This window comes from Pinus tabuliformis, chromosome 1_2 (genome assembly GCF_031772625.1).
Source record: "Pinus tabuliformis cultivar Carrire ecotype Pingquan chromosome 1_2, CPIR1, whole genome shotgun sequence".
NCBI classification, from domain to species: Eukaryota; Viridiplantae; Streptophyta; class Pinopsida; order Pinales; family Pinaceae; genus Pinus; species Pinus tabuliformis.
The window spans coordinates 1223081332-1223225510 of record NC_142298.1 but is presented as its reverse complement, the minus strand read 5'-3'; the positions used below and the strand labels follow the sequence as shown (position 1 = coordinate 1223225510).

The 144179-nt window shown below is 36.8% G+C and overlaps 1 protein-coding gene across 1 annotated transcript; it reads left to right on the top strand.

The window, feature by feature from the left end:
- Positions 1 to 40733: 40733 nt before the first annotated feature.
- Positions 40734 to 139967, top strand: LOC149210666 (uncharacterized). The gene is made up of 10 exons (XM_089396760.1): positions 40734 to 41184; positions 133774 to 133902; positions 134015 to 134328; positions 134485 to 134639; positions 134743 to 135800; positions 135883 to 136155; positions 136293 to 137423; positions 137573 to 138178; positions 138268 to 138765; positions 138883 to 139967. Exons 1-10 carry the CDS (start codon positions 40981 to 40983, stop codon positions 139447 to 139449), a joined length of 4935 nt encoding a protein of 1644 aa, XP_089252886.1. The 5' UTR covers positions 40734 to 40980; the 3' UTR covers positions 139450 to 139967.
- The last annotated feature ends 4212 nt before the right edge of the window (positions 139968 to 144179 follow it).

Sequence of the window (144179 nt, the reverse complement as noted above, 5' to 3'; positions counted from 1 at the left end):
TATAATATATGTTTTAAATAATACTATAAATATTTTAACATCATTATTATTAATTTTAATATTTAAATATTTTAATAATACAATTTTATTCCTATACATGTTAAAAAATTAAAATAATATAATATATGTTTTAAATAATACTATAAATATTTTAACATCATTATATAGATAATAATTAAATGAATAAATGAGAATGATATAATATATATTTTAAAATATATTATAAATATGTTTACATTATTATATAGATAATAGTTAAATGAACAAATGAGAATATAAAAAAAAGTTATATACAATAGCCATTAATAATATATTCAACACAAAGTCATATAGATAGAGAATGCTAATTAATGTAATCAATACAAAGTTATATAGATACGGAAGATAATTTTATTAGGAAAAAGTATATAAATAATTTTTACTAATATTAAACATAAAATTATATAGATTTTTTTATTAGAAATAAATTATATAAATAATTTCACTACAAAACTAAATAGGAAAAAAAAATCAAATTATACGTAAAAAAAAACAAATAATAATTTTAAATGCATTTTATTTTATTAAAGAAACATTGCTAGTGTTATTGTATAATTTTATTTAAATATTGCTAAGTGCAAAAATGTTTAAAATGAGAAAAAGAGAAATGAAAATAGTAACACTTAAATATTACATGTATGACTAAACAATATTTTTTTATTAATATATCTGTATATTGGTATAAAAATTAAATTATGTTAACAATATATTAATAATCAAGTTATTAAATTTATAAATAAATTTTTAAAACAATATTCAATTTTATTTATATTTAAAATTATTTTTATATATTATACTTGACAAATTTTTCCATTCAAATTGTAAAATGTTTTTCACTTCCCTTGAAGAATGGTTTAATAAAATAAAATTGTGTTAAAAATAATTCTAAAAAATATTGTATTTTTATTAAATGTCTCAACCTATTTTAATGTATTGATGATAATTTACTTCAATGTTGTCTCAATACTCCTTAAAATAATAGTCATGAATTTTTCAACACTTTAGTATAGTCATAATGGTTTTTTTCCCACATATTTTTCTAGTGTAGAGCATGTACTACTTTTACACAAAAGGTGTCTCTCAATGGGTTCATCCCAACCAATAGGATCCATCCATTTACATCTCCCTCCATCAAACCATTTTGTACCATGTGGCACTCTAACAGTGTAGTGTGTCAACCTCATAGCAAACAACCCTTAGCACTTTGAACTGTGCAATTCGTCAACCTCACCGCTAACAACTCTAACCAGGTCAACATAAAGCTTTCCAAGAACATTCAAAGAAGGGAGTCGGGAAGCAATCTCACACAACAGATCTAAAGAGTTGGCTTATCATTTGAATCCACACTCACTCCTAAAATCCTCATGGGCATGATTTGTGAAGTATCCAGAAAAGTGACATGATGCCCTCCAAATGCCATCAGAATCTCAACCTCTCATAAGATCCAATAGTCATATCTACTGTAAACTCCCCTAAAGACTTTTATATCATCAAAATCAATAGATGTGGCCATGAAAACTTTAACATCATTGGCACGTGAATTCCTAATGAAATCAAAGTACTCTGAGACCCCCCCTTTGGTTTCACAACACTAGATCATAACCCCGCAGAGATACTTGGAATTACTATAACCAAAATCCTTCAAAACAACCTTCAAGACCTTCATATCAGGGGTGCCTATCCGAATTGACATGGCTTATATTGCATCAGTACTTTCGTCAAGAAGAGAAGCCTTCGACATGAGAAAATCAGTGATATATGTAATCATCATTAGGAAATTCAAGAGTGGCTCCAACCTCCCCTAAGTAATCTCTTCCTAGTCAATTTTTTTCCTAGCTCTTTAAAATTGTCCTCTGAGTTGTATTGACCCAACTGGTAAAAGAAACAATGTGAAAATTAATACATTTTGTCTTCATAGATTGCCCTGCTTAGCATAACAACATATAAACCAACAATTTCATCAATGTTGAAAGAATTAAATAAGACATTGTATAAAGATATGGTCATTTAGCTATTTACCTATGTAATTTTCCATTAGTCATCCTAAATCGGGCATGACCAAATGTTGCAACAGAAAAATTCCATCAGCAAGTAAGAAACCACTGAAGTAGAAGCTTGCTCTTTGTAATTCAACATTCTTTGTGTTTTTCTTGTAATAAGGACATTAGCCTCATTCCTGAAGTAGTGTCGACTATACTAGTGGAATCTCACAGGAGGACCCATTGTGTGGACTAGGGAATGAGTCATTGGGATCTAGGACATCGAAGAAGGTTAAACTCGTGCATTGGCAGAAACTTGAGACTAGTGGCATCATGTAGTGGAGAAAATATAACTAGGCAAGGGTGACACACTTGGGGCAGGGTCTTTCAACACTTTGTGCTCATGCATAGGTTATGAACAATGGGATAGCCTTGTGGTGCTTGCATTGGAGGGTTTGACAAACCTTATGGCATGCATTCAGTAGTGGGTTTTGTTTGTGGTGCTTGGGTTGGAGAGTTTTGTATAAATTAACAAATTATAAAATAGTTTTCTAAAATACAAAAATGATTTCTCTCTACAAATTTAAAAGATGTGCCAGTGATGCGTTTGGCAATTTGGAAGTCATCTGAATTTGATGCCCTTTGTTGGAAATGTCACCATTTTTGTTTTGTTACTTGAGTTTTGGAACAACTAGATGTTCGTTGGTGTAAAGAAATAGAGAAGCTAGGAATCAGTGCCATCTTCCAAGACTATGTATTCACAAATGCAATCAAATACTAGAGTTGTTATTTTTTTTTTTGTAAGCTTCGGTGGTACTCTTCTTTTACTATTACTTTAAATAAAAAACAGAGTAGTACCTATTTGGATGACTTCAACTCGCCCTCTTGGGGAAACCGAGTATCTTAGCCATCTAAAGTTTTTAATAGCCGACCAAAAATAAAAGGTCCAAATTCTGATTATCCATGCCAAATAGACTAAACAGTCTTGCAGACTTCTATTTCTACTAATATGCATATAACAATTTTCCTTATCTAATGCATTAAACAACCTATGATTATCTATACTATGCAACTTCATCAAAATTTATACATATCTCTCTTCAAGCAGTTTCGGCCGCTGGTCGCAGGTTTGTCTCCCTGTTGGCACCCTGTTGTCCTTCCCTTAGCATTTGCTGAATTTCCTCAAGCTTCTTTTCTTGCATCTCCAAAGTAATCTGAATGATTCTCAGCTCCCTCCTTAGGTTGGGGACTCCTTGTGCCAATTCTGCCATCTCTGTTGCAGCTTGTTCTAAGGCCTTAGACAGTAGTCTCTTCATCACCCAGTATATGTGCAGGGACTGCTTGAACATGGACATTCTGCCTCTAGTGTTGCCTGGGTCATGGAGTAGAAACTCCCAGTCTTCCATCTCTGAGTCAGACTGAGCCTGTAGTGATTCCTCTTCCATGTTCTGGATAATTCTCCTGATTCTTGGATTAGTATTCTGGTTATAGGCCCTCTCAGCTTGTTGGATTTTCTTATCCAGCGATCTTCTTATTCTTTTAGCAGGTCTCCCTCTCTGCCCCTGTCTCCCTCCTCTATCTCCTCTGTTTCTATTCGGTCCTCTGCCTCTTTTGCTCCCCGCTTTCGTCCTACTACTCGCTCCTCTGCCTCCCCTCTGACTACCGTATCATCTTACCCTTTCCTCTCACTGGCCTTGCTGTTCCTCACTGGTTTGTTGGGTCTCCCAGCCTCCTACAGTTCCGCCACGCTCCTTACTCTGCCTGCCTATCTCTCGCAGGTCCTCCTCATCCTCAGAATCGTCGTAGATTTCATATATCTCCTCCGGTGTTTCCTCCTTCGCAACCGCCTTTCCTTTTATGTCCCTGTCTTTACATTCCGTTGCTGTCAATTCCTCAGCGGCCCTTGCTCTCGTCCTGGTTTCCATGGTGCCCCGGATTGCGTTGCTGATCAATTTCCTGTGGTGGTTAGAGTCTTCCCTGATACGAGTCTTCACCACCTTCCTTCCCTTCACGCAAATACTAGAGTTGTTATGTGTGGAACATCTAATGTTTTTGGAGAGGCTCGATGCATCTAGCTATCCCAAAATCAAGTGGCGTGCAGGAGTAGTGGAGGATAATAAATCCAAGATTAGGTTGATCCACTATTAAATATACACTACCTGAAGAAAATCCTTGGCATGGGTGAAAACGAAAGTGGTCATCCTCACTAAATTTGTTGTCGCTACACATCTATGACACTTGGATGATTCTTTATTTCCACTTTGCAATAAGGAAATATATGTAATTCATTAAATCCACTTTATCTCAATACAATGCATACTACACCAAGTTAAACACTTAGATGTAAGTGTAATCATACATTTTATTTATCTCAATTTTTACCAATAATCTTTATATAATATTTATTCTATTAAAAATAAAAATTATCCGGTAAAATTATATATAATTCATTAAATATTATAAATATAGGTTTCTAGTTATCTGGGCATCTAAAGAGATGGAAAGACACATAAAAATATTCAAGTCGGTTATTTTTCCAGAGTTCTTTTCGTACCGTTTTACTTTCAATTTAAAATGTTGGTTGTGGGAAAATGCAGAGAAATTTCCCATATCGAATAATTGATGCACCTTTGAAAGGATGTGAGGGTTGGAATTTCCGAAAATATCGGTTTCAAAAGGCCTTTCAAACTTCTTTTTCGGACCGTAAATTACGCTGATAAGACATCGATGTGATCGGTTAAGTGGTCCGAAAATCATTTTAAAAAAGTAGCCGACCGTAAGATTTTTAAATGATTTTCTGTAGGCAAAGCCAACCACTCCAACATAGAAGTGGCACTAAGATCTTTTCCATCCGCCAAAGCCAGCCACTCCATTTTCGCCACGTCGTAATATCCGTACAACACTCTACTCAGAGATCTTTTCTCTTCTTTTTCACATTTAGATTTTTCTTTTTTTCCGATTTACAGTCCTAGTATTTTAATTTTCCTTTATTGGTTTTTGTTTTTGGTAAAATTGTGATTGTTTTTATCCATTTTATTTGTTTTAAATAAAAGATTTTTATCAAAATAAATTTTAAGATATTTTTTATTTTTACTCTTAATTTTTAAATACAAAATTTATTATATTTTAATTTAATTTTAAAATTATATATTTTATTATATAAAAATAAATTACTAAAATTAAAAATATATATTACATTTCTCATTTCTATTTTATCTAACCCTTATGACATACAAATAATAGTTGTAGTTGTAGTTTTTAATGACAATGATTAACACCTTTGTTTACCTTGACTGTTTTCGAGGAAACCTGGTAGATGGTTGTGTTACCAATGATGGTAAGTTATAACAACTAAATTATTATTGTGTGAACCAAAAGGAATTGGTTTAATACTAAGTGGAATGTGAAAAATGACTTAATTTTTATTAATAATAAAGTTTATTAATTATTGATGTTTAAAAATAATATTTTTTAAATTTTTAATAAAGTTTATTCAGAGTTTATAAGAGTTAATTATTGAGGTTTAAAAATAATATTTTTTAAATTTTTGATGAAATAGTTTTTTATAAAATAATAAAGTATTATAATTATTATTATTATTTTAAATAAAATATTTAAAAATAATATAGTAATTAATAATATTGAATTTTTTAATAAAATAATTATAATTATTATGTGATATATATATATATATATATATATATATATATATATATATTTTTTTTTTTTTTATTTTTTTTTTTTTTTGTCCGAAGGTGGCAAAACCTATCAAACTCAGGTGTCAAACCAACAGTGAGGACAGCCATCTCTGGCTGCTATCCGAGAATGTCGGTTTGACTCATCACCGTTATCAAGGAAAACCACGCCACCTGTAATAACCCGCTGGTGGTCCGTAAGGGAGCAAGCTTTCACTCCTGCCAGATGCCTCTGGGTCTTGGGCCGTTAACCTGTTTCCTTACGTCCGAGGAAGACGAGCTCTTAGCCAAGCAGAAGCAGTTTTACGGCATACTCCAGGCCGATTATTATATGATATTGAATCTACATGAATTATATATTTATAATTATTAAATAATATTGAATTTACATTAATTATATGGTATAGTATTATATTTCTTTTTTTGTATTGTATAGTATTATATTTTACCTTTTTTATATATATAGATAGAGATACTTAAAGTTAAATGAGATTTATGGTAAAACCTAGTTATTGTCAAATACCATAGATGTATAGGTAAGGTTTTTACAATTCAACATGTCATATCTTTTTTGGTTTAAACTAAGTTATAATTTTTAGTATGATGCATTTTACATGAGCAAATTCACTTAGTCTTGGGGCACAAGAAAATGACAAAGCAAACAATAAGTAAACAAGTCAAACCTTTGTTTTCTTTCTCACAATTTTGTATCTTAAATCATATGAGACTAATTATTTTAATATAAATTAAACCATATGAGACCTAATTTATGTTCCAATATTTTTTATTATAGTAACTTTCTATTATACTACTCTATAATTATTCTCATGAGGATTATTTTGTTATCAATTGTTTTTTACATAAGAGGCAAGTTAGTAGCAACAACGTTGTTGATCTAGAGATCAAAATTTTGCTCAAAAATGAAAGTGCAAAGAATGTTTTGAAATTGGCGTCAAGTCGTAGTCTTTGTCGTTCTGATTCCAACGACACTTGAATCACTTCAATCTGATGTTGTATGACATGTTATGATGTTTTAATCATTTGGCTTAATAAAAAAAAAAATTGTAGGTGTGTTGACTGGGCAGACTGTACTACTGATGTCAGCATGCCTATTGGGCGTACGATTGACCAATCACGGACTTTCCAAGTGGCGGCCTCGTACAGGTGCAGGTTAGCACATTTTCATTAGTCGAATTTTGTTTTGGTGGCCCAATGGGAGGCTTCCTCGGGGCCGAACTAGAGGCGCCACGTGGTGCCTCCACACTGGCCAAAAATTTTCATAAGCGTCGGATGGCCTCGGCAGAGTTCAAATGGGTGACCTGCCACTTACAAAGTTTGAGCCTTACCAACTCTCCTGCACGATAGGTCTTAACCTATATATGTTGCCACATATATTTAAGGGCTAAGTTATGGCGCGTTGGGAGAGGGGTCGGGCGGTGAGCCCCGACCCCCGGTCTTGTGCATCGCCATAAAAACATGACGTGGATGGAGAAGAGTAGCGTGGACCAGTCCCCAGTCATATTAACCACCCACAGGACCAAACACAAGCTAGAATGGAATGTTGGCAGAGAGGGTTGGACTTTAGCCCTAGCTCATGGTCATGTGCATTTCCACCGGACCGAGAGCGCAGTTGGAGAGGGCTTAGGGACCAGCCCCAGCCCTTGGTCACGAGAACTCCCACAGGACCATGGCGCAGAGAAGAGGTGCTTGGCGAAGGGGGCCGGTTGTAGGCCCTAGCCCTAGGTTTCATGAAAACCATATGACCCTATGAAGTTTAGGTTGGTGCTATCGGAGTGGGGGCAGAGTTGAGGCCTGGCCCCAGGTCACGGTGTCAGCGCATAACCACCGACTATAGATTCGGGAGCTAGCACGGCGGCGGTGCACGGTTAGTCTTGGCCCCTTGCCACGTCAACCCATGTGACCAATAACCCAACAGAAAAGGCATCAAGACCGACGGGGGCAAACTGTTAGCCCAACCCCTGGCCTTATGGCACACCATGTGGCCATGTTTTTGTGCCTACAAGGTTATTGGAAAAATTAATGAAGCAACAATCTACACCAATGGAAGGCGAATTTGTCACCTTCCGAGCAGATAAAAGGGCGAAAATGTTGCTCTCTTTGCAGGTTGATCCAATTTGGACGATGAAAGTGGGTGGATTTAGTCATCTTCAAATTCATCATCAGCATCTGAAGCAGGAAAGATGGGTGGAAAATCCAAGGAGGTAATCAATGTCTCTAGTTCAAATCCTTCAATTTATGTTAATAACACATCTTTTGCAACCTTTGAACAACATACTAAAGGCATTGGTATGAAGTTGCTAGCTCAGATGGGTTATGAAGGAGGAGGCCTCAGAATCAATGGCCAAGGTATTACCAATCCTATCAAGGTAAAGGAGAGACCAAGATATGAAGGATTGGGTTATGGTCATAGAGAGTTTGGAGAGTGTTCTAAACTTTTTGAGGCAAAGAAATCATCAGATGATGATATGTCACACCAAGATGGTAGTGATAATGGAAATTTGTCTCCCAAGAGAGATGAATGTTTTAAAGGACTTTGCATGTCATTGTCCAATCCTCATCATCAAAGTTACAACCCAAGGGACATGTATAAATGTCATGGGAATTTTCCAAATGTTGGTAATTTTGATTATTTGTGGGACATGTATCCTTGCACTTTTTGTAATGTAATTGACCATTGTGTGGCTAATTGTGAGCAACACAAAGTGATGGTCAAAAAAATGGACCAAATGCTTGGCATCAAACTTGAAGAACCTCCCTCAAATTTGAAGACTTCCTTGTCAATGGGCAAGCGAAAGTATTTATGTACCCATTGTAATATGAATGGGCATGGGAATGAAAGGTGTTGGAAACTGCATCCAGAACTTCATACCAAGAAGGATAAAGAGGTTATGCAAACCAATGTAAGGAAAGCCACATGTGGCAAAGAGGATATTGGCATAGTTCCTAAGGCAACCTTGAAAGCAAAGAAGATGTAGAAAGAGAACCAATAAGTCTAGGAGAGGCAAAGATTGGGTACACTGTTTGTATAGTTTGTTGCTTTGTATATTGTAAATAGTTGTTGTTCATTACTTGTTTTGGCTGTTTTGTAAAGCGAAATAAGAATAATCACTATTTGCAACAAGTTTGTTTTTTATTGACATTGTGTTGGCTTGTTTATCAGTCCAATTGTTTGAGGAATTTTTGGGATGAACATTGTTTGTCGTCCAATATGTCTATAGTTACGTAATGTACTCATCGATACAAGTGTTTCAAGATGAAGCTTGTTGTGAATAAAATATTTGATAAAGATTGTACAAGAAATTACTATGTTTTGTGGACAAAGCCAAATGTGTCATTGAATTATTGCAACCAGAGTACTTTTGTGTACAAGCATAGTTTGAGGACAATAAAGAAAAGTTTGAATCAATACGTGGAAAAAATTTGAATTGCATATTATTTCCAAGATGGAAAGTCAAGTTTGTCTTCAACAAGGGAACTTAAAGATGAAGTTGTTTGAGCCTTGAAAGATGGGTTTGGAGAGAATGTTCAGATTCCATCCATCGATGTTTTTATTTTTCCTGCATGGTTTTAAGAATTGTGGCTTGGTTCTTGACAGGAAGGTGAGGACTTCACGCAGAGGATAGGTGGAGTACCTTGATTGGAGCTTGAAGGCACCAATTGAAAACATGACATTAAGGATTGAGATTTGGGAAGTTTTGAGCTTTTTCCTCATTTTGTTTTTTGGAGTCCAAAATTTCCTAGTGGGGAGGTATGATTCGGAGATCAATTTTTTTCTCAAAACGAAAGTGCCCAGAATTTTTCGAAACTGACGTCAAGTCGTAATGTCCATCATTCTGGTTTCAATGACACTTGAATCACCTCAATATGATGTCACATGAAGAAGTTACGATGTTATGATCACTTGGCTCAACAACAAAATAATTTGTAGGTGCACTAACTAAGCAGTCTGTACTGCTAATGTCAGCATGCCTACTGGGCATACGATCGACCAATAACGACTTTCCATGTGGCAGGCTCGTATAGGTGCAGGGTGGAAAATTTTCATTGATCAAATTTTGTTTTGGTGGCCCAATAAGACGCTGCCACATGGCCCAACCTAAGGCCACCACGTAGCGCCTCCACACTGGCCAAAAAATTTCTTAAGAGTTGGATGGCCTCAACAGGGTTCGAAAGGGTAACCTTCCACTAACAAAGTCTAAGGCTTGCCAACTCTCCAGCACTATGGGTCTTAACCTATATACGTTGCCACATATATTTAAGGGCTAAGTTATGGTGCGTTGCCAGAGGGGTTGGGCGGTGAGCCCCGACCCCTGGTCTTGTGCATCACCATAAAATCTTGACACAGAAAAAGAAGAGTAGCGGGGACCAGCCCCCGGTCATATTAACCACCCACAGGACAAAGCAAAAGATGGAATGGAACATTGGTGGAGAGGGATAGACTTTAGCCCTATCTATTGGTCATGTGCATTTCCACCGGACTGAGAGCGATGTTGGAGACGGTTTAGGGATGAGCCCTAGTGCTTGGTCATAAGAACTCCCACAGGAACATGGCACAAAGGAGAGGTGCTTGGAAGAGGGGGTGGGTTGTAGGCCCTAGCACCGTGTTTCATGGAAGCCATATGACCCTACACAGTTTAGGTGGGTGCTACCAAAGTGGGGGCGAAGTTGAGGCCTAGCCCCAGGTTACGGTGCCGACACATAACCATGGGCTATACATTCAAGAGCTAGCGTGGTGGGGGTGGGCGGTTAGCCTCGGACCCCGACCACATCAACCCATGCGACCAACAACCCGACAGAAAAGGCGCTAAGACCGGCGGGGACAGACTATTGTCCCAACCCCTGGCCTTATAGCGCACCATGTGGCCATGTTTTTGTGCCTACAGGGTTATTGGAAAAATTAATGAAGTGAAAATTTGCACCAATGGCAGGAACATTTTTCACCTTCCTAGCATATAAAAGGGCGAAAATGTCACTCTCTTTGTAGGTTGATCCAATTTGGAGGACGAATAGCAGGAAACTTGGGAGAGCCATAACTTGATGATTTTTTGGTCTTTTTGAGCCCAAGAAGAACCCAGATAGGGGTTGTTAGACATTCTGAATCTAATGGAAGCCTCTGTTTATTGATTGGAGCACTTCTGGAAGGAGTTTTTACAGTTTTGAGTCATAGGGTGCAAGGTACAATCAATGATTTGAAGGAGTTTTTGAATGCTTTTGAGCATGGAGAGGACGTTGTAGGGGTTTTCTAGCCTTCATATGTTATCTTTAGCAGTTGTGACATCTATGGTGCAACTCATGTTTATCTTTTCTCATTATGTATTTTTGAGGAAAGCTCTCTATTAGTACTTCAATGTGGAATTGTTGTACATGTATGCTCATATTCAGATGGAGTACAAGGTCTTGATGGGAAAGCCCTTTTCTTATTGACTGTTTCATGACTGACTGTAGGTTGTCATGCTTTTTAGAGTGAGTTATTTTTAGGAGAATGTTTCCTTGAAGGGGAAACTATCCACTTATTTGTCAATACATTTCATGTACTCTTTTATCACTGGAATCTATGGAGCGGTCTAACTGTGTTAGTAGGCTCGAAGATGTAGCCCAAGAGGGGTGAACTCTATCACCAAATTTTGTTTTGTCTCTCTTCTTGTTTTCCCTTATGATTTTCATGATGATATGTTTCTTGTTTAAAGTTCACATGAAAACTAACTCATTATGCTTGAAGAGACCCTAAAACTTCTTTTTTTCATAAGACCCATTTTTACTTGCAAAGTGTCAGAGGACGATCAGTTTTTAGGAAGGAGAAGTTCTCCTCCAATTTCAGATCAACTACATATTACACTTGTTAAAATTATTCTCGAACCACATTAATTTTATTTAAAATGTTGGAAAGCCATCAATTGTGCGAAAACTCCAGAGAAATTTTCAATATGAAATGATGCAGTGTACAATTGTTAGGAAATAAAGTTCAAACTCAATTAATCATTCACGTGGTGGATGTTACCTTATAGTCCTTTCAAAAGTTTTTTTTGGACCACAAATTACACTGATAAGACATCGATATGATCGATTTATTAATTTTATTGTACCATAAATTACACTAATAAGACATCTATGTGATCGATTTGTTCATTTTAGGGATTTTAAAATTTTGTACCTCGTTACACCAAAGGTTTTCTCTTTGCGGGGTTTGGTTGGGCAAACACTATTCGCCCCAACCAATCCCCGCACTCCATTTCCATCGTCCCGTCCAAAAAAAAATTACCACGTGGTTTCTTGCTAGCGTTAGACTAGGTTTGCCACAGGTTTCAGGTTCTAGTGGCAGAGTGTCTGGTCCTTCTTAGGTTTCAGGTTCCAGTGGAAGAGTGTCAGGTCCACCTTAGGTTTTAGGTTCCAGTGTCAGGTCTCTAAATATTTTAATCGAGTACACAATGCATACTCTTCATCTGCAGGGAGGTCGTAATAATTTAGCTGAGGAGCTTGTGAATGTAGTGGATCCAAATCAAGATCGATGCATGCCCCAAAAGGTCAATCACTCACTTCAAATATAGTTACTATAAGCATGGATTCTGATTCGATTTGAATATACAACGTTAGTATTATGTATTTTTTTGAAGCCAAGTTTTCCATATGTAACCGAGCTGGATATTGTTTCACTTGTGCTCTGCAATTAATATAAGCTCGTTGTTCTAAATCGGATTAGTTGTGATCACAACTTTAAATATATTTCTCTATTTGTATCTTGGATATTGTTCACAGGCTCATATTTTATATTTAACATGGTCTTGCAAAATGGATCGCAATCCACATAACCGTGTTGCAGAATGGAGCAGTCTACTACTTGAATTCAGTAATAGGAAACTGAAGGTCCTGTTATAGTTTCAGGTTTCCAAATCGTGAATGTTGACATTGATTCAAGGCGTAGAGAGTACCAAGAATTAGACTTGAGGTTGAGCATATCATGTAATTCACCCAAACACCTCACCACGCATTATAGAAGTGAATCTATGATGAGTAGGTTGGGAAAAAGGGATCTCCATTCAATTTCAGGATCCTCCAATTTTTCCTCCACCCCATCGTTTTCGTATTCAACTATATCATGTTGCACTGCTTCAGAGGCGAGGGGGAGGCAAGGGGTCATTTGTCTCTGTATGTACATGTCTGAAAAATTTAACCAATTCCATGACTGGTTTACCTACATCTCTATGACCATAAATTGTCCCGCCAAATCTCTTTCACTGTCTGGAACTTGACGACATTGGAGAAACTAGATTCAAGCACGAATAACCTCACAGGATTTATCCCCAACGAGATATTGGAGATCTTGAATCTAAAAGTTCTTTCGTTCTACAAGAATAAATAAATTGGTAGGCCAGTGCCACCAAACATTCCTCCTACATGTCATATGTCATGCATGATCATGATTTTCTCACCCAGTGATGAACACCATGTGCCTCTGCATGCCATATGTCATGCTTGAATATACTCCAGCTACCAAACCTGAAATGCAACAAATAGAATATTTATAAAGAATTCATATAAAAATCTCACACATAACATAGAGTAGTAGCATAAATAACTTCATAAGCAATATCACTTTCAAAGATGAAGAAAAGTTTGGAAAACTTAGACAATCTTGGACAAAAATTAGAAAGCTTCATATTGTAGTGATTACCACAAAGCAAAATAAAACCCAATTGAGTAATCACACTATGAAGAATTATTACTATCCATTCATATAGCCCAAAAAATCATTGGAACTACAAACTAGCAAATTGTATCCAAAATGTTTCACACAACATAACTCACCCCACTGCAAAGTCCTAAACCTAAAAACCGATCAAACATGTCTGAGATTTTGTTGGGAATAAGTGAAACTCTTTCTCACATTGTGAAAGCAATTTGTAGGCATTTTGAGAGGCAGCATTCAGAGCACCAACTTGGCCCCAAAAACACACTCAAAACTAGCATGATAATCATCTACAAAAACATAAGAAAGGGAGAAAAATGAAAAAGAGACATGAATTCAAGTCTGTACTTACCATCAATCATCCGGTTGCGAAGAAGATGGCCCAAGTCAACTAGAACATCCACTTTTGAACCATCAAACTAAACACTACCTCTCGCCTTCTCCATTGCTATAACATTTTTCTTCAAGTGAGTGAATTATTCTGATACCTTGCAATGCATAAAACAGTTGAATATTCTAATAGTCTGCAATACATAAAACAGGTACTTAATTGAACACGACAATACAAACAACTCATCACATCAACATAAAGCGATTACTCAACTGATAATAGTTGGATACCACATACAAATAACTCACTGCTAAAGGAATTCATGGTAATCATACCTTTGATCCGTTAAAAATCTCAAGGAAGGATGAAAAGTAAGGATGAATATGGGGCCCGAGATACTCTATTGCCTCTATACTGGACTGTTCAGGGAAGCCTCCAGGACGATATTGAAATTTCCACTGCTTTCGTTAGTAGATGCCGTGGGTGTCAAGTAATTAGTGGCTCAGCAGAGATTTGGCTACAAATCAAAGATTAGGACAACTCTTTTGCAAAGCAAAAACAATCCATGACTTTAAAACCGGAATATGGGGGTTGTTTTTATCCACTTGACCGAAATTTGGAGCCTCCTTTGATTCCATGTAAGGTAAGGTGAAAAGGATTCAGGAGCGCTGAGTGGAGAGCACTGGGTAGTGACCAACCAGGTATGTGCAAAACATTTTCTATTCTACACTCTCCCCTCTATGATCATAGATGGCTTGGTTTAGCCTGGTCTAGACACATGTTCATCTAGAATTGCAACTCTTCCATGACACCTGTTTATCCTTCGTAAGAACACGTGACTCTGATACTTCTGAACGGGTAGGAGCGTTTCCTACTGCCTACAACGTGCCCTCTCTTTGAATTGCCATATATATCGATCATTGACTAGTCTCTGGTTTTCCTTTCTCAACCTGACTATTTCTGGAGCGATTTTCTGACTATAAGGAGTGTTATTACAATTAGTTTTTCTTACACATCTCCTATCATACACTCTGTTTTAATTTTTACTGAGTGGTTCATGGTGCTCAGTGCTTTACACTCTGAACACGCTCGTGCCTCAGTGACGAGATATGGGGCAATGGCAGGATTTTTGATCCTATGGGAAGACATATTCGGGAATCTATTATTCAAAAGAATTTCATTGATCTTTTGCCTGTTGATCATGGCCCAACCTGGGACAATGGAAGGTCCAAAAGTTCCTATCTGGCAAAAAGAATCGACAGATTCATGTTCCATGAACGACTGCTAGAAAAATATGGGCCGCCATCTATGAATATTTTTCCAGCCTTTATATCTGATCATCGGCCCATAACCTTTCAATGGAAACATGATGAGCGCAGATGTGGATATCCCTTCAAGTTCAATCGCACTTGGTTAGCCGATGATATGTTCAACTCTTTTATAAAGGATACTTGGAAACATTCTCCCAATCAGGTCAAAGACTCTCCTCGGAATTTCATCGACCGCCTGCAAGCCCTTCGTAAGGAGGTAAAGAAATGGCAAAAGGTGAAGGCAGCATCCAATAAAAAGGAGCTATCGGATATAAACTTGGAATTAGAGCACTTGTCTTCCCTCCTCAAATATCCCCCCTTGGCGACCTCCACTAGAAATCGGATCTGGGGCTTAGAAAAAAGAAAACAACGGATTTTAAAGCAAGAAGAAGCTACGTGGAGGCTCAAGAGCCGTGCTTTATGGCTCCGTGAAGGTGATAAAAACACCAGGTTTTTCCACAGGTTTGCCAATAAGAGGAGGGAAACAAATGCTATTTGGACTATCAAGGATGAACAAGGAAGCTCACACTCCACGCAGAAGGCTATCTCCAGGGAGGCTGTTAAGTATTTTAAAAAGGCTTACAACGCAGTTTCTGTCTCTGATTTTGAGGATGTTCTGTGGGGTATAGACCCATATCCCATTATGTTTGATGAAGGTCAAAACAATGCCCTTTTTGCTGAAGTGACAGAAGAAGAATTATTGGAAACAACGAAATCTTTCCAGAAAGATAAATTCCCCGGGCCGGACGGGTGGACCATCGTTTTCTTCATCCATTTATTTGATTTATTTAAGGATGATATCCTCAAGATGGTCGAGGATTCGAGAAACAAGGGCACCATCGATCAGAAGATCTCCTCTACATTTATCGCCCTTATTCCTAAGAAAAAGATCTCATCCACCTTTGCTGATTACCGGCCCATTTCATTGTGCAACGTATTGTACAAGATCATATCAAAGATCATTGCAATGTGCATCAGGGACTCTCTATCTCTTCACCTGTCTACAGAACAACACGGATTCCTTAAGGATAGAAACATTCTAGAAGCGGTGGCTCTCACCCAGGAATGCTTACATTCTATGCATAGCAAGAAATTAGATGCGGCCCTATTGAAGATCGACCTAAAGAAGGCATACGACTGTGTGAGTTGGGGCTTTATAAGATGCCTTTTGGCAAAGATAGGACTTGATGTCAGATGCATTCGATGGATCATGGCCTGTATAGTGGATGTTAACTATGCAGTCCTCATTAACGGTGCACCAACTCCGTTTTTCAAATCGGCCAGGGGATTACGCCAGGGATGCTCCCTATCTCCACTTATCTTCATCCTTGTCATGGAATCGTTGAGCTTACATATTAAAATTGCTATTCAACAAGGGAGATATCGGCCTCTTCCCATATGCAAGGAGATATCCATGTCACACCCCCTTTTTGTTGACGATATCCTTCTGTCTGCCATGCTGTGCAGATCTACATGGATATGTCTTTATGAAATTCTGGAGAGATTCCAGAGAGCCACCGACCTAAATATAAACGACACAAAGTCATCTTTCCATGTCGCTGATACAAATGGAGATGTTATCACTTATCTTGCTGAATTATTCCACATCAAGGCTATTCCTATTAGGGAGGGTTTCAAATATCTTGGATTTAACTTGAAACCTGTGAGTTACACAACTGCTGACTGGTCGTGGATTGCTGACCGTTTCTACAAGAAAATATCTACATGGGAATACAGAAGTTTGTCAGTCGGAGGTCGTGCCACACTAGCCCAAGCCGTGTTGGTTCAAATCATGGTCTTTTGGGCTCTTCTATTCTATATCACGTCATCTATTATTAACTGTTTAAATAGAATGATAGCAAATTTCATTTGGGGCGGCCAGAAGGAAAATACTAAATACCATCTATGCAAACTTACAAGGCTGTCTCGACCAAAATCCATGGGAGGTTGGGGCATAATGGATTTACACTCTTTCAGAAGAGCGCTTCTATGCAAAACTATGTGGAATGCGCTTATGGGAGAATCACTCTGGAGTAAAACTGTCAGAGCTAAGTATTTGAATGGCCACGACATCATTTATTGGTACAAACAAAGCTCTTTTGGATCCGCTAGCGGTTCTATCATCTGGAGGGGGTTTAAAAGATTGCTTCCGTTTTTCCGGAAAAACTTGATTTGGAATTTCCATATGGGATCCAAGATCATCATCGGCATTGATGGATTTGCTGGTGTGGGTGGATCAATCCATATCTCCCCACCACTATTGAGACATATGCACAACATGGGATATTTTTTTTGGGCCAGCGTTATAAAAAATTGGGACGATGACATCTTTATATGGAAATCTGCTGCAGAATTAAAACTTTTCGAAGCTCTTGAATCACAATGGAACACTGTCACCCAGTCCCTGCAATCATCCGGTATATATCGTTCGCTGGACATGGACAGTATCAGTTGGAGAGGTCTCAGTGGCTATTCAGTGGTCAGTGCCAGGCACATATACCTCCAGATTTTACAAACATATTGTGACTCGAATGAAAATATCTTTCCGCCTGCTTTATGGAAATCAGGTTGTCCTTTAAAAATCAATATTTTAGCTTGGCTGGTTTTTTATGATAGGAATCTCACCTGGGAGAATCTTCGGAAGCGAAAATGGTATGGGCCTGCTATCTGTTCACTATGTGGATTAAATACTGAAAATAACTTACACATATTCCTTCAATGTCCTCAATCCATAATGATCTGGCAACTCTTATCTACACATTTTGGCTTCAATATAGTCAACGCCTCTTCCATCTGCGATGCCTTTTATTCATGGAGCAGCATGCGCTGCATGTGGAGGCCGCTTCCTTTGATTACAATTTGGACCATCTGGAAATGGCGCAACCACATAATATTTGAATCCAAAAAGGACCTGATTTATACAATCTACGAATCCATCCTTTCGCTATTTGAAGCTATTGCTCGGCCACATCTCCCCACTGTCAAACAACGAAGGAACCTGCTGCCCAATGATTGATATGATTATCCTTATGCCTTTTTTGATGGCGCTGCCCAACGAAACATATGTGCCTGTGGGATTCACATTATTCCAGAAGAAGGACAATCTTATGATATCCATTGGAACGGAGGTCCCGGTACAAACAACAAAGCGGAAATTATGGCCTTGGTTGGTCTCATTGCTTTCTCTGATTTCCTTAGCATAAAAAACCTACACATTTTTGGAGACTCCAAAGTCACCATCGATCATGTTCTATCCAAAAGTCGAATAAGAAATATACACCTTACAGGCTGGTTAAATAGGATTGAGGATTGGTGGCAAGGCAGGAAGGACTACACCATCTCCCACATTCCCAGAGGAAAAAATCGAAGAGCAGACATTCTGTCTAAGCAGGGACTTACATCGCCGCAGGGCATATAGAGGCTGCAGATTACTATTGACAACTACGCCTGCCAGATCCAAGATTTCTCTATGTCGGGTACACAATTCACTATTTTGTGATGCCAATCAGATAAGATTTCTGTCCCCCTACTTATGTCTCACACATATGTGGTTTTTTATACTATACATAGGCCCATTGAAGCTATTCGAAGATAGGTCCGATGATTATATTTCACACTCTATGTATCAGTTTTTTTTGATCTGGATACACATATCCGTCACCATGAGGTCTATGGTTTTATTTTTCTCCTACCAGAACAGATGCCATAACTATAATGATGTACATGTTTCTGTTTTTTGATTAATACAAAATATCTATATAGCGTTTTTCGTGCTGAAAAAAAAAAGGATTCAGGTAGTTGTCATTCTAAGTTTGCTCGGTAATTTATTTTAGACGGTTAAAACTAAGTATTTAATTGTTATTTTGTTTAATTCAAGTATTGAATTTATTTATATATTTATAAATGTATTTTAAATATTTTGTGAAAATAATTTTGGCAAAATCACATAAAAAATCATTTGTTGACGCGTTTCGAACCAACTAGTGTGGTTCATCATCAAGACAAGTTGCCGAAATTTTTTTATGTGATTTTGTCGAAATTATTCTCACAAACATGTTATGGATAACAGAAGTCTCAACTCTATAATAAGTATTTTAAATAATTAATATTTATAATTTTTCAAAAACATATATGGTTAAATTATATAGATATATTGTGGTGAAAGAGGTGCATAAATTTAATAGTATTTTTCAATTCTAATGAAAGAAGCATGAAAATTTAGGTTATTTTGATTTACACTATTGTTAATTTTGTTTAATAATTAAAAATGTGATATTTTTTTATGATTTTTAGTTTATTAATTTTTGTAGATTTTTTTGATGGTTTATTTTTATTTAAAAAATATAGTTTTTTTGTTTAATTGTATTGATATTAAAAAAAAATACAAAAGTCTAATAATAATGCTAAATTTTAGTGAAAGAGAAACAACAAACCTAGACTACTTTATTGAATTGAGGCTTCTATGATCCATAATATTTTTAAGAAGAGATTTCAGCGTAAATCACATTCAGAAAACCTTTGTTGACACGTTTCGAACCAACTAGTGTGGTTCATCGTCAGGACAAGTTGAAGAAACAGATGCAGCTTAGCATGTTAAATAGTCTGAGCAAAGTCTCCAACGGCTAACTTGACCAACGTCTACTTTTGACTTTAGGACCAGGGTTATAAAAATTATTATAATTAAATGGAAATTAGTTATATTAAGTGACCAAAAAAATATAAAAATATATAAAAATAATTTAAATGGTGTTAATGGTAAGTTAAAAAGTTATGTTTGATAATTAAAAATTATAAGTTGTTTAATATTTAGAAGGGAATTAGTTATATAAAGGACCTTTTCTTATAATATATGTATAAAATATATGTATAAATATAAAGTAATATTCATAAAAGTTAGAAATAATCAAAACATTGGAACGAGAAAATTAAGTTAACTTTAAAAAAAAAAAAAAAAAAAGTAAATAAAAAATAAATAAATAAAAAACTAAAAAAAAAGAAAAAGAAAAAGAAAATAAATAACTAAAATAATAATAATACTATTATTTTTCTTTTCTATATTAAGACTAACCTAAGTACCCACGGGGGATTTGAACCAGTGACCTATCGCAAGGAGTGCCTTAACAGCGCACCCATTCACCGTCAATCCACCCATTCACCATCAATCCAAAACTTCGTGGGCAATAATAATACTATTATTAGTATTATTATTATTATTTATTTACCTTTTTTTAGTTATTTATTTATTTATTTTTTATTTTTTTAAGTTAACTTAATTTTTGATTCCAATGTTTTGATTATTTCTAACTAGCTTTTATGAATATTACTTTATATTTATATATATACACATATATTTTATACATATATTATAAGAAAAGGTCCTTTATATAACTAATTCCCTTCTAAATATTAAACAACTTATAATTTTTAATTATCAAACATAACTTTTTAACTTACCATTAACACCATTTAAATTATTTATATATTTTTTTGGTCACCTAATCTAACTAATTTCCATTTAATTATAATAATTTTTATAACCCTGGTCCTAAAGTCAAAAGTAGCCATTGGTCAAGTTAGCTATTGGAGACTCTGCTCAGACTATTTAACATGCAAAGCTGGATTTGTTTCTTCAACTTGTCCTGACGATGAACCACACTAGTTGGTTCAAAACGCGTTGACAAAAGTTTTCTGAATGTGATTTATGCTGAAACCTTTTCTTAAAAAATAGACTACTTTACTTTAAACATTTGTTATATATAAATTTAATTTAAATTGTGACTAATTTTGTTTGATAATTCGAGATTTTGATAGAAATTTTTAATGATTTGTGTTTTATTTAATTTAATTTATTAATTAGAAAATTTGATAATTTTTATTTATTTAAAAGGATAGAATTTTGGACAATAATTTTTCTAAAGGACATTTAAAATTTAAATTACTATGGAAATTTAATTTTTTAAAATTATATTAATTTTCTATTAAATTTATTATTGAGAGAAGATTCTTTATTATAAAATTAATTAAATTCAATAAATTGTTCCTTTATTATTAAGTAAAAATAATAAATAAAATCATATAACAAACAAATATATAAAAAAAATCTTCTTCTAATCTCTCTTTTTTTCATTTAAATTATTTTAAAATAATTAAAAAAATTATAAAAAAGTTATATTAAAATTTCAATGAATTTAAATAAAACAAATAACACAAAATTTATAAATTTCTTAAAAAAATAATTTTATTTATTTATTTATTAATTTACTATATTTTATTTCATCGAATTTAAATAAAATAAATAACACAAAATTTATAAAATTTCTTAAAAAATAAAATTATTTTTCTTTATTAATTTACTAAATTTTAATTAATTATCAACTTTCCCCGGTCTTTGTTTGTCAAAAAGTGGTATCCAAGTATTCCACTTGTATACTCGCTAAATATGTATCCTCTTTGTGTACATTAAATTGTCCGATGATTATGTCTTTTGCTAAGTGAATAGGGGATCTTGTGTATACTCCTAAATATGTATCCTCTTTGTGTATATTAAATTGTTTCGTGATCTTGTCTTTTGGTTGGTGAAGAAGGGATCTTGGGATGGAGTCTATGAGGAATTGGACTTCTCCTGCTAAGCTAGCTTAAGAAAAAAGAACTTTGTTTCTTGCATGGGCAACATTGGGATAGGTATGAGTTAACTACTAAACAAAAATTGGCTCTTATCATTAATGTGGAGAGAGGCCACTTCACACAATCTATTTGGGATTTGGACCCATAGCTAACATGACAATACTTGTTATACAATTTAGTAAACACTAACTATATATATATATATATATATATATATATATATATTGAAGATGTTTTATGTTCCACCATATTTTTTTGGTTTAAGTAAACTTCTAAACCTTTATTATTTTTATGTTACCAAGGTGGGAATTAGTTCAAGTAACCGATTCCATTGAAGTAAGGTCAAACGTGGGCCAAGGCTCAGATACCATGTTAGGGTTTGTCAGGCCAGGGTAACTCCAGAATGAGTGGGAGAGAAAACTAATTGATATTATTCATTAGTTAACTTATATTTATATACATAAATACAACGGATCAGTTCATCTTCTAGATGACTGTCCAGTTCACCCATCCGTTTCGGATTAGGTGTCAACATTCCCCCCCTTAATCTGAAGGGATGTTGGTGAGTCCAAGCATCATTCTGAATCTTTCAAGCTTTTCTCTTCCAAGCGCTTTGGTGAAGATGTCTGCAATTTGCTCGTTTGTGGAACAATGACGGAGATGGATTGTTTTGGCCTCAACATGATGTCGGATCAGATGATATTTAGTATTGATGTGCTTAGTACGATCATGGAACTTTGGGTTCTTGGCCAACTTTATTGCAGATGTGTTATCAATCATGAGTGGAGTTGATTGTATTTGTTTTACCTGCAAATCTTCAAGAATTTTCCTGAGCCACACAATTTCTTTCGTTGCTTCAGCTGCTGCCACATATTCTGCTTCTGTTGTGGAATCTGCTGGTACTAATTGTTTGCGTGATCTCCAGGAGACAGCTCCCGATCCAAGACTCATAGCATATCCTGAAGTAGATACCCCAGTTTCTTTGTCTCCATCGAAGTCTGAATCAGAGTATCCAATCAAGTTGAAGTCGTCCACCTGTGTATACTTGATTCCAAGGTCTTGAGTTCCCTTCAAGTACCTTAGAACTCTTTTTGCAGCAGACCAATGTCTCTCACAAGGCTTTTGCATAAACCTGGAGAGGATTCCAATAGCAAATGAAATGTCTGGTTTGGTAGTAGTGAGGTAGATGAGACTTCCTACAAGCTGTCTATACTTTGTTGCATCCTCAAATTCCTTTCCTTCAATAGATGTGAGCTTCAAGTTTTGTTCCATTGGAGTAGAAAGGGGATTGCACTCTGTCATGCCAAATCTGTTTAACAAATCTCCAATGTATTTCTTTTGAGAAAGAAATATGGACTTTGGATGTTGGGTTACTTCAATGCCAAGATAGTAATGAACATAGCCCAAATCAATCATTTCAAAAAAATTTCCTAATTCTTTCTTTATGGATGCAATATAGTTTTCATTGTTCCCTGTCATTAAAAGATCATCTACATATACCACAAGATATACAACTGTTTTGCCAACTTTCTTAACAAATAAAGTTGCATCATCAAGATCAAAATGATTGAAGTTGAGTTTCAGAAGATGCTCAGTTAGTTTTTCATACCAGGCTCGTGGTGCTTGTTTGAGGCCATACAAGGACTTCACAAGTTTGCATACTTTGTGTTCATGTCCTTTCACAGCAAATCCTTCAGGCTGGGACATAAAAACATTCTCTTTTAGATCTCCATTTAAGAATGCAGTTTTTACATCCATTTGATGGACTTTCCAACCGTTCTGAGCAACTAGTGCAAAGAGTGTCCGGATGGTGGCCCATTTTGCTGTGGGAGCAAAAGTTTCCTCATAATCGACCCCTTCCTTCTGTGCAAAACCTTTTGCCACAAGCCTAGCTTTGTGCTTGTCAAGTGAGCCATCAGCTTTGTACTTGTTCTTGTAGACCCACTTGCAGCCAATTGGTTTTGTTCCAAATGGAGGATCAACCAGCTTCCAAGTGCCATTCTTTATGAGGGCATCATACTCCTTCTGCATCGCTTATTTCCATTCATCATGAGAAGCAGCTTCTTTGAAGGAAGTTGGTTCAAAATCTGTAGACAAGTTCAATTCACAATCATAAGTAACATCCATATCAACAGGTGAATTAGAGTTATCTACATCACCTCCATCTTGTCGGTTTGTATTTCTGGTTCCTGTTTTTCCAATTTAATCAGGATGAATAATTTCAAGTGTCTTTGTCAGCCACTTTGGGGGACCTTTCTGAGATGGTCCAGGCTGTTCTGTTGATTGAGTTGGGACTGAATCAATATATATATATATATATATATATATATATATATATATATATATATATATATATATATATATATATATATATATATATATATATATATATATATATATATATATATATATATATATATTTATCGTTAAAAGTCTATCTAAGCTTCTATTATATGTACAAAATAAACTTACAGACAGTAGAGCAGTTGATCCCAGGCCAAAAGATGCGCCTTGGGAAGGTTCGTTCTGAGACTAACAGCTCCCACGCAGGGGTAGCAGCAACTGATCCAAAATTTCTTGACACAGTGATTCCAAAAAAAACCAAAACTTCTGGAGGAACCGAAGAAGTGAAAACATCAACCTACTACTTTGCAATCCTAAGAACATAACTGTTTCTGCCCGCGCAGGGGCGATCGATCAAGACTGACTGAACAAAACAGGAAAGAGAAATGAAACTGGGCCCATCATGCATGGGCCAGACATACAAATTCAGAAAATACCAAATAGTCCGACGCGTTGAGGAAGCTGTGACCGTCTTACCCTCAGGGGCCTTGGTCGTCTCTTCGGGTGGCAAGAGGAGGGACTGAGTGAGGCTGGGGCTCACTGTCAGGTTCTTCATTAAGGCTTGGGTCCTCAACCACGTAGCACCATCCCCTTCCTTCTGGGACACCTGCCCACATTGCCTTCCATGTTGCCTCGTCCATGCCAGGTGGTGCCGGCCCCAAGTATGGTCCGGTGTCGTTGTCCTCCTCTGTTCCCAGAGTAGCCTGTTCGGCTTGCGGCGTCTCCTCCATGCTCCTTTTGCCTTTGTCCTCTTTGCTCGAATTCTTTGGCAAGGTCTCCATTGTCTCCATTGTCTCCAGGGTCTCCATGCTCGCTCTCGCTGAAGACGTTGCCACCATACCCGCTGGAGCTCCCGCTTCTTCTCTCTCAGGAATTCTTGTGAACATAACAGATATATGGGCATTGACCCCTGTGGCATCCCCTGAGTCACCCAAGGTGAATACCACTGAGCCAAATGCAGGCAGCAGAGGCCCTCCTTCGCTTGAACTGCCCACTTCCACGAATTGCCCATGCTGCAGCTGCGTTGCTCTGGCTCTCCGGTGGCAGTAGCAGCAGCAGCAATGATGGTGTTCGTCTGCTGCAGGGGTGCGAGAGGAGGACCCTCTTCCTGGTCCTCGTCTACTTGGCTGCCTTTGCCGCAGTTTGACCATGCCTGCTTTTGTGCTTCTCTTGAGTGCACAGACCACTTGAATTGCCAAGCACCCTCCCTCTGTGTGCCAATTAGCCTTTTGAATCTCCCACTGAGCCAGAGAGCCCGAGAAAATCCACCACTGCAGTCTGTCACACCACCAAAAACAGTGGCATGCCAAATTTTGCACAGCAACAGAGTTTCTGGCTTGCCTCGGCTCCTTCTTCCTTCTCTTCCACATTCTCCTGGATTTATCATGCCAGGGGTCTCGCATTGTGCTCTGTGATCGAGAGCCGAGCTTCCCCTTCCCCAGAACAATAACTGCAGGCCGCCCCCAAACATTAAACACCATGAATGCCGTCGCGTGTGTGCTGAATAGCCAAGGAAAGGCGGTGAAGCTTGCTCTTTAATGACAGCCACGAGGCGGCACATGCTTGACATGTGGTCCGTCCTCCCCTACCACGTAATCACCCGCATCCGGGGGGGACTGAATCAATATTAAGTCTCCCAATTCTATCAATTACATCACTTAAAGCATCATCCGTTGTTGGAGTGTCATGCAGGGGAGATTGTTCTTCAGAAGAAGATTCCACATGTTGATCTAGTATAGGAATCCCCCCTTCAAGATGTGGAATCTGATTATCAAACTCTTGAAATGATTTCGGTTTTGTGAATTTATCCAAGCGATCAAGTTGCCGCTCAACAACACTGTCAGATTTGGACATTTAAACTATGATAGTCTCCACTTGTTGAAGAAAAATGGTGTTGCTGGTTTGCCTACAATTCCTAGAAAACATAAACAATGTGATGCTTGCATTCTAGGAAAGCATAGCAAACAGTCTTTTCATGATTCACATTCAAGAGCGCATAGGAAGCTTGAACTTATTCATTCATATTTATGTGGTCCAATGCCTGTTCCTTCTGCAAATGGAAATAAATATATCATGACATTTATTGATGATTACACCAGAATGTGTTGGGTTTACTTATTGAAGAACAAATCTGATGCTTTTCAAACATTCAAGAATTTTCATAAGTGGATTGAAAATGATGCACAATCTCATATTGGGTCTATTCGCACTGATAATGGAAAAGAATATACATCAAATGAATTTGAACACTATCTTCGCCAACATGGGATTAAACATCAAACAACTGTGCCTTATAATCCTCAACAGAATGGTGTAGCTGAAAGAATGAACAGAACAATTTTGAATATGGTACGATCCATGCTTTTCTTCAAAAATGTAAAGACAATGTTTTGGGCTGATGTTGTTCTATGTGCTGCATATATAAAGAATAGATGTCCATCTAGTGCTATAAGAAACAAGACTCCTTATGAATTGTGGTATGGACATGTTCCTTCGGTAAAACATCTCAGGATTTTTGGTTCCACCTGTTATGCTTTAATACCAAAGGTACATAGAAACAAAATTGGTGCTAGAAGTCGTAAGTGTATCTTCCTGGGGTATTCAAACACATCTAAAGCATACCGCCTCTATGATGAAGTAAATAAAAAGTTTGTTTTATCCAGAGATGTCATTTTTCTTGAATCATCCAAACCTGATTTGGATGATTCAGATTTGTTCTTCAATAAGTAAACCCAACACATTCTGGTGCAATCATCAATAAATGTCATGATATATTTATTTCCATTTGCAGAAGGAACATGCATTGGACCACATAAATCTGAATGAATAAGTTCAAGCTTCCTATGTGCTCTTGAATGTGAATCATGAAAAGACTGTTTGCTATGCTTTCCTAGAATGCAAGCATCACATTGTTTATGTTTTCTAGGAATTGTAGGCAAACCAACAACACCATTTTTCTTCAACAAGCGGAGACTATCATAGTTTAAATGTCCAAATCTAGCATGCCATAATAAACTTGATGGAAGTGTACCTTCTTCATGATGAGAAATATATGAAAAATGTTGTGCATGAGCAGAGGTTACCTTGCAGTTTAAGAAGTCTTTCTTCTTCTATACCCCTCATGACAAGTGAATGGTCAGATGCCTTTCTTACCTCAAGCTTTCCATCAAACATATGAATGGAGTGACCTTGCTGGCGGATGTGGACCAGGGACAGCAAGTTTCTCTTGAGCTGTGGGAGATATAGAACATGATCCAGAAGAAAGTCTGAAAGACCAGGCAGTTTAAGCCTAATTGTGCCAAGCCCTGATGGCTTGATTTTTGACTGATCTGCAAAGTATACTGCTCCATCAACATTGTCAGTGAAATCTTCAAAAAAATCTTTCCTATGAGTCATATGACAGGTTGCTCCTGAATCAAGCAACCAATCATTTTTCGAAGAAGCAAGTGACGCATTAAACAAATCTTCATTTACTCCAATGTTACATTGTGCCTCAATATAGTGAGCGGATTCAGGTGCTTTACCTTTTTCTGTGTCATCAGTTTTACCTTTCTGCTGATTTCTTCTCTGCTCAACCTTGTCCCATGGTAGCTTGCATGTAGAAGCATCATGTGATCCATTTCGTTTGCAGCGAATGCAATGCAGATCTGCCTTTTCTGCTTGAGGATGTCTGCCCCCCCTGCCTCTGAAGTATCTTCCTCTTCCTCTTCGTCCACCTCTTCCTCTTGTAGAATCTTGAGCAGGATGCTTTTCTTTATGAGCAAGGCAAACAGTCTCTTCAGAAGTTTCAGGGACTGTTTTCTTTCCAAAGGCTTTCTCTCTTTCAGCAAACTTTTTCACAAGAGAGTCAAAGGTTATATCTTTAAGATTTCCATTTGCTTGTAAAGACTCAAGATAATTAGAGCAGGTAGGATAGAGTGCTTTGAGAAAGGCAATAAGGGAGATATCCAGCTCAACCTTAGTGGATTTAATATCATGCATTATAGACTTTATTTCAGATGCAAGAGCAAGAGGATCATTATTTTTCAGTTCAAGAGTGAAGAGTTTAATCATGAGCTGAACAACTTCAAGTGCAGAATGTGTATCATAGAGTTCTTTCAGCTTTTGTAAAGCTTCAAAGGCAGTGGAATAGGATGAAATATGACGACTTACTTCCTCATTTACAGATGCTGCGATCAATGCATAGGCTTTGCTATTCTTGTTTTCCCAAATGACAAGTTCTTTATCTGATGTAGGCTGCACAGGGTCTTTGTCTTCTTCTCCGACACACACTCCTTTCCACAGCTCATTGTAGATGAGGGTGTGTTTTACCATCCGAGACCATTCAGAATAGTTCTCCTTGCTAGTGAGAACTATTCCGACCATAGAGATGATTGAATGCATTCTGTAAAAAAAAATACTTCTGCTTGATAAAAAAAATTCTACAAATCCCTCTAATGTGTGACAGAAGGCATCAAAATTTCATCACTTTATGCTTCAATACAGCATTACCAACAATAAAAAACTGTGCAATATCACTATATCACCTCCATAAATGCTTTGATATACAAAATGTTCTGACTGATATGACTTTGAATGCTTTTGAAAACTGCTTATATAACCCTTTTGAAAACTGCTTACAACACAATACTTAAAACTGCTATCATAAATACATATCAGCAGCACAACATTATACCGCCATTAAACTCATCTTTCTTGTCATTCTCAAACTTTTTGAGATGAATCAGGTTTAAAGTTACTACTTTCTATGTCAGCAGGTTTTACCGTCAAAACAACGCATATTCGAACTTACTACTTTCTATGTCAGCAGGTTTTACCATCAAAACAACGCATTCCCTACTGTCGACGTCATCCCATCAATAACAAAAAGCTTTATACTTGCAACAACAATATATAATCGACCTCAGAAAAAAAACAACGTATTCAAAAAAATATTCAAACAGCTTCACATTCAATCTTCCGGCACCATTAGACAACGGCAGCGCAGGATAACCACTACACTTGTTGACCGACCACGTAAGCTATGACCGCTACTGCCACCATATCGAAATTATAATAAAACTCATCAGCTAGAATATGAACAAGGCTCTTATTAGTTGTTGTAGTGTACCTAAACCCGAAAAGACTGACCAGCCATTTTTTGAAGCAACGAAACCCCGGCCTTATCGACAATCCACGACGTTCAACGGATCATTTTCAGGCAGATCAGTCTTGTAAATGCCGTAAGCCAAGGCAGTGGCTGCGGTCTCGTGCATCAAGCGGAGAGGATTTAGGTGCAATCTCTGACTGGCTCGAACATTAGTTGGCACGTCTATCTGATATTGCTCCTTGAATTTATCAGCAAAATGCCTGGAGCAATGAAAAAAATGGGAAGCGGAAGTGTATGCGATACGGCGGTATGTAACATACAACACAACATGGAATACAACCAACCAAACTGGGAGCAGGATATGGATGCGGAGTATGGGAATAAACCACAGTCAATGCAGCCACGAACAAACTCAAGCCCACTCAAAACAGTAACAGACCATTCCAGGCCAGCTAAACAAAATTGAATTGCGTTTTGGGTATTTCAATCGGTGTTTGGGCACAATCAGAGGTTTGGAGACAGCGAGAGAAAAAGGAATGAGAGAACCATCAAATCGAATCTGTGAGAAGGTCAATCGTTCTCATCTGAAACGCGCAAGGGAGCTCTCAAAAACATAACCGATACATTCATGGATTCATGCGCAGAGAGGAGCAGCGTGGACAGTGTCAGACAAACGTTTATAAAAAACAATGCGCAGTCTCTGGCAGGCCAGGCAGAGGCAGAGCCTGGGAATCAATGTCAGAGTAGCGCTCAGGACTGAGCAGCTCTCAGGACAGGAGTTACAACTATTTTAGGAACTGGGACCTGAGCTCTGATACCATGTCAGGCCAGGGTAACTCCAGAATGGGCGAGAGAGAAAACTAATTGATATTATTCATTAGTTAACTTATATTTATATGCATAAATACAACGGATCAGTTCATCTTCTAGATGACTGTCCAGTTCACCCATCCGTTTCGGATTAGGTGTCAACAGGGTTTGTCATTATAACAGATCTCATAGGCTTCAGTAAACTTCGAAACCTTGACCATTTCTCACAATCCCATATTTCTAGAATGGCTATTAGGTCATGTAATTCATTTTGAATAAGATAATGTGACAACTACTCATATATCCATTGTGGTAAAGATTTAGATTGGTTTTCACCATTCATATCTATTTCATATATGTCTTACTTAAAATCTCTCTCATTTATGTTTTGTTTTGTTTTGATTGATTTTATAGAGATATTTGTGTTGTGTTTTGATTAAGATGACCTAATAAACTTAAAATGAATCTATATATATATATATATATATATATATATAGACCTTCACCTATTTGAAACAAAGATGATTACTTGGAAAAATGCCCAAAAAATTATTTGACTTTTTACACTAAAGTTAAAATACCTCTAATTTCTCATTGGTTTTTTACAAGTTAAAATGAATAAAAATGAATTTATACGATAGACAACTAAATGAAAACATGTCTAAAACTTGGTTTGACTTTTTGACAGTAAAATTAAAATTTCTTATTTATTTTTAACACTAAATTAAAATGAATTTATACATGTTAAGAAATCAACTACTTCAAAAAATGGAATTATTTGAAAAATGATTATAGTACAAATTCTATTATTAGATAATAGTTCATTTTTCAAGCAACAAAGAAACTTAGTATGTCTCTTCAATTTCCTCTCTTCGTAGAATTTTTTTATTTTTATTTTGCAGTAAATCTTTCGGTGTCTTTTTGTACACTTACATGGCATTAAAGCAAATCTAGTTGCCCCTTCTATTCCTTCTGTGTATCTTTAAACTTTTAAGAACAATTATAGTTAATAATAATATATATATATATATTTTATTTTTTTTTAATTTAAATTTAGTGGTTTAGCCTTGGAATTCGACCTTCCATAGAAAGTTTTTTTAGATCTTTAAAAGTATTTGAAGATGAATAAAAATTCTGAAACATTAAAAATGAAAAGTAAAAAAAATTAACCTTAAATGTGAGATTCAATAATTTAAATTACTTACCATAAGTCTAGACACTGAAAAGCTTAAATAAATAGTTTAACAGTGAGGCAATAGTCACTATTTCACATCTAAAACATGAACATCTGCATTACTCCATAATTATAATTGGGTTATCCATTTTTCTTGTTATCCTGAAAACTTTTTTTTGACAAAGCAAACCACTGCTCATTGCGATTTCACCAATAAATTTATTGTTCTGCAACCATATTTCACTATATGTTGTAAATTTGCACAGTTTTAAACAAAACAAATAATAATATTAACCATTCCAATTATACATTTTTGTTAAACTTAAAGTAAAACTTTTGAATCTAGTTCATTTATTTAAATTAATAGTTATTTCCACTTTTAATTAAAAAAATAGCAGTTTTACTGAATACAAATAATTAGGAAAGTGTCATTTTAAATGCTTTATATTTAATATTTAAGATTATTTTATAATGAAGTGTAAAAACAAATGAGTAGTTTAATGAGGTTGCAAATTTGCCAAGAAAATAATGGAAATTTCTCTATGATTTTAGTAAAATTTGATGTTTTTTTTGGGAAATTTAAATTATATGTTAAACTTCAAAATTTTAGATACCCACAAATTTTTATTAGGACTGAATCCATTTCTACTATCGAAAATAAAATTTAAACAACCTTGTCCTTAAATATTTTTAGGAAAAAAAAAACAACAAATTTTAACTCCACCAACAAATTTGTTACCCCTTTTGACAATGCCACTGAAGTGAATTTGAAATTCCAATACATCGACACCTTTTTCATGAATGTCACTGTAAGTCCTAAATTTGCGCGACTAAATTAAACGATGAACGTCCATTAAATTCCAGGCAGCGTGCACGTTATGTCGGATGAAACTTTTATGTTTGTTCTTTTAATCATCAAACTTCGTGGATACAGTTTATTGATATGACACGTAGAATCTCTAGTGTGAACAAACTTCATGGAATACGACCTGTCTATATGATATATATATATAGAAGCTCTCCTCCGAACAAATAATACAGCTAAAGCTACCTTAGAGTCTCGGAGTCTGGAAACTCACATATTATGGGGTGCCCCTTGGAACTATTCTAAGTATTTAATTATTTTAGATTGTTAAAACTAAGTCTCCAATAATTTTTTGAAGATTCCTATTTTATTAATTTAATCTATTAACAAAAAAAATTGGTAGATTTTTTTTTATGGTTTATATTTATTTAAAAGATAAATTTTTTATAAATTTATTGATTTTCAAAAAAATGACAAAAGCCTAAAAATAATGTCAAATTCTATTGAAAAAATAAACAATAAATCTAGACTATTTTATTTTAAACAATTGTTAAATATAAATATAATTTAAATTGTGATTAATTTTGTTTGATAACTATAGATTTTTATAGAAATTTTTAATAATTTATGTTTTATTTAATTTAGTTTATTAATTAGAAATTTTGGTAAAATATTTGATAATTTATGTTTATTCAAAAGGACAGAATTTTGGAAAATATTTTTTCCAAAAAATATTTAAAATTCAAAATATTATAGAAATTAAAATTTTTAAAATTATATTAATTTTCTATAAAATTTATAATTAGGAAAAGATTTTTTATTTTAAGATTAACTAAATCCAATAAATTGTTGCTTTATTGTTAAGTAACAACAAAGACTACATAGTAGCTAGTACATAGGGCTTAGCTTAAATATACTTCAATTAAACTAAAAAATAATAAAGACAAGTTTTATCATAAAAATAAAACAAATAATAAAATGTTGTATTGTTGAATGCCATCACAAAAAAATTTAAAAATATAATTAATTAATATTGTCTATGTTAACACATATTTAAACTTTAATATATATTTTTATTTTTTATATATTTATGTGTATTTTTATGTATATATAATTAAATTTATTAATATATGTTTTTAATATAATAATAAGTAATTTTAAATTAAAAATATGGAGAAAAAAACTATAATTTTTGAAAATGGAAATAATAGAAAAAAAGAAAATAAATCAAAATAAAAAGAAAATAAAACAAAAAATTAGTAACTGTTAAACACACATGGGAGCAAGAACAATATGAAAGATAAAACATGCAAGTACAATTTTTATTGACAAATGATATACATTTATAGTACATTATGTGACCATTGGGTTTCACATCCCAAGGTCTCTTGGACTACTTTGTCTATTCAGCTTCCACACTAACCCATTGAGGATTAGGTGTCCAACATTCCCCCCCTTAATCCGAAGGGTTATGTATGAGTCCAAGAAGAGAGTTGTAATACAAAATGTGAAAAAATGCATGGCAGCACTAGGCTGAATGTGCTCTCTGAAATGTTGGTATAAAGGGTGGTGGTTTAAGGATGACCACCAACACTAGAACGCTTAGTGCAGTTCCCGGAACTCTTCCAAAACTGGCAAAAAGCTGAAGTCTTCTGCTAGAGGAAGTGCTCCTATTGTTTTAAAGAGGGAAACCTTCAACCAATAAAGGGAGGTCTCACCCCGCATAAAAGGGAGAACTTCAACCTGAAAAGGGAAGTCTCAACCTGTGATGGTTTAAGGATGACCAACACCTCTAGAATGCTTAATGCAATTCCTCGAACTCTTCCAAAACTGGCAAGAAGCTGGAGTCTTGTGCTAGAGGAAGTGTTCTCAATTCTATTCCCGGAATTCTTCCGAAACCGGCAAGAAGCTGAAGTCTTCTGCTAGAGGAAGTGTCCCAGATTGCCAACTGAAGGCATGTTCAGGGGCATCTTTGCTTCTGGCTACAACTCTGAATTTGGTATGGTAGGTTGTGGCTCAGGCTCGCTTGATGTGACTTTGAAGCTTGTAGATGACCATCATTTCCCCCCTGTTAGATACAAGGTGAGATGATGGGGAAAACTCGACTGCAAGAATGTTCAATACTCTAGAACAAGTTCTGACATGTGTTTGGAATATCTTATTGGCTGTTGATGCCCATTGCCAAGAAGCGATCCATCCAAGATGAATCTTTGTTCTTGCAGGACGTTTGTTTCTGAAGCATCTGTGTGAAGAATGGTTGGTTTTATAACAGTGCTTACATTGATGAAGATCAAAACAGTGATCTTTCAAATGGCCAACTCGGTCACAGTGTTGGAATTTCACAATCTGTTGTTGTTGTTGTTATATAAGAGGGGAAAAGTCTGGAACAGCTGAAGCTGAACTGTCATGAGGAGCAGGTGAACTGTCATGAACGAATCCAGCACTCTGAAACTGAATGGGCTTTGAGTAGTCTGGAATATGAAAGGACAAGTCCTTGTCATATCCAAGACTAGTTCTGTGCTTGTTGTGGACAAGCTGTTCCCAAGGTCTGATGATGGGCTTGGGAAGTGCAGACTGAGTTTCTGCATCTGCATGTACAACTGCTGCTTTATTGGGTAGTAAATCTGAATGAACTATAACATTATTGACTTGCTGCTGATGGGTTGCAGTCTCAACGTTCTGAACAGAAACAGGTTCAGAATGATGTCTATTTTGATGTAGCTCTTCTTGCTGTAGCTGTGATTCAAGCTGCAAAAAATTGATCTTTTCCTGTGCATTATATAGGCATGTTTGAATTTCTGAGAGAGATCCTTTGCTGATTTGTAATGTGTCATCAACAGTAGATTGTATAAGAGTTTTCATGAACTCTAATACTTCACTGATTCTGGCCATTTTTTCTTCAATGTCAGATTTACACCTTAAAAACTGATCACAACTACTACTCAATGCAGAAAAGTAATACCCGCTCACAGTATAGAGTAATATCCTTTATAAATGTCAGCAAATGATCAGTGTGCAACCAGCAAGCACTAATTACAATCCATTACATAAAAAATGAGAGTTTACTCATGACCAGCAATATGTTCTAACAATACCACTGACTAAACTTTTCTCCATAAAATATTACAATCAGCCCACCAAACTCTTTATGTAGCAGTCGAATCAAGGAATCAATGCACTATAATGAGATTTAAATACAATGCCACACTGGGGCAGCAGCAACTGCAAACTTGCTTGGATCCTTCAAGTACTCCTTCACTTTCAAATCAGAAATGATGGCTATCAAAACTTCAATAATTATAACACCATGTCATGGGCAGGACTTGAATGCTCATATGCTTTGACTGGGGTACGAATCAATATTCTCTGATCTTGCCACTTTCTGGCAATGAAGATAAGCAATGAGAGTATATTCCAGCAAGGACTTTCAGACCAAAATGCTGCTCCAACACTTGCTCAGGTCATAGGCATTGGAATGAATCTTTAGCATGCTGAAATAGTAGTGATAGACCTCCTTACATGTCCAAATACTTAGCAAACTGTATAGTGCTTGTCATATATACCATAGCATGACCTTTCAAGAGCCTTCCAACTATGCACAGTTTCAAGAAAACCTCCAGGAGATTAGAGAATACTCGACCCTGCTTCAAATGTATATGCAGCCAATTATTAAGGAGATTTGACTCTTTGACAGTGATAAAATCTGCCCACAAAGGACAACTCGAACACAAACTGATAGAACTTGATTTGAAGATGCTTTGAAACCAACTTTTCCTCTTTGGATAAGCTACAACCAACTCAACCTCTTGAAATAGGCTCCTCTTTGTCTAGACAGCTGTAAATATATTTATTGAGTTTTACTCCAAATTGAGATGCACAGTGAGAGTATAATGCCTCCAAAAACTTCTCAATCAGCAATATGATATATTCAATGATTTCACCATTAAATTAAATCACTGCTGAGCACATTACATCAGTCTCTGGGAGTAATTTACTCACTGGAAACAACACAGAAGATACTAGCCATTTTTTTTTTATGCTCACCATAAAACATGTATCGGCCTTGAAAATTAATTAACTCAGGTGTATACAATATATACCACATATATAAAAATAAACAATATCCTTCAGAGGAACATGGCTCATATGGGCGCACTTACTATTCCAACTCACTTAGCTCCAACGTTTGCGTTTTGAAAGCAGGCACAAACACTGCAAATCCCACAGGTCGTATTTCTTTTTAAACGCCCACCAAAAATTGTGTTGATTGATGACCCATGTTGTGCAGTTTGGAATTCAAGCCGGGGCTCAAAGTATCAACCAATGAATTGAATTCATGCATTTGTGATATTTGGTCATCACTTCACCACATTTGTGGCCTTCAAAGCTTTCACTATAATAATAAGGCGCTATGAGGAGACGTGAGATTCAAAATTCATATGAGAATCAAGCATGATAGTTGATGGGAAAACCAACAGTCGTTAAGGCAAGGTGACTTCAATGGACAGGACTCACTGCTTCATATAGGTCAAACTATTTTTATATGACCCTTTCAATATGCCTTTCTTTTCCAATCCTACACGACCTCTTTGCTTCAAAACTATAATGTTATTATACTCCCAGGAGCAGGTTCAATCCACGCAAAGTTCAAATCAGGGTCTCAGATAATTGTCTATTGTTGTTACGAATGCCATAATGGATGTCGTTAAGGCAATCTTAAAGTTGAGGCCAACTCCACAGTAGCAAATCCCAACAATATAAAATGACAGCTTGCACGGAGCAGACAATAATCAGAATGAATAGAATACTAATCGTTCCCACTATGGTATCCTGCTCTCGCATTATAATACCTTCTCTCGTGGGAATTTGGTCCTTTCAAAGAGTAGGAGCAAGACGATGGCGAGAATTAATGACATGGATTCTCAAGGGGTGGATAGTCCTTCGCCCTCCTCAGCCATTGATTTTCTCACTCTTTGTCAGCGCCATGATGGTAAATATGGACCGGAGCCGAGGAGTGAAATCGGGAGTAGATTTACAGTGGTTACAACACAACATATGGTATATATATTACCACGCAACACCAGTCACGATGGAGGGGACTGTAGCCAATAGTACAGATCGACTGTGCATTGGCCGACTATGCGGTGAGACTGGTAATCTTTGGAAAAATGTACCGAGGGGAGGATACAATATTAATCTCTGGCACAGTAATATATTAAAAATATGTGGAGCCTTCACGTCACTGGGTTAGAGATAAATATAAATGTCGTTGGCTTCTATGCCTGGATTGAGACTCAGAGTAGAAGTTGTCGTTTCTCATAATACTACTCATAGATGTTATGAAATACCACTGTGGATTCCCTGTCCATCATGGGTGCACACAGGAAATGGATTTCTATATTGACAGAAAGGTGGATATGGTAGGAAACGTAACAGTGTAGAAATGGAACAAAACATGTGTAATGGGTGAAACGAAGTCGCATCTCTTCATTGTGGACAACGCTAAAATTACCATGTCAGGACAACGTTTCTTTTATGAAACGTTTATGAACAGTCAGGATAGCCAGAGAGCGCAGGTAATGCAAGGGTCAGGACTGTAAAAGATAGACAGGTGCAGCGTATACAACGCTAGAGGTCAGGTGACGGTTTAATGCTAGGCGCAGGTCTTATAAATGGAATATGGCAGAACAAAAAACCTTCATAGACAGACCTTCAGGCAGATAGAGAGCAGAGATGTCAGTCAGCAGCAGATTTCAGGCAAAAAATTCTCAGGAGGTAGCGCATGCAGTGTCAGGAGCAACTAATTATATGGAGGAGCAACCACCAGCAACAGTATTAACAGGTTGCAGCTAAAATTTAGCTGAAGAAATATTCATGAATTTCATGGCAGAAATAAACTGCACAAAAAGGCCATAAAACAAATGGCTCAAATTAATTATGCAGGGCAGGAATACGCCTGCTCTGATACCATGTTAAACACACATGGGAGCAAGAACAATATGAAAGATAAAACATGCAAGTACAATTTTTATTGACAAATGATATACATTTATAGTACATTATGTGACCATTGGGTTTCACATCCCAAGATCTCTTGGACTACTTTGTCTATTCAACTTCCACACTAACCCATTGAGGATTAGGTGTCCAACAGTAACTAATAGAAATAGAAGTTACTAAAAAGCTCATAATAAGAACCTAACCAATCACCGTACAAATAAATACATTTAAATAGTAAGAAAAAATGAATTCCCAATGTTAAACTATGGATAAGTAGCATATATTTTTAGTCAAAGGAAAATTAATACATAGTCAAAAAAAATTGAATGCCTAATACCATGTCTATAGGTATAATAATGAAGAAAATCATAAAATAATTAAATATATAAAAAAATTCTTCTTCTGATTTCATTTTTTTTCATTTAAATTATTTTAAAATAATTATATAAAAATTTCACTAAATTTAAATAAAATAAATAACACAAAATTTATAAAATTTCTTTAAAAAATAAAATTGTTTTTAGTTATTTATTTACTAACTTTCAATTAATTCTCAATTTTTCATAGTCCTCCACTTGCTAAAAAGTGGTATCATATATGTATCCTGTTTGTATATATTAAATCTTGGGATTGAACCTCTGAGGATATGTATCCTTTTTGTTATATTAAATTGTTCCATGATCATGTTTTTTGCTTGGTGAATAAGGGATCTTGGGATGGATCCTATGATAAATCTTGCTTTAAAAAGAAGAACCTTGTTTTTTGCATGGGCTACATTGAGATAGGTATGAGTTAACTATGAAACAAAAGCTGGCTCTTATGATTGATGTGCAGAGAGACTAATTCACATAATCCATTTGGGATTTGGACCCATAGCTAACATAACAATAGGGAACATAAAAATAACATAAAAAATATTAAAAATTTAGAAGTTCACTTAAACAAAAAAAAATAGTGGGAATTAGCCCACTTATTTGATTCCAATGAAGTAAGTGTAAACATGGGTCAAGACTTGGATACCATGTTGGGGTTTATCATTATACCAGATCCCATAGGCTTTAGTAAACCTAGAAACCTTTACCATTTCTCACAATGAGTGATTAGTCCCATATTTCTAGAGTGACAATTAGGTCATTGAATTAATTATGAATAAGATAATGTGACAACTACTCCAAAACACACACACATATATATCCATTGTGGTAAGGATTTAGATTGATTTTCACTATTCATATATATTTTAGATATGTCTTCCTTATGCTTTAAAATCTTTTTTATTTGTCTTGTAATTTGTTGAGTTTTGTTTTGATGGTTTTATAGAGACATTTGCATTGTTTCTTATTAAGATGACCGAATAATATATATATAGATAAAGAGACCTTCACCTATTTGAAACAAAGGCCATTACTTGGAAAAATGCCTAAAAAATGGTTTAACTTTTTACGCTAAAGTTAAAATCTCTCTTATTTGTAGTTGGTTTTTTACACTAAGAGAAATGAATTTATAAGGAAGACAACTACTTGGAAACATGCCTAAAAATTGGTTTGACTTTTTGACACTAAAATTAGAATTGCCCATTAATCTTGACACTAAATTAAAATAAATTTATACATGTTAAGAAATCAACTACTTGAAAAGATGGAAACATTTGAAAAATGGTTATAGTACAAATTATATTATTAGAACACATTTTTTGATAATGCATTGGAATCTTTGGGTGTCTTCTTGTACACCCACCTGGAATTAGAGATTCAATAATTTAAATTACTTGCCATAGGTTTAGACAATGAAAAGCTTAAATAAATAGTTTGAGGCAATGGTCACTATCTCACATCTCAAACATGAATATCTGCATCTTTATATTTTACTCCATAATTATAATTGGTTTATTGGTTTTCTTCTTATTTTCACCTTCTTTTGACACTCAAGCTATGACTCATTGCAATTTCACTAATAAATTTATTTTTCTAAGAATGTTGTAAATTTGCACACTTTTAAACAGAACAAATAACAATATTAATATACATTAACACGTTGTAATTTTGTCAAGTTTCACTAGCACAATCTGTTGAGGATGGGCTCTTATCAACCCTCAAGGGGGTGGTTGTGCCTGTGCTAGCGCGAGGAGACATGCTAAAAAATTCAGTTAGCTAAAAATTGGTGTGCAATCCCTGGACAACTTTCACTGCCTAAATATCTATGAATGATAACTCCTTAAACTACAAGTCAAACTTGAAATATCACAAACAACTTTACAAACAAAAATATGATTTTAAAATAAAAATTAATTTAAAATTAATAATTTTTGTTAAATTTAAAAGTAAAAAGGGAAAGTTTTGAATCCCGTACCATTATTCATTTTTGTTAAATTTAAAAGTGAAATATATGAACATATTGTGTTCCACTAAATTCCAGGCATCGTGCACGTTATGTCGGATGAAACTTTTATGTTTGTTGTTTTAATCATCAAACTTGGTGGATACAGTTTGTCTATATGACATATAGAATCTCTTGTGTGAATACAGCTCCACGAAACGTTATCGGTAGTCGGTGACGTGATATTCTTTCACTCAGTGGAATACAGCCTCTCGAGAAGCTCTAGGAAACGTTATCGGTAGTAGGTAATGTGATATTCCTTCATCTCAGTCAGCAGTTGGTAAGCCTTAAATAAGTACAGTTGGTTGATATGACATATACAGTCAGCAGTTGGTAAGCCTTAAATAAGTACAGTTGGTTGATATGACATATACAGTCAGCAGTTGGTAAGCCTTAAATAAGTACAGTTGGTTGATATGACATATACGAATCTCTTGTGTGAATACAGCTCCACGAAACGTTATCGGTAGTCGGTGACGTGATATTCTTTCACTAGAAGCTCTCCTCTCAATAAGGAATACAGCTAAAGCTATATTGGAGTCTGGAAGTCACACATTATGGAGTGCCCCCTGGAACTAATAGGTTGAAAATCTCAAGTCCCTGACTGGCTGTATAACGAGTTGAAGTGAGTGTCTGGAGTCATCTTTCATCATTTTTTCAGAGTTCCCCTCGTTCCTGCGTTGTCAATAATTTATCAACCATGACTGGAACAAAAAACCGCTTTTCTTCTCTTTTTCGTGGATCTGCAAAACCTGATTCGGCCGCTTCTACTTCCAGCCCTCAAAAGCTACCGGATCATGCTAAGAGTATAAGAGAAGCAGCTGAAGCAGTTGATGAAGAAAGGGTTGATGCCGATTTAGATGCCCTTCTCGACTACATATCGCGGCTTTCAGATTTTATCAAGGTCCATCTCTATCTTCATTATTGATGCTCTCTTTTAATTATACAATTCATATAGAATTAGATTTGTTTTTTATAACATTGGTATAGATCTAGAATAGATCTGGTTTTCTTCTGTTTGTTGGTTGGTTTTTGATTATTTATTTTTATTTTTATTTTGTGTTTGTTGGTTGGTTTTTGATTATTTATTTTTATTTTTATTTTTATTTTGTGTGAATAAGTAATTTTTTCATGTTTCAGTTGTATTTTTTTATTTAGAAGAGTTTCTTCTTATTTTGTTTCCTAAATTTATGTGTGATGGAGATATTTTTTCAACTAACAAATAAATTGTGTGTTCTTTAAAATATACTTTTCATATATTTATTTATAATATTATTTGATTAATGTAAATATAGATTTTTTTGAAAATTTAACTCCAGTATTGGGATGAGGAAGCTTGGCCCATCCAGAAATGAGGGAAACAAGAGAGGAATTGCCAGCACGGCTAAAAATTGCTTGAATCTAGGCAAAAAAATTTCAAAAAATTTTGTAGTGACAGTATTTGAACCGTGTTTTTGATGGTGGAAATAGATTCAGCACCATCAAAAACGTCTAGGACACCTAAAATTTTGACGTTTCACAACTATATCTTGGATTTACAAAAATCCAATTTCCAATTTCCATAACTTTCGGGGCAATTCGTCAGGCCAGTTAGACTACTGCCAATGTATTTGTTTTGAGAATATTAATAAGCAGAGAAGTGCTCTACCTACCTTTGCAGTGATCTAGATCTAGTTGCAGGGCGCATCGAGGAGAGACACGACCATATGGAGAAGACTCTTTGTTGAAATGTGTGACGACAGGAGCTGTGAAGCGTCGAGGATGCAGCCACTAGTCATTTTGAGTATCTCACCTGTTTTGAGGGTAAGAGTAGAGGAGCGGTGGCCTGTGGTTGGTGCGTGCGAGAGAAGCTATGTAATCATGGGAAGACTCTGTTCGCAGTTGTTTGGAGGCTCTGCAGAACAGATGTTGAGATCCACAGTGCTGATTCATTCTCCTGCATGAATCTTTGAAAGCTAAACCAACGTTCTTGAATCGAGCCTATGACGAATCCAATATTGGGTTGGTGTTTGTTGTTAGAGCCTGTGGTTGTGTTTTGCAACCTGGATCAGCCAACGGTGGAGAGCTGATTGGTCCGTGCTGCCCGGATCTATGAAACAGAATCGTGGATGAGCCCGGATCTACCATGGATCAGCAAAGGAAGGGGCATACTGCTTCCACGGCCGCTGGCAGATATGTTTACAAAGCGAGCATGCTGGGCTAGGCTAAGGTAATCGCCAAAGAAATGGCGCCCAAGGCCCGTGTTGCCTTTTACAAGGTCTGCTGGTCGTCAGGTTGCTTTGATTCCGACATACTCTCAGCGCTCGACGGTGTTGATGTTATTTCGTTGTCTGTCGGAGGAAGCGTTGTTCCTTATTTTCTGGACAGCATTGCCATTGGCACCTTAGGTGCTGTGCAGAGGGGTGTTTGTTTTTGCATCGGCGGGAAACAACGGCCCCGGGGATGGGACGGTGACTAACGTTGCTCCCTGGATAACCACGGTGGACGCCGGCACTATGGATCGTAGCCTTCCTGCTGACATTGTCCTGGGCAACGGGAGTGTCAATGTATAGCGGAAAGGGATTGGCCCCGGGACGACAGTTTCCTCTGGTGTATGCAGGTGATGCGGGTCCTGCAGCGCCTAACGAGCCATATATAGGGTATTAAATGCCCTTGAAGATGCACGGGACATAGCCCGCTAACACACGAATTGCCTTTTTTTTATTTAGTGGCGAATTTTGCAATTCGTGTGTTAACGGGTTATGTCCCGTGCATCTCCAAGCCGAGAGAATGGATGGGAAGGAGTTTCAACTCTTGCGGACCTCTTTGAGCAAGCACGCAAAAGACATACACAAATGCGCTTACTCGGAACCCGAAAGTTTAATAATATTGTTAAATTCTAGTGAAAGAGAAATAACAATTCTAGATTATTTTACTTTAAACATTTTTTATATACAAATTTAATTTAAACCGTGATTAATTTTGTTTGATAATTGGAGATTTTGATAAAAGTTTTTAATGATTTTTGTTTTAATGTATAAGAATTTTTCGGAAGAAATTACATTGAAGATTTTGGTCAATGCCTTTCGAACTAACAGATCTAGGAAGAGGGTTAAATAGATCAACAAGTCAACGTAATAGCTAGATTTGTGTTTTATTTAATTGAAATTTTTAATTAGAAAATTTGCTAGAATATTTGATAATTTATGTTTATTTAAAAAGATAGAATTTTAGACAATAATTTTTCTAAAAAATATTTAAAATTTAAAATATTAAAGATTTTTTTTTTAAGAGAAAAGATTCTTTATTATAATATTAATTAAATTTAATGAATTGCTTCTTTATTATTAAGTAAAAATAATAAAGAAAATCATATAACAAATAAATATGTAAAAAAATTCTTCTTCTAGTCTCATTTTTTTCATTTAAATTATGTTAAAATAATTTAAAAATTATAAAACAGTTATATTAAAATTTCATTGAATTTAAATAAAATAAATAACACAAAATTTATAAAATTTCTTAAAAAAAAAATATTTTTATTTATTAATTTACTAAATATCAGTTTCTCAACTTTCCAAGTATCCCTCTTGTATTGTGTATACTAAATTGTTTCATGATCTTGTCTTTTGGTTGGTGAAGAATGGATGGAATTGACACACTTTCCCTGCTAAGCTGGCTTAAAAAAAAGAATTTTGTTTTTTGCATTGGCAACATTGGGATAGGTATGAGTTAACTATTAAACAAAAATTGGCTCTTATAATTGATGTGCAGAGAGATCAATTTACACAATTTATTTGGGATTTGGACCCACAGCTAACATAACAATAATTGTTGTAGATACCTCAGAATAAACGAAAATTTAGTAAACATTATATATATTGAAGATGTTTTCCCTTCCACCAATTTTTTTTTGTTTAAGTAAACTTCTAAATTTTTATTATTTTTATGTTCCCATGGTGGGAATTAGCTCAAGAAGTGCAAACTTGGCCAAGGCTCAAATACCATGTTGGGGTTTGTCATTATAGCAGATCCCATAGGCTTTAGTAAACTTGGAAACCCTTACCATTTCCCACAATGAGCTATTAATCCCATATTTCTAGAGTAGATATTAAGTCATGTAATTAATTTTGAATAAAATATTGCAACAATTACTCATATATATATATATATATATATATAGAGGTAAGGATTTATATTGGTTTATCATAGCTATTTCAGATCTGAATTTCTCTAATTTGTGTTGTGTTTTGTTTTGATGGTTTTTATAGAGAGATTTGTGTTTTGTTTGGATTAAGACCTAATAAACATATATATATATATATATTTGAAACAAAGGCAATTATTTGGAAAAATGTTTAAAAAATGGTTTGAATTTTTTACACTAAAGTTAAAATACCTTTATTTTCTAATTGGTTTTGTACAAGTTAAAATGAATTTATACAGAAGTCAACTAAATGAAAACATGCCTAAATATTGGTTTGATTTTTTGACACTAAAATTAAAATTTCTTATTTATTTTTAACACTGAATTAAAATGAATTTATACATGTTAAAGAAAAACTTTGAAACCCTTACCATTTCCCACAGTGAGCTATTAGTATCATATTTCTAGAGTGGGTATTAAGTCATGTAATTAATTCTGAATAAAATATTGTGACAATTACTCATATCTATCTATCTATCTATCTATAACACAAATCTCTCCATAAAAACCATCAAAATAAAACACAACACAAATAAGAGAAATTCTGATCTGAAATAGATATGATAAACCAATATAAATATAGGTAAGGATTTATATGGTTTATCATATCTATTTCAGATCTGAATTTCTCTGATTTGTGTTGTGTTTTATTTGGAGAGGTTTGTGTTTTTTTTATTAAGATGACTTTTTATATATATATCTTCACCTTTTTGAAACAAAGGCAATTATTTGGAAAAATGTCTAAAAAATGATTGGTTTTTTACAAGTTAAAATGAATTTATACAGAAGTTGACTAAATGAAAACATGCCTAAATATTGGTTTGACATTTTGACATTTTGACACTAAAATTAAAATTTCTTATTTATTTTTGACACTGAACTAAAATGAATTTAAGAAATCAACTACTTGAAAAAATAGAAATATTTGAAAAATGGTTATAGTACAAATTCGATTATTAGATAATAGTTCATTTTTTAAGCAACAAAGGAACTTAGTTTTTCTCTTCAATTTTCTCTCTTAGTAGAAATTTTATTAGTTTATCTCTTCAATTTCCTCTCTTAGTAGAAATTTTCTGATTATGCACTGGAATCTTTGGGTGTCTTCTTGTACACCTGCATGACATTAGAGCAAATCCACATGCCCCTTCTATTCCTTCTACATTAGAGCAAATCCACATGCCCCTTCTATTCCTTCTATGTATCTTTGCACTTTTAAGGACAATTGCTAGTTAATAATTTTTTTTTAATTTAGTGGTTTAGCCTTTGAATTTGACCTAGCATAGATTTTTTTAAGATTTTGAAATGTATTTGAGGGTGAATAAAAATTCTGAAAGGTTAAAAGTGAAAAGTACAAAAATTTAACCTTAAATTTGAGATTCAATAACTTAGATTACTTGTCATAGGTTTAGACATGAAAAGCTTAAATAAATAGTTTCACCAATAAGCCTTCTTCTACAAAGCAAACTACTGCTCATTGCAATTTCACTAATAAATCTATTTTTCTGCAATCATATTTCACTATAGGTAAATTTGCACAGTTTTAAACAAAATAAATAATAATATTAATATACATTAACATGTTGTGATTTTGTCAAGTGTTACTAGCACAATTTTGGACTTCTTATCAAACCTCAGGGGGGTGGCTGTGCTCTCTGCTAGGCGGATGAGACATGCTAAAAAAAATGAGTCAATCAAAGGTTGATGTGCAACCCTGGCTGACTTTGACCCCTTAGGATGGACTTCTTATCAAACCTCGGGGGGTTGGTTGTGCTCTTTGCTAGGCCAATGATACATGCTAAAAACATTGAGTCAACTAGGGGTCGGTGTGCAATCCCCGGTGACTTTGACCCCTTAAATGCCTCTAGATGGCAACTCCTCAAATCATAGGTCAAGCCTCGAGGATCACAGGCAACTTGACAAACAAAAATATGATTTTAAAATAAAAACAAATGATAATGTTAATATATTTTAGCATGTTATGATTTTAAAATTAATACATTTTTGTTAAAAATTAAAAGTGAAAGTTTTGAAACCAATCCAATTATACATTTTTGTTAAATTTGAAATTGAAACTTTTGAATCAAGTTCAATTATTTAAATTGATAGTTATTTTCCACTTCTAACTAAAAAATAGCATTTTTACTCAACACAAGTAATTAGAAAAGTATCATTTTAAATGCTCTATATTTAATATATAAGACTATTTTAATATGAAGTGTAAAAATAAATGATTAGTTTAATGGGGTTGCAAATTTGCCAGGAAAATAATGGCAATTATGTTAGAGTAAAATTTGGTGATTTTTTTTTGAAATTCACGTTAAATGTTAAGATTTAATATTTTAAGTTCTCCATCCATGAGTTTTTGTTGGTGATGAATCTATTTCCACCATAAAAAATAAGATTCAAACACCCCTGCGATCAAAATTAAAAAAAAATTAATTAATTACAGGGACTCTTTAATGAAATGTGTGACGAGAGAATTTGTGAAGCATCGAGGATGCAACCATTAGGCATTTTGAGTATTTCACCTGTTTTGAGGGTGAAAGCAGAGGAGTGATGGCCTATGAATGGCGTGTGTGAGAGAAGTTATGTAATCATGCGAAGAATCTGTTCGCAGTTGTTTGGAGGCTCTGCAAAACAGATGTTGAGATCCACAGTGTTGATTCATTTTCCTGCATGAACCTTTGAAAGCTGAAACGAACGTTCTTGAATCGAGCCTATGATGAATCCAATATTGGGTCGGTGTTTGTTGTTGGAGCCTGTGGTTGTGTTTTTCAACCTGGATTAGCCAACAATGGAGAGCTAATTGCGCTGTGCTGCTGGGATCTATGAAGCAGAATCGTGGATGAGCCTGGATCAGTGTCGATCTACTAAGGATCAGCAAAGGAAGGCGCATATTGCTTCCATGGCTGCTCGCAGATATGTTTACAAAGCGAGCATGCTGGGCTACGCTAAGGGAATCGCCGAAGGAATGGCGCGCAAGGTCCGTATTACCGTTTACAAGGTCTATTGGTTGTCGGGTTGCTTTGATTTCGACATACTCTCAGTGCTCGATAAGGCTTTAAATGACGATCTTGATGTTATTTCGTTGTCTGGCGGAGGAAGCGTTGTTCCTTATTTTCTGGACAACATTGCCATTGGCACCTTCGGTGTTGTGCAGAGGGGAGTGTTTGTTTCTGCATCGACGGGAAACAACGACCCCAGAGATGGGACGATGACTAACATTGCTCCCTGGATAACCACGATGGGCACCGACACTATGGATTGTAGCTTTCCAGCTGACATTGTGCTGGGTGACGGGAGTGTCAAGCCGGGTGTGCCAATGTATAGCGGAAAGGGATTGGCCCCGAGACGACAGTTTCCTCTGGTGTATGCAGGTGATGTGGGTCGAGCTGAGAGCATGGATGGGAATGAGAGTCAACTCTTGCAGACCTCTTTGAGAAAGCATGTAAAAGACATGCACAAATGTGCTTACTCGGAACCCGAAAGCTGATTAGTAGAGAAATGAAAGTCAGTGAAGATAGCAGGAATTTTGAAAAGCTACATTTTGGAGATTATGAGTGGTTAAGTGATGGGAAAGCACTCGAGCGTGTTTGTAACTTTTCATGAGGTTTGGTAGAACTTTTTCATCGAAAGAAGGAGAGAGTCGTCTGCAGGTTTTTGGATTCAACAAATTGTTGACTATGTGTGAGCTTAGTGTGTTTTGGGCAATAGGCCACTCGTTTCTTTAGTAGCCATTGTTTTTCACTAAATGAATTTTCTTTATGATGAAAGTAATTTTGGAATTAAAATATCTATATATATATATTTATTTATTTATTTTGAGATTAGCCACTTCAGTATAAAGTTATTTTGTTAGAATTGGCTATTCTAACAAATGACAGATTCAGCATGGAATTCCAAGACTTAATTGAGAAAGCAAAGATGCCCGAGATGTGAACAATTTTAAAGGAGGAGGTAAAGAAGTAGCAATAGGTATTAAAAGATGATGGACAACTAAGTGAAAATTTGTGAGTTAGTGTGAGTTTGTGGATTAGAATCACTAGCATGATGTATTATGAGTCATACATATTAATTGTAAGCAAGTCTAGGATGTTTTGTAGTGGTATTTATAGCGTATGTACGTGGTAACTCAAAGAGTTGGAGTGTGAAATGTAAGCCTAATGAGGCATGTGTATCCCCATAAAGTTCGTGGTAATCTTAAAGCCACTGTGTACTTGCAGTGTCAGTTTGTGGTAAGCCGAAAACTACATGTGAGAGTGAAGTGGACATGGATTCCTATAGGCATGGTTTAGGGTTAGCCGCAAAGACCCTCAGCCTAGTTGAGTCGGGTCTTCGGTAAGCCTTAGTGGTTGGAGTGCCCTAGGGGCAGGTTTGAAGCCCAAAGTGGCTGGAGTGCTCTAGTGGCAAGTTTGTTGCCCAGAGTGGTTGGAGTGCCTTAGTGGCAGATTTGTGGCCCACATCGGCTAGAGAGCCTTGGTGGCAGTGTTGAGCCTTGGTGGTTGAGTTGAGCCATGGTGGCTGAGAGCCCTTGGTCGCATGGTTGAGGGTGATCCGATAAAATCGAGAACATGGTTACGAGTAATCCAATAAAACCCATGATGATGATAATGGAGGGGGATTCATAGGTACATGTACATTTATGTAGTTATAATGGTTGACAGAACCATGTATGCGAAGGACATCCTGGTATACTGGCGGTGGCAGCGGTTAGCACCCATGCATTCCGGTGGATGATTGCTCCTTTATATGGACATCAACATATTCTCTTGTTATGTTTGACCACAACTAGACTTTGTAGATTGATAACGAGACAAATACTCATTAAGGGGGTGTGTTGGAATATGTAATTCCTACTTATCTCAGTTGTGATTCTTTCTATCTAGAGGAGTTTGTTCCTATTTTGTTTCCTAGATTTTTTTGTGTGATGTAGACAATGTTCCCTCTGCGAACAAAGGCAACCCCTCTAGCCCTAGAGTTGGTCTAGTCATAGCAAGACAAAACAACATCTAATTCCTTAAACAGTCATTGTTTAAAGACCCTACTTTATGCCGGTGTTCAATGGAGCCTTCGTTATGCTGCTTCAGCTATTGTTTCCTTCTCCTCAATGAGTGATTCACCTAAAACAACACAAGAGAACAACATAACACATCATAGAGCACAAAAATGAACTATTTACTTACAAAGTCAAGGAACAATAAGCTACCAAATATATTTCATACAAGACATAGGAAAAAAAACCATTGATTGTATTAACATAAGCAAAAGCAAAGCTTACAACCAAGCCTTGATGTCGCAAGCTTCCTTGAAGGGTCCAGTTAGTGTGTCTCCTCAAGCATTCATTCTCAAAAGGTCTCCCAAAAGGCTGACAACTCTCTCTCTCACCTAAAAGCACTAGTACAAGGCTAAAGAAATCCACAACCAATTGCTAGACTATCATCAATTCACACTGCAAACTATCCATCTCACACCAAAACTAGCTAATTTGTTCAATACCAAAAATCTAGCTGATCATAGCAATGGGGAATGATTTTATAAGAGGAGGAGCCTCGATAAATGAGGGAGAGGGAGCTTATCTTCAAGGGAGGTTTCTCAATAGGAGGAACCACCATCTCCAAGGAGGAAAGGCGAACTTCCTTGACCTAACAACTAGTTCCAGAACCACCCAGAAGCATTCTGTTTGAACTAATTCGCCATATCTGGGTCGTCGCCAGTCAAACACTAGGACTCAGAGATGACGTCGCGGGGCAACAATCTATTTAGAGCTATCGTCGCAAGCAGGACATTGAGGACTTGCAACGAGTCCTAAAATCTGACCGTCACAGAGAATAGATGTACCCCTGCGACGATGTCGCAACGTTCTAGTCCACTTCAGGTTATCATCGCAAGCAGAATGAGGTTGTCGTTGCGATGATGTTGGAACATGGGTAAAAAGGGTCAATCTTCAGTATTAAAGAGCATTGTAAATATTATTGAATGATTTGGAAGATGTGGACACATTTGTTGATGTATGACATTGAACAGATGCCATTCAGGGACTGACTCTACCCGGGACCAGGGGATGCGGGGTCGGTGACAAAATATTGTGTAACAGTGTGTGGTTGAGATATTCTCTCAATCAACAGATTATGCGTCCAAGATAGTTTCCCTATCTTGAGATAACACTTCATATATTTATTTGTAACATTATTTGATTAATGCGAATATATATTTCCTTATGGAAATTTAACACTCTGTTTTGTTCATCATTTTGATTTGGTACAGTTCTCTTAAAGAAATTTTTGAATTTGTTAACTTATCATTTTTATTTATTGCATTGTAAGACATATCTTCTAGCTATGGCTATAAGCTTTCATTGCACTTATAAATTAAATAGTTGTAATTCTTTTTTAATTCAAGCAATGAAGTGATTTCGCCTTTGTTGCATTGTGGTTGTTGGGTGTTATACACTCCTACACAATCTTGTATTAGTGCTCCTTGTTTTGCTACATGATATGAGAGCATTCTTTTTCTTCTACTTCTCCTGCATTATTATAGGTATGAATTTCAAGTTTATGTATGATACTAGTTGGCACTCCTCATTAGTATTGCTAAGTTATAGGCTCTTCTGTGGATGGATAGTATCAATGTGCCATGGTCGTCACCCTAACATGGTGCTTGTAGAGGTTCCAACTTTAGGGTCGTTGCTTTCTTTTCTAGCTCTCTTTTTGCTAAAGGTTCATCTCTCTTTGTGACAAATCTCATACACCATCATCTTTCTCTTAATATTTGCGCCCTCTCCTTTAGATCAAGTCATTTAACTCTTATGCCCCAATAATGTGTAATATCCCTCTTACATAATTTACTCTTAGGGTGCAATTTACCCTTCAACCCCTCACTATCGTAGAAAAGATGGTTTTAGACCTACATTTCCTTAGTTGAAGGTTCCAAGATATGTTGTTGCCTATAAATTCCCTAGATATGGCCGGCAACTATAGGGTGAGTTCCTTGCTTCCAGAAAAACTTCAGATGACCATGCTATTATAGTAAATGGCCTAAGAGAACCTCATTGTATCAGGTAGGAAGCTTCACAACCTTGAATAATCTCATTTTCCATAGAGAAATCACTTTTAATAGGGCCACTACCACAAACTTGGGGTATCAAGGGATTCTGAAACCAAAGAACTAGCCCTCAAATAACCTCGCTACTATAGGGAACCTCCTTCGCATGCCTTAGATTAGGGTTGTTTTATTGCTGACATACTCTTGTTTCCTTGTAATTTCCTTAAGAGGCTTACACTACTACATAAAGGGTTTCCTGTTGCCCTGATCAGGTCTTCATTTCCCTAGAATTGTCTTAGATAGACATTAGTGCCACATAATTGCTCCTTAGACTAATCAATTTGCATAAGTCTTACCTTGATTTCCAAAATTAGATGAAAGATGCCTCAGAAAATTATGCCAAACAAAATAGAGAGAAGGCATTGGCTAGGATGGAATATTTCACAATCGAAACTAATAAAAAACAAGTGTTAAAACCCTTTAAGAGCCTCAGGTCACAAAACAAAAATATCCAGAAAGAAAGATGGTAAAAATGATTCTCCTCTCTACGATTTATAGATTCCCTTTGGGGTTTCTTCTCCCAATTTTAATTTGAGGGGCTAACAAGTTTCCCTTCATTTTTCCCCAAATTTTTCTTCTTTCACAAGTTTTCCTCCAATTACCCTAATTTACCCAATGCTACCCCAATAACATTGAAGAATGGATTCCCCCCTTTATAAATTACCATGGCCTATGAGGTTGTATTGGCTATTTTCCCCCCCTTGTGAAATTTAATCAGTCAAGGACATTATAGTCCTCCCATCGTAACATTGCTTGCCCTTGAGCAATTGGAAATTTGATGTTGCATGATATTCTTTGATCCCACTATACAATCAACAATGATCATGATCACCTTTGCATAACTATTTGGAGTTGGTGAATGATTTGAAAATTTCAAATTATCTCCCTTCCAGTAAGCATAATTTTCACAATAAGTCCCACTACACAAATAGGGAAATTACTTTCCACACATGGTTTGGAAGTCACATGTTGTATATTGCCAACATGGTTGATTGTTTCTATCAACACATAATTTGTTTATTGAGGTATGAACAACAAAGTTAAAAGTGTACTTCAACCTTTGTAATTTTTCCCTTCTATGCCAAAACCTTATTTATGTTCGAGCTTTTGTTCCCATAGAATCACTATGGTCATCCATATCCCACTTTTTGCAATGTGTTTAGCTATATATTTAGAAACTTATTGCTGGTTGTTGAAGCATTGTTTATGGAGAGGAAAGTGACTCTTGAACTTGTAACTGTTCACTATTACAACTTCCATTTTTCTTATAGTTTGAATTTATCAATTCCCATTACAACGCCATTTCCCTTAGTTGTTTGTTGTAATATGCCTTTGTCTGCGTGAATTTTTTCTAGAGGCTCTTGATATACATTAGTTGAGCTATTTATCGTAACAAATGTATGTTTATTCTTCTTTGAAAGAGAGCTTGAATGGTTCATTGAGCTTGGATGTTGAAGCTACTCTTTATTTAGATCCACCTGAATTTGACTTGGTTGTATTCCATACATCCCATTAGCAACTTGCATGATTGAATCTTCACTAACATCACACCGTTTCATGTTAGGAAGCCAATGAATAATTATATAACAACAAATTTTTGAATGTGATGAATGCTCCACCTCACAATGCCATTTCTCATAGGCATCACACATTATCCAATTTTCTTTTATAAAAAAGTGACGGATCTCATCCTTTGGCGCTTATTTTGTTACTTTCCTATATGCATCACATCTATTTAGAATTAATTTCCCTGAGTCCCCTATGATTTCTCTTTCCAACCATCCATACAAGTATCATTTGAAGAGGTTTTTGTTGGACATTTCAAATTATTTGGAGCATTCCTTCCAAATTTACTATAAGTATCCTTTATTTTTGTAGTTTTCTTTTGTTCCCACTAAATATTTCTTTGTTTTCCTTTACTCCTCGAAGCTCCTTTACCAAATCAAATTCAATTCTATTTGTTGAAGTATCTTTTTGAAACTTTATCTTAACTATCAAATTTTCAATGTCTTTTGAAAAACCCTTATCATCTATATCCTTCAATTGTAGTTGAATATATGGAAGGGGTGTGAGTAAGGAACCTTTAAGAATCTTATGTGATGCCATAATCTCTAATGCCCCCTTGTTTGGTAATTTTTGAGTAATGTTATTTAGTACAATATCCAGAGTTCTAGGTTTATTAAATTCTAATTGAGATCCTTGATGGTTTGTCAAAAGTGAACCATAACCTCCAAATTTTTACCCCAAATTCTCAACTGAGAGTTCTCACTCGAATTCCTTTTGAAAGTGACCTAGAACATTTTGTAGTTTAGCATCAATGTAGGAAAATGTAACATTGGGGTCAAAGTCATGGTCCTAGTCAAAGTGGACCCCCCTATTCAAGTTGGCTATCCTCCATTTTTATACTATTATTAACAACATACACAACATTATTTGTCACTTAGTACTAATCACATAGGCTTGTAGGCTATTACCTAACCACCTGGGTCTTGTAACCTAATGTTATGTTATGCAAGCCACATCTTTGTGCCTATATATTGCTTCCATTTTCTTAGCTAATATAGTTTGAGGACCACAATTGGACATACCTCTTAGCACTACCTTGTTGTTTTTCGAGGCCCATAATTCCATTTCCATCACCTCGTAGTCCATTAAGAATTTTCCTATTGAGTACAACCACTATATGTCTAACACAACATTGGTATTTTTAAGTTCTACTAGATAAAAATAAATGGTGAGGTATAATTACTCAATTTCACACTCAAATGTGGGATCACCTGCATGCATGTCATGTTGGACCCATCGATTGCCCTCATGTAAAAACCCTCAAATTATTTTGTGGGAACACCTCTCCTTTCCACCAAAGCTACATCGATGAAATTGTGCATAGCTCCACCATCGACCAAGGGTGTGATTTGTTACCCCTCTATGACCCTATTGATCCTAAAAGTGTAATTTTAGGAACTACTGAAAGAGTGGTAATATTACCACCTTTGTTCTTGTATGGGGCTTATCATCTCCTTTAGCCTTCTAAAGGGAATATTCTTCTCTAGGACTGATAGGCTCCTTTCTTGGTGCTAGTGTTGTATCATCTTCATTATTGTTAGACACTACTGCAATATAATGGATCTTCCCCTTTCCCAAAAATTTGCCACTGGGTTCCCATGGTTTCTTGTAACTTAAGTAGATTTTCTTCCTCCTCAATTCGCTATGAGTCTCCTCATCAACCTATCCTTTCTAGTCCCATATTTCTGAAATGGTTTCTTATCATTGTGCTTTGGAGGCATGAGAGATTTGGATGGAAATTTCACCTTTGGTACTACATCTTCCATATCTTGTGCGTTCATGATGGCATCATGTAAGGTGGAGGGTTTGAAATCCTTGACCAAACCATGTAGTGGTTCAACTAAAGCCTCTATGAAGAGCATGACCAATCTCTACACAAATATATATATTAGCATGACTGCTATCTACTAGAACTCTAAAATGTAGGACTTTAGTGTCCCTCTATTTGTGTTTTTCTTGCTCTCTGAAGTGTATATCTAAATCTTTCTGATTGAATTTATATATCAATATTTGAATGACGTCCTCGTAAGAGGTTATGCTAGCATCCCCCAAAGTGACCAATCCATGATACCACCATTCATGTGCTTCCCCTTCCAGATGCAAGGTACCAAATTTGATAGCATTTTCTTCCAACATTGGTTTAAGTTGGAAGCAGGTGTCTAATTTTTATAACCAAGCCCATGTTGAACACTTGGGTGACCCATCGAAAGAGGGAATGGAAAACTTCATGACCTTGTGCATTAGATCATGATTTTGTTGTGTATTAGGTCTATTCATGTACTTAATGCTATTGAACTCCTGAAAACTTATGGCTCCTTGTACATATTTGTAACTACCCCTCCCACATTTACCCAATTTTACAATCTCTCTACGGCAAACATGAGTTGTGTGTCACTATTATATGACCTAACTTCCAAGTTCCTGATATGGAAGTGGGGCCTATAGACCGAAAGTAAACTGACATATCTCAGAGACTACATATCACTCAAGAGTCTACCAACCACCCCAAGTCATCAACCTCTGAGCTGGAACCCTTTCTCACTATGCTTACTCCCCAACCACACCCTTGACACACTATGTATATGGTTATGAGGCTCCAAATACACCCATAAGCATGTCTGCATGTGGTTATGACCAAAGTTCCCCTATTCAGTGCATGTGGTCGCGGGATCTATGCCACTTTTTCAAGCTAGACCACTTTCGAAAACTACTTGTAACTTTCTAGAATCATAAAAGTTATGATAACAATGCTAAACAATCAAAACTTGAAAAAGATCTTGACCTAGACATGCCAAATGCAAGATAGGCATTTCCTCAAACAGATAGTAAACATGAAAGTTATAAGTCATGAATGCATATCTGATCATCAAACTTTGAACTTCATTTCAGAATGACCAAGAAGGCTCTATACCCTCTCAAGCTAGCTACAACAATAGTTATTAGGCCATGCATCCATTGACCATCCAATAAATTATCAAATCATGAACAAGAGCCACAGCTAGAGCACATCATAAAGCCATGCATATAGTCGTGATATAACTTGAATAGGAACTATGATCAATCAACCATAAGATCAACATGATAATCAATACAAGTGCTCATAGATCACAATAGGAAAATAAATCATATTAATATAAGAAAATTTTATCCAAGTCATGGACTTTCACGTACCACCCTACCATAGATTGGGTTGAACCAAATCTCTCTTTCAACCAATCACCCCCACACCATATTCCAAGCATGAATGTGGGATCAAATGAGTTAAACCAAGATAAAACCAACCAGGGCTTCCAGAGGCCAAACCACCTCAACTCTCAAGCACAATAATATCACCTATAGAATCTAAAAATCTCTAACATAACCCAAATTAGTCTCTACCTAAGTTGTCAAGGTCTCCAAGAACTAGTAACTCAATCGACAACCTCCAGGGAACCCAATCTATTAGAGGGCTCTAGATATCTCCCATATCAACCTATAGCCTCTAGGGAACCCAAGATGTTTCAAGGCTCCAATTTTTTTTCCCAACCCACAACCATAGGAAACCTGAGAACCAATCAGAAAACCCAAATGGGGATCCCACTACACCATGGCTCTCGAGGGAATGACAAGGCAAGGCTGAAACCAATGTTAATCCAAGAAAATATCCATTCCAATAACAACACATAACCAAGGAACCACATGCATATACCATGCATCCAAAAACCAACAAGGAAATCGCCCATGCAACATGTTATTTGCAAAGTATCTCTATTGTAGCTATTGATCCAACTTTCCCCTTGTGCTCCCTTACTTTCCTTTGCTTTGCAAGAGTGTATGAGAGAATGAACAAGAGCTAAACTCAAAACTGTCAAAAAGCTAAACTGACAAAAGCTATCAACTGACCAAAAGTTGTGAATTGTTTCTTTGATTCCTTTTTCTTCATTTTCCTTCATTTTCCCTTGCATGCAAATTTCTGTCTCTTCATATTCCTTTTCTCCTATTTTTATAATTAAGTGCCAATTATTGCCTCTTTTCCTTTGTGAATGCCTTTCCCAATTTCCACAGCCATTATTAAATCACAAGTGATCCCAAATATAATGTTTTTCCCATCATTCATCTTGGAATACGTGTCCCATGACCTTGGTCTTATTTTATTTACATGGAAAATCAACTTGGGGTTGTTACAACTCCCCCCCGTTGGGGGAACACTATCCTCAATGTTCAATGATGCTTATAACCAGCAAAACATGTTTCCCATTGAGCTTTATAACACATATACCAAACACATATGCTCAACCAACAAAAAAAGAAAAATATAAAGCCCACATCTGATCAACCATCTCCCTTGTAGCTTCATCGAGCGTAAAGTGCCTCCACTGCACTTTAACTTTCTCTATTGCTTGGTTCTAGAGCATGAGTTGTTTCTGCTATATATATATATATAACCAAAACACATATACCAAACACATCTGCTCAACCAACAAAAAGAAAGGATATAAAACCCACATCTGATCAACCATCTCCCATGTAGATTCATGGGGCCCAAAGTGCTTCCACTGCATTTTAACTTTCTCTATTGCTTGGTTCTAGAGCATGAGTTGTTTTTTCTGCAAAATGCATTGAAGCTCTCCTTCCATAGTTGTGTTTTAAGGGAGGAAATTAGATGGTGACAAATATTATTGTTGTTGCTTTATTAACAATTGTCATTTTTTTGTGATGGTTATAGTGTTCATACAGCGTAAGAAGTTTTGTTGTACAACATTTTCTACACTTACAAGCCTCATTATTTGTTTGTTGGTTGATGGTGTTGCTTTTGTTTGAAGACTTTGTCCTAGTTCTTTATCCACAACTAGTTTCTTTGAAGCATTTTTTGTAGAAGTTGATAGTGTTTGCCACACTTGTGCCTCTGTAACAATCCTACTTTAGAGATCGACCAACCTCATTGAGGTTTCACGACTCTCATCTTCAGAGTTTTGGTACTTCAACATTCCATACTTCTTCATTGAAGCAGGTCTATGTTCTTTCGATTCAGTGGATCATTATGGGATCTACAATTTCATCTCCATGATGATTTGAGCATTTAAACCTTTCTCTCTTTTCGGGGGGGTTCCTATGGGTTTTTCTCTCTTTCTCCTCTTATGAGAGTTTGTATATGGGTACCTAATCAGGCCTCATTACCGAGACCCATTCTTTGTTTTTCTTTAGTTACTCCCTATGTTTATCTTAAGGGGGGGTGTTTGAGTTTGTATTTTCCAACACTTCATTTCCCTATGAGTTAAGTATGGTGAGTTGTAAGATCACATAGGGACTTGCATGTACTCAGTTGTCATAGTTATCCTTAACCAATATTGGGCCTCCTCCGTTGCTATATAATGGTAGGTTTTCTATGTACATTAATACAAGATTGTGAGTAATATAATACTCTTACATATCGAAATATATCAAGAAACCAAATTCAAAATTTGTTTAAATTTTAAGCCTAAGAAAGTAAGTTCAAATTTTATCACAAGTTACTATACTAACGAATATGAGAACAAAATAATGAATCTAGCGAAATATTGTGTGAAATGAAAATTTGGTAAAGACCGAAATGAAGTATCAAATAAACCTGAAAACCACAATGGTTATATAGAAGAGATCTAAATGTTTTCTCAATCTTGATCAACCAAAACTTTAATTGAAAAGCCCCATTGTTTAAATTAGAAAATAGAGTCTATGCGTAAACTCAATCTACAGTAATCTAATCATTCAATTAACATTATTTCCTCTTCAAATTGCTCACAAAAATCTAATTCACAACTAATGGGCTTCGATTCACAAATTTCTAGCTTTACTAATCAAACCATAAATGTACAAACATGCAATAATTAATAGGAAATAAAACTTTCAATCCTCAGTAATAAAAGATGAGGATTGCTAGCAAGAAAAGAATGTAATAATTCTTTAATAAATGAAAATAATCTATGCACACAAGATCTTAGCTAAAACTAACCTTACATGGCTTGAATGAGATTGATGGTGGGCCCTTGCCAACAATCTTAGACAAGCGGGACTAACAATAATATGTTTAACTACTTATCAACAAATCAATAATTAGGAAAATAGTTGTCTAAGTATTATATTAAATATATTCAATGAAGTATATATATCATAGTTCGAAGTTGTTTGATTTTGATAAAGTTCATAGATGTTATGCCAAGAATTCTATTACTTTCTTTCTTCTTCTCCTCTTCTTCCTAAATTGGTGACACCACTTATGACTCATTTTAAGGAGGTTGTTGTCCAAATATATTTCTAAAAACTAAATGAAACATAAATAGTACAAGATAAGTTTTTAATTTCAAATTAAGACATGATTAGATTTTGTGGAACATCGTTCCAATCCTTATGAAATAACATCCAAGAGGATTGGTATTTGTCTTTAATTACATTCAGGTGTTTTCCATGCAAATTCCAACACATCCCGAAAATATCTGGCATGGTACTGAATTCCTCGGAGAAAGTACCACATGTCTGTAACTATTACCGGAGAAAGTGCAAAAATATAGTATCTGATTTCTGGCTAATACCGAATTCCTGGGAAAAGGTACCAAATCATGTGCAAACAAAGTATTGAATATCTCTTTGGTACTAAATTACTAATCCAAGTTCTAAACTTCCAGATTAACAAGTGAAGTGCTTATGAGTCCTCATCCTCATGTAAAGAGTCCTAGAAAAGTTGTATCCATGTTTATGATTAGCAATAGAATATAAATTTTACTTAATCATCTATATATATCAACCAAAGAATCATGAAAATGAGCCTAATTCATGACTTTTACCTCCATTCATTTACTACGACCATTTGACAAGTATAGAGACAACTCTAGGGTATCAAAAGGAAAAAATGAAGGAGGGTGGAAAGATAAAATGGTTAAATGTGGTGTCAAAAAGGAGATAAAAATATATCCCAACAGGGTCTAGTATGAAAATCGATGAAATGTAGCCTATAAATGATTAAGTTGAGTTACATGGGCTCAACTTGAAAATGTATGAAAGGTGTTCCGCAAGGGTTTGAATGTTGGGGCCTTTAGTGGCAAGTGGTGGTTTGCTAGTGTAGGGAGTAGTGGATTCCTTTAGATGGCGGCCTAAGAACTATTGGAGGTTGGGGCCTGCATAGCTATGGAAGTGGCGACTTTCGTTAGGTATATTTCTAAAGTGAGTGCTTGCTCTCATGTATCATGAGTTGGGGATTACACACTGGTGGTGGCAAGTGAAGGATGTAAATGAATTAATAATAACAAGAAGAGGATAAATAGTAAAGTGGTTTTTCTCTCATAAGGGCTTCCATTTAGAGAATTTTTTAGGTCTAAAATGGGCCTCCTAAGGAATATTATAAAACAAAGTGGAAATAATAAAATAATATTAGATAACATCATCAAATTTTAGAGGGAAAAAGAAAAAAAATGACTTTTTCAACTTGTATTTTAAACTTATCTCCCTACAGTTTTACTGAAATTTTGAGTGGGAGCACTCATTGGATGCAGATTTAATTCCTCATCCAAGGAGTACACATTTTGTAAACTTATGATGGACACTATTATAAGAAAAATCATGTTTTTTATTGTATTTCTCATTTTTCGTGTACTAGGTCCATTGGAAGTATCTAACTGTTGAAAATAACAATAAGAAATGTTAAAAATAACATTAAGAAAGATCTTAATTTAATTCTTCCTTGGACGAAATTGGGAATAAAATTGTAATTCCACATCCCATGACAACTTGTATTAGTTAACTAAGTTAATTTGACTTAGTCAGCTCAGTTAATTCGAGTTGATGATCTAACTAGAGTCTTGTAGAGTGTCTCCTACAATTAGGAGCCCCAGTTGAGTTTATTTTGAGTTGTAATTGATTAATTCAGTTTAACTGAGTTAAAGCTAGTTAAACTAGTTCTTGTTGATGGAGGAACTAGTAGGAGGTCAGATAGTGGGGAGTTGCTTCATGTGTTAAACCAATTAACTGATGATTCACTCATAAATAACTCATGCATGTCAGATCTTAGAGTTACCCTGTTGAGATTAGAGTTGAGGGACAATGTACTATCAACTATACAATTATCTGAATTGTACATATGGTGCATCCAATCAAAGGAAGGTCTATGAGGATTACGCAATTCATAATTGTGGAATTTCCCAATTATTGGCTTGGGCTTATTTGGGAAGCAGTGAGTTAGATAGAGATAGTTGTTATGTGGACTTATCCCTCTTACAGAAAATAACAATCTCCCTACGCTTCAAAGAAACCTAATAACAAACAATCAAGAACTGCTACCTTTATCTAGACTATGAGTGAATGAAACCAATATGATGATAGAGTCCACTTACCATTTAAATGAAATGATTAATGAAGTCCCTTTCAAATTTCTCATTGGTCTGCTCTTTGATGCTTTAGATATCCTCCTATTGCTCCCCACTGCTTCTCCATGAAATCCTAAAGGAGATCTTGATTGATAGAAACAAACAAGAGGTCAAAGCATCCAATATATAATCATAAGATATAATAGACTAATTAAATAATCATATATCATAAAATGATCAATATACAATCACAATCTATGTAGGTGATCAAGTAATCCTACAAATTATATCAACAGAGATGTAATTGAGAAAAACCAATTTCCTTTAAATTAGTAAAATGGAGAATAGCCTTACAACCATGTAGCCTTAATGTTGCAAGTCCCTTCCCACAATATCCAACCCTCTCCTTGAATGAATAACCTTCCAACCTTAATCTTGCAGCATAAGCCTACTTCCAACAGTCCTCCTCAATCCTTAGGCCTGGGTTAGCTTTATAGGCCAAGAGTAGGAAGTTTAGGATACATTTTCCAAGGGATGAGATCCACTAATGGTGGGATATGTATTCCACAAAGAGAGGGAGTTTCTCTATGGTGGGATGGATCAGGACTGAATAGGAAACTATTTGAAGCTTTTTGGTTGGGATAAATGCTACCAACAAGCTTCTAGACTTTACTTTTTATTTTTACATGCATTAAGTCATGTGCAACACTCACAGTGTAAGACAATGTGTACTTATGTGTAGCTCCTAATGGTCTTCTCTACATATGCACAAAAAGGAACTAGGAAACTGTGTGGGTAGCCAAAAACAAGGTTTTGTACCATGGGTTCTAGGAATTACACTTTCTTTTGGATAATTTGGATTCAAAATTTGTAGGGGAATGCTCTGGGACACATTCATGAATAACGAAAGATCCAAAATGATGATCATTTGCCTAATGCGACAAAATGATGTGTAACATATTACCCCCTAAAGTGCAAAGTCAAAAGATATATTTTGATGATTGAAGTGATTTATCATGCAGAGGTTTGGGTTAGAGATTGCTGTCAGGGACCTGAAACAATTAAACAAAAGTTACAATGAAATATATAATATTGTTGCTGAGGTAGGAATTCCCATACTCAGAACATAAATGTCTCAAAGTACAACACGTAATACATCTGAAGATCCATGTCAATAGACGACATAGTATGGATGCAACCATCAATGGATCTATTTTTACAATCATGAATATTTAATAACTCCATGCAGCCTAGATGGATGAAACTAGATTCAGGTTCTTGATCTCCATCTCTTGATCTATAGTATGAATCTCGTCATGCGAATGAATGTCTCATAGTCAACCATGGTAGAAGCCACTTGATTACTAGTTAATGATGTGAACCGTTAGGAAGTGCTAGAGAAACCACCAATAATGAAAATGGCTCTCAAGGTTCTTCCAGTACAATCTATGAAGTGCAAATAGGTGCGTTGATGTAGAACACTCATAGAATCACTCGATTGAAGGTCAATGAGGATAACTTATCATCGAAGGAGAGAAACCTGCCATTAAGGCATGCAAGCTTCGAGATACTGAAGATTTCTAGGTCAACTTCCTAGATAATGAGCTGAAGTCGATAGGAAGCGACCCGTCATAAGAGGGCCTACAACACGAAACATATGTGAAGGTTTTAAGAACAACAATTTGGAGTAATCCAACACTGACTTAGGGATGGTCAATGTAACTAAAGGCTATGATTGACAAAGTAATTCAATTGAGGTTGAACTCCTCTTGAATATATTGGAGACACGACATGATGACTTGGAAATATTTAACTCAAAAAATAAAACCCAAAGTCGATAGGAAGCGACCCGTCATAAGAGGGCCTACAACACGAAACATATGTGAAGGTTTTAAGAACAACAATTTGGAGTAATCCAACACTGACTTAGGGATGGTCAATGTAACTAAAGGCTATGATTGACAAAGTAATTCAATTGAGGTTGAACTCCTCTTGAATATATTGGAGACACGACATGATGACTTGGAAATATTTAACTCAAAAAATAAAACCCAAACCAATTGAGGACTTTCAATGAGGTGTATATGGTCAACTGAGTAGCAAATGGATTTCCCAACTCGAACACAAAAATGAAGGAGCATCATATTCAAGAGAGACACACTACCTTTTACAAATACAAAAAACGGTTCTTTCTCACTTTTTCCCCACCTTTATTGGAAAGTACCTATTTATTTTTTACAAGATTGAGGAGGATAACATATACTTGTCCTGTAAGATCATCCTTCGGATGAGTCCTCCGAAGTATTTTTAATGAACCCTAAGGAGTGGTTCGGTCTCGTCATTCTTAATGAGTCCTACACTGTTTAAATTTTACGAGTCTAGTGAAGGGGTAACTTGATGTCATTTTCATATTTAAATAGTTTGAAAAGACACGAAAATAAAACTCATTCAACTCTTTCAACGTAAATTTTAATAATCCTGGAGAAAGTAAAGGTTAGTGTTTTTCCTTTTTAGGGAGTTGGGAAAAAAACATAAGTAAACTCCATAATGTCATATTTTTGTAAATTCAGTCCCTTAAGCCCAAAAAATGGTAAAATAATGCAGGAGAGAACTCTATTGACCACGATTAGTCAATGTATAACTTATTTGTAAGTATCTAGTTTAGCCTGTAAAAGGGGTAAAGTTATACTGAATAGATGGTTGTTCATTTAATTTTACGAGTTCGAATAATCAAGTACTTTGCAAATTTTTTTTAAGGAGCCTAAAAAGGGCGTAAAGAGAACTCCAGGGTTTCTATTTTTTGTAATTTTTAACGAGTTTGAAAAAGTGATAAAAATATACTCAAATCATCGACTTTCAATTTAATTAACGAGTAGGAAAAGATGGAAAGAACTCAGAATTTTCATATGTTTTATGACCATGAAAAGAATAACCAAAATGGGCTCGAAGTAGGTTTCATTTATATACAAGGTTGAAACAGAGAAAAACTATGCTTCAAAGTGGTTCCATTTTTACACAAGCTTGAGAAAAAGGAAAATTATGCTTGAGATTTTTTCACGCCCCAGCATAAGGACATAGGCACATGCCCCCCAATATTCCTTTCATTCACCTCAGTACACTATTGGTTGCTAATAGGAGGATGAAGTGAAGGTTCATTTACGTGATCATGTGAAAGACTCGACTTAATTAGGGGAGGATTTGTTTCATTTTTTAACGACTTGATGCAGAAAAGAACCATGCTTTTGGAACCTTCTTTCACTTTTTAATGATCTTGACACAAGAAAAGGAAATATGCTCATTTTTAACGAGTTTGACACAATATAAGAACCATCCTCACAAACATTTGTTTCATTTTTTAACGAGGTTTACACAGTAAAAGAACTGTCATCATAATGACTTGTTCCATTTTTTAAGGAGGTTGGCATAGTAAAAGAACTATCCTCGTGGGTAGTTTCATGTTTATGCGAGTTTGGAACAAAAATAACTATGCTCATAAGACCCTGTTTCATTTTTAATGAGGTTGACACGGTAAAAGAACTATCCTCTTGGGTATGTATTTCATTTTTTAACGAGGTTGACACAGTAAAATAAATATCCTCATGGATACCTATTTCATTTTTTAACGAGGTTGACACAGTAAAAGAACCATCCTTATGGACACCTATTTCATTTTTTAACGAGGTTGATAGAGTAAAAGTACCATCCTCATAATGAGTTTAATTTTTTAACTTGGTTGATGTAGTAAAAGAACTATCCTCGTGGGCAGTTTCATGTTTATGCGAGCTTGAAACAAAAATAGCTATGCTCATAAGAAGTTGTTTCATTTTTTAGTGAGGTTGACACGGTAAAACAACTATCCTCTTGGGTATCTTAGGAAGGATCCCTAAAGGCTCATTAATGGTTTTGTTAAAAGCCAAAAGATTTCGTGTAACAGGCACAAGCTGAGGGGGAACCCAAAGCTTGCCAAGCAAATGAGGATAAAATATTGACAGATGCACCTTCATCTACATTTGTGCGTTGCACATTCTTAACATATGATTTCACGATGATTTGGAAATGGGTGTAAGAAGGAAGATGAGGTCTTGTCATTATAATCCAATCAAAGTAAGTAGTCTCATAACTTGCAGGGGGATTAATGGAACATGTGAAATTCCCCCATGCATAGAATAATATGAATTAACAAGAGTAACTTGAGTGGTAAAAGGTTCATTGTCTAAAGGGAGGATGGGATCAAATGGATATAGAATTGAGTCGACCAATTGATCAACCAATGGCTCATCAACTTGATTGATATGTGTTTCACTCTCCAACTGGTTACCATAAACTTTCCCCTAACCTACCGTTAGTTGACGAAGTGATTTTTTTCCAACAATTTTGAGGCTTCATCCATATGAGGGAAAATGTGACTATGATGAATCCCTTTGCATAACCTACAAGGAAACCTAACTTTACCCTTTTTCCTGAGAACCGCACAATCACTCGTTGATGGATCAACAATAGGTTGATAAGAATTTTTTGACCATACTTCCAAGAACCTAGGAATACTAGGACAATCAATAAGGAATTTGTCACCCTTACAAATATTGCAAGGGTATCTGGGCCTATGATCCATACTGGACGTTTCCTCAACATTTCCATTACCTACAACCACGGTTGGTTGGTTGACTTCTTTCTTAGCTTGCTTCTTCTTCTTCTTCTTAGTCACCTGGTTACTAGCATCAAGGCTTTTACCAAGCGAAGAAGAATAAGGAGACGAGGATATGTTAGGTGAAGAAGGTAAAGAGTCAATAAATGTTGGTGACGTTGAGATGATGCACTCGTTTGAGGTGGAATAGTTTGGGTATTTTGGATCAAATAAGTTGAAAACAACCACACCGGTAAACCTATTATGAATCCAGGAAATGACAATGTAGCCATATAAGGAAGATTGACATTTGAAAAATTAGGGAGAGGATTAGGGTTCCCATTAAAAGGGAGGTCTTTATCGATAACTTCCAACATTGTTGCCATTAGATTCAACTTGGATAAATTTAGTATCAATATTAACAATTGAAAATAACAATCCACACATAAGATTTGTAAAAAAGTAAAAACAAACAATTAACACACGCTAGTAAATCTAAGGATTCAAACCCCTCCATAAAGTTTCAAGTGAGTGTAGCCAACGTTTGTTTTGGGTATAGGTGAGACTTCCCCTCCACCATCACCTCGTGTAAAATCCCTAATATTATAGTCTCTAAGGTTACCACGCAAAACGATTTATCTTGGGGGGATAGTCACATATCAGACGTACACATAAGGGCATAGTAACAAAGCTCAATCCCCATGAAAGTTCCTCAACATGGTTAATCTAAGGTCTACTTCCAAGTGACTCCCAAGTAACTTTTAGCACCATTTTTAGTATGTATAAATCACTCTAATATAACCAATGAAGTGGGGTCAATCACTTACCTGGGTCTTATATGATCATGTGCTTGACTCCTTTGTAATGGGAGCTTCTAAGAGAAAAATTGTAGTAAATCATTTTTTCTCCCTATCAAAATATGCTAATGTTTGTTTGCAGCTTTGGAAGTTTAACTCACTTCCCTATTCCAAAGCCCTACAACTTGATCTACTGTAGGTGGGAAAGAGCCCTAAAAATAAAATATTTGTAGATTGATTTTATTAGTCTTTATTTTAAAAGTTGTTATTTACTCAAAGGGTAAATGAATGTGAAACTGATGGTTTTATGACCTGACTCAATAATTTAATGCTCTAATATGATATTGTGATCTTTTCATTTTGATGAATTCTAGTTAAAGTAAGGAGAGAGTTTCTTTAAAATATTAACTCCAAAATGCACCATTTCTAATTTTCCAATGCAATTCAAAGCCCTAAATGCCAAACCATGCAATGTAATCTATCTACAATTTGCTTGAAAACTATGCAAATGTAATATATGCACAATTTCCATTCATGTTATGAAAATGATAATTCTAACTATGCAAATGTAATTTATGCAAGAGAATTCTTCAAAACAAGCACAAGATGATTCCAAATCAGCAAAAGAGCAAAAAGACTATTTTGCTTCATTAATGTAACTAAAGAATCAATGGAGTGTAAGTAAAGGAAATTGGGTGAAAATTATGAAGATCAAAAGTGAAGACAATAAAAGCTGATTGAGGGGGAATTTTTTTTGCAAAAATGAAAGCAAAAACATGAAACATTGTTAAGGAACTGAGGCAAACCTCTAAGTAATGACCAAAGGAAATCAAATTAAGAATTTCTCCAAAAATAAAATTCAAAACACCCAATCAACTTGATAGAGATTTAAAGAAGTCACAGACAAGTGTAAATGCACATGAAAAATCAAAAGCTATTGACTTGATGAGGATACAAGTGAAATTTTTCAAAAGTTTCAGGTATTTGTGCAGGTCATAGAGAAAACTATGCACATACGCATTGCTGCAGAAATAAAAGTGCACATAAGTGTTCTATGTGCCTAAAGCTAAAGTGTGCACAATAGGGAATTTTGGAAAAAATAAAAAACCAATCAAATCTAACCCAAAGTCCAAATTTTTAAGATTTCCAGACACTCAAGGAAGGCTTGTATAGAAGTTTCAAAAGGTGAAATAATAAAACTAATGGAGAGTGAGATAATTCCCCTGTGGAGTCACCAATTTGTTATGTAGACTTATACCTCTTGTGGACAAGAGCGATCTCCCTAGACTTCAAAGAAACATAGAAAAAAAATTAGGAATTGTGACCTTTCTCTAAACTATGATTGAATGAAACCAATATGATGATAGAGGCCATTTATTGTTTAAATGAAATGATTATTGAATTCCCTTTTCGAGTTCTCATTCATCTACCCCTTGATGCTTTAGAGATCCTCCTATTGCTCCGCACAACTTCTCCATGACATCCTGAAGGAGATCTGCATTGACAGAAACAAAGAAGAGATCAAACCATCCAATATATAATCATAAGAGATAAATGTACTAATTAACCAATCATATATCATAAACTGTTCAATATGTAATCACAATCTATGTAGGTGATCAAGGAATCCTACAAATGATATCAAAATAGATGTAATTGAGAAAGAATAATTGTCTTTATATTAGTAAAGTGGAGAATAGCCTTACCAACATGTAGCCTTGATGTTGCAATTCCTTTCCCACAATCTCCAGTCCTCTCCTTGAATAACTTTCCAACCTTAATCCTGCAACATAAGCCTACTTCTAACAGTCCTCCTCAATGCTTAGTCCTAGGTTAGCTTTATAGGCCAAGAGTGGGAAGTCTGGGATCCATTTCTAAGGGATGAGATCCACTAATGGCGGGATACAAATTCGACAAAAAGAGTGAGTTTCTCCATCTTGGAAGGGATCATGAATAAATAGGCAACCATTTGAAGCTTGTTGGTTGGGCTAGATGCTAACAACAATGTCTCTAGACTTTACCTTTTATTTTTACATGCGTTAAGTCATGTTCAAAGGTCACATTGTAAGAAAACGTGTACTTATGTGCAATTCCTAATGGTATTCTATGTGTAGGCACATAAATTAACTAGGGAACTACGCAGGTAAGCAGAAAAATGGTTTTGTACCATGGAATCTAGTAATTTCACTTTCTTTGGGATAATTTAGATTCAAACTTTGCAGGGGATGCTCTGGGACACATTTGTGGATAGAAAAAGATCCAAGATGACATTCATATTCCTAATTCGACAAAATTATGTGTAACAATAGTGTAGAGGTTTCTCGGGCTTGAGAAAATCATTACGATCTTCTCATATTTTCTAATTAATACAATATGCAGAAAGCAAGGGTTTTTAGCTGTGGCCTTCCCTTGAAAATTATTGTGTTATGTGTGATTGAATTCTTTCTATTTAATGCATCGTAATTTCATTGATCATTTAATGTTTTCATTGATGAGTAAAGTATATTCAAGTCAATTGTTTTAGCATATTAAAATCTGTAGTTTGAATCTACAAGGAATTTCTACATGGTATCAGAGCTATATTTGTAGAAATTTCTTCATGGTATTGAAGTTGGATTTGTAGAAATTCTACATGGTATTAGAGTTGAAATCACAATAGAATAGAAGAATTCAAAGTATTCCTTGCAGATTGATGGACCTCTAGTTCAGGGTAGATCCAGAAGACCCTATGTGTAGACTTCATAATGGAGCTAGAAGGCTACCAGTCGGCAGATCAATGAGGCAATGTTTAGTGACAAAAAAGGGAGTTGTGATCATTGATATTTAGTAGATTATGGAGCAAATAGATTTCCCATATGGAGATTGAGATTCAGAGGGAGTCTAGTTTCTGAGGGAGCAGCCCTGTGGAAGCTAGTACTTCAAGATCTAGTGAGATCAGACTCATTATTGCAGTAGTTACAATAATAGAGTAGTAGTAGTATTAGTAGTAGATCATATTTATCTCATGTATGCAAAGCCTTGAGGAGCAAGGCAGAGTGTAGTGATTTGGTGGTTGAGAATGAGCATAATTTACCTCTCAAAATGGAGCATCAGAAGAAGCCTCAATTTTTTTTGGAGCAACCACAATTGGAGAAGTAGAGAGAAGGCCAAGTGGAGACATCCACTAAAGGAGAGACCTCTAGTAGGGCAGAATTTCTACCCAAGTGGGCATAGGGAGCACATTCAACTATACCTCTAGGTGAGAGGTGGGGCAATGTGAAGCAATAGTCCCAAGAGTTATAGAAATTTGGGCAAGGTCCATTGAGGTGTTTTTGTAACATCCTCCTCCCACATCTACCCAAGAAACTGGTCAGCCAAGGTAAACGTGCGATGAGAGGCTACTGTGATAAGATTCAACCTCCTTGGTGACTTTAAGCAAATGGAATCGACAAAACATCACATACAGTCATCCAACATCATCTAAATAACCTTTAGGAGACAAGTCAGCCACTCATACTGCCTATCCATGGTTCCTACTGTTGTTTAAGAGACTTAGGGCAGGGTAACACTCCCTAGACACTGACCAAATGAGTTAGTTTTAGGACTAACACTCCCTAGACACTACCCAGGTGCTTTATAACTCTTCTCAAACACTACCTAGGTGAGTTAGTCTCAGCACTAATGCTAGCCTTCTGGGATTTGAGCCACCTTTTCCGGCCTAGAGCTCATGACACTACCCAGAATGGAATGATCATTTAGAATTGGTAAGGATACAAGGTAACAAGGATACAAAAGAAATAATACGAACAAAATCATAATTAGACCCCTACTAGCCATGATAGGCATTTCGTCAAACATATCATCAACATGTAACCTACAAGTGTAAACAACATAATTAAATGTAGGGATGTCATAATTATCTGAGAATTGCCACGAACCATTGTTTCCTCATGTATTTTGCTGCCTTTTCACTTATTGGGTCATAAATGTACATATAACCAACATAATAGGGACATAAATACAATGGACATATCAGCCATCAAAATCCATATATATATATCAGTACATTTGCACATAAAAATCAAGGGAATGAATTTCTCATTAATAAATGCAATGAACCAACTGATGATGGGACCACCACGTTCCACCTGACCATAGATTGGCTGAGCCAAGTTTCTCTTCAGCTAATCACCCCCGTGCCATATTCCAAGAATGAATGTGGGACTCATAGAACACATCAAAAACACCAATCAATGTGGATCCTATCGGAGTTCTTTGTCTACACTGTGAGGAGTTTGAGTCCCTCCTAGTCTCTCAGGATTTATCATGCATCTAAAGTTTGATCCAGGGATCATGTCATGCAGAAAGAGTCAATCTTGCGGACAAGATCAACCTCCCTAGAAACTAAAGATTTCTAGCGACAAACCAAACAATCAAGCACTATCTTTCCCTAAATATGCATTTAAAATAGAAGCAAACAGGTGTTTAAGGCTTACCTTTAGTCCAACGCGAGTTTGTAGCAGTCAAGCCTCTTCGATCCAGATGAGTTCCTTGAAGCCTGCATACACAAACAAGCAAACAATTACATAACACCTGAAAAACTAATATAGTAAAGCATACTCATCATAAAGACCAAGGAGTTTATGAAACAAATTATATATAACAACTTGTTGAGAAAAATGAACTTAATTGTATTAAATTGAAATAAGAGAAACCTTACAACCTGTGCCTTGGTGCTGTACAGGTTCCTCCCAGGGTCCAGCAAGAGTTCTCCTCTACTTTGACAAGCTTACCCACTTCCCAATGAAGCTAAGAAAGGTATGTGATTTCTCCTCTCAAGCTTAATTAGGGAGTCCTAATTTCAACAACATCTACCCTTAGGAATGTTCAGCTTTCAACCTCCTCTGCTACTGACCCAATGCCTTTATTTATAGTGCTTTGTAGGGTAGTTATCAGGTCCACCTTCAAAGGGATAAGCTCCTTCTTCAAAGGGATAACTCCTCTCATCATGGGATTAGTTCCTCCTTCATTGCGATGCATGAACCATCTGGGAGCGATCAATCCACGTCAAACAACCTTCTAGAATCCTCTAGAATCAACCACAAGTAAGTTTTTTGAAGTAAAACTTGCGCCTTTTGACTTTTACAGGTGTCCGCACCCACCCCTTTATGGACAGAGCGGGCAGGTTCGCAAGTATTATGAACATGGGGTGCGGGACTGCAGGCAATAGTAGGAGAAAGTGCGGAACTAGAGTTATATTGATTTTTAAAGGACTTTCTCTCTTTTTTGGAGTTTGACATGAGGAGCTGAGGTATTAGACTTGCCAAGGAGGACAGTATGGTTATTGAGGGACCCATACTGACTGCAAATAGTCATGGTGACAGATTTTTCTGTAACAGATTGCCCCCTAAAGTGCGAAGTCTGTAGTAGATAAGGGTTTCATATATCATCTAGGAAGAGTGAAGTACTTTATCATTTCGAGGATTATCTTGTGGAGAGCCCAGTTGGAACTTGTAAATATTTAACACAAAATACATATATGAGATCATATCATCGCTGAGGTAGGCATTCTCATACTCAGATTAAAACTAACTAGCAAACTAACTACTGCTCTGATACAGGAATGATCTTGCAATACATCATAATCATAGACACAGTATGGGCACAACCATCTGTTTATAATTAGTCTACAGTATAATGAATACAAAACTCCTCGCAGCCTGGATGGCAGAAACTAGATCCAGGGTCTTCATTTCTATTTCCCGAAATAGTACGATTCTATCCATGCGAATAAATGTGTTGAAGTCGAACATGGTAGAAACCACTTGATTACCAGTCAATGATGTAAACTGTTAACAAGTGTGAGAGAAACCACCATTAATGTCAATGGTTCTCAAAGTACTCAGTACAATCCATGAGATGTGAATAGATGTGTTGATGTCGAACATATCACGGAGTCCTTCGATCGAAGGTCAATGATGTAACCTATCGTCGAGGGCGAGAAACCCGCCATTGATGCATGCAGATCCCAAGGTACTGATGATTTCTAGATCATCTTTCTATATAATGAGTTGAAGTCGATAGAAAGTGATCTGTCGCAAGCAAGCTCACAACACGAAATCATATATCAAGTTGGAGAAATGTAGCTGCAAAGACTAGCTCAGGGATGGTCAAGATGGATGACAGATATTTTGCAGATGAATGGCTTATTTGCAAGACTTCTCTTGAACACATAATGACACAGTAGATGGTTTGGTGACAATTGACCCAAAGTTAATACCTAGAAACCGGCTAAAGACTTTCAATATGGTTTGATCAACTGTTAGGCAAAGGATTTCCCAACCCAGGTGAATGAAAAGTGTCGTGTTCAAGAGTGGTGATAAGGTTTTTCTAAGACAAAGTATAACAAATAGGCTCATTTTTCTCTCTTTTCCCCCACCATTTCTAGCAAGTACCTCTTTATTTTTGACAAGCTTGAGGAGGATAACATTTGCTTGATTATAAGCTCCTCCTTCGGATGAGTCCAACTTAGTTTAAATTCGAACCCTAAGAAGCAGTGGTCCTTCCTGTTTGTAATTGAACAAAGTCTTTTACTGTTTGAATTTTAACGAGTCCAGTATAGGAAAAACTCGGCGTTTTTCAATTTTAGGGAGTCTGAAAAAACTTAAGAAAATTCAATGGTTGTCCTTTTTCGTAAATTCGTGTCTCCCAAGCCCGAAAAAGTATAAAATAATACTTGAGAGAACCGCTTGATCTTTACGACCAATGAGTACTTTCATAATTAGTGTCTCTGATCTGAAAAGTAAAAAGCGACAAGGACACGTCGTTTTATTACCTATATCGAATTTGAAACGACAAAAATCCGGCAATCTTTTCATGTTTTTTCGGTCAGAAAAGGGCTGTAAGAGGACCGTATTTTTAGTTCCGTTTTAACAAGTTTAAAAAGAAAAACTCGGCGATCTTTTCATATTTTAGGAGTCAGAAAAGAGCTTAAAGATGACTTTTGATGTTTTTTCTGTAAAAACTGATGAATTTTCCCTGAAACATCCGTTATCCTGCACAAAAGCCAACACATTACTCATACCTGTTTGAAATGGATAAAAATACCTTGAAACATACCTTTCCATAGTGAAAAATAAACAAATTAGCAATTTATTTATCCAAAAAACTCATAAAAAGGGCTTTTACCAATTCATTTTTACCGTTTGACTGTTGAGGTGAGAAAAAGGGCTTTTGGTCAGAAACTTCCCGTGGAGATTGCGGAAAATCCAACCGTCGGAATCGAACGCCGTCTCTTCCAGGTAATCTACAACATCCTTCTCTTCATTTTCAACCGTTTAGAATTCATTTTTAGGCCCTTAATTTCATTTTTTGGAGGTTTTGTGGTTTGAAAAACCGCCCATCGGGGTCTGCAGGCACAGCACTGGGGACACGTGGACCCCGACATTTTCGCAGTTAGAAAAATGTCGGGGGTCTGCACCTGGCCTTAAGGCAGCCCGCGTACCCACGCACTGTTCCTAAAGACAGCCCGTGTACCCACGCACTGTTCCTAAAGGCAGGGTGCAGACCCCGCGCAATGGGTTTTCAAACCCCAAAATCTAAAAAATGGACCATAGATTTTTGATTTTATGAGTTCTAATATGATTTTTATTGCATGTAGGTTGTTTACCATGCTTGATTGGCGCAAGAGAGAGCACGATGACGTTGATTTGGCCGCCATAAATCATCAACCGTCAATTGATGCTTTGAAGGCATGCGGCCTTTACAAATACTGGGCCATACCTGGCATGAGGGCTCAGGTGAGCTTTCTAGAGTGGCTGGTAGAGAGATGGAACGTCCAGGACTAGTGCTTTTACATAGGTGGACACCAGCCTGAAATGGAGCCGGCAGATATTTATTTTCTCCCTGGTTTGCCCAAGAGAGGCAAACACTTGACTCTGTTCGGGACTAGGCCAGGTGGCCAATCTGTCGATAGCCTCCGGCTAGAGTGGTGTAATGTTCAGACTCAGGAGAAGGGGATAGATATCAATACTATATCCCGTCCTGAACTCATGGTTATTGCCTTTACAGTTACCAGACTTTGCGGGAGTGCCACATTACACATTGCCACTGGATCCCAGATGCGGATGGCAGTTGATTGCTTTCGAGGCACCTTTTTCAACTGGTGCAATGCTGTGTTGGCCAACATAAAAGGCCAACTGACCAGAGCCAAAAACAGAGAGCTGAAGACCTTTGGTTATGGGGCTTTAGTCGTGAGTTTTGGCTTGGAGAGGGTTCCGATGCTGATCCCACAGCAGCTTACTGTTGAGGTTGGGCTTCCTCGAGAGCCCAAATTGATGCGATGGGTTGCGGTTATGGCCCGTCATCCTGATGAGGGGATGGAGGTCGTTCGATTCACTCCGGAGTACTTTCGCTGGTTAGAGAACCAGGTTTTTGCTATACAGGATTTTCCTTATGCTGGAGTTGATTTTCGTGGTGATTCGGACATGGCTCTTCCACCGGGAGAGCAATGGGATGATACAAGTAATCTCATTTTTCGCATATTTTAAATTATCTATTTTTTTGTTTTTTATATCGTCTCAAAATTGATAGTAAAATTTTCAAAATGCAGATGTATGCCCACGACGTCCAGCCAATCTCCGGCCTTTTGAGAGGAGACAACCAGTTGCAGGGGCACCGGCCCCACAGGACGAGGCCATAAAGACTTTGGCCGAGTTGGAAAGTCATTTGGAGCGCCTGACAGCAGATATACCAGAGACTACTATAGATGATATCCCTATTCGGCTTCAGCGCTATGTGGTCGGGGTCCCAAGACCTTTTAGGAGGTTCTTGTGTAGGGTGGCCCGTACAGTGGTTTCATATCGGGATCATCACCAGTGATTGGATGGTCGCTTTGTAGACACATATGACATTTTGGTTTTTTGTACTTATCATTTTTATCGATCATAAGGTGTTTTTCAACCTATGATCGAAGACAATGTATATTTTGTACACACTCCTATGATATATATTATGCCATTATTACTGGTTTATCTTGCAAAACATGTTATGAAATGCTTTTGAATTTACTTTATTGCAAATGTCTATTTAACATTTGAGAAGCAATTGCATCTGCTAATGTATTTAAATACCTTGGAATACGCTGATATTCGATGTAATCAAACTCACGTTCCAAGAGACGAACTCTCAAAAATAATCTCAATAAAACTGGATTTCTAATGGCATACACTCTATTAAGCTGTAACACAACGAGTTCAGAATCTAACCTCACTATCAAACTCTGAATCCCAAATGAGATGGATTCGGATAATAATTCAATCAATGCACTGTATTCGGCAATGTTGTTTGTTGTTTGACCGAGGCTCACCCCATGCATAGATACCAACTCATCAGAGGGTGAATAGATGACCCAAGCTGCAAAAGAAATATTTCGTGCATTACGACAAACGCCATCAGCGAAACCAATATATATTTGGAGAGACGTCGACATCTGCAGTTACCAAGAGAAAAATCAAGATAAGCAGTAATAATGACGAAAAACACTCTCTAAGCTAAGCACATTTGAAAATCTAAAACACACTAGCTATAAAGAAAATTAACCTAACTAAGATCTCCACATCTAAAGTTACGCATAATATCTCTTCAGGTAAAGACCATTTCTGGGTTTACCTAAAGAGACCTCATCAAAGTGTACCAACTCATAGGCCCCTTTTTCCAATTTTCGTTTAACAATAAAAGGACCATGCCACATAGGCACGAATTTTCCAGCGCCTAATTTGTCATTCACTTGATCGTACAATAAAACTAGGTCTCCCTCTGAAAAATTTCGAGGGGTGACATTTCAATCATACTGAGCTTTAATTCGTTTAACGTGAGCTTCGAGTGCTAGTGCAACATCTCGTCGATCCTGATCTAGTTGAGCTAAGTACAAGAAATGTCTCTCCTCTTCAGAGGTAGCTGGAAGTAATTCAATGGCCATTCGCAATGATGGGATTTCGCATTCAATAGGTAGCACTGCTTCCAAACCATAAACTAGTTGGAAAGGAGTGAAACCAGTTGACGATTTTACCGTAGTTCGATATGCCCAAAGCGCTGAAAATAGCATGTTATGCCAATTCGACCGATGAATTCCAATGATTCGTCGAATCATGACAACTAGAACTTTATTAATAGCTTCAACCAGACCGTTGGCTTGTGGATAATAAGGTGTGGAACTATCATGGCGCAAGCCAAGCTGGTCTGTAAGTTCTGTCATCATAACATTTCGAAAATGGCGTCCATGATCAGTGATAATCGCTTGTGGAACACCAAACCTAGCAATTATATGATTGAATACGAAAATTGCAGCAGTTTTGCCGTCTGCCTCAAATGTAGGCATCGCCTCGGCCCACTTGGTAAAATAATCTACCGCAAGGATAATGTACGCATGCCCCCCGGCCGAGTGAGGGTTACATGTAATAAAATCGATTCCCCATTTTGAAAAAGGACCGACGGCAATTATAGGGTGGAGAGGAGCAGGTGGAGCGCGCATCTTTCGATCCAATATCTGGCAGTTGTGGCATTTTCGGATTGCGTTAATACAGTCTTTAAACAAGGACGGCCAAAAATAACCAGCGCACAATATCTTTTGGGCTATGGCAAACCCAGACATATGACCGCCACACGCTCCAGAGTGGCAGTCATTTAGAACCCTTTCGGCTTCTTCATGTGTTAGACAGCGTCGGAAAATATTGTCCACTCCAAACCGATAAAGTGTATCTCCAATAATTTTATATTGTTGGGACTGAAATCGTATTTTGCGACGCTCGGATCTCGAAAGTTCGGGCCGAAAGGATTGGGTTTGGAGATAAACGATGATATCTCCATACTAAGGATCTAAAGTGCTGATTAGAAATAACGAGTCATCCACGATGGGTTCCTCGGCCACTATTTCCGTATCAGCACGCGGGAAGTCACACATTAACTCCGCAAAGACTAAAGATTCCTTTGACTTAGATTTCTCAAATTCTAGGTCAAACTCTTGCAGGATAACGATCCATTTGGAGGTACTTGCCCCCTAGTAATTGTTTAGTTAAAATGTAAATCATAGGGTTGCAATCAGAAATGACTGTAGTTTTACGTAGTAGAATGTAATGACGGAATCGCTGGACAGCTTGAACAGTTGCCAAGGCCAATTTCTCCACATGTGAGTATTTTAACTCAGTGGGATTTAAGGTCCGACTAAGGTAATATATCACATGTTCACCACTGGATTCATCTTCCTAAACTAAGACCATCCCAATGGTGGAATGTGAAGCAGCTAGATATAAGAAGTAGTCCTGATTGTAGTTGGGCGGATGCAACAGCGGCGCATGGGTTAACGCATGTTTTAAAGCATCAAAAGATCTATCAACTGTCTCGTCCCAAAAGAATGGTGTATTCTGTTTCAATAATCGGGTAAAACCTTTAGTGATCTCGGCGTAGTTAGGGATGAATCGTCATAAAAAGTTTGCTTTCCCCTGCAAACTTTGGAGTTGGCGAAGACTCGAAGGAGGAGGCAATTTGATGATCGCTTCGACTTTCGAGGGATCGACGCGAATGCCGGCTTTTGAAACCACAAATCCAAGTAATCGACCCGTTTCTATACAGAAAACACATTTATGTGGATTCAACCTAATCCGATAATGCCTACATCTCATAAAGATAGCTCGTAAATGGATGAGATGGTCAGCTCGATGTAACGAATGAGCAGGCAAGTCATCGAGATACGGTTGCACAATGTGCTTGATGTCATGAAATGCATAAGACATGGCCCTTTGAAAAGTTGCTCCGGCATTCTTGAGTCCAAAAGGCAACTTGCAATAAGCAAATGTCCCCCATGGACAAATGAAAGCCGTTTTTGGTTGATCGGCAGGTAGAATGTTGATTTGATTGTATCCAGAATAACCATCCATAAAAGAGAATATTTTGCTGCCAGCACAATCATCAATGATTTGATCGATATAGGGAGTTGGATAATTGTCCTTTGGACAGGCTCGATTAATGTCCCTATAATCGATGCATATTCTTATTGTTCCCTGCTTTTTGTTAACCGGAACAATATTCGATACCCAATCCGTTAATGGGATCGGATAAATGAAACCTGCTTTGAGTAATTTTTCAACTTCTGCTTTAATTGCAGCAACTTTTCTTGGGTGAATCTGACGCAAACGCTGCCGGACAGGTTTAGCGTCCGGGTAAGTTTTAATCTCATGAACAACAATCGCGGGATCAATTCCTGGCATTTCCTCATAGGACCAGGCAAACACGTCGCGGAATTCTTCAAATAGGGCCTTATATATCTGAATTTCGTTATCTGTACACGAGGCACCTATATGAATGTTCTCAACAATTCCGGACTTAACCGAAATGTCGATAGGAATAGTTCGAGAAATATTTCCCAAATTTAACTCTGAATCAGGATGTTTCATGGGATTCTGAACTTCCTTGACATATTCAGTTGTAAAAATCGATGAGAAATCATTTTCAAAATGGACATTCTCGGGTAAAAACGAAGATCTGTGATGGAGATCGTCCCATGGTAAATCATCTACATATAGGACTTCACGAATTTGCTCGTCAGATTGGATAAGTTCGGGAAACACGATTAACTTCGAGGTTGATGTGAAAAGTGATTTCTCACGGACCACATTCATTAGGTCGATTTTGGTTGAAAAAGAGTCGGTAAACGATTGCAAAGCCTGATACGCAACTTCATATGGACTCAAAGGCATAGCATCACCAATTGAGTCTATCTCAGATTCAGAAGGAATGATCCAAGGATCATCATAAACAATGGTGTCTGATTTTATCATATGAATAGTTGCAAATGAAGACGATGCGTTGATCGGAGGAAAATGAAAAGTTCCCAGTAAACCGGCATCTTTAACTAGTCCTACTCCAACATCCTTATATGGGATAATCGTTTTACCAACATGCTGAATACTCTCTGAAGAGGCTGGGTCGGATGAAAAGTAAGCCAGCTGGTCTACTGTTACGATATTTCCATTATGTGGAAACTTTATTACTCGAAAAATCGATGAAATGACCGCTGTCATAGCGTAAGACCAACTTCGACCCAAGAGAAGGTTGTAATCTAGAGGGGCATCAACCACCTCCACATCTATATTAACGGTTTTTCCTTCAACCCCTATAGGTAAATCCTGTAGAATACTAAAAGGATGAAACCCACAGTGGAGTCATCATTTTGTCATGCGGAAAGAGTCAATCTTGCGGACAAGATCGACCTCCCTAGAAACTAAAGATTTCTAGCGACAAACCAAACAATCAAGCACTATCTTTCCCTAAATATGCATTTAAAATAGAAGCAAACAGGTGTTTAAGGCTTACCTTCAGTCCAACGCGAGTTTGTAGCAGTCAAGCCTCTTCGATCCAGATGAGCTCCTTGAAGCCTGCATACACAAACAAGCAAACAATTACATAGCACCTGAAAAAATAATATAGTAAATCATACTCATCATAAAGACCAAGGAGTTTATGAAACAAATTATATATAACAACTTGTTGAGAAAAATGAACTTAATTGTATTAAATTGAAATAAGAGAAACCTTACAACTTGTACCTTGGTGCTGTACAGGTTTCTCCCAGGGTCCAACAAGAGTTCTCCTCTACTTTGACAAGCTCACCCACTTCCCAATGAAGCTAAGAAAGGTATGTGATCCCTCCTCTCAAGCTTAATTAGGGAGTCCTAATTTCAACAGCATCTACCTTTAGGAATGTTCAGCTTTCAACCTCCTCTGCTACTGACCCAATGCCTTTATTTATAGTGCTTTGTAGGGTAGTTAGCAGGTCCACCTTCAAAGGGATAAGCTCCTTCTTTAAAGGGATAACTCCTCTCATCATGGGATTAGTTCCTCCTTCATTGGGATGCATGAACCATCTGGGAGCGATCAATCCACATCAAACAACCTTCTAGAATCCTCTAGAATCGACCACAAGTAAGTTTTTTGAAGTAAAACTTGCACCTTTTGACTTTTATAGGGGTCCGCACCCACCCCTTTATGGACAGAGTGGGCAGGTTCGCAAGTATTATGAACATGGGGTGCGGGACTGCAGGCAATAGTAGGAGAAAGTGCGGAACTAGAGTTATATTGATTTTTAAAGAATTTCTCTCTTTTTTGGAGTTTGACATGAGGAGCTGAGGTATTAGACTTGCCAAGGAGGACAGTATGGTTATTGAGGGACCCATACTGACTGCAAATAGTCATGGTGACAAATTTTTGTGTAACAGATCATTAGGCTCAATACCAAGACATAATCTCTAGGCTTTACTGTGAATTCCGTCCTAGAATCACTAGGCCCAACGGAGAGAAAATCCACCTCTTGGCTTTACCGTATATCTCGCCATTCACCAGCAAGGATTCCTAGGCCCATCGACGCACACAATCTAGCTTTACCACAACCCACAGTCTGGTTCAGGGATTACTATGCCAGTGGATTCATGCATCCTCAATGTGTTTCAGGGACCACTACCACCATGTGTTTGTTAATTCGGAGATCCACCCCACTCAGCTTTGAATCCAATCCGACCACGCCCCACAAAACGCATCAACGAACCCATCTCATCAAAGCTATCAAGAAATGGCAAGGCTAGGATGAAAATACTATCACACCTAGAAAAACCCATGCCATGGTAGAAATGAAACACATGCAACCCCATGCATGCCAAATATAGCAAGGAAAATACACATGCAAGTTGATACCTGCAATGAAGCCTATTGTAGCTACTTGATCCTGCGTTTCCCTGCTTGATATTTGCTTCCTCTTGCCTTGTTTTCTTTTCTTGCTCCAATTCCAAAGTGCTCCAAGAAACTGGAAGTGTCCAAGAGTATGAGAGAGAGAGAATAATGAGAGAGCTCCAAATCTAATCTAGCCAAGTCTTGCCCACTGATCCTCAAAAGCATTTTTATTAATGAGGCCTCTATTTTGTTCATTTCCCATTATTTTCCTTCAATTTCATCCTCACATGCAACATGTGACCTTTCACCATCCTTTTCTCCTAATTTCCATTATTTTCATAAATAAATGTGCCAAAATACCTTTTTTCTTCTTTAATGCCTTAGCCATTGCCTTTGCCAATTTCCTTAGCCTTAAACAACCAAATGAACACACACAATAGGATTTCTTGCCCACCATTTAGCTTGGAATATGTGGTCCCATCATCCGTGGTATTTATATATTTTTACATGGAATTATCACCAGGGTTGTTACAAAACCCTCCCCCTTGGGGGAACACCATCCTCAATGTTCAATGACACCTATAACCAACATGACTGCTAAAAACAAAACATACTACCCATGGAGCTTTATAATACAACTCGTTGCAGTATTTGCAATGAAAGATCTACTCAAAATAAAAAAATCATGACAACATACCGCATACTGGAGCTTTATAACATAGCTCATTATGGTATTTACAACAAACACATATACACATATGCACATATGTTAAACCAAAAATAAGAGAATATGATGCCCATATCCATAACAAGGGAATCCAGAGGCTCACACCTCTACCCTCAAAGTAATTCTAGGATCCACCTCCTTCCCAAGAAGTCTAGAATCCAATGTAAAGTCAAATCTACATCTAGTGTCCAGCGCTATAATCTGTGCCACTTGTCCTCTCAGCGAATAGTTACTAGCTCATTGTTCCAGGACACACTCCCAATGTGCATCTGATTCCATCTGGAAATGCTAATGACCAAAACAAATCCATCTATGACCTTCCCTTCTCTGCTACACAGTCCCTCGAGAATCCAGTCACCTCTTCCATGTAGTCACTCACCTTCCAAGTTCTGTTGGCACCCCTATATTGGGTAGTCCATCCCTTGGCAAGGCTTCCTTGCATCAGAAGATTCAAATACCAGGGCATATCCCTACATTAAAACCATCATACCAGTCATAACATGCTCATGGAAATCAATGGACACTATTGGATTCCAGTGTCCCATAATGGCCCTGTTCTTGAAGTGCTTTACCAACATATTGCTTCCTATTTCAATTCTTTTGTTGCTGCTGCTAATTCTTGCAGTTGATTTCAATAACCCAACCCGAAATTTCACGCATTCCTGTACCAAGCACATAAATTCCATTAGATTTGAAATAAATTGAAATCATACCTCATTGGTAGCTCGTCAATAAGGTACATTTGTAATCATGTGCGCTTCCTATCACAACAAGTCAAACTAGAATATTCGACCAAAACATGTATAAAAATATCACATCAGGTTAGCTCAAAACATAACCATCAAAATCATAAATCACATGTAACCATCATAACCAAAATCATAGATCACATGTAATCATCATATACTAGAATCATAAGTCACATGCATAATAAAAATGAAATACAATACTGATACTTTTCCTTCATTGATCCTTACTTTTGCCTTTTTCTTTATGCCATACACACTCTGGATCAGTTGCCACACCCGAGAGTCTCCTAGTGCCTTCTCCTCAACCATGTGCATAGACCCATAGTGTGCATCAAACACATACAACCACATGGCATACCACACCATGTAATACATGCATCTACACCTGACATACAACACATACACCTACACCTAGTGTATACAATACAATGAATCCATATATACCTGATTTTAAGTACCACCCAATACATGTACCCACATAGAGTACCACACAACAAGTACACATGCCATAATACCATAAATACATGATGCAGATACATAATAGCACATGCCCTCAACACAACATGTATGACATGCACACAATACCACACATGCACCAATACCATATGTACAACATGTACACAATACCACCTCCACATGACACCACCTACACATCGTGTGCACAAAATCACATGTACATGATGCCACCTGCACAACGTGCACAAAAGGCCACATGTACACTACACCACTGTATAATGTGTACACAATACCACATGCACGATGTCTACGCGAAACCATATGTACATAGCATCACATGCATGACATGTACACTGCGCCGCATGCTCATAACACTCTATGTACAACATGTACACAACACTACTTGTACAATCATGCATACAACACCATATGTACATAGCACCATATGTATAACATGCGCACAACACCACGTGTACATGACACTGCATATCAAACATGTACATAGCATCATCCATACAAAACATTGCCTACCCAACATGCACATAGTACCATATGCGCACACGCCGCATATACATCATGAACATAGTACAATATGTATACAACACCCCATATGAAATATTCACACAACCCTATTTGTACGATCATGTACATAACATTGCATAAATAACATGAACACATGCTGTGTATACACAACACCACAAGTGCAAACATCATAGATGCAACATGTACAAAATATACAACGTATGCACAACAATAGTACAACACATCAAAACCACACTGTCCTTACCAAGAAACCTTGCTTCTAGTATCTCATCCATGCTTATCCTAGCATGCCATAAACCAAACTGCTTTCACTTGGTTGATGTACCCTTCAACATTACCTGTCATAACATAAACATAGGCATGATACAAGTATACAATACCAAATCATATCCACATGATACCGACCTCGTATATTTTTCGTGACTACTCTTCTAAATTGATTCCTCGTAGACTAGGAACCTCTTCATGTCATTCTCCTTCATAAGCAAACATTCCTCCACAAGAATGATCCCTGACAACCCTGCTAGATAGTAACATAGATACATGGATACATACAACATATATAAACATTAGCATTAAACAATCATGATCATGTCAAACAAAAACATACATACATGCATATATAATCATTAGCATAAAATAATCATGGTCATGTCAGACAATGACACTCGTACATATATATTCTATATACATATATAAACATCACAAAATCACGATCATAACATAATTACTAGATAACATAATTTCTAGGTTGAAAAGATCCTTATTTATGCAACACATGCGCAACATTGAGAACAACAGTTCCCAACATAGCTAAGGCATATGACGCCTCAAATCCATTTTCTTTACCTTTTCCTGTTACCTTCTCGTGACTATACTGCTACCGTCTATTTACCACAATGGACTTAGCCAGTCCAATTGACTGTCATAGCCTTACCTTCCACTGCGCTTACTCATGCACAGAGCTTCATCTGAATCTTACATTACCTTTCGAGTACCACACAGCTCTCCTCAAGCTACATTAACTTTCCTCTTTCCCAACCAATTCCCTATACTTAAAACAATAAAAGAGAAGACAAGAACAAAACCAAGAATAAGACCACGAAAATCCATAACAACATGACACTACAACAAAGTGGGAAGGCCTTGCACCAGACATAAACAAAACCACAAATCAAGCTCAAAAGACCAAAAGCACAAGATTGACACCATGAATCAATCCCCATGGTTCCCAATGCATTGAGGGGAAAGCTCAACTCGAGCCTTCTTCACAATCCATGGCAATCTCTCTTTTCATGTGACTCTTTGCATTATATTGTCATTAACACATAAGTTTTAGTGCATAAATAAACATAACAATACACTAGTTACCTCATCTTTTTGTGCCAAGAACGTTGCTTGCAATTGAACACATCCATGCCATCTCTCAAGGGACTCCAATCCTTTAATAGATCCACCTGTAGCTAAAGACTAGCTAATATACCTATAAAGTACATGTTCATGAATATAGCACATATCCACATAATGTCAGAGAAAATCAAGGTTACGAAGACTTCTTATGTGCAAAACACGCATTCATTCAAAATTAGGGTTCCAAACATATCCAAAGGAATTCTTGCCCAATTTCTTTCTTTTACCTTTTTACCTTGTCAGAATCGAGGCTTACTATGTGCTATCACACCACCCAAATGTCAACTATTACCTTGTCATGCTAATACCAAGCATGTTACCCTTCAACCATATGTTCAAAATATCAAGAAAATCATATCTATTAATTTGAAATCAACTATTACCAAGACTAAAAATCATGTCATAATCCATAGTCAACTCATAGTTATCAGTCATAATACTACAACTATCATCTACTATACTCAAGTACATATCAACTGTCTCAACACATATATTTTAGTACAATCATCTTAAAACAAGATCATTGGAACACATACTCATATTATGCAATTCATCAAACATACCATGTTAACTAAATAAATTAGATGACATAATAGGCACCAAACACTCAAATACCAAATATATGACATAATCAACTATGAAACACCAAGTATAATACATAATCAAACTCATACCTTAGTGTACCTAAGGGGAGGCTATCTTGTCTGCATAATCAATCTATTTAGCATGGTATAACTTCGCAACATATCAATTCAAACATAAATCATGATATCCATAATAGTAACTAACTAATATGTTCACATCATAAGCTCATAAGCATTTGTCGTTCATGCATAACAATCACATATGTATGATCAGTCCAGATTAGTACGATACCATATCAAAATATGTGAGCTCATACATGAATATTACAACCATAACCATCTGCATAGGTCAAACTAGGTTAACACAATACATATAACATCAAGATCTTCAATGCAATGAACATAACCATCACACATATGACCAATCCAAATTACAACATCAAGATCTCAATGAAATAACTCTAATCATCAAGTTAATAGCATATAACAAAAATAAGCTATATATCATGCTCATTAACAACATAAAACTGAATCATCAAGCTAACTATCATATAACAATCAACAAGTTAACCTATAACATTCTCATCAACAACATATAGCATAATCATTAGGTTATCTAATATAAAACAACAATATCAATGCATACAACTACAGGTTATTATCATTCTTGATTATCTAACACATGTGCACATAATTGCATTAATCAACCAACATCTATCATGAATGTCACCATAACTTCAAATACATGTTCATAAACCTAATGTATATAACCCTAATGCATATAACAATCCTTAACTTATATACCTGCATTTTAAACATACACTACCTGTATGACGATCAACTCTTATCCCAAAGTCTAATGTTGCAATCTCATTATGATGATCTGCATCATTATGATGATCTGCATCCCTTCTTCTATCTCCACTAGCTCATTAGCATCATAACAACCAATAGCATCATGATGACCTAAGTTGCATACAGTGACTTCACCAAGCATGTTTGACCTACTATTCATGCATAACTATAACCAATACCATACATGCATAACAACTACATATATACATATAGCACATGAGCACAAAACCATATATACACCACTCTAGCTAGAGTCCAGTCATCAATGCATGACCATATCAACTACACAAACCATGACCTCATGAATGAAAAAAACCATGACTCCATTGTACACATTGCCATATGCAACCAATCGGTGTGCATAAGCAATGCCAAACCAACTACCAATATGCATAACTGCATGTAGTCGAACATAATCTATCAGTTCTTGTAATCAACCTACAAGATTGAGGCATGTAATCAAAATATTAAAAAAAAAATGTAACCTGCTACTATGTACATATTATGGCAGCAATTCATAGTTTTTCCCATAAAGAGCCAAACATAGTTGCTGCCATAACATGTCATGAGTATATGACTGGTTGTGTATGGATTATATGCTAAGAGCCAAACATAGTTGCTGCCATAAAATGTACATACACAAGTAAAAACATGCTAAGAGCAAAACAATGTTGCTGCCATAAAATGTACATACAGCCAACATAATAGGAACATAAATGAAATGGACATATTGTCCATCAAAATCCATATATATATTAGTACATTTGCACATGAAAATCAAGGGAATGAATTTCTCATTAATAAATGCAATGAACCAACCAGTGATGGGACTACCACATTCCACTCGACCATATATTAGCTAAGCCAAGTTTCTCTTTAGCAAATCACCCCCGTGCCATATTCCAAGCATGAATGTGGGACTCATAGAACACATCATAAACACCGATCAATGTAGATTCCACCAGAGTTCTCCGCCTACATCGTGAGGAATTTGAGTTCCTCCTAGTTGCTCAGGCTTTATCATGCATCTAAAGTTTGATCCAGGGATCACTAGGCCCTACATCGAGACATACTCTCCAGGCTTTACCATGCATTCTGTTAGTGTCAGTTTTTGCAGTCTTCCACCAGTGATCAAATATGCTCTTATAAAGTGGTCTTGGGGTGTCGAAATCAAATTTTTGTCATTTCAGTGAGTCTTCAAGTAAAATTTGGTCATTAGGTTTTAGGTCTAGGATTGTTTTCACTCTTGCCAAAGTTTTCTAAGTACTAGTCCATGTCACTATTCGGCTGAGCGTACCATCATTCAAAGAGTTTCCATCATTAATTCAGGTTCCAATGGGTCATTTTACACCTTGTTTCTACTTCTGTTATGCTTAGGTAAGGCTCATTTCACTCTCCTAGGGTTTTGAAGGTAATTTTTCTTGGATGGTCAAATCATCAACAAAACTTGTATCTTGATGTTCATACACCTTCCCCTATCCTTAATATACCTTCTTGAACACTTCCCATCACTTATATCCCTCAAATTCATCATTTTCCCACAAACCCTAACATATTGCTACAATTTAACACTTTTCTAGGTTAGGCCTGTGTTTTTACCTTTTAGACCTCTTTCCCTCACTCAAGATTTAAAATTATACTTTCCCCTACTTCCTAACATCCCTCCCTACTTCCAAAAATTTTCCCAAGAAATTAGAAGCCCCTCATCCCCTTCATTTCCCTTCATTTCTACAAATCCCCTGTTCCACACATCGGGATAGGTTTTATTCAAATGATGTTTCTGAGCAAGAAAAGATGAATTTGACAAAAGTGAGAGAGGTTTTTGTCCATAATAGACCCAAGAAGAAAACCTCCTTCAGTTTTTACACAAGTCTCATGGTGTGGGAGAAATGTCCAAAACATCATTTGCCTTAGGAGAGTTGATGCACTTCTAGAGCCACCTTGGGAAAATCAACATTTCTCCTAGTTAGGGTGACCAAATGACTTTCTTGATGAGTAAAATGATAATTAGACATGGAGATATTTCCAATGAGCTATCATGAGCTCAATTTAGAGTTGAGGAAAACCCCCAAAGGTTGTCTTGAAAGTGTTACTGCACACTCCCTTTATGCACTGCACGTTTCACTAGTCTTGGGAGATTGGGCTTTTGACAAGGAAAATAAACTCGAAATTGAAAAATTCAAGATGTTATGGAACCTAGACTCAACAAGATTTCCAATGAGCTATCCCATGCTCAATTTGGAAATTGGTAAGGTAGTCAAACGTTGGCTTAAAGTGTTAGAATTTTTTGTCATTTTCAGGGAATTTTTCTATCAGTCTACTGGCCAAACGTGCAGTGCGCACTTTTTTGGGGCACTTTTTGGAGAAATGGCCACCACCATTGGATTCGGAAGGCCATGTACATGCAGGAAAACCATGTTTGTAGGTGTGGAAGTCAATTTTTCTAGGTGAAAAGGCCAAAAAACCACCAAAATTTCATGTTTCTGGCTGTTTTTGGAGCCTCGCGTTGCACATTTGAGCAATCTTGGGTGATTGAAATTTTGGAGGGGCAAATCAAGGTCAAATTGGAAGCCAAGGGGAGATTTGGAAGTAGATAGGATAAACTTTCCAATGAGCTATCATGAGCCAGATTTGGAAGTCAGGAAGGCACTCAAAATTCAGCTGGAAGTTGGTGATGTGCACTCCCTTCAGGCACAACACACTTGACACTGGCATTGTGCACTTGCCAGATTGCCCAATTTTTCACTGTTTCTTCTAGAATTTTCTTTTCACCTAGGGATTTTAATATTTTTACTGATGTAATGTGAAATCATGATTTAATTAATGTATATTTTGGTTACTTAGGGTAGATACATCAAATAAATGGCCTAGGTGGCATGTAATGAATCAGTTTGCATCATCTTAGGGATGAGTCAGTTTGACCTCCCTAGTCTTTAACTTTCAGTTCAGTTTGTTGTGAAACTGCTCCTCTCATGGATTCGGCCCTTGAGGCTAGGATGAGTTGGTTTGATGCCTATATTATGTATTTTCTTAGACATTTGTTGAGGTTGGACTCACTTGGATGCTTAGAGCTTGATTGTACATCATTGTAAGCAGTTTGGCAAGGAAATTAATAGGATTTGTAGCTATTTTTATGGGATCCTTGTGGTACGTAGTTTTAGCACAGTTTCTTCTTTTGTAATCATTTGTTTACATGTTTTATGTATGCCGTCATTCATTTCATTGCTTCTTGTTGAATGTTATCAAGTTTGATAGGTAGAATCCATTGTATCAGTGCTATGCCTTGGGAAATCATTCAATATTTCATGTTTTCTACTGTTTAAGAAGGATCCATGATTGTCACATGCCCTTATTAGCTCCTCATCAGCCCTAAACACCTCACACCATTAAGCCTGAAGTGCTAAAGCCTATGCCTACCTTGCCCCATAGAACACCCTGCATTTCTGACCTAATTTCCGAGACCTAAACTGCCCAACTCCATCTGATCCAGCAAAACACCAACAAATTCAATAAAAACCTATCGAGCTACTGTACCTAGCCTAACATCCTTTTCCTGATCTAGTCATCTTGGTTGATATCCTTATGGAGAGAGCCCTCTCCTGGCCTAGTAGGGATAGCTACTTGGCTAAGCGTGGTTTGTGGTTACCTTGGCATTGCCTTCCTTCAGCCTGAGGTTCAATGTAGGTGATAACACATTCCATCTCGAAATCACTAGGCCCAATAGAGAGAAAATCCACCTCTTGGCTTTACTGTATATCCCTCCATTCACCGACAAGGATTCCTAGGCCCACCAAGGCACACAATCTGTCTTTACAGCAACCCACAGTCTGGTTCAGTGGTTACTAGGATAGTGGCTTCGTGCATCCTCAATCTGGTTTAGGGACCACTACCACCATGTGTTTGTCAATTCAGAGATCTACCCCACTCAGCTTCGAATCTAATCTGACCATCCCCCACAAAATGCATGAGGGAACCCATCTCATCAAAGCTATTAGGAAATGGCAAGGCTAGGTTGAAAATACTATCACACTTGGAAAAACACATGCCATGGTAGAAAAGAAACACATGCAACCCCATGCATGCCAAATATAGCAAGGAAAATACACATGCAAGTTGATACCTTCAATGAATCTTGTTGTAGCTGCTTGATCCTGCCTTTACCTACTTGATCTTTGCTTCCTCTTGCCTTCTTTTCCTTTCTTGCTCCAATGCCAAAGTGCTCCAAGAAAACTCTAAGTGTCCAAGAGTATGAGAGAGAGAGAGAGAATAATGAGAGAGCTCCAAAGCTAAACTAACCAAGTCTTGCTCACTGATCCTCAGAAGCATTTTTATTAATGAGGCCTCTAATTTCTTCATTTCTTCATTATTTTCCTTCAATTTCCTTCTCACATGCAACATGTGACCTTTCACCTTCCTTTTCTCCTAATTTCCATTATTTTCATAAATAAATGTGCCAAAATACCTGTTTTCCTCTTTAATGCCTTAGACATTTCCTTTTCCAATTTCCTTATCCATAAACAACCAAATGAACACATACACTAGGATGTCTTGCCCACCATTTAGCTTCGAATACGTGTCCCATCATCCGTGGTATTTATATATTTTTACATGGAATTTTCACCAGGGCTATTACAGTTTTTGTCTCATGGATCATTACCTTTCTATAGGGGCCCAAGTATTCAATAGCAAGAGGATGAATGTCCTTTAGATATTGAGGAGTGCAGAGTAGTGTTGACAGTAGGGAAAGAGGCTCAGTAGTAGAGTCAGCAACAACACAGTTTTCCCAGTAGATAGTTTTAGATTGATTCAGTGATTTTTTTAATTTATTTTTTGCGTGCTTTTTGGTTGCAAATGTTGCAGTAGAAACAACAATAATAACAGTAATTGCATGCACAAAATTCCAAAGGAACTGTATTGGGATAGATGTGAGTCCCTTTCTTGTTGAGATGGAGTGTTAAAAGTAGCAACAAGAAATGTTAAATATAGCATCAAGAAAGATCCTAATTTAATTTGACCTTGAATTAAATTGGGAATAAAATTGTAAGTCCACATCTCATGACAACTTGTATTAGTTAACTAAGTTAATTTGATGTAGTTGGCTCAGTTAATTCATTTAAGGGTTTAACTAGGGTCATGTAGAGTGTCTCCTATAATTAGGAGCCCTAGTTGAGTTTATTTTGAGTTGTAATTAATTAATTCAGTTTAACTGAGTTAAAGTAATTTAAACTAGTTCCATTTTGATCGACAAACTAGTAGGAGGTCAGATAGTGGGGTGTTGCTTCATGTGTTAAACTAGTTAACTGATGACTCACTCATAAATAACTCATGCATGTCGGATTTGAGATTTACCTAGTTGATATTGGAGTTTAGGGACAGTGTAATATCAGTTGTATAATCATTGGAATCGTATATGTGGTGCATGTAATAAGAGGAATGCCTATGAGGATTGTGTAATTTGTAATTGTCAAAATTCCCAATTAAATATGGCCAAGTTCCCAAGTGAACTGCCCAAGGAAATAGGAGCTTCGCAGGTAGCAGAATTTGCTAAGTATTTGCTTGGGATTGTCTCAGAAGAAGTGAGATAAATAGAGATAGTGTAGAGGTTGCTCAGGCTTGAGAAAAGCATTGTAATCTTCTCATATTTTCTGATTAATGCAATACACAGATAGCAGGGGTTTTTAGCTGTGGATTTCGCTAGAAAATTGTTGTGTTATGTGTGATTAAATTCCTTCTCTTTTATGCATCGTGATTTCATTGATCATTTATTGCTTCCGCTGATGAGTAGAGTAGATTCAAGTCAATTGTTTTAGCACATTAAATTCTATAGTTTGAATCTACAATGAATTTCTATAGCAACATGGGTACTCCTTGGATGAGGAATTATATTCCACATCAAACGAGTGTTCCCACTTGAAATTTGAGTAAAATTTTAGGGAGATAAGTTGAAAATACAAGTTAAAAAAGTAGTTCTTTTATTTTTTTATTTCATATTTTTTACTTTTTTACTTCAAAAATGGTGAATCATCCCCCATGGTTGACATCATCATCTTGAATCCGATTGATTCTTATAAAGTTGATTTTGGTTGTACATTTTTGTTTTGAGGCCCATTTTGACCTCAAAATTTCTCTAATGCACCTAATATATGGTGTTTCCATGTGTTTGTTGATGGTTGTTTAATGTTCATATGTTGTTGTCATAAATTACTTGTACATCAAATATATGTTGCTCATGTATTATTTTTGCCTATACTCTAAAGTATTTTGATGCTCATTGATTATTCAATTAAATGTAAGAAAAGGGTAAAAAATTGGTATAGATGATCCATATTGTACAATACCGATTCACCCCCCTCTCAGTATTGTCAAGTTCCAAACATAGCCTGTAACACCTCCCACCCCCTTGTGCCATCTCGGTATATGGAATTTCTACCATATTGACCCAATCTCCAAGGTTTGTTATGAATATGGGGTTACAAAAACCACTTTCTCAAAGTCTTCATATTCTAAAACAAATGACACCATCATGTTCAACTCATCAAGAGCTTTTGGACGATCTAAATTTTACCTCAATCCAAGACTATCCTAAATATAAATTTATGCCCTTTAGAAACTTATCCCATTAGATGAGGCCATGTTATAAAGGAAAATCGATGTGGCAACCATGTGGGCTAGCTACACGTAGCCCACATAGGAAATACATCAATTGTGTTGAACCTAAAGAAGGTATCTTTTCTTGTGCAAGGATCTTTGTTGAAGTCAATCTAGAAAAGGGATTCTCGTCGACAATCAATCTAAGCTTGGACATTTGGTCTCATATTCAAGAGGTGAATTACGACTAGTTTCCATTCAAATGTAAAATCTGCCATGATCATGGGAATTTCGCGAGAAATTGCCCTAAAAGACCTCAACACCAAAAAAAGTAAAGTGAGCAAAGGGATCAGTGGCAAAATAAAAAAGGATAAAAGTCTCTCAAAATCAAAACCCAAATTAGGCGTAAAAGGAGGCCCCAACCAAGGATTTAGGACCCTCTTCCCCTAAGAACAAATTAGCAAGAGAGGGAGAAGGCACAAGCAAATCAGGAAATGTGGAAACCTCAAGTAACATTTTTAAAGAGCTCACAACTGAAGAGAAAGGGATAGAAGTTCCTTGGAAAAATCCATAGCCTTTTGATCCATCCCCTAATCTCATAGATGTACAAGGCTTGATGGAAGGATCCATAGGTGGTAGACCACATGAAAAAATCAAACACTTGTAAGTTGATTACACCAAGGATGAGACATATTTTGTAGCCAAGAGAAGGCACAGTGGGAGGCCCTTTTGGCATCTCTATGGATGGAATGTCAGAAGCATATAAAGTGAAGGGGGTCGAAGAAATAACCCATGTATTTGGGAGGAAATCCAATGGAGAATTAAGAATCAAGCAAACAGAAAAAAATAAAATAAGAAATATCTAGGACATCAGGCAACTCTCAAAAAAATTCAAATGGGTGACATTGGAAGAAAAGGAAATAAGAGAGGTTCGAGATATTCCCCACCCAAAAGACTCCCCCACACCAAAATTAAGTAATTATTGTTCTCTCTTGGAATTACAAGGGCTTAGGACTTGAGAAAAGGAACTTTGAAGTAAAATTTTTCATCAAGAAAGAAAGACTCTATGTAGCCCTTCTCCAAGAGACTAAGCTTGAAGATTGAGAAATTATAGCTCATCAATTCAAGTTGTGGAATGGATGTGATACCTCTTCACTCAATTCCATAGGTTCTTTAGGAGGAATTTGTACTTTATGAGATCTATATCGGGTTCAATTCCTTAACTCCTCTCGTTCATTTCATTGGCTTACCACCACTTTCTTAGTACTTTCTTCCAATCAAGTATGCACTGTTGCAAATATATTAATGTTAGTTATTTTTAGAGAAAAATAGGATTGTTGGGCCTCTCTCCACGATGTAGTTGATTATGAGTTTGGAGATTTTAGTATCTTTGGGTGGGATTTCCACACTACCTTAGGTAGTGGGGAGAAAAAAGGAGGCTTGCTAGTTTGAGACCCCTTCCAGGAATATATGGAATTTTCATCCACCAAGAGAAATTGATGGATATTAAGTGTGTGAGTCTTAAATACACCTAGAATAATAAAAGGGTAGGTCCTAATCACATTGCAGTAAAGATTAGATCACTTCTTAGTATCTGATGGCTTCCTCAGTGGCAACCTCCTCATCAAATATTTTCATTATATCGTGGAATGGCTTTGATCACCTCCAAATCCACTTGGTTCTCTCCCCTCTCGTCAATTTTGGGCCTATCTTGTTCAAATTTAGTTCCATATGGATCCATCAACCTTACGTCCATGAGATATTCTCTCAGTCACGACATTCTTGGGTGGATGGAAGCTCTATTAGGATATGGGAAATAAAGTTTAAAATATTAAAAGGAAATATTAAAGATTGGAAAAAAAACCACGCCTCATCCCAATCAATCTAATATTTGAAAGATGGAAAAATATATTAGCCAACTCCATGTATCCATGGAAGAAGAATTTGCATCTATAACAATAATGAGGGAATATATACTCCTATTTGAAAAATATCATTCATTACTAAAATATGAAGAGGAATATTGAAGGTTCAAATCAAGAAGTTTGTGGCTTCAAGGAGAAGATAGAAATACTAAATTATTTCACAAGAAATAAAAAATAGAGAAAGGAAAAAAAACATCCAAGAAATCTTGGTGAATGGTAATAAGGTTTGAGATTACGAGCAAATTAAGGAAGAAATAGTAGCCTTTTACAATAATCTTTACTCTCAACAAAATCGTCCCTCGGAGGAATCAAATCTATCCCACATGTGATCATAGAGGAAATGAATAGGTATCTCTCCCTCCTTCCCGCTAAAGAAGAGATTTGAGAAGTGTTTTCCATTTCCATCTAGACAAAGCCCCAGGGCCCAATGTTTTTAAAATTCATTTTTATCAACATTTTTGGCATATTATTAAATGTGACTTTTGCAGGATGATAGGTTATTCACTAAAGAATGGCTTCATGGGAGGAGGGATCAATTCATCCTTTATAACTTTGGTTCACAAAGAAGATAACCCATCATCATTTCAAATGTTTCAACCTCTCTTTGTACAATGTTTCCATAAATTAATATAAAAAATCCTAGCTCAAAGACTAAAGTGCTTTCTTCCGAAGATTATATCAAAGAGCCAAGGAGGCTTTGTTCTAGGAAAATAAATCTTTAATAACATAATTTTGGCACAAGAGGCTATTTTCTCAATCACAACAAGATGCATCAAAGGAATGACAATTAAGTTAGATATGGCCAATTATTTTGATTGAGTTAGACATAGCTTTCTATTTATAATGATGAATGGGATGGGCTTCCACAATACTTTTATTCACTACTTTTCTCGCCCCTCAATTTATGTTACAATATATGGGAAGAAAAAACTACAAATTCTTATGGGAAGGGAGTAAAGGAAACAAAAATAAATTTCACATGATCAGTTGGGCCATAATTTGTGCATTAAAATCCTATGGAGGATTAGGGATCAAAGATCCAACCTTCATGAAGAACCATGCTTGCAAAGCTCGTTTGAAAAATGAGAACTCAAAGGGAATCTTGGTGGGTCCAATTTCTATCAAGGAAACATGCTCAGTTAAAGGGAAACTCCCTTCCCCCAACACATTGTTGTTCCCCTGTATGGAAGTTGATTTCATCTTCGACTAAAATAGTTAAAAATCATCTTAGTTCGACTCTAGGGAATGATTCATCCAATCATATATGAAAAATTCTATTTTGAATTGACCTCCTATCCATTTTAATGAAGATATCCAATGTCTACAACAATATCTATTTGACCAAGTAATCTCCTTGCTAGCTCACATTTCCAGATGGAACGAAACAGACGATTCGATGGGATGGAGTTTTGGTCATATTCCCCCTACTTATGATGACCTAGTGAATAGTTTTAAAATAAATTTATTAGGATGTGGCACCTTAAATAATCACATTAAGGACAAGTTAGGATGGAAATATCATGCTTATGCAGTAAAGGCAGGGTATGAAGAATTTGTTTTCTTGCCAAAGACCCCCATGTCAAAAATCCCCCATGTCAAAAGGAGCTCTAGGTAAGCAGTTCCATACCTAAAGTTAACACTTTATGTTGGACAACTCTTCATAAGAAAATTTTGATGACTGAAAATCTCTAGAGAAGAGGAATTGTAGGACTGTCACACTACCCCCTTTGCAACCATCATGAAGAATATATACCTCATTTGTCCCTCTTCTACGCTTAGTCAACTCAGGTATGGGATTTAGCATCGGGACCCTTGTTCATTCGTCTTAACATGAATACATATCTTTCAATCTTATTTAATAATTAGCAAAAGCAATAATTTGGGATGCTAGTGTGGAACCTTGCCTAAATGGATCTAGACCTCCCTTCTGAAATGCATGTGTTGATAATTTTGGTTATCCAGAAAAATGTTATCTTTAAGGATGTCCCTATTTCTCCTATACCAACTTCTGTGAAATCACTCTCCCTCTGTGTGGAATTTAATCCAACTAAGCTACACGATCAAGCCTCTACCTTGGATAAGCTCATCGATCCACTAGGAAATTTACCCCATCTAGCTACAAAGTAGCACATAGAGAAAGAGAATTGGAAGCTTTTCATTTCATATAATGAATTTAAGGAATGGGTAATTAAGTAAAATAAATGTATCCTTCTATTTGATGGAGCTTCAAAAAACAATCCAGGGGTGGTAGGAGGTGGAGGGATTCTTCTCAATCATGAAGGAATACAAGACATTAAATATTCATGAGGCTTATTTCTTAAATCGAAAAAACTTACCAAAATCTATTGCCTCTATTTCAGTCTCCAATTGGTCAAGGACACTGAGCCTTCTTCAGTTGCAATAATAGGTGATTCTATCATCACAATTAGGCATCTCTTCAAAGGATCTCTCCCTTCCAATAATCAATTGTCACTCCTTTGTAAAATTAGAATCACTTTGGAATCCTTCTCTCAGAATTCATATTATCATATTCTTTGGCATCAAAACATGGAAGCAGATGCTCAATCAAATAGGGCTTTCCAACTAGAAGGAGGGAAATATGAAATCAATGAACTAGAGGGGATGAAACATATACCATGATATCCCTCCATATGAAAAAAAAGTCTTATTATTTCAAGTAGATGGATGGAATAAGGTTCCAAGTAGCGCAAATGAAATGCCCCCCAAAGGAACACTCAATTTATTCTTTTACTTCTCACGGATTTTTTTTGCAGGGATGTCGTTGAGATGTTGTCACCCAGTGCAAGGTCGAGGACAACTGGAACACATGACATGCATGGTCTTTCTTATCCCAAATGGAGAGGGAAAAATATAAATTAATATTTGTCATTCCTTTTAAAAATGTGCTCACTTGGATGAGTTATGGACCGTGTAACATCATTTGGTTATTGTTAAAAACTGATTTCTAAAGCATGGGAGATTATAGAACCCCATGTAGCATTCAAAAGATATCAACTCAAATCAATCAATTCAAAGAAGCTTCCAGATGCAGTTGAGAAGAGAAATATTAGTATCTATGTAGGGAGAAGGAGGAAAGGTCCTCATGCCTCCAGAGGTTCCTCTTTCTTCCGAGAACATGAAAAGTTTCCTTTTAGAGGACTACAAAAGGTGTGGAATTTTCATCCTTTGATACCCTGATATGCAAACATTGTGATAATCATCTTTGGGAACAAGACAAATAACTTTATCTCAAATAAATCCAAAGGTTCCTACTATGCGAAGGTTGAAAGTCTCAAAATTCCAATTATAGGTATAATTGACTCTCTATCTCAATTCTACCCAAAGGGCCTACCCCATGCATTTGTAGGATCTCCATTTGTCTTTAAAATTTCTTAATGAAGTTCTCTCAAATACTATATGCATTCAATCTATCTTCTGTGTGTATAGTTTGGCCACCTTGAGGTATCTATTCAATTCCCCTATTTAAATCCTTCGAGAAATAACTCTTTGGAGGCTCTCTCATTTGCACAACATTATAAGTAGAGGCCCTATGGCCCACTATATTTTAGCCTCTAGTGAAGGAATCAAGAAAATATGGTTGGTCCAAAACCTTTTATTGTCTCGGATCAGCATGGAGAACAAAAATATGTTTTCTTTGACTCATGACGTTTGTGTCATCTCTGTCCTCTCCCTCCTGTTGTCCCTTAAGAAACCAATTTCTTGGCTATGTAGAAATTGTGCTAAGACCTTAATTTTTATTATTCATGTCACTTATTTGTATGATGTATCCCCAAGTGAAGGGCTTGAAAGACCTGACTTTGAACCCTTAATATTTAGGTGATATGAAAGTCTCAGAATGCCATAGGATGCTGAATATAAATGCTGAGTGAAGAATACTTTGAGAAGTTAGAGACAATATGATGTTTCTCACAGAAACTATTATCTGTAACTCAGAAGAACTGTAGAAGTAGGAAATTTAAATATAGGAGCACTCGTTTAAGGAATTTTAACTTCATTCGCATAAGTAAACAAAGACCTATAACTTCATTACCATACTTAAAGAAATGAAGACACATGATGACACATAATAGAGAAATTACAAAATCATACCCAACAATGTGTGGACAATTCCTGATTCTTTCATTGATCATTATTTTATCAAAAATACAATAGCATAGTCTCTAGGTTCTTCAAAATTCAAACCTTTTTTTCTATAATTTTTCCTCTTTTTATACATCACAGGACAGTTGGAAACTACCAAAATTGTCAAAATTTCTTAACTACCTTCAAACTGTCTAAAGTAAAAGTCATTATAGAATATTACATTGGAGGGTAAAAGACACCTCATTCTTCTCAAGAAAATAAGATAACAAAAAGTAACAGAAATTAGAGTATGATTGGTGATTTCCACTCACTGTTTGAATCTGTGGCTTGAGTAGCTGGTCCTGCTGATGCATTTTTGGTCTGCCCTATCATCCATTCCGTGCACTTTCTCCATAATGGCACATTTGAATTGGGTGCTTCCTCTATTTTTTCAAGTGCTATTTTGCAAGCTGTAATCCTACCATAAGTAGGCTTGTCAGTGAACAGAGTCTTCACCGACTAGAGAAGCTTAAAATCTTTGTTCAAGTAGTTCACAATGGTGGCTCCTTTTAATACTGCTATTTTTTCATGAGTGTTATCAACTTTTATTTTTGCCTCAACCAACAAAGTCTCATATGTTTTCCATGGCAGCAAGTTTCCCTGTAGATCCCAACAAGAAGGTAGTCCAACCCTAACCCTTTTATCAAACAAGATGTTAAATTTTGAAACTGCTTCCTTCATCTCATTTATCTTTTTCTCAACAATATTCCTGTAGATGTTCTTGACAACCATTTTGTTAAAATCTCTTGCACATGTTGCTCCGTCTGGCATGTCATGTTCCTTCAATTCTGCAGTAGATTTAGAGTTAATGAAATCTATCATCCTCTTTGCAAACTTTGATATATCTAGATCCTTTTGCTTATTTTGTATGACCACCTCTTCGATATCCCGAACTAATGTTTTCTCTTCTGATATAATCACAAGAAACTCCCAAATGCCCTTGATAATCTCAATGACTTCATCCCACAGTATTTCTCTAGCTTGAATTAAGGACATATTGCACTTCATTTTCTCCTTTAGCCTTTTGATTTCATCTTCAGCACTCAAGAGATCTCCCCTATACTTCTTTGGATTATCTTTCTCCCTTCTTGCTTCTTCTTCACTCAAATTCAATAACTTGCAAGTTGTTTCTAGTTCTCTTTGGGATTTCTTTAATCATGCTCAGCCATTTTAAACTCTTTTCCCAACTGTAAAAACTGTTTTATTGGATCATTTGTGTTGGCTAGCATTACTATTGTACAAACATGAGAGTCCACCTATTGTTGCAGCTTGTCCAAAGATTCTTTAAGTAAAGAAACTTCTTCAGTCTTTTGCAACACATCTTGTAGGATATTTTCCTTTTCATTTTTCACTTCATCTATCCCCGCAGCTATGGGATGCTCACCTGTAGGTAGATTCAACTTATTTCAAAGCCCCAATCTCTGATTTGGCAGATTGCAATAATTTCTGAACAGCAAGTTGGTCATCAAGATTGACACCTATTTTGATGATAACCTTCTTTAGCTCATCCACTTGAGTATTCAAAGCTTTGGAGTTGGCTTTCTCCAACTTTAACTGCTGAATCACTTTATTTAACATTTTTTCTGCCTTGACAGTTGCTGCATTTGTCTTATGTAGATCATTTATGATCAATTGCCCAGTTTGCATATGCAAATTGATCTTGTCAAGCATTGGAAGCTTGTGAGTGTCAACAGTTAAATTCACAGTCTTGAAATTGCTAGTAGACCCCACTGATATTTCAGTAGGATGAGAAAAAGCAATTTTAAGTTGGCTTCTCTCCAAATTCATGGCAAATAGCAATCTAGTTTGTTTAGGAGTTACCTGAGACTTAGCTTGAGCTTCCATATTCAACTTCACCTTTTGATTTCTCTCAGTTATCTGAGCAAACATACTTTGAATTAAAGGAACTTGATCATGAACAGGTTCTCTGGAAGATGGGGAAGTAGGGGCACCTTCTGTCTCTCCTAACTGAATCACCAAACCAGGTTATTCTGAAGACATTGCATCTTGAATCTTGGTCCTTTTTGCCGCTTCAGACTCTTCCTTGTCCAGATCAATAAATTCCTCAAACCAGGTTATTCTGAAGACATTGCATCTTGAATCTTGGTCCTTTTTGCCGCTTCAGACTCTTCCTTGTCCAGATCAATAAATTCCTCTCTAACCCTCTTGACCCATTTTTCTGTAATGCTAGGGGTTTCAATCTTTGTCCCTTGAGTATTTTGTAAACCTCCATTTTCCAATTTCTCTGTTTCAAGTCTGCTTTCATGTACAAAGGCCAAATATTCGTTCTCCAATCTTCTCTTTGAAATAATTTGGTGAGGGTCATAAGCCCACTCAAACACCTATAAAAGACACATGTCATTCAACAATCTTTCAACCTCCTAGGCAGCCTGTTTGGTGTTTACAATGAAGGGTCCCATTACTTTAGGAAACTTGAAGAAGAAGCCTTTCTTCATAGGAACAAAATTAACTTGATCAATGTTTAGGCTCTGGCTAATAAATTCAAGGGCAAAAAGCCTCATTGGCACACATTTGGGTAACCTCTAAGGCTTGACAAAGGCTCCATAAAGACTAATTTCTGCATGCTCTTCAAAGATGAACCAATCTCCACATCTCACATCCTTACTTAATTGAAGACACTCTTGAGCTTTAGGAAGGAAAGTTGGGGGTAGGCTTCCATTCAAAATTTTATAAGCCACTGGAAGGAATAAAGAAGTAAAATCAAATAAACCACTATCTCCTGGATCACCCCTTATCAAGTCTATCCAGAATATCACTGGATGTTTCTTTTTATTGATATCAACAACATTTAGCCTCAAATTAGAAAAATGTTCAGCATTCTAGTATAGAAATAAATAAGTAATGACTGAAGGAAATTTGAAAGAACTAGTGAGAGGCAAAGTCATAAATTGAGTATTGATAACATCCACCCAGAATGCTGGAATGTCTAGTATTGTCTCTAGCTTCATCATTAAAGAGGAAAACCCTAGCACAAATTTATCCACCTACTTGGAGTCTTCTTTCCCTAGAATCTTGGAAATCACTTGCAACACAAGTCTTATGTCAACTGAAAATATTTCTAAAGAGAAGAGATTACCATCTAGGGAAAATTGACCAGATTTAGAAACCAAGAAAGAGGTGACATGAGAGAGCTCCTGAGGAGACATATTATCATAATAAGAAATCAGGGATTCTTCAGTAAAGGTGGTGTAAGTTCCAGACACAGGGTAATTCAAAGCTTGGTGTATTGTAGGTTTTAACCCTATACAAAAATTATCTGCATACGAATTCTAAAACAAATAAAATAAACAATGCGAGAGCATAACACCTAAAACACATATACACAGAGATTTTCCCCTAGATCCCAAAACCGAGACTACCAACTTGATTTTTCATTATGTTCCTTTCAATATTATAATACGTATTTATACATGCTGAAGCATCCAATACCATGGACCGAAAACCATCGCATCCAATACCATGGACTGAAAACCATCGCGTCCAAAAACATGTGAGAAAATCATGCACAAAACCATAGGTGGGTTTGCCCAACCTAACATAGGTTCCCAAACCAAAATTTTCCGGGGTGCTGCCCCAGACACCATAGAGTGGGGTTACCTACACCCTTAAAACCCCCTGTGACCCCCCCACTACACAATTGGCACAACGAAGCGGGGCTTTCCCCCCCCTAACCCCCTGGTTAACTACATGGGCTAGTCATGGAAAGAATATAACACAACCCAACATTCTCCCACTTGTTTTTTTCTTTCCACAGGGGGCCACAAGAGAGCTTAGTCATTTATCGAGCCCTGCAATGCCCATTGTTTCTCTACACCAAGAGAACTTCTCAGAGCTCACAGATTTTGTCAATGCATTTGTAGTATTCTTCAAAGTGTCCACCTTTACCAGCAACACCTTTTTGTCTTCTATCATATCCCTCACAAAGTGATATTGAACATCAATGTGCTTTATCTTTGAATGATATGCATGGTTCTTTGCCAAGAAAATTTCACTTTAGCTGTCACAGTCTATCCTTATAGCTCCATGTACTAACCCCAATACTTGAACACAATCTCTGTAACCAAATCGCTTCCTTGCTTGCATGAGTGGCTGCCATGTATTCTGCCTCTGTAGTTGATAGTGCCACACTACAGATTGTTTCTTACTCATCCAACTGACTGCACCTCCAAATAGGTTAAACACATACCCAGTTGTAGATCTTCTCTGATCCAGATCTCCAGCCCGGTTTGCATCAACAAAGCCACAAATATCCAACACTCTATCCAATCTTGGTCTTCATTGGTAGCACAAACCATAACTACTAGTGCCACGAAAATACCTGAAAACTTGCTTCATTGCTATCCAATTCTCCTTTCCTAGTTTTGACATAAACATGCTCAATACTCCCACTACATGTCTAATGTTTGGTCTAGTATAGACCATTGCATACATTAGGCTATCGACTGCACTTGCATATGGAACACGGGACATGTCCTCTTCCTCTTCTTGTGTCTTGGGACACTGTTCAACAGATAAATTTACACCTACAGGAATAGGAACCTTCACCGTTTTACTATCTTGCATATTAAATCTCTGCAATATTGTCTCAACATACATACTTCCTTTCGTTTAACCAGAGCTTCCTCTTTGCCCGATATCTTTTAATTTCCATGCCCAAAATATAGTTTGCAGCACCAAGATCTTTCATGTCGAATTTGGAGGACAATTGGGTCTTCAAATCCTGGATAATTTCTTTGTCATTTCCAACCAGCAACATATCATCCACATACAAGACCAGATAAATAACACGGTCACCAATTAATTTAAAATACACACAATGATCTGCTTTGCTTCTGGTGAAGCCAAGTCCCCGTATAAATGTATCAAATTTCTGATACCACATCCTTGGTGACTGTTTTAACCCATACAGAGACTTCTTTAACTTGCATACCAGTTCTTTCTTACCCTTCACCGCAAAGCCTTCAGGTTGCTTCATGTAGATTTCCTCTTCCAAATCCTCGTGAAGAAATGCTGTCTTCACATCCATCTGTTCTACCTCAAAATCAAAAGCAGCAACAACAGATAAAAGTAATCTAATAGAAGCTACCTTGGCAACAGGAGAAAAAATATCACCAAAATCAATTCCCGGCACTTGGGAATAACCTTTTGCTACCAACCAAGCTTTGTATTTCTTCACCTTTCCTTTTGCATTTGTCTTCTTCTTGAACACCCATTTGCTGCCAATGGGATTCCTTCCAGTCGGCAACTCCACTAGATCCCAAGCCTCATTTTTGTGCAAAGATGCCATTTCGTAAACCATGACCTCTTTCTAGAGTTTTCCATCATCTGAATGTACTGCTTCGTTCATAGTTCTAGGATCATCATCAATAATAGATAAAGAAAAATTTGAATAGAAAGCAAATGGACTATACCTTTCTAGCTGCCTTCTTTCTCGAACTGATCTTCTCACACTCGGACTTTGTGGCTCTTCATCTTCTGATTCCTCCTCTACTATAGAGTCTGATTCTTCCTCCTTTAGCTCAATCTCTATCTTCTTAGGTTCCTTTGGTTGGACTTCATGTTTAATAACATTTTTCACCTCTCTGAACATCACATCTCGGTTGTACATAACCTTCCTTGTTACTGGGTTCTAAAGCTTTTAACCCTTTAAACCATCCTTATACCCAATAAAGATGCACTTTTCAGATTTACTATCCAACTTAGTTCGTTTCTCCTTTCGAACATGTACATATGCATCACATCCAAATACCCTCAGACATGAAAGAGAGGGTTTCTTACCAGTCCATACCTCTTGTGGAGTTTTATCCTCCAATGCTAATGAAGGTGATCTGTTGACCAAGTAACATGCTGTCTCCACCACCTTTGCCTAGAATTCCTGTCCTAACTTGGCACCACTGAGCATGCTTCTTTCCCTTTCCATCAACGTCTTGTTCATTCTTTCTACAACTCCATTTTGTTGAGGTGTATATGGAGCAGTCTTCTGCCGTGCTATAACACACTTCTTACAGAATTCTTCAAGTTCCTTACTGCAAAACTCTCCACCGTTATCTATCCTCAACACCTTTATCTTCTTCTCTGTTTGGTTTTCCACCAGAGCCTTGAATTCTTTAAACCTGTCAAAGACTTAAGATTTCTTCTTGAGGAAATGTATCCATGTATTCCTTGAGAAGTCATCTATAAATGATACATAGTACACAGACTTACTCAATGATGGAACCTTCACAGGTCCAAACACATCACTATGCACAAGCTCTAATATATGTTTCGCCCTCTTACCACCAGAGGGGAAACTCACCCTATTCTGCTTCCCATATACACAATTTTCACAGAAATAAAAATCCATAGAGCTATTACTCACACCTTCTACCATACCTTTACCATGAAGTATTCGAAGGTCCTTCTCTCCAATATGTCCAAGCCTTTGATACCAAAACATGGTCTTCTCTCCAGATACCACTAGATTTTCTGCTCCACTTTCAGGAACCACAGAACTGTTGCACCCATAAACAACCATGCTACCTTACAACTTGTACAGAGTTCCAATCCGAACTCTCTGCATCAATTCCAGTGCTCCCCGAACCATCTTGCAGGTATCCTTATTGAACACAGGTTTTACACCTGCGTCATCCAACTTGCTTACAGAAATCAGATTTCTGGCCAATGCAGGAATATGCAGAACACCTGAAAGTGTTCTAACCCTTCCACCTTGCAACTTCAACTTTACTTTCCCCGATCAACAATTCTAGCCTTCCTATTATCCCATAAGAAGACATCGCCACCATCGTAATTCTCATACTCATAGAACCACTCTCTATGGGGAGTGAAGTGAAAGGATGCAATTGAGTCAATCAACCATGCCTCATGATCTACATGTCTACTTGAAGAAGCCAGGTACACATCCCCACCTTCATCTGAGGTGGTTTTCACCTCTGTAGAAGGAACATCATCACATCCCTTTTGTAGTGCCTTTCCTTTTTGCATTTCCAGCACACCAGCTTTACAGGTTTTTCTGGAGATTTATATCTCCCACTCGATGACCTATTTTTGTTTTTGTTCTAGGACCGTCCTCATACAGACAAGGCATCACCATTCTGGTTCTCCATATTTTTCTGTCTCATCTCCTCCGTCAGCAAGGATGAGACTGTTTCATCAAACTGCAAGGCAGTTGCATTGCTACCTATTGCAATAACCAAACAATCCCATGAATCTGGTAGAGAACACAACAAACTGATGCACTTATCTTCATCTGAAATTTTAATATCAATAGATGCTAACTGACTTACCACAGTATTGAATGCGTTCAGATGATCTATCACCGAGTCTCCATATTTCATCCTCAGGTTATACAAATTTTTCCACATGAACAGTTTACTCACCAGAGACTTAGACTGTTACAAATTCCCTAACTTGTCCCACAAAGCTCTTGTTGTAGCTTCCCCTGATACATTCAGCAATACTGAATCTGAGGCACACAGTCGTATTGTGCTCTTTGCCTTCCGATCCAACTTCTTCCATTCTTCATCGGACACTCCTGTTGGTTTAGTACCCGGATCTACCACGATCCACTGATCTTTATCCACCAATAGATCCTCCATCTTGAGTTTCCACAACTCAAAACTTTGACCATTAAATTTCTCGATCTCTATCTTTCCACTGCTTGCCATCTTCTTTCACCACCAGAATCGATCTCACAGATCTCCCACTAAACAGGGTCTACCACAGTCCCAAGTGAAACCCCTCAACAACAAAGGCATCCCCTTGAAGCCAAAATAGCTCTGATACCAAATGTAGCTTTTCACCCCATATAGAAATTACTTGCATACGAATTCTAAAACACATAAAATAAACAATGCCAGAGCATAACACATAAAAAACATATACACATAGATTTTCCCCTAGATCCCAAAACCGAGACTACCAGCTTGATTTTTCATTATGTTCCTTTCAATGGTATAATACATATTTATACATGCCAAAGCATCCAATACCATGGGCCGAAAACCATCGCATCCAATTCCATGGACTGAAAACCATTGCGTCCAAAAACATGTGCGAAAATCATGCACAAAACCATAGGTAGGCCGCCCAACCTAATATAGGTTCCAAAACCAAAATTTTCCAGGGCGTTGCCCCAAACCCCATAGAATGGGGTTACCTGTGTTAGCTTTGTTGGCGTTTTGGCCCAAAAGTGGATCCAAAACACTCCCAAAGTCTCCAAAGTTTGCTTAATGATGATGCAAATGGATCCAAATATGCTCCAAAGCACCCCCTAAGTCTTCAAAAGTGCTTAAGATCATCCAAAGTCGAAATCAAGCGAGGGAGGAGAGCCCTGGAAGGGTAGAAATGCACTATCGGGAGGCAAAAAACACATTAAAATAGACAAAAAACCATTATCACATGCTTAAAACTGAGAAGGCATAACAACCGTTAGATTTGGTTGATCAACGACCCAGATCTAATCGGCAGATCGCATCAGTGGATCTGATTTGCATAGGTGAGCAGTGGCAATCGGTGTAAGACACCGACGATCAGCGATCGTCGATGATCGGATTGGAGGGTCGCATCGGCGGAGGCGGGTCGGTGTTTATTGATGCAGATAGTACGCAATTAGTGATCACGATCAACAATTCAACGTGGACCTCCCACATCGCATCAGTGGATCACAATTCGGAAAATAAAGGGGCGCAGCCTTTATATGTATATGTGCGCGATGCGATAAGATCCAGACTCGATGGGTTTTAGAAGCAAAATGTATAATCTTTCAAATTTTCCAAAGCCCATTTTCAATGTATTTTTGTGTGTTTTCATTGTTTAAACGAAATACAAAGGAACCTTGGGGCAGTGCGATAGCAATGAAGCTCGGACCCAAAAGGGTCCGAGAAGTGAAATATATATTATTTGAAGTTTGGCAAAAGCCATTTTTCAATGCATTTCATGTATTTTCGTGTTTAACGAAATACAAAAGGAACGGGCCGAATGTGACTTGTGATAACCCCAAGGACGGACCCGATAGAACAAAAATCCATGTTTAAGGACTTTTTAAAGTCTAGAAAAGTAGAGATGGGTGGGCTTTTGCTACGTGCAACGTTTTCTGTGTAAAAAACAAGAAAACAATATTTATAAATGTTTAAGGGATTACATAGGCCTGAAGACCCTTTTCATTACCTAACAGAGGCTGGGAGATAGGGACAGAGGCTGGAAGGGGAATAGAAAGGGCCACAACACATGCATCTCACCCCAAACCGACAAAGTAGTCATGGAGCAACACATCGCAACACAACACGACACAGCCACAACAATAAACATTATGGGGGATCTCTGGCACTGGAGACCTCCCAAACAGTGTAGCAAACTATCCAAAATATCTGAATGCAATTATTCCTCTGTCAGAAGGAGAAAACCTCCAAGCCCATGCTTGCCTAGAGGGCATCAAAGTTGTTGATGAGACAAAAGGGATAGATTGAGACCTCTCGAGCCTCAAAAGGCTTGAGAGCATTGTAAAGAGCTATAAATATCTGAAAGTAAGATGTAATACAGGTTCAACTTCTAGAGATTGTTCCTCCTCTGTTCCTTCAAGCTTCTCATCTTATTCTAAGAAATATGAGCTTCTTTTGCTATTATATGTTCAATGTCCATTCTCTTTACTATTCTATGTTTGCACTTGAATAGTTTGTTCATGTTTTCTTTTGTGTCTAAGGCCAAATAACTGTCATTTATCTCTGCTTTGATGAATTAGATTTGCAAGCTTCTTTACTGCCTGTAGCTAGCCATTAATAGGTCGTCATATATGCATTTTCTGGTACAGTCAGTATTCTCTTTTGTTGCCTGTAACTAGCCATTCATTTATGTTTATGTATGCAATCTGCCAGTATAGTTAGTATTCTCCATCTATCCATTGAATCTATAAATTATTAAGCATTAGTGGTCTAAAGCCTTGTATTGGTGAGAGTGCTCATGCATGTCCTGAGTGAGAATAGAGCTGGAATGGTTATCTGACTTGATCCAAACCATCATCCATTCCAATAGTTCTGAGAACAATATTGAAGATTATATGTTACCAGGCATCTTTGAGTTACAACCTAAAAGAGTTTCCTGGAGTGATAACATAATTGGTGTCATTGCTAGGGAGAGGAAACAGAAGCTCAGCTTCCTTGGGAAATGACATAGATCCAACTTTGATGATAGACAAAGTCTCGGCACTTTTTGGGTTGTAATCATCTATTTGGCGACTCTAATGGAGGCCGAACCTCTTGGCGACTCCACTTCATAGTTCTGGCTAAGTTTGTGAGGCATACTCAGAGAAATCCTAAGAAGCTACAAGCTGACCCAGTACTTGACCCTGAAAAAATCATCAAAGAAAGAGGCATTGCAGAAAGGAGCATCAGGTTCAGGTAAACCTAAACAATCTCCTATATCTCTTCAAGAAAGGCCTGTAATAGAACAAATATATGTTGAGAGTATAGCTTCTAATACTAACAGTGAAGAAAAACTCTTAGAGATTCATAAATATCCTTATTCTTTAGGTTCTCCTTTTGTTGTATGCCCAAAGAAAACCTCACCTCCTATCCATCATACTCCTTTAGTCTTATCAACCACTCCTCAGGCCTCTATCATTCAAACCACCAGTACCCTTTTAGCCACCACAGCTATGGCAGGCCCACAAGCACCTACCAAAATGGAAAGAATCATAGCTGCTAGGTATGGACCTCTAATACTGCCCACTCCTTTGAATGCTATGCCTACTGGAGAATATCAGAAGTATATGCCTAAGTTCACTGGAACTAAAGGTGTTCCAACTGAAGAACATCTTAAGTCATTCTATAACTATGCTGATAACCTGGACATTAGTGAAGACAATGTCTGGATGAGAGTCTTTGTCTAAAGCCTATATGGAGAGGCTAGAAAATGGTTCAGGGAACTGACCCCAACATCTATAGCATATATTTAGGCCTTAGATGATGCATTCCTAGAGCATTGGGGGGATAAGAAGGATCTCCTTTACTACCACATTGAGTTTGGGAACTTACAGAGGGAGAATGGTGAGCTGCTATCTGATTTGAATAAGAGATTTAGTTGCATGTACAAGAAGATACCAGCTGAAGTGAAACCCACCACTACCTCTACTAGACTCATCTATGCCAACACATTGAGTTTGGGAACTTACAGAGGGAGAATGGTGAGCTGCTATCTGATTTGAATAAGAGATTTAGTTGCATGTACAAGAAGATACCAGCTGAAGTGAAACCCACCACTACCTCTACTAGACTCATCTATGCCAACGCCTTTGATTCTGACTTTTGTTTACTGTTGAGGGAGAAGCGATGTGCTTCTTTGGCTTATATGCAAGATGCAGCCCTGGAAGTAGAATCAAACATCATGGCTGCAGAAAATCTCAAAGGTAATGCTGATAGAAGAAGACAGAGGGGCGAGCCTTCATCATCTTCAGATCCCAAGATTGATAAAATGGCCAAGATGATAGAGTAATTAGCCTCTGAAGTTTCCAAACTAAGGTTGAATAGCATTCTGGGAAGGGAAGAATTCCTAATACCTTTGCTCCTCCAAATTCAAATCCATGTAGAAGGGAAAATGACCAGTTGCAGATCTTGTAAAGAAACAAAGATGCTAATGAAGACCAAAGGGTGAAGGCCCCTTTTCAGAATGCAGTCATGAGAGAAGAGCAACTTGAGGAAGATTATGAGATCCATTGTATGGAAGACAAAGGGAAGAAAAAGGCAACGCCACTTTTTAAACCAAAGATGCCTGTGAGAAGTCATTATTCAATGACTAGATTAGCCAAGAATGGGATGGTGAAGCTGTTCTACAAACTATAGATCAGCACAAATATAATCTGAGGTAAAAAATGAACAATGCCAAGGAGACTCCTGTTCATAAAGCTGTTGTCCCTGCAGAACAACAAGCTAATAAGCAGAAGCAACCAGCAGTTGATCCTATCATCCTCAAAGCTCCAGCCATAGAGGTAAGAGGCCTTGACAAGTCCCCTTCTTCTTTTAGTTTTCAATCAGAAATTTAGAAGCCAAGAACACCTATGCCTCTGATTGAACCAGTGAAGAATGAGTCCTTCAAGAAATCTATCCTTGAGGCTCTTTAGCCTAGTGCCATCCAAGCTTCCACTGACTATGTAAATCTGCAAGATTACCAACCAGCTGTTATTCTTAGCCCAATGATTGAAAATTGTGAAGAGAGTTCCCCATCATTCTATGTCTCCCTGACTATTCATGATAAAATCCTTCATGGTTGCCTTCTGGACACTGGAGCCAGCCATAATCCAATGCCCAAGGCTGTCATGGATAAGCTCAGTCTTGACATTACCAAGCCTTATCAGTTGGCCTCTATGCAACTTAAAAAACCAATTTTCCAGATCATAGAGGAAGAAGGCCCACAGATTTGGGACATGTTCTTTGATGGGGCTTGCTCTAAGGAAGCTGCAGGAACATGTGAAGTCCTTGTGTCCCCCACACAAGAATGCATTGATTCATCTTTTATATTAACTATTCAGGTCACAAATGACACATCAAAATATGAAGTAGACCTTATCATTCAGAAGGTGTACAAAACCTTCCAAAAAAAACATCCAAGGTTGAAAGCATATAGAGATGAGGTGAAACATAGACCATCTCTGCCTTCTAATACCAAATGCTAGAATTTTTTTGAAGTAGATGATTAAATCAATAGGCTTTTGCAAGTCTTTGATGAATTTGCTGATATGCACATTGACCAAGACAAAGAAACCCTTGATAGAAAGGTAAAAAGGGTCAATTTTCAGTTTGGTGACTGTTTTCTCAAAAGGGATACATTAAAGGAAGAAGGAGATGTTTTTGATGGCCTAGTCAATGGGCTATTCTTCAAACTTTATTTCAGATAAGGCCTTCAAGCCTTGGCATTGTAAATACGTCATTTTCAAGTTTTTATTTCATGCTAAATAGACTCCATGCCCAATGCAACACTAGGAGGAATATATGATCTTTTTTTTTACAGGGAAAGCATTGTTTTGTAGTTCTTGAAACCTCACTGTTGGGTCCCTATAATATTAGTTATTACCCCATTACTATTGTAGTTATACCCCTTATTTATATTGTTGTGCCCCTATTACCCCCATGTTGTTATTTCTGTGCCCCATAGAATCCCTCTTTTGTTATTTTTGTGGCTTTATATTATTATTGTTAGGTTGGCTTGATTATATTGTGACTCCTTAGACGCCTATATATGGAAAGGAGGTTTTTTCATTTGTATCATCCAAGAATTGTTCATTTATGTAATGTAAAGGAGGTTGCCCCCTCGAAGAGGCTGAATTCTAAGGTGTTGATCTCTCTTTTCTATCTTTTCTTGAGATGGTTTCATAACATTTGGTATCAGAGCTTTGGATTCTAGGGTTTCGCTGCTCCAAACAGGTCATCGTGGCATTTTCGCTATAACTTTTTTTCTGTGACGTTTCAGAAGTTGCAAAAAAAATCCATTTGAGAAGACATCGTACTAAAACTTGGGTCCGAATTTCAGATCTTTTCGCGCTATTTTTGCGGAGTTATGATCTGAGGAAGTTGGTCTTTTTGCAGACTCCTGAATTACATTCCAAACAGGTGACCTGGGGAAAATCATCATAACTTTCTCTCTAGGGATCAGATTGAAATTTCGTAAGAAGGTACAGGAAGAGGACAGACTGTAGTTTCTTGTATGCATTTTTTAGATCCAGAGGTCGAAACAATGACTTGTGGCATGTCGTACAATTTCGCTCTACTGAACTAGTCTATAATCAAGTCACTGTGGGAGATTTCACATAACTCTTCCTTGGAGAATCCAATTTGGGTCAGACTTGTGGCATTGGAAAGAGGAAACAGAGGGCTACTATAGCTCACAAATTCATAACTAGATGATTGGAAGGTACAGAGATACATCAGAGGCAATATCGAGCTCCTACAAAGTGAAAAAAGGTGTGTAAATTTTCTTAAATTTTTGCCTAAGCTTGGTTTGAAAATTTATTTTGAAGGAATTAAAAGGGGCATAGTAGAGCATTATTATCGGTAACTGATGCCCCGAAAGAAAATGCAAACACCTAGTAAGGAACCTGAAAGCTCTAGCATGACTCATGAAGAAGAGGAAGAAATGTTACATGATATATCAAAATTACAAGAACAAGTGCAACACATGTCACGCTCACAAAAGCTAACAGAAGCTAAGATAAATGGCGTGGAATCTAAGATAAAGGGCATGGAAGCTAAGACGGATGATTTGAAGACAGAACTGAAGAGAGACATGGCAGATTGGAAGACAGATTTGAAGACAGACATGGACGAATTGAAGATAAATATGAATAAGTTTCTACAAGAAATGGGCACTAAGGGCGAAAGGGTACTAAAGGAAACTCATGATGAGAATAAAAGAAATGTTAATCATGATTCCATAGACACCAATGTTGGATCGAAGACTCACCATATTCCAAAAATCGATTTGAGGAAGTTTGATGGCAAGGATCCCGCCACATGGATATTACAGATGGTGCAATTCTTCGATCTCAATAATGTGCAAAACACACAAAAGGTACGTATGGCAACTTTATATTTGGAACCAAATCAGTTTTTATGGTATCAATGGCTTTGCTCTCGTAAACAATTATCACTTGGGAAATTTTTACGGAAGAATTGGTAGCACATTTTGAGGATACAAAAAGCAACACTTTTTTTAGCCAATGGATAGGTCTCAAACAAAAGGGTTCAATAATGGAGCACATTGAGGAGTTCCAAAAATTGAACATAAGGGTAAAAGATATTCCAGAGGAGCATAGGATTGATGTGTTCATAGGGTCTTTAAAGGATAATATCCAACATGATGTTCGCCTTTGGGAACCTGATTCATTAGAGAAGGCATTCAAGTTAGCAAGAAAAATGGAAAGCAAAATTATGGCAACTAGGAAGCATACCACTCACAACTATAAAGACGGAAGTGTTGTTTCTCCTAGTCTTCCACAACCTATAAGGTTGACACCACAACAATTGGAAGAAAAAAGAGCAAAAGGCCTTTGTTACAATTGTGATCGAAAATACACTAAAGGCCATAAGTGTGCTGAGAAGAAATTATTCTACATAGATTGTGAAGAGGAAGAAGAAAGGGAGCAAGAAAGGTCAAAAGAAGAGGATATACTCCAAGAAAAAAGCCTAGATGAAGAACAAATAAATCCAACCATATCTTGTAATGCATTAGCAGGAATTACCACTCCTCAAACCATCAAGATAGAAGGACAAATCAAGAAGAAAAAGGTAATAGTTTTGATTGATTCAGGAAGCACCCACAATTTTATTCATTGTAAGGTAGCAAAAGAATTGAATTGCTTCCTATATCCAGCACCAGAGTGTCAAGTAATGATTGCAAATGGAGGAACAATAAATTGCTCTGGAAAGTGCCATAATATTAAGCTATCCATGGGAGAATATGTATTGACTAGCCCAATGCTTTCCATTCCAATGGGAGGTGCTGATGTTGTACTAGGAGTCCAATGGCTACAATCCTTGGGTACAATAGCTTTTAATTTTCAAGAACTTTCATCAGATTTTCTACGGAAGGAAAGGAAGTTGAATTAAGGGGTATTGCAGGGAAACCAAGAAAGTTAATCAGCTCTAATGGTATGACAAAGCTTCTAAAAAAGGAGCAAAGAGGTGTAATTGCACAATTGTGTTCGCTAGATGTTTCCACATTGGAATCATCTATTTCTCTAGATCTCCAAAAATTCCTGGACAATCATTCCAAGATATTTGAGACTCCCAAAGGTCTCCCACCTATGCGTGATCATGATCATGCTATTCATCTGATTCCAGGAAGTGTTCCTCCAAACATCAGGCCGTACAGATATCCCTATGTCCAAAAAAGTGAAATTGAACGTATGGTTGCAGAAATGTTAGAGGCTGGTATAATTCAACCAAGTCAAAGTTCTTTCTCTGCTCTAGTAGTATTGGTGCACAAGAAGGATGGATCATGGTGCATGTGTCCAGATTATAGGGAGCTCAACAAGCTCACTATTAAAGATAAGTTCCCCATTCCTGTCATTGATGAATTACTGGATGAATTGCATGGATCAATTTACTTCACCAAGTTGGATCTTCGTTCGGGATATCATCAAATCAGAATGAAGATTGAAGACATTCCGAAAACGACATTTAGAACTCATGAGGGTCATTATGAATTTTTGGTCATGCCTTTTGGCCTTACTAATGCACCTTCAACATTTCAAGGTTTGATGAATTCAATTTTCAAACCATTCCTTAGAAAATTTGTGTTAGTATTTTTTGATGATATACTAATCTACAGCAAGTCTTGGAAGGATCATATTGAACATGTTGACAAGGTGCTACAACTATTGGAGGAGAAACAATTATTTGCAAAAAGGTCCAAATGTTTCTTTGGAGTCCAGGAGGTGGAATATTTGGGTCATATTGTATCTCATGAAGGAGTTAAGGTAGACCCTAGCAAAATTAAATCCATTAAGGAATGGAAAATCCCCACATCCATAAAGCATCTGCGAGGATTTCTTGGGTTGACAGGGTATTATCGCAGATTTGTTAAGAATTATGGGAGAATAGTAGCACCTCTAACAACATTATTGAAGAAAGATGCATTTTCATGGACTCCGGAAGCAACAAAGGCCTTTGAACATCTTAAAGAGGCAATGTGCCAAGCACCGGTCTTAGCTACACCGGACTTCACAAAAACCTTTATTGTGGAATGTGATGCTTCAGGAAATGGAATTGGTGCTGTTCTAATGCAAGATGAAAGACCCATTGCTTTTGAAAGTCGTCCGATCAAGGGAAAGTTTTTAAGCAAAGCTATTTATGAGAAGGAAATGTTGGCAATAATCCATGCACTTAAGAAATGGCGACCCTACCTAATGGGAAGACACTTCAAGGTAAAAACGAATCATGATAGCCTTAAATACTTTTTAGAACAAATATTATCCTATGAAGAGCAACAAAAGTGGGTCACAAAGATGTTGGGTTATGACTTCGAAATCATCTACAAAAAAGGGAAGCAAAATGTGGTGGCAGATGCACTCTCAAGAAAGGATGAGGATGTGGAAGAATTGTTGTGCGCCATTTCTATTATCCAACCAGATTGGATAAATGAAGCAAGGGAGGAATGGAAGAATGATGAAGAAGTGTGGGCACTTATTCAAAAGCTACAACAAGATTCCACTACGTCTGATACATATAGCTAGAAAAGTGATTCGTTATGGTACAAAGATCGCTTATACCTCTGTAAGAATTCCCAGCTAAAACAAAAAATTCTTATGGAATTGCACACTTCTTCCTTAGGAGGGCATTCAAGATTTTTAAAAACTTACCACAGGGTTAAGAAGGAATTTTTTTGGGATGGCCTTAAATCGGATATTCAAAAGTTTGTGGCAGAATGTTTGGTTTGCCAACAAAATAAAGTTGAAACAATTAAGACACCGGGTCTATTACAACATTTATCCATTCCAAGCCAACGTTGGGAGGAGGTTTCAATGGATTTTATCACAGGTTTACCCAAGTATGATGGAAAGAGTGTAATCATGGTGGTAGTTGACAGACTTACCAAGTATGCACACTTTTGTGCATTATCACATCCATTTAAAGCTAGTACAGTTTCTACTGCATTTATGGAAACAATTCAAAAGCTACATGGAAACCCAAAGATTGTTGTAAGTGACAGAGATCCCATTTTTACTGGAAATTTTTGGACAGAATTATTTTCTTGTCTTGGTACTCAGTTAGCTCATAGCTCATCTTATCATCCTCAATCTGATGGGCAAACTGAGATAGTAAACAAATGTTTGGAAGGATATCTTCGTTGCTTTGTCTCTGATAAACAGACACAATGGTTCAAATGGTTGCCTCTGGCTGAATGGTGGTATAACACTTCCTTCCATACAACAACAAAAATGACCCCATTTATGGCACTTTATGGGTATCAACCACCATCCATCACATCATATTTAAGAGAAAATTCTAAGGTTCAGGAAGTGGAACATCACATTGAACATCAACAACAAGTCCTCCAACCCTTAAAGGATAACCTCGTGTTGGCACAAAATAGAATGAAACAACAGGCAGATCAACATCGCAGTGAAAGAAGTTTTGATGTAGGTGATTGGGTATTGCTACAACCATATAAACAAATGTCCCTAAAGCAAGCTAAGAAGGATAATAAATTATCACCAAAGTATTATGGTCCATACAAGGTGTTGCAAAAGATTGGTACTATGGCATACAAATTGGAACTTCCTGCAGCTTCTCGATTGCACCTAGTTTTCCATGTTTCATTTTTAAAGAAGGTTATAGGCGACAAGCTCCCAGTTCAAACAAGATTGCTAGAACTTGACAAGGAAGGAAAAATTATATTGGAACCGGAAGCAGTCATGGAAACAAGAACTCGACAGCTACGAAATCGATCAATTTCAGAGTATCTTATCAAGTGGAAGAACTTCTCCTTTGAAGATTCCACATGGGAGGATGAGAATTTTATGCAGAAGTATCCAGAACTGCTCAAGCATTGAGGACAACACTTTTTTGAAGGAGAGGGGCATGTTGGGTCCCTATAATATTAGTTATTACCCCATTACTATTGTAGTTATACCCCTTATTTATATTGTTGTGCCCCTATTACCCCCATGTTGTTATTTTTGTGCCCCATAGAATCCCTCTTTTGTTATTTTTGTGGCTTTATATTATTATTGTTAGGTCGGCTAGATTATATTGTGACTCCTTAGACTCCTATATATAGAAAGGAGGTTTTGTCATTTGTATCATCCAAAAATTGTTCATTTATGTAATGTAAAGGAGGTTTCCCCCTCGAAGAGGCTGAATTCTAAGGCGTTGATCTCTCTTTTCTATCTTTTCTTGAGCTGGTTTCATAACACTCACAGGGAGGCTTTCATCCCCAGAAGGAACCAGTGTTAGCTTTGTTGGTGTTTTGGCCCAAAAATGGATCCAAAACACTCCCATAGTCTCAAAAGTTTGCTTAATAACGACGTAAATGGATCCAAATATGCTCCAAAGCACTCCCTAAGTCTTCAAAAGTGCTTAAGATCATCCAAAGTCAAAATCAAGCAAGGGAGGAGAGCCCTTGGAAGGGTAGAAATGCACTATCGGGAGGCAAACAACACATTAAAATACTCAAAAAACAATTATCGCAGGCTTAAAACTGAGAAGGAACAACAACCGTTAGATCTGGCTAATCAACAACCCAAATCTAATTGGCGGATTGAATCAGTGGATTTGATCGGCACAGGCGGGCAGTGGCAATTGGTGCAAGACACCGCCCATTAGCGATCGCTGATGGTCAGATCGGTGGATCGCAATCGACGAAGGCGAGTCAACAGTTATCGACACAGACAATATGCAATTAGTGATCACGATTGACGATTCAACATGGACCGTCAATCGCAGGCATGGATCGATGATCCACATCACATCAGCGGATCATAATCGCAAAAATCAAGGGGCGCAACCTTTACATGTATATGTGCGCGATGCAATAAGACCTGAACTCGATGGGTTTCAGAAGCAAAATGTATAGTCTTTGAAATCCGCCAAAGCCCATTTTCAATGTATTTTTGTGTGTTTTTGTTGTTTAAATGAAATACAAAGCAACCTTGGGGCAGTGTGATAGTGATGAAACACAGACCTGAAAGGGTCTAGGAAGTGAAATATATATTATTTGAAGTTCGGTGAAAGCCATTTTTCAATGTATTTCATGTATTTCCATATTTAATGAAATACAAAGGGAACAGGCCAAATGCGACTTGCGATAACCCCAAGGGCGGACCCGATAGAACAGAAAGCCATGTTTAAGGACTCTTTAAAGTCCGGAAAAGTAGATATGGGCGGGCTTTTGCTGCGTGCAGTGTTTTCTGTGTAAAAAATAGGAAAACAATATTTATAAATGCTTAAGGGATTACACAAGCCCGAAGACCCCTTTCATTACCTACTAGAGGCCGAGAGATAGGGACAGAGGTTGGAAGGGGAATAGAAAGAGCCACAACACATGCAGCTCACCCCAAACCGACAAAGTAGTCATGGAGCAGCACAGCGCAACACAGCATGACACATCCACAACAACAAACATTATGGGGCATCTCTAGCATGAGAGGGCTCCTAGACAGTGCATCAAACTATCCAAAATATCTAAATGCAGTTATTCCTATGTGAGAAGGAGAAAACCTCCAAGCCCATGCTTTCCTAGAGGGTATTAAACTTGTTGAAGAGACAGAAGGGATAGATTGAGACCTCTCAAGCCTAAAAAGGCTCGAGAGCATTGTAAAAAGATATAAATATCTGAAAGTAAGATGTAATACAGGTTCAACTTCTGGAGATTGTGTTGGAAATAATACTGAGAGGGGGATGAATTAGTATTAGCAATTTAACAATTTTTCATTTCCATAAACAAATTGATATACACTACTTCTGTTAATTCAACCTGCGTATATACGCAACTTTGTTTAGAGAAAACCGCGTATATCTTGCATACTTCTAATTTAGTTAGCTTATCTTAATCTATGTATCAGAACCATAAGACAATAATTAAGTGCAATAAATGGTACATGCAATCACACACATGAACACAAGATATAAGTTGGAAACCCAATGTAGATGAAAACCGCTGCTGTAATTCATCTCTATCTTCTTTTAATAAGAAACTTCATTTTACAATATTTATGTACTAGTGCAGTCTTATACCAGTACGCAGGCTTCTACCTGCAGAAGGCTACAACCTTCTCTCGTTGTCCAGCTTCTCCTGGAAGGGAGCTCCAACCCCCTTAGATCTTGTACTAGCTATTGTACTAGTACGTAGGTGTTGACCTACAGAAGGCTATAACCTTCTCTTTTCTTCCAGGGACCACGTTTCATAAATTTTCAGACTAGATCCATTGATAACATCAATCAAACATCAAATATATCTGCATCATCTAATCTCCTTTGCACCAACCAAAAACTGAATCAAACAATCACTTCTCTGAATGCTGTAGCTAGAATACAGTAACAGTAACCAGAGACCAATCCTGAACCCAGAACACTGTAGCAATAAACAGAAGTAGCTAAAACATATTTTATGAGACGTACGCTACTTCAATATGTAGAACCTGTGTGCATACGCTGATATATTAAGGCAAACCTTTGTATACGCTGTTTTGAATTACCTAACCAGTGTGTATACGTGCCTTTGCTATGCTGAACTTGTGTACAAATCTGTAAAAGATAATTTACCCTTTTCAGCTATTCAGACATCAGTTATACCCAGATCATCAAATTTATAGATCAAGTCATGCGGAAAATATAAAAGATCAAAATCACACAAAGATACTTCTCTTCAAGCCTTAAGATCTTGACCCATCAATTGAACTTATCCTTCTTCTAGGACTCAGGTTCCTCCTTGATTCAGATCTAGCTATGCACCATAACCCAATGACTAGTATTCTAGATCTTGCTCTTCATAAGATATTCAATCCTTGAGTGCCTTTACCTAATGATCCCCTCCTCCTTTTATAGTCTTAGGGCTTACTCAATACCATGGTCCAAAATCACTTAGAACCAATACCTGGGTCCAAATACCTGGGTTCAACACTTCGGACAAGATACCATGGTCCAAAACCATAGGTACAAATACCAAGGACCAAAAACAAAGTTTTCCAAAATGTACGCACTTTTCTGTGCATGAAAGTGCGTGTATACGCATATGCACCTTTTGGTCTGTGAATCCCCATGTATACGCGAATTGGTCAATGGGAACCTGTGTATACCTCCTTTTCCTTTATTCTAAGAGTGTGTGAGCCTGAACTGTCATTTGAGTGATTTGTTGAGTGAGCTTCCATCAAGGACAATACCTGTGCCATAGTGCCAAGACTGTGTCATAATGCCAACAATCTCCCCCTTTGGACTTGATGGCAACCCCAAATCACTCTCCCCCTTTTTCATCAAGGGCAAAGGGTTATGCTCCCCCTGAGTACATGCTGAAATCTCTACTCTAATGTGCTGTCCATGCTCCCCCTGACTATAGGCAGTGTCTGTAAAAATATGTTCTACAAGAAGAACATGACTCTATACATCATAAAAGACCTTCCTATCACCACAGACTCATACGTACATCCATCTCCCAACTGAATGGGGATATACCAAAAATTTATACATGATAAAACAAGAATATTACATCATCCATCCCAGGCATAGTGGGGAAACAAAATAGGTCGTTACATGACCTTGATAATAAAGAAAATACATGACATAGAGACCAAATATCTAAGACAAGACTATGATAGTCATCAACAACTATCATCAACAGTATCTATCAATCACCATCCGGACCATCAACCATGATCTCCCTCTGCACTTGTTCCACCTGAATAAAAAACAATTGTGAAGTTGTACCAAGATCTTCTAAGATAATGCCAACAATGCATTATTAGAAGTATATGCTCCCCCTAAACCTGTGCTAGATGGTCTTTGTCAGACCCATATTAGATTATTTTCATCCTAAGTCTGGCCCACTATTTTTCTTCAAACCAACATATACGCGACTTTATCCACAGAAACCGGTGTATATACACGGATGATCTTCATGAAAATCGCGTACAACCACTTTTCTCTGAAACAGATAAGTGTCAATAGTAAGATGATGCATCAACTACTCCCAACTTCTGTTTGAGGTATTCAAATGTCTCCCTGGGCAGTGGTTTGGTGAATATATCAGCAACCTGTTCCGTGGAGGGAACATACTCCAATTTGACCTTTTGTTCAAGCACTTGTTCATGGAGAAAATGATATTTGATAGTTATGTGCTTGGTCTTTGAATGGATGACTGGATTCTTTGAAATAATGATTGCACTTGTATTATCACATAAAATGGAGATAGGTGGAGTACAAGTGATTTGAATGTCTTGCAATGTTTGCATCATCCAAAGGAGTTGTGTGTAGCAAGATGCAACAACCACATATTCTGCTTCAAGAGTATATAATGCAATTGAACTTTGTTTCTTGCTAAACCAAGATACTAATTTGGAACCCATAATGAATGCACCACCACTAGTGCTTTTTCTGTTATCCATGCTTCCTGCCCAATCTACATCTGTATATGCATGAAGTGTGAGATCTGTATCTCTAGGATACCATAAGCCATAGTTTTGTGTTCCTTGAAGATATTTGAAAATCCTTTTAATTGCCAGAATGTGTGTTTATTTTGGATTTGCCTGGAATCTTCCAACTATTCCCACTGCATGCATGATGTCTGGTCGGGTACCTGTCAGATAGAGCAAACTACCAATCATGGATCTATAAGTTGGTTGATGTATTGCTACTGATTCATCATTTGCGCTGAGGCTGCATCCTGTTACCATAGGGGTACATACTGGTTTCGAATCTTCCATGCCATATTTCTTCAAGATCTGCTTGAGGTACTTGGTTTGTGATAGAAAGTTACTGCCTTTGTTTTGTTGGACTTGTAAACTAAGAAAATATGTGAGCTCACCAAGTAGGGACATTTCAAATTCTTTCTGCATCACCAAGGCAAAGTTTTGACTCATGGCTTCTTCATTTCTACCAAAGATGATATCATCAACATACACATCAAGTATTAGCAATTTATCATTGTTAATTTTTATATATAGATTGCTATCTGTTGATCCTTTTGAAAAACCTTGTTGATGGAGGTATTTGTCCAGATGATAATACCAAGCCCTTGGAGCCTGTTTAAGACCATAGAGAGCCTTTCTGAGTCTGCATACAAGTTTTGGATCATTTCCAAGGATAAATCCATCTGGTTGCTCAATATACACTTCTTCTTCTAAGTCTCCATTAGAAAGGCAAATTTCACATCCATTTGATATACTTTGAACTTCTGAAAGCTAGAAAGAGTAAGGAACATTCTTATGGCTTCAAGACTGGCAACTAGTGAAAAAGTTTCTTCAAAGTCTATAACTTCTTGTTGAGCATACCCTTTACAAACAAGTCTGGCCTTGTTTCTAATAACATCTCTATTTTCATTCAGCTTTTTTTTGAATATCCATTTAGTCCCTATGGAATTCTTATCATTAGGTCTAGGAACCAATTCCCAAGTGTTATTCTTTTCAATCTGCTCAAGTTCCTCATTCATGGCCTTGACCCAACATTCATCTTTGCATGCTTCACTTATATATTTCATGGTTCAACGAAGGAGAGCAATGCTATATAGCTTGAAGCTTCTGTAATAGTTCTTCTTGTTTGTACACCTACCTGTTTTTGCCCCAAAATTTGAGTCTTTGGATGGTTCTTCTGGACATACCTAGATGGAGTCTTTTCTTCTACCCTTATTTGTTCTTCTGGTGCCTCATAAGTTTCTTCTTCAGCATTAGTATGATTTGATGTTGAAGGATAATCCTCATCATCTTCAAAATCTTCGGTTTTTATCTGCTTTGGATTGTTTCTTGCTTCATCAACCACCACATCAATACTTTCAACTATTTTTCCAAGTCTTTTATTGTAACACTTATATCCTTTACTTCAGGAAGAGTAACCAAGGAGAATGCCTTCATCTGCTCTAGATTCAAACTTGCCAAGCTTTTCATCAGTCCTTTTGATGTAACATTTGCTTCCAAAAACTTTGAAGTATTTCACAGTAGGAGTCTTACCATACCAAAGTTCATGAGGAGTTTGAGTGATGTTTAACCGGGTGTTTGTTTTGTTGAGAATAGTAACGGCAACAAATGTAGCTTCACCCCAGAAGGTTGCAGGAGTTCTAGACTCATAAAGCATAGCACGAGCCATTTGTTGAACCATTTTGTTCATCCTTTCTACCACTCCATTTTGTTGAGGAGTCCTTGCAGTAGAGAATTCCCTTCTTATTCCATGTTCTTCACAAAAGTCAAAAAATTCATCCGAGGTAAATTCCCCTCCTCGATTAGACTTGACGAATTTGATTTTGCGATCTGATTCATTTTCAACCAAGGCTTTGAAAGCTTTGAACTTTTTGAAAGCTTATTCTTTATGCTTCAGAAGTCCTATCCAACACATCTTGGAAAAGTCATCAATGAACAATATAAAGTATTCTTCTCCATGAGGTGACTTTTTCCTTGATGGACCACATAAATCAGTATGGACAAGTTCAAGTGGCTTACTAGCTGATCCTTCCTTCTCAGCGAAATATGTTTTGGTTTGCTTACCAAACTGACATGATTTGCATATTGTATTGTCTGGAATTCTGATGTCAGGAAGATGGCGAACAACCTGATATTTGCATGTTTTCCTTATCTGAGGGAAGCTTAGATGCCCCAATCTTCTGTCCATAGCCAGTGTTCATCATTTTTTCTTAGATAGCATTGTTGCTATCCTCCCTTGAGTATGTATAAATTATTTGGAGTTCTTATGCCTTTGATCACTGTTTCTCCTGTATTAAGCTCACGAACAATACATCCATTTGATCGAAATACTACCTCATTTCCTTGATCACACATTTGACTGACACTCAATAGATTATGCTTTAACCCATCAACATACATAACATTTCCAGCTTTGACCTTTTCTTTTAAAAGAACAGAGCCTTTACCTTTTATGAGTGTAGGGGTGTCATTTCCAAATGAGACATTCCTTTCCTTTTCTAAGGCACTATATGATTGAAGTTTTTCTTTATCACCTGTCATATGTTTCGAGCATCCACTGTCAATGTACCATTGATTTTCTTGTCCTTCCACATATAAGGCTATACCATATCTTTCTGTTTGCGGTTCTTTCTTTCTCCATGTTTTGGGACCCAATGAAGCTTGCTCCTTTTGCTGAAACTTACTCCTGCATTCAGAATCTTCATGACCAAAGTTGTTAAAATAGAGCATTCTATTTCATTTTGAAGAGCAAAAAAGTTATTGTAGGTCCTCTTCATGATCCCAGTCACACTCCTTTGATTTAGTGCTTCTCTAGTCATGATAGTCTTGTAGGCAACACATTGAGTAGCTTTGTGTCCAAAGTTATGACATGAGAAACATTGGCTACTAAAGAAATTCCTGCGATTATCAAATCTACCGACCAGGTGATTGTAGTTTCCATTGACATTCATTCTTGAGGAAAATTGAGAATGATTTACCTGTGGTTGGTTGTAGCTTCTGTTCATCCTTGAAATAGCTTGACCCCGATTTCCCTGGTGATCCGTTTTATGCATGTGTTGACGATTGTCAACCTGTTCACTTCTCCTTACTGCATCAAGATAACTTTTGGAGGTGGATGGCTTTTGTGCTTGAGATGCTTCTTCAGTATATCCAAGACTTGTCTTGATTAAAGGAGAACACTGTACTTTGATAATCTCATCTAAAGTTTCAAATCCTTTAGCAAGTCTAAGATTAAGAGCTTTTGTTTTCTCAATATCTTTTCTAAGTCCCACAATTTCACATTCTAACTTTCCATTGCGTTTTTCCCTTTCAGCAAGTTGGAATGTTAGAGTATCTATAATCATACTCTTCTCTTCTAAACAGATTTTAAGTTTAGAAATTTCTTCATAGAGACCATCTTCATCTATAGCATCCAAGAAATCATCATCTTCAAAAGCCATCAAAAGTATATAATCATTACCATGTTCATCTTCATCACTATTTGAAAATACATTGCTATCTTCATGTGTATAATAGCTCTTCTTACTTACATTCTGTTTTCTATTCCATTTAACTGGTTCCTTACCTTTATCAAGCTTATCTTTATGAGGACATTTGGCTGCATAGTGACCGACTCTTCCACAAGAAAAGCATTTGAAAGGTAGCTTACCTCTGAATCTTCCAGAACCCTATTGAAGGTTCTTGACAAAGTTTGATTCTTCCTCTCCTTCTAACATATGTCCTGACTCATTGTATTCTCCTTTTCTTGAAGCTTTGAATGCGGCTGCTCTCATGTCTTATGGACCCCCTTTTCTCATTTCAATAGCAGTTAGGATTCCATGCAGCTGTGACATAGTAATACTCTGAAGATTCTGCTTTTCTTCTGTGGCATAAACTTTTGATTCAAACTTTGAAGATAAAGATCTTAGAACCTTTCCAACTAAAGTAACTTCTTTTATCTCTTCACCCAAGTTTTTCATGTGATTAACAATCTCATCTATACGTAAAAAATAATTAGCCACACTTTCATCATTGTGCATTCTGAGAGTTTCATATTGAATTTTGAGAGATTGTAGTTTTTCACGTTTTACCTGATCGTCTCCTTCATATCTTAGAATGATCTTGTCCCATATTTCTTTGGAGGTTTTGAGCTGCATAACCTTGATGAATTCTAATTGAGATAGACTCTCCAATAGAGTATTGACGGCCTTTGCATTTGTCCCATACACCTTTTTACCAGCCGTATCTGTAGGAGTTGCTGATGGAAATGTGTATCCTCCTTCCATGATATCCCAAACTTCTGTACCAAGAGATTGAAGATAGGTTGTGGTTCGTACCTTCCAATAGATGAAGTTGCTCCCATCAAAGATTGGTGGCCTGATGGATGCCTCTTTTTCGTAGTTGCTCATGATGATAGATCTTCCTTCAAGCGATCAAGCTTCTTCTGAAGGACCTGCTCTGATACCAATTGTTGGAAATAATACTGAGAGGGGGGGGGGGTGAATTAGTATTAGCAATTTAACAATTTTTCATTTCCATAAACAAATTTATATACACTACTTCTGTTAATTCAACCTATGTATATATGCAACTGTGTTTAGAGAAAACCATGTATATCTTGCAGACTTCTAATTTAGTTAGCTGATCTTAATCTATGTATGAGAACCATAAGACAGTAATTAAGTGCAGTAAACAGTACAGGCAATCACACACATGAACACAAGATATAAGGTGGAAACCCAATGTGGATGAAAACCACCTGCTGAAATTCATGTCTATCTTCTTTTAATAAGAAACTTCTTTTTACAATATTTATGTATTGGTGCAGTCTTATACCAATACGCAGGTTTCTACCTACAGAAGGCTACAACCTTCTCTTGTTCTCCAGCTTCTCCTGGAAGGGAGCTACAACCCCCTTAGCTCTTGTACTAGCTGTTGTACTAGTATGTAGGTACTAACCTACAAAAGGCTACAACCTTCTCTTTTCTTCCAGGGACCACGTTTCATAAATTTTGAGACTAGATCCATCAATAACATCAATCAAACATCAAATATATTTGCATCAACCAATCTCCTTTCCACCAACCAAAAATTGAATCAAACAATCACTTCTCTAAATGCTGTAGCCAGAATACAGTAATAGTAACCAGAAACCAATCCTGAACCTAGAGCACTGTAGCAATAAACATAAGTAGCTAAAATATATTTTATGAGACGTACGCTACTTCAATATGTAGAACCTGCATGCATACGCTGATATATTAAGGCAAACCTGCGTATACGCTGTTTTGAATTATCAAACCAGCGTGTATACGTGCCTTTGCGATGTTGAACTTGCGTACAGATCTGTAAAAGATAATTTACCCTTTTCAACTATTCAGACATCAGTTATACCCAGATCATTAGATTTACAGATCAAGTCATGCGGCAAATATAAAAGATCAAAATCACACAAAGATACTTCTCTTCAAGCCTTAAGATCTTGACCCATCAATAGAACTTATCCTTCTTCTAGCGCTCAAGTTCCTCCTTGATTCAGATCCAGCTATGCACCATAACCCAATGACCATTATTCTAGATTTTTCTCTTCATAAGATATTCAATCCTTGAGTGCCTTTGCCTAATGATCTCCTCCTCCTTTTCTAGTCTTAGGGCTTACTCAATACCATGGTCCAAAGCCACTTAGAACCAATACCTGGGTCCAAATACCTGGGTTCAACACTTCAGACAAGATACCATGGTCCAAAACCATAGGTCCAAATACCAAGGACCAAAAACCAAGTTCTCCAAACTGTATGTGCCTTTTGGTCTGTGAATTTGCATGTATACGCGACTTCATCAACAAGAACCTGCGTATATCTCCTTTTCCTTTATTTTGAGAGTCTGTGAGCTTGAACTGTCATCTAAGTGATTTGCCGAGTGAGTTGCCATCAAGGACAATACCTGTGCCATAGTGCCAAGCCTGTGTCATAATGCCAACAGATTGTTCCTCCTTTGTTCCTTCAAGCTTCTCATCTTCATTCTAAGCAATATAAGCTTCTTTTGCTATTATATGTTTAATGTCATTCTCTTTGCTGTTCTATGCTTTCACTTGAACAATTTGTTCATGTTTTCTTTTATGTCTAAGGCCAGATAACTGTCATCTTATCTCTGCTTTGATGAATTAGATTTTCAAGCTTCTTTACTGCTTGTAGCTAGCCATTCATATGCGGTCATATATGCATCTGCCAATAAAATAAATATTTTCTTTTGCTACCTGTAGCTAGCCATTCATTTATGTTTATGTATGCAATCTGCTGGTACAATCAATATTTTCCATCTATCCATTGAATCTATAAATTATTGAGCATTAGTGGTCTAAAGCCTTGTATTGGTGAGAGTGTTCATGCATGTCTTGAGTGAGAATAGAGCTAAAATGGTTATCTAACTTGATCCAAACCATCATCCATTCCAATAGTTCTGAGAACAATATTGAAGATTATATGTTACTAGGCATCTCCGAGCTGCAACCTCGGAGAGTTTCCTGGAGCGATAACAACTTGCACCCCTCAAACCCCCTGTAACCTGCTCGCTACGCAATCGGCGCAACGAAGCGGGAGCTCCGCCCCCCCTCTAACCCCCCAGTTAACTACGTGGGCTAGTCGTGGAAAGAATAAAACAACCCAACATGTATTAACTATGAGGTTACTTGAAAAACACTCTCCCCTAACTGATTCATTACAAAACATTTCTTGGGGTACATTGTTGAGGCTATCCATTGAATAAATTTAGGAAATAAATGTGTTCTGGGGACAAAAGCAGCTAGAACACCTGACCTAACCATTGCCATGAATATAGGAGACTTCTTATGGTTCAGAATGACCTCTTGATATAATGAATGATGTTTAATTGTACAGACGGTATCATCGACATCTCGTTCAACATCCATTAATGGGGTATGAATAAATGATGAGGAACTTACTTGTTTGGCCATGGTGACTGTAGGTGATAGTTTGCTGGTGATAGTTGCCGAGATGGTTGCTGACTCAGATTTGCTGAACTGGTTGCAAGGTCGCTTATGAATAAATAAAAGACTAATACAAAGGGATTTTGCTTGTATTTTATACATATAATATTCAAATGGGGGGAAATATGTGTAATTAATGTAACTAATTAATGGAGTGGTAGATGAGGTGACGGGGTACGGTGAATGAGGTGGACGATAGTGAATGAGGGTGGCAGATGACGTGGAGGAGAATAGATGGAGTGGAGCGATGGGGGTGGCCTGTTGTGGGGGTAGGGAGTGTATGAGAGGTTTATCATGGTTGAACCCCTGCAGTAATCATGGGCCATAGATTTCAATCAACCTTGTTGACATGAGGGTCAACTATGGGGGTTGGGCTATGAATTATAACCCGTGCTCCTATTCCCTTGCAGAGTACTTAACGTGTCTCCTCTTCCAACCTTTTGATCGCACTTCACGGATGTGCTCGATCTTTAATAGATGGATCGGGCCCGCTTTCATAACACCTTCAATGTTGCCGTTAGCGCAACTAATATTTCAAATTTTCAAATTTTCTTTTGATTTTCAAAACTATTTCATTTTTTTTTTTAAATAATATTGAAAATTTAAATGGCAGTGTAGGCTACAACACCTCCTATAGGTAGAAATGAAGGGTACAGTGAGATAATACATCAGTTGAGGCAGCAATCAGACTCCATCTTGTTCCTCCTGGAAGCACAATAGAAATTAAAGTACAAAATGTAACAATTTGAAGAGGAAATCTAGTGGATTTGACATCATTTAGAGGACATGCATGTTCAGTGAAATTATGGAGAGAATGGTAGCACTACAAGTGGTGCTTCAGGAAGAAACCTGGATATGATATCCACTGATCCCCCATAGAAGATATATGTATTATTTAAGCAAATTTATTTTGTTTTTTGATCAATTTTGTAGATTATATAGTTGTAGTTCTTTCTACAAAATGTTTGTCTAGGATAGTAGGGTAAGAATCAATTTTTAAACTCCATATATTATCTTAGAAGAAATATTTTTCCTCTGTATTGAATGTAATTACTCCTCGGTTTTCCAATTGTGATCTAGGAATAGACTTAATCAAATTCCTAATAATTTTTGTCAAAAAAAAAATTCCTACCAAGAATTTCTTCAAAAAATTACCATAAATAATTTTGCTTAAATTTTTATAAATTCCAACAATGAATTGGGAAGCCGTGAATTCACAAAATTTTCTAGAAAATGCCAAAGCCAAAAACCAGATGCTACAATAATTTGAACCTCTACAAATGTGCGACTTAGCTTATAGAACTTGAATCTTTCTAGTGATACGAGTTGCCACATATTTGTTTCTCCAAATTCCTAGAAATCACTATGATTTGATCCTATTTCCTTCGTTAAGTGCCAATGGAGAACCTAAAATGATCCCCCCTTTATACTAGCTAGGGTGGATGTTTCACCACCGAAACTAATTTCCACCATCTATAATGGATAGCTCCACCACCGAATTTAGGCTCTACACAAAGGTTTCCCCTCACAAAGTAAGGTACTTAAGCTCCAAGTTCAATTCTCAAATCATCAACTCATATTTTCTTTGAGCTCCCTTCATTCTTTTTGTAATCATTTCCTCCTCTTGAAATACCTTGGGTGGATGGAAATACCATGGGCCACTTTATTTTTACCATACTCACAATTAATTATTTAATATTATTAAAATCTACCTTTTGTTTATAACAAAATCAAGCAATTAAACTAGTTGATCCCTTTTTCTTCGAATATATCCTATGAGAATCAAAATGATACTAAGTCACTTTCTTATGCTATTATGGTTTGTAAAGAGTCTCCCTAGAACTCTACTCTTATTAAGACCAAGAAAACCATTCTTTCCCTCTCTTGGTCTCGAGTCTGACTCGCAAGCTCAAGTTCTAGAGGCTAGGCTTCTTAATTGATGGAATATTGTCCCCTCTTCCCCCATCTCTTCTCAATTCCTCACCTCCTCTCCATCGCTTGTTATTTCCTCTACATGGTCCCCTCCCCCACACTTCTTTCCTAACACTGAATTTTGACACTGCATCAAAAGGGAATTTGAGTCCAACTAGTTTTGGTGGTATATTCTAAGATCACAGATGCCTTCCACTTTACATATACTCTAGTAATTTAGGCATTAACAATAATAATGTGGTGGAACTCACTTCCCTCATCACAAGGTTGAAAATTGCAAAAGTACAAGGCTTCTCCAAGATTTTTGTAGAAGGGGATCTCAACTTGTCATCAACATGCTCTTCAAGATACATAACAATGCCCCGATGCATAAAATATCGAAAAGATATAGTTTATAAGCACTCATATGTAAGGATTCACCTCTTATTGTTAACATCCTAATTGTTGTGCCCTCCCATGTTCAATAAACAAGAATTAAAGTTTATGATATGTTAGTTAACCATAGATGTTTGGACTCCTCTCTAGTGCTACCCTCCACCTAGAAACTTCTCTAGGACTCCCCTCTTAAGGATATGTGTTGGAAGCTCATTCATAAGGATACATCTATCCCTTATGGGGTGTTTATGGATCAACAAGGGTTGAGGGTTGGGTTGCCACTACGTCACCTGGCCAAGAAGTGAGGGGATGTGGCAACATGCTCCCATAAAGAATGTTTATGATGCCTAAGATCATGAGGTGTTGTCACATGCGGGCTACACCCATCGTACTCCATGCCATTCATGCTTCCAGTTTTGAATGCCAATTTCTCCTCCAGCCAACTCACAGGGTCTCCACTCATATGAATTTTGAACTGGCTCTATTGACTATTATGTCCCTCCTCATTACTCGATTCGTATATCATACATTTGTTGTTGGCTACCCGAGTCTCTTTCCTGAAATGTAGGCCCTGACTCTCGTTGGTCGCAATTGGGGTTTCCTGCGGACCCACCATCTCGAGCCCTAACTTAAAACTATTTTGCTTCCCTTGAAACACATTTGGATCATTAGAAAAGAACCATATCTCCCACACAAACTTGATCTCTGGAAATGAAAGCAAATTCCACTTATGTATGGTCTTTTTTGGTTTTTTGAATATTATGCTATCCCCTCTCTCTCTAAGGAGTGAACTTCTCATTATGATTTGGTCTTCCTAGCCAAAGACTAGCCTAAATCATTCAACATTTCCATATACACTCCTTTTTTTTCACAGTGAGATCCCTAGGTAAATCCACCCAAAGGGGGCTTACACTGAGTCGACTCTAGTGATGGAAATTTCACCTCGATGGACTGAGGAGGATAAAACCCACACCTTGTGACAGAGGGCCAACAACTTGGTGAGGGGCTTTGACCAACCAAGCTACCCGACCGAGCTATTTCCATATAGGTTTTTTTTGTAGGTAAGCACCCACGGGGGATTTGAACCAGTGACCTATCACAAGGAGTGCCTTAACAGTGCACCCATTCATCGTCAATCCAAGCCCCATGGGCGATTTAATATATAACTTAAACATATATACATTTTAAAAAACATGGAACAAGATTCTTAACCATGGAAATGTACAACATTTTAACATGGAGATTCTTAATCTGTAAAGAGGCTTTACTACAATACCATGTGCCAATACCATATTTTTCAATACCACATTCTCAAAAACCCATTACTCACTTAATATAACACCTAGTAGTATTACATTTTTTCTATTAAACAATTTAATTAAAAAAGTATAAATGACATAACTACTTTGGAGATAAATATTAAACTTTGATTTGTGTATACTATTTTAAATATTCTAAACTATTTAATGATTTTTAAAACTATTTTATCTACTTAATAATTAAATTAAAATTCTAAAAAATTTATTAAAAAAAACATGAAATCAAGGTAAATATCATTATTCTTTAACTCTATTATATTAAAAAATTAAGTTTTTTTCTTTAGATTAATTATAATTATTTTGTTTTAAAAATTATTACAATTTATTATTATCAATATGTTATATTAAAAATTGAAAAATCACTATATTATTATTATTTTTAAACTAATTTATTTTCTCAGGAATACTATTTATTTTTATTATATATATATATTTTTTTTGGGTTAAATTAGATATTTAAAAAACTTATTATTGTTTTCTTTTAGCAGGAGGAAGAAAAAGAAAAAAAAAAGAAAAAGAAAAAGAGAGATAACCGGTCAAAGACAAAGCCCGAATTGTCAGTTTCAAAAAACTTTTCGATATTAAAAGATGCACTCTCTGAAGCCATTGAGGCCGCTGTAAGTATGAAAAGTATTTCACCATCACTGATCATTACTTACATTTATTCTATTAAAACGTGAACATATATTACATCACAAATGCTCTTACGCTTCCTTTTCTGGTATGCAGAAAGATTTTGCATCCAACGACGGGCAGACAATCGCTCGGGATTTTCTCAAAGGCATGGGATCAGCACACGTGGTTAATATAGGTCTTCTTGTAGTGGCAAATGCATGGGAGCGGTACGCAGAAATGTCTGATAATCAAATTGCATGTCTGTCCCTCTTGAAGGAGATGAGTAAATTGAAGCAACATGTTAAAGAACTTCAAAAGCGGCCTGAATCGAAGCGAGGGATGGAGGCTTCAATAGGAAAAGCAATAGAGTTGATAATTGAAGCCTCTATCGTCTGCTGCACTCAAATTGAGGCTTCCAAAATTCGCAGGTGAATGCTCACTCAACACACTTTAATATTATAAACCTCGCAGGTGAAAATTGACGCTCAATTCCTTGTCCCACCTAAATAAATTCACACCTCTTCTTTTAATGTAAATAATATTTCTTAATACAGGATCTGAAAAACAAATATTTCTTAATACAGGTTTCTTTCGGCAACTTCGTACAAAAAAGAGCTGGCTGAACTTGAGAAAGAGTTACAGCAAACGTACGAAGAAATGGAGAGACAAATGGATTTATGTATTTTCGATTGCGTCCGCCAGCCAGAACGACACTATCCAAAATATCCTAAAGACGCAGGTAAATTGTGATAACGGATGAGAAAGTGTTATTTTAAATACTTGTGAATGTTTTTATTAAAATGATTTATTGATATTTCTGTGTTTAAATATGGTTACAACAGTTGGAATCGAAGAACCATTGCAAGAAGTTATTAAAAAGCTTGAGTGGGAAAGCGACAAAAATGCTGTAGCGGTTATCTTGCATGGCTTTGGTGGCATGGGAAAGACTACCCTTGCAGATGCTGTGTTCGCGCGGCTGTTTGACCAGAAAAAAGAAGGGTGTAAATTTTCTTTTGTTAAATTGTTTCAGGATATAGAGTCACGACCAAATGTAGTAAAATTGCAAAAAAGTATATTATCTGATTTGAAGGGAGAAAAGGGGGAGGAGATCAGAAGTTATAACGAAGGACAAGAAGAAATTGCTGTCGTGTTAGAGAAGGAGGAGGCTTTTATTTATATCGACAATGTTTTGCTTCCTGATAAGCGTGAACAAGGCCCAGATGCACTCACACAGCTTCTCCCTGAGAATATGGGGAATGCAAAAAAAGTGAGGTTGCTCATAACTGCACGTAATAAAGATGCAGTGAGCTGGATGACAATGAGCGAAGGGGTTGAAAAAGTATTCTGCGAAATTAAAAGCCTGCCCGAAGCGATGGCAGTGAAGCTTTTAAAAGAGAGGTTGTCTTCAAAAGAGAGGCTGTCTGACGATAAAAATAAACTAAATGCTACCCAAATTAAAGAGATAGCCAAGATATGTGGAGGCGTCCCGGCGCTATTGAAGGTGTTAGCAGGATTCATAAATGGCGGCAAAGGAAACGCAGTGGAAAATTATAAAACATTGATGAAAGAGGCTAAAGGAAAAAACTGGACAGGTTATATTGGGGAGAGTATAGACCAATACGTCTTTGCCTACAACAATCTTGAAGATAAATTGAAAGATCCTTTTTTGGATGTTTGTTCATTTTTTCGAGGCTGGGACTGGAAAGAACTTTCAGATATTGTGGGAGAGGGAGAACTGGAAAAGCTAGAGGAAAGGGCTCTTGTCACCCGAGATGTGAAAAGCATGACTGCAAGGGTACACGATGTCATATTGGAAGTTGGTCTCCAGAGGACACAAGGAAACAGATTCAGATTGACCACTAAAACTGATATTGAAAAGTTCTCACGTATAGAAGATAAGGTACGCAATCTTTCAATTAAAATATTTATCATATAAGGTTTTGTTTCAAAATGACTGACTCTAATATTTAATAAATATATAGGACCTTAAAGAGATCCAGGGCATATGGGCAAGTGACAACGAAGATCCACTGCGTATACCCGCGAAAAAGCTAGATTTGATGTCTGGATCTTTAAGAGTTCTTAAACTCGGACCCTTAACAGCTGTGGAGGGCGAATGTGAAAATAAATTTAAAGAGCTGCTTCTTTTCAGTGCGATAACTTCCCATCTTCCTTTTGATGTGTCAAAGCTAAAGGAGTTCGAGAAGCTCAGACATTTATGTTACAACCCGGAAGATTTACAGAACCTATGTCAAGTAAGTTCACCTAAAATATCTGGTTATTTCTCTTCTTACTTTTCCTGGAATATCTAAAACGCTATATCATGCGCAGTTTTATTAGTTTTAATAGTTAGAGTATGATTTTCATATATTCCAAATTGCATAATATGCAGATGCCTTCCAGTCTCAGACACATCGAATTTGAATTAAATTCTCCTCCCTTCCAAATCTCTTCCCAATGTATTCAGCAACTAAGCAATTTGCGAGTACTGAGACTGAAGAATGCACAGTTCAAAAGCTTACCTGAAGAGCCAGGAGATCTGGGAATTGGAAATGGTTTGGAGGAACTCTCACTTAGAAGTTGCCAATATTTAGAGAAATTACCGGCATTATTTTCAAGTCTGGGCTCTTTAACAGTGTTGAGAATGTCTAGCTGTTCTGGTTTGACGCAGCTACCAGAAGATTTGGGATCATTGAATTGTCTGCGAAAACTCATTTTATCCAACTGTAAAAGTCTAAAAGCGCTTCCTAACCGTCTTGGAAAGCTCACATCATTGCAAGAACTCCGTTTGCATGCGTGCAAAAGTCTAGAATCTCTTCCTAGCAGTCTTGAGGAGCTTTCATCATTGAGATTATTGGACTTATCCTGGTGTCAAAACATTAAAGATCTCCCTTCTGGCTTAGAAAAGTTAACATCGCTTGTTCAACTTAATTTATATTCTTGTGGGCTAAGCAGTATTCCTGGAAGCGTTGGGCAACTGAAGTTGAATTCAATCGACTTCTCCAACTCTAATTTAAAAGAACTGCCCGATGGGTTTTGCAACTTCTCCACTTTAACAAAGCTTCACATGGTTGACTGCAGCCGTCTAGAGAAGCTTCCGGAGCGATTTGGAGAAGTAACAAGTTTAAGAAAGCTAACGCTGGACGGTTGTTCCAGTCTACAGAAGCTGCCAGAAAGTTTCTGCCAACTCAAGTACTTGGAGCACTTGGATTTATCATTCTGCAGGACTCTTGAAGAATTATGTAAAGACTTCAAAGGTCTCTCACTACTCCGAGTTCTATCACTGAGAAATTGCAAGAAGCTAAAGAAGCTCCCTGAGGATTTCCAATGCCTCACCTCATTGGAAGTTCTGGATGTAAGAAATTGCTCTAAGTTGGAAGGGAAATGGATAGACAGCATGCTAAAGATGAAGACACTACAAATTTTGCGCATAGCAGGAAGCGAGTTGTTGGAGGAAAGATGGGGGGAAATTCAAGCACAACAATGCAATCAATCATGGTCTTGTGCTGTGTATACAGAGCAGGTGATCCACTTTTTCAAACATGTTTTCAGTTCCCACATTATAATTAACTCTTTTAATGTTTAGATCCTAAAACATAAACATATCACAGGGGAAAAAATTGCAAAGCATACATTATTTTTCCTTTCCACTCACTTTAGCTTTCTCTTCAGGGTTTAACAAACAAGGAGAATCTTCTAAAGCAGTTCCAATCAGAATTTGATAGCATGCTCACTAATGGAGAAGGAAAGCCACTGAATATATCTGGTCGTCCTCTGAACACGCTGCTGCTTGTTATGTTTGATGGCGAAGAGGAATTCTGTCCTGATTCTTTTCCTTTGCCTTTACTTGAGGAGAGTATAGATGATATTCAAACACATTTCGAAATGGTTTATTTTGGCAACCATTGGGATCAGTTGCCTCAGAAAGTGGCGGATAGAATAGGGGGGCATGCTCCTGCTAACAGAGACACTAAAGCATTGTTTCAAAGATTGCTCTCATTAGTTGATCATTTCGAGACGGACTTTGGCAGGGAACTTACCAGCAGTTTCCAAATGACCGCGGAGATTGTGAGTGGGCAAATTTCTTGTTGGAAACGGCATCGCGAATGGGAGGTGGAGGACTTTGTGGTAACGAAGTGCGGAAGATACCTTAAATTGAAGCAACTGGCAGAAAGAGGTGGAGGGAGTCCTATAGCTTTGTTAAGGGAGCTCTTCGCAGGGGGAGAAGAGGAAATTTCCGTTTCCTTTCTTAAGAAAAAGGATGGTGAATCCACGAAGGTATTAAAGTTCAATCTATATTTTGTTTCTGTTCAAATTCCATTTATCGACTGTTGATTATTTTGTTTGCGTTTATATGAAAATTGTAGGTCGGAGTCGACGAATTGCAAGGGAAAACGATTTTATTAGATATCAGGCCTGCCAACAACTCTTTTGATATTTCTCTTCACGCTTTAGTGGAGATGTACAATGTGGAGAGAGAGAGATTTAATTTTGAAATTATAACAGTTCCAATAATGCAGGAAGACACAACGTTGGATGTATCTGAGAAGTTTTCAAGAGAGGTTCCATGGTTGGTCCTCCAAAATCCGTGGCAGCTGACAAATACAACCAAGTATTTTCTCATTGAAGGGTGTCCACGACGGCAATGGTGGTACCCGAATGAAATGAGGATAATAGAAAGCAACGGGACAATCGCACCGTATAATGATCATAGTGTACTGCGTATGTTGCACACTTGGGGGGCAGCAGCTTTTCCTTTTACGGCGGAAAAAGAGGAGGAATTAATACAAAAAGAAAAGACACAAATGGAGGGTATGCCTCATGCAATGTTTCTTTTCCAGCATTTGGAACGTGTGTCAGAACAGGTCAGTAACTACCTGTTATTTGTTTGCTTTTTGTATGTTTCGAAAAATGACTTGAAAAGAAAATGATTTTCATTTCTAATTGTTTTTTCTCCTCTCCTTGTCGTTGATGATGAAAAGTTGAGAGAGGCCACGGGTCAGCAAAAAATGATATGCTTATGCTCCTTTCACCAGGAGGAGTTTACAAATTCCATGAAGGCTATGTTGACAAAATTGAGTGATATCATTTACATAATTTATATTCCAAATTTTGGTGCAAAAGAAATTGCGGTGGATTTCACTTTTACAAATTGTCGATGGTATTCAAGTTTGGAACCTTCCAAAATGTCATCAGCAGAGATGGAAAGAATGTTTTCGTTAAGGTTATCTGAGTATGAAGCTATCAGATTTTGGGCGCGTATTCGCTCTTTGAAAGTGCGAATTGAATTCTCAGATCAAATTCAGTTATCGAAAATGCTATCGGAAATGGTGATGATTTTTTTTTATAATTCAGATTCATGGAATCCTTCATGGATGTTTATAATGAATGAAGATGGAAATTTGATAACAAGAAGGGGGAAAGAAATTGTAAAATTGTTATCTGAAAAATATTCAGATGACAGAGTACAAGAATTGATGCAACAATTGCTCAAAGGTACTCAAACAAGTTGGAAGAAGACGCTGCTTGAATTAGAAGAAATGCTATAAATTGATGGTGAAGATAATGAGGGTTATTGCCTCTCATTATATTCTAATATGGCTGTATTCTCCGCCTGTGTTTCTTTATATGATACTCCACATTTCTTGGCGCAGTCACAAGCGCTCATATGCTCACTATTGCTGTATATTCTGCGCAGTTATACGCACTCAATCGGATCCGCTCCTTGTATGTTTACAGCTCTCGTCTCTTACTGAGGCCATACGCTTTCCATTCTGATCATTAGTCCAAGACTATCTGTCTTCACTGTATCCATGATCCATATATTTTCTCAATATAATACATGCAGATTTTTTCTTACTGAAAAAGAAGATAATGAGGGTTATGGTGACGATGATGATGTAGATAGCGAGGGCCAGTGACCTCATATAGGCGAATGCCTACCTTAATTAGGGAACACCTACCTCATTTAATGATGATTCAATAGTGTCCACTTTAAGGCAACATTTTTCATTTCCAATGATCTTGGTTTTGCTCAGTAATTATTGATGTGTAGTATGTACTTGTACCTTTTCAATCTTCCATTCTAGCTCTTAGGATGTGTGTATTTTGAGCTGATCTATTGTATTTTTATGTAAAAGATATATTTGACTTTTATAGTAAATAAAGGCATTTTATCTTAAAAATATTGATATTTATGTATAGATTTTTCTTTCTTATATTAAAGTGTAAGCTTCGTTCTTTTTTATATTAACGTATAAGTTTTACTTTTTAAACATATATATATATATATATATTTTAAATTTGAGGCTACATTATTTCTGTATTGAAAAAATTATATAAATGAATTGAGTTTGTTTTTTAATTAAAATAGTTGATAGATATGTTTATTTTAGAATAGTATTTTTAGAATTTTAATTTAATTATTAATAATTAATGGACTAGTCTAACTTATAGAGGAAATGGTTAATTTTAACTTTAAAAATTTGAGTTTAAGTTGTTTAACCTGTAGATTTCTAGTGTCCTAAGGTTTTTTTAAATTGTTTAATATGTAGAATTCAAGTGCCCTAAGGGCTTTTTAGGATGCTAAATATGCATTGAAAAATGCATTTTAAACAAATGGTAGGGATTTAATCTATATGGAATATTCATGAAATATTTATAGTTGTCACTAATAAAGACTTGAGATTTATCTCAAAGGTAGTTATGTCCTTTTTTTATTTCCAAATTAATTACAAAAATTATAAAATTAAAGTGAAATTATATATATATATATATATATATATATATATATATATATATATATTGATTGTGAAATGAGTTAGGGTTGTTTAGGCATGTGGCATTGATAAACTATGGTATTGGCCCATGACATTGTAGCAAATCTTATTTACAAGTTAAGAACCTCTATATAAAAATAATGGTATGTTTAATTCATATATTAATTCTTTTTATAATTATTAGTAATAATAATAATAATATAAAATAAAGTCATAATTTAGTTAATTTCTATGATTTTTTTAACCTTGTCAAAATGAAATGTGCCATGATGTGAGTGTGTTGATGGTTATCATGGATCCATGTCTATCAATATCTACCAACCATTTAATTTATATGGTTGTGCCAATTTTAGTTGATTTAATAAAACACAGAGTTCATGTCTTCTTAAATTAGTATTCTTTAAAAAATTGGTTATTTAGTTATATATATATGAAAAAGGCTCTCATCAATATTAATGGAAAATAAAGAATAAATTAAGCATGATATAATATGTTTTATATTATATTATTATTATTTTTAAAACAAAATGTACATTTTATTTTAAGACGAATTGAAAATACAATCTTAGATGTTGATGCAATATATGATTAGTTTTATGTGACTTACAAGCCCACTACTTATATCATTTTCATAACTTGTACCAAAACCTTAAATATCTACTTGAGTTTTATGTGGTCATTAGTGGACATATTACATGTTAAGATCAAAAGTTTGAAAGGCTACAATATCTTGAAGAAACCGAAAGTCCCTTAGTGAATTCATCTAAGACAAGAAATCCTCCATCTAAGTGCAAAGCTTCCTTAGATAGTGAATCTATCAAATTGTAAAGTTCTCTATATATAACACTAAAACTAATAATTTGAAAGAGATCAAAGATATCCATAAAATGTAATGTTAGCTATCAAAGACAACTACTATGGACCTAAATTTCATTGTTCATCAATTCAATAGTCATAATGGTCTCAAATATGTGTAGTTGCACAATATTTTTCTCTAAAGTGCACTTAGATAAAAAGAATAATGATCTTTGTTAACCTTGGTTATTAGATCCATAACTAGGTTTTCCTTATTAGCAAAATATTGATCCTCAATAGTAAATAAAACAAAACTTCAACTATGAAAGTGTCTATCAAGTTCTATTAAATAAGCTCTATGCATAATCCCGAGTCACCTGATTGGTTTTTGGCTTTATACTAGGATTATAAGAAGAAAATGGTGAAAAAGCTTCTAATGAAACTGTCAAAGTGAGAGCTTAAAAATGCTCAAAATCCTGACATTTCTTACCAAGATCAAAATTATTAAAGGCTACAAGATCTTAAAGAAACCAAAATTCCCTTAGTGAATTCATCTGAGACAAGAAAACCTCCATCTAAGTGCAAAGTTTCCTTAGATAGTGAATCTATAAAATTGTTAAGTTCTCTATATATAACACTAAAACTAATAATTTGAAAGAGATAGAGATATCCATAAAATGTAATGTTAGCTATAAAAGACAATTACTATGGACCTAAATTTCATTTTTCATGTATTCAATAATCAGAATGGTATTCAAATATGTGTAGTTGCACACATTTTTTCTCTAAAGTGGACTTTGATAGGAAGAAAAATTCTCTTAGTTAACCTTGGTTATTAGACCCATAACCAGGTTTTCCTTATTAGCAAAATATTGATCCTCAGTAGTAAATAAAACAAAACTTTGACTATGAAAGTGTCTAACAAGCTCTATTAATGAAGCTTTATGCATAATCCTCATTCATAATATCCTCCCAAGTCATGTGATTGGTTTTTATCTTTATACTAGGATTATAAGAAGAAAATGACAAAAAATCTTCTAATGAAACTGTCAAATTGAGAGCTTAGAAATGCTCAAAAGCCTAACATTTCTTACCAACCAAATTTCCCAAGTAATCAAGTGTTCTATACTCCTTCAATTCTCGTCCAATAAAGTGCTCTTTAAAGCAAACTTATAAGGGCACTTTCTCCCAATGTTGAAGTGAGATCTAATGTTCAACCTCTTTTCATACTATCTTGAGTAAGGGGTGAATGCGTGAAGATGGGTTACACTTTTGGGCCAAATGTGGTGATGAATTTTTTTTTTTTTTTTTTTTTTTCTCTTTTATCGAATTGAAGCCCTCAAAATTCATATATGCTTTGAGAATTTTAATTTGGAGTAAAAGGAAATTTGTGAAGAATTATGTTGTTGTCCTAAAGATATTTTTTGCAAAAAAATGTAGTGTCGTATAACCTGTCAATTTTCCATTAAATGAAATGCTTGTATTTGCAAATTTCCCTACATCTTAAGAGATATGTGTTATCGGGGAATCTAGTGTCCATGCAGAGCTGCTAGTCCCACTAAGACTGGTAGCTATCTTAGAAACAAACAAACTAAAACTACTTTTGTTTTCTCTTATGAGAAGTAGATAAGAGGGGAACAAAGGAGACCAACCTCTGTCTTGCGCTTGGTTCCTTGCTTGATTCCTCTCCCTTCTGATAGGTCTTTGCCACTCGCTTCTTCGTCTACCCAGCTTCAAAGAGCACCTGTAGAATCAAAGCAGCATAACACTATCCAAGAACAGAGATCTACTATCATAAACAATATAGGACCAGATATATATTGACCACACAAATACATATATCATCAATCATACAAGAATGTGGAGGAAAACTTGAATAGCTTTATTAATATCAAGAATAGCAAAGAGGATTACAACCAATTGTTCTGACCCAACATCATCCTCTCAGCAAGAAGGCCCTTCTTCACCTCATGAAAAGCTTAGATCACCCAACACTATGATGTTGCACCAAGAAACCAGCAGCACTTCCTTACAAGATACAAAATTCCTGCCTCTAGATCTCTGGGATGAGGGATCCATATATAGATGATTGCAGGGAGGTGAGTCAGCTTCTGAGGTTTGATTAGTGTCCTCTCTCTAATAGTTCTTGATTCCACTTGGAGATTGATGATCTCTTACTCATCCCTGGGCGAATGCAGAGAGGCAAGTGTCACAGGAGAAGTTTCTGGAAGATTCCATGATCCTCCACCTCGCAAATTGACTTTGCCATTTGTCCACTCTCGCCCATTGCACCCCATAGAAGGGCTTTTCAGTATGCATCGCACCTCCCGTGTGCATTTAGGTGGGATGCAACGCACTTTGACCATGGAGCAGGTGAGATGGTCTAGTTTTGACCAGTTCTGAGTAGTTTTTCATGGAGAACTTCTGGGAGATGATGTAATTAGTTGACCTTGTTCCTTTAGGGGATGGAACAACACTTTTAGGGACTTAGGAGTCCTTGGTTTATGGACATGTTTGATTGGGGTTGCAGTGCCCAAAAATGTCTATAACAGTTGCCCCCTAAAGCATGAGGTCATTAATCTTTTGATGTCAGGTGAAATGCTTTATCATGAGGTCGTTAATCTTTTGATGTCGTTAATCTTTTCTCATTGAAGGGTGTCCACGATGGCTTAACTCACCATGCGAGTGGTGGTACTCGAAAATAA

Bases quoted from the DNA above. Each gene is read 5' to 3' on its own strand.
- LOC149210666 (XM_089396760.1), top strand. From the start codon at position 40,981: ATGACTGGAACAAAAAACCGCTTTTCTTCTCTTTTTCGTGGATCTGCA. The intron at 41,185-133,773 runs GTCCATCTCTAT...TTCTTTTAGCAG, and splicing joins GGCTTTCAGATTTTATCAAG to GAGGAAGAAAAAGAAAAAAA. The intron at 137,424-137,572 runs GTGATCCACTTT...CTTTCTCTTCAG, and splicing joins GTGCTGTGTATACAGAGCAG to GGTTTAACAAACAAGGAGAA.